We start from the raw sequence: 144,179 nt of genomic DNA, 5'->3' as shown, positions 1-144,179 counted from the left end.
TGTATAATGGTTTGACTTTCAAGCTACATTTGACAAACCATAAAAGTTAATAATAAAATGAACATTATGCCTTTCTCATTTGCTTAACCTTTCCTGTCCATGTCCCATTCTGTTCCTACTCCATTAAGTGTAGAAACATTTCAATACATTTTTTTTATTATTCTCAGCACCAGTTTTGCACCTGGTGGCCAAAATTGGAACCAATTTTTTTCCAGCATAAATTTTTTCCATATTAATGCATTAGCATATCTACCACGTTCCACTGCATATGATGATTATAGCCCACATTGGACCTCTGTGGATAGTTGCAATTTAATTAGAACCATCTGGTACATCCTGAAAAATGAGTACATGCGACAATCATGGATATAAGAGCTCATACAGAGGCTTATCAACAGTAACTCATTCCATACAACAGTCTTGAATGAAATAGGAGAAGGGGGAAATGAAAGTTATATCAGACCTGTTCTTGATCAGATGCCTTAGGTCAGGTGTAGATGTACGAGTCGTAGTATCAGAAAATTCTGTTAAATTTATTCTGATTTATGTGATAGTTCAGTGTACGATAGATACATATTATTTCATGACAGCCATTCCTAAGAAAATCGTACCTCATATGTTGTTGTTGTAGTTGTTGTGGTCCTTAGTCCAGAGATTGGTTTGAGGCAGCTCTCCATGCTACTCTATCCTGTACAAGCTTCTACATCTCCGAGTAACTATTGCAACCTACACCTTCTGGATCTGCTTAGTATATTCATCTCTTAGTCTACCTTTATGATTTTTGCCCTCCATGATTCCCTCGAATACTAAATTGGTGAGCCCTTAATGCCTCAGAACGTGTCCTACACACCGGTCCCTTCTTTTAGTCAGGTTGTGCCACAATTTTGTCTCCTCCCAATTCTATTCAGTACCTCCGCATTAGTTATGTGATCTACCCATCTAATCTTCAGCATTCTTCTGTAGCACCACATTTCAAAAGCTTCTATTCTTTTCTTGTCTAAACTATTTATCGTCCATGTTTCATTTATATACGAGGCTACACTCTACACAAATACTTCCAGAAAAGACTTCCCGACACTTAAATCTATATTCTGTGTTAACAAATTTATCTTCTTCAGAAATGCTTTCCTTGCCATATCCATTTTATGTTTTATATCGTCTCTACCTTGACCATCATCAGTTATTTTGCTCCCCAAATAGCAAAACTTACCTACTAATTTAAGTGTCTCACTTCCTAATCTAAGTTCCTCAGAATAACCTGATTTAATTTGACTACATTCCATTATTCTTGTTTTGCTTTTGTTGATGTCCATCTTATATCCTCCTTTCAAGATGCTGTCCATTCCGTTCAACTGCTCTTCCAGGTCCTTTGCTGTCTCTGACAGAATTAAAATGTCATTGGCAAACCTCATAGTTTTTATTCTTCTCCATTCCTACTCCAAAGTTTTGTTTTGTTTCCTTTACTGCTTGCTCAATATATAGATTGAATAACATTGGGGATAGGCTATAACCCTGTCTCACTCTCTTCTCAAACACTGCTTCCCTTTCATGCCCCTCTACTCTCATAACTGCCATCTGGTCTCTATGCAAATTGTAAATAGCCTTTTGCTCCCTGTATTTTATCCCTGCCACCTCCAGAATTTTAAAGAGAGTATTCCAGTCAATATTGTCAAAAGCTTTCTCCAAGTCTACAAATGCTAGGAATGTCGGTTTGCCTTTCCTTAATCTATCTTCTAAGGTAAGTCGTAGGGTCAATATTACCTCAAGTGTTCCAACATTTCTAAGGAATACAAACTGATCTTCCTTGAGGTCAGCTTCAACCAGTTTTTCAATTTGTCTGTAAAGAATTTGTGTTAGTATTTTGCAGCAATGACTTATTAAAGTCATTAAACTTTCTTTGGGATTGGAATTATTATATTCTTTTTGAAGTCTGAGGGTATTTCGCGTGTCTCATACATCTTGCTCACCAAATGAAGAGTTTTATCATGGCAAGTCTATCAGTAGCTCTGATGTAATGTTGTCTACTCCCAGGGCCTTTCTTTTACTTAGGTCTTTCAGTCCTCTGTCAAATTTTCACGCAATCATGTGTCTGTCATTTCATCTTCATCTACGTCCTCTTCCATTTCCATAATATTGCCCTCAAGAACATCACCCTTGTATACACCCTTTATGTACTCCTTCCTCTATATACTCCTTCAACCTTTGTGCTTCCCTGTCTTTGCTTATGACTGGTTTTCCATCTGAGCTACCTAACATACATTTGCCAGTTACTTTTAATCATTGTCACTAAAATAAATCAAGTGGTATACCACCAATTTCATAGAAGTTGTCCATTAATTCCTAGTATCTCATTAAGTAAGTAATGAATTTATAGTAAAAAGATACGATTAAATGTGTGCAAGATATTTTAAGCATGTATGTGTCTCCTGCAATTACTTATGTGTAAGGATTGTCTAATATACATTGTTAGTTGTTAAAATTACAGTGCCATGAAAAAGTCATGCAAAAAATATGAAATTGGAATGAAGTGTACTACATCCCAGGATATGCCAATGATAAACATTTTAGAGGATCCATATGAAGTAGGTAGAAGTAACACATCTACATTCTTTATACAGGGTGTTCGGAAATTCCTGTTACAATGTTCTAGAACTTGTAGACAGAAGTCAGTACATAATATTCTTGATAGGAATCCATGCCCCGAAGCACGCCGTTTCCGTTGTGTGATGGTTTCAATTCAGATGTTTAAGTCATTCACTCCTGCTTGAAAAACTGAATTAGGAATGACACAGTACAATTATTAGGTAACAGTTCTAAAGAAAACATAATGAAACATCCATTTCTCACTTAAGTACATTTGTTTGTATTAACACTTAAATTTTACGTGTTTACATTATTCCAGAACAAAAAGGAACCTAGCACAAGGTATGTACAGAACAGTACTGATGCATTACAACAGCGGCTCAATGCAGCAACCACCACTGGTGTTACAGACATTGTACCTATGAAGCATGTTCTGGTACACACTTTCCATCATATCTGGTGTTTGTTCAGTTTCTAGTGCAGCAGCCAGAATTCTTGCCAGCAGATCTTTCTCTGTCTCTACAGAAGTCTTGTAACTCAAACTTTGCATACGAGCCCACAAGTAGTAGTCCATAGGAGTTAAAACCAGCAATCACAGCAGCCATGCATCACAGCAGCCCTGCAGTTGGACTACCTCAGCGTATCCATCTTTCACCACATTGTCTGTTGAGATGTCTCCTAACCGCATGCAAGAAATGAAGGTAGTGCACCACCATGCTGAAACCACAACCACATTTCCTGATGGACATTCCGTGCCACAGCTTCCAAGAACAGGTCCAAAATATTCTGTCTGATGATCAAGAATGCAGGACCAGAGGACCAGTTAGCTTCCTCAAGGAGAAGGGGATAAGTTAAACATCTGAACTGAAACCACGACAATATTAATGAAAAGGAGATGCTGAGTCGCAGATAGGCACACCAAAAAGACTGTCAAACAAGTAAGCTTTTGGCCAAAAAGGGCTTCACTGTCCTTCTCAACAACACCAGCTTTTCTGAATTGCACAGATGGGAAGTCTGTCAGCAATATAAACCATGTTCCTGTAACCCTCCTGGTCTCAACTTTTTTTAGTCATTCTTCTTTACCTACATATCCCTTTCCCTGTTCCCATTCCAGCACGAAACTCTATTCCACTAACAAACCAACAGTCTTTTTACTTCCCTGCTTTTATGGCGCCCATCCTCTGTCTAACCTCTTGACTGCACCTAGTTATCCTACCCCCTCCCCATCTCGTGTATGTTAAATGCTATAAAACTATATTTAGGAAAGTTGTATTGACAGCAATAAAACTGGCAAAGAATACATTCATCCTCCATGTAGAAAAAAGACAAAATCAGTTTGGTCTGTTGTCCAGTAAGAATCAGGAATCAAAGTCAAAAGATTTTGAAACTTAGATTAGAAAATTATATTAACAGTATATCCTGTTCAGAAGTCAGTTTGTTTCAATGAATTCTTTCTAAATGTAATAATATTCAGATGCGGACATGGTAGCTTATCTGGACAAGGCAAATTACCTCAAAAGATGTGAAAAATGCAATATTGCCTTAAAAAAATTATCTAGGTTGTATGAAATACAGATGTATATAATCAACAAAAAGACTGCTAAACATGTGAGCTCTTGGCCAAAAGGCCTTCCTATAACTGGAAAACACACAGACATTCACGCAAGCACAACTCGCACTCTGGCCACTGGGGTTGGCCTCGGTGGCCCGAGACAGTAGACCTACATGTGTGAGTTGTGCTGTGTTGTGACTGTTTGGGTGTTTTCCATGTTAGAATTTCTGCGTTTTTCCAGAATTTTTCCACATTTCAATTATCAGGAGATCAGAATCAAACCAACTTGAGTTTTTAGGTCTAAGTTTTGAGTAGGATTTAAATTCAAAGGTACACAGGCTACTTAGTTAACAAATTGAATATTCATATTTACGATGTATATTTTGTTAGGTGCAACAAACATGTACTTCACAAAGAAAGAGCACTGATAAGCTCACTGTAGAGTGCCCATGAGCTACAGAAAGATAATCTATCATCGTTACACTGAGTCAGTTATTCATTGGGTTATTATCTTCTAGGAGTTTCCAACAACTATCACAAAGCTATTAGGATCACAAAACCGAATAATTAGGAACATCTGTACCACCAAACAAAGGGTACCTTGTCATCCACTGCTATAATGTTTGAAAGTACTATCCATTCCTTCCATTAGTGAAGTCTTCATTTTCTTATATAAGAATAATAAAAAAACACAACACACACTTGAAAATTTCTGATTCCATCAAAATTACAGCACTCACTGAACAGAGAACTTTTAACTTCTGAAAGACCATTTAAAACTCTATGCCGAGATATACAAGTATATAGCACTAAAATTTACAATAGCACTAAAATTTACAATACACTAAAACAGAATACACTCATCATACATCTTGCTTAACTGAAAAGATTGCTCTCCACTCTTCTAGTGGAAGTATATCAGCTGTCTGATGTTGTAGAGTGTCAGGCAACCACCTCCACCTACTTGGTTCTTACACACAATCTATGAGTGCATCCAAGTCACCAGCTCTCAAGACTCTGCTGATAACTTGATGAACTATGATCTACACAACCACAAAAAACATAAACATAGAAACAATGTAGCTCATGCCTCCTGGTATGAGGTGCATAATAAGGGTCAGTATTTTAGTGTATGGATCATCAACAAGCTCATATCAGAAACACAGAAATTAAATGGGAACCCCATAACTTCAGTGTGAAGCCACTTTTCTGTTTTACATGTTAGCATGACAACCATTAAGTAGTGAGTGATGATGAATGGACCCAGACAGAGGGTCTCTGCTAGTTACACCCAATTCTCTATTGCTTAATGAACTCTGAAATCTGATAACACTATCCAGAGAATGGTCACTACAGTAAAACTAAAATTAAATATAGATAGAGAAATTGGTACTTACCACACAGCAAAAATGACAGGCACAAGCAGACTGCTAATGCATCATTAGTTTCTGGATCCAGAGACATTTCTATACAGCAAAAGAAATCCAAATGATGGAGGAAACAGGAATGATTACAATTCAGTTGGGGGAGATATCCAGGACCTCCAGTATAGGAACCACAATGTGGCAAGATTTCTATTCCTAACAAGGGCAACTCCCCATCGGACCCCCTTCAGATTTAGTGGTAAGGAGGCCCAGTGGATAGCCTGTAAAAAACTGAACACAGATCAAGCATGAAAAGAGGAAGATGTACTGAACTATAAAAAAAGAAGCAAAATCAAAACAGTGAACAGTCCAAGCTCAAGATTTGCAATATCGAGCAAGCATGAAGAGCGATGGTGTCATGGTTATGTGGTAATGGCGTTGGACTGCGAAGGTGAAGATCCGTGTTCAGATCTCCCATGTGCTCCATTTTTTTCCCACAAAATTATGAACTGTCCATCAAGTCACTGACATGGCTGTTTGTTGTATTCAAATTTGTATCTGTGTCATGGTGTAACACCTGTTTGCAACAGTGAGGTGTAAGGAAGGGACCTCCAGAGATACATACCTCCTATTTGTTCCACACAAGTACCACATGTTATATTTCTGTGAGAAGTCTGTGTGTCATCACCCCTGCTCTCACTATCCATCACATTTACTAGTGACAGTAATGTATTCTTATCACATGACTACTATAGTAAATAAAATAGAAAGAAACATTCCACATGGGAAAAATATATTAAAAACAGAGATTCCATGACTTACCAAACGGGAAAGCGCTGGTAGTTAGGCACAATAAAAAACACACAAACACACACACAAAATTTCGAGCTTTCGCAACCCCCGGTTGCTTCGTCAGGAAAGAGGGAAGGAGAGGGAAAGATGAAAGGATGTGGGTTTTAAGGGAGAGGGTAAGGAGTCATTCCAATCCCGGGAGCGGAAAGACTTACCTTAGGGGGAAAAAAGGACAGGTATACACTCGCACACACACACATATCCATCCACACATATACAGACACAAGCAGACATATTTAAAGACAAAGAGTTTGGGCAGAGATGTCAGTCGAGGCGGAAGTGCAGAGGCAAAGATGTTGTTGAATGACAGGTGAGGTATGAGTGGCGGCAACCTGAAATTAGCGGAGATTGAGGCCTGGTGGATAACGGGAAGAGAGGATATATTGAAGGGCAAGTTCCCATCTCCAGAGTTCGGATAGGTTGGTGTTAGTGGGAAGTATCCAGATAACCCGGACGGTGTAACACTGTTTTTGATGGGCTAGCCACTGGGCCATTTTACCACTAAATCTGAGGAGAGTGTGATGGGGAGTTTCCCTTCTAAGTAGTCAGAAGTAGCACAGAGGGTAACTGAAAAGTTGGAGGTGATTTGTATAGAGACTGAGGACAGAGCCCTCTAAAAGGAAAAAAAGACAGCAATACAGAAAAAGGAAAGAAGAAGCTGATAGTGTATAAGATGGGGCCAAATAAATATAATATTAGATGCTGTAAAAATATAAATTGGTATTATAATAATCGCAGTTCCCAGGATGGAAACAATAAATGCCCTTTCAGTCTCTGACAGCCTTTTAGGAATTCCTCATCTCATAACCTGGCTTAATCTTCCTCCCCAAATCCTATTCCAGAACTCCAACATGACTTCCAGTAGCTCTTTGAAACATTAGCCCATTTCAGAAACTGCCATCTGAATCCATGTCTTGCATCACATCAACAATCTGTCACACACTCTCTCTTCTTACATGCTTCCACAAATTCAACCCCAGCAGTCTCCCTCATAGTTGACTCATCATGGCTGATTACACGATTACCACAGAAAGAGCTTCTGCTTTCTTTCACCAGCACCTCTAGCCAGTGGCCAACTGTATCTTTTTGCTACTATGCAACATAACCATCCTTAGCATCCTGCTCATATCAAACCCATTATCTTTTTCTTAATCCATTTGATCAATCACATTCTGACCTAAAGCAGTATCTCATTTGAAGCCAAGATCTACAAACATCTAGTATAAACCTCATACCATCATTCATAGAGAGTATCTTCATGATCTGGACACATAGCAGTATTTCTGCTCTTTCGTTCTGAAACTTAACACTTACTCCTAAATCCACTTGCATATTACTAACCTGTCTGCATTTCTGCAGTCCTTTGGTAACATGAAAATCCTGAGGTCTTGTTCTCTGGAACTGGTTGTATTTGTAACCTAACAATTCAGCGATTTTCACACCACCATTGATTTAAATTTGAGATTATCTCACATTTGTTAATGCCAAAATAAGTTATGATGATCAGATTTTTCTGTTGACTTTGGTTACAGTCTAAACAAACAACCAAGACTACTAACTGTACTTGACAGCCTTCAAACAGTGACACCATCCTTAATGCACACTTCAATAACAAATTTAGCACATGTGTCTGCAAACAATTGAGCTCCATAAATCACAATTTAAAAGAAGATTGTCAATTATTAATGTACCACAGAGTGAGTCACTGAAATTTTGCTAACATGTTTTTACATTGATATGTTACTATGTTGACGACTAAAGACATAATGCTCAAAAAAGTTCATAAAGACATTTACATTGAATGATTGTAACACTCATATCTTTAAATGTTAGTGAACTTTTACACTCAGCTGTTAACAGGGCAACAGCTACACTGAGACTCAAAGACCTATTGTCTGGTGGTTGTACTTCTAGACAAGTGTATCCATAATTAGTGAATTCTGTATATACATATTGCTTTACAATGAGATAAAGGTTCAAATTACTGGTGACAGACCTATAGTGAACTAAGTAACAATTTGGTTTAACTGTCTATTACATAACTGCAAAGTTAACAAAGTTAAATGGACTACTTTGTTAATAACATATGTATGTCAAAGGAAATTTACCAAGTTTTGTGTAAATTTCATAGGTTTTTAATTTTTCTAATTTACTTAATTACTCAATTAGTACATTGTTCTGATAAGCAAAGGTATTTTCTGGGTCAAATTATGGCAACAAAATTGTAACCTTAATTCATTAAATTAAGCTTGCTTAAAAGTCAAAATAACGGAAATATCTTCTGGATGGAGAAAACTTCAGTTATGAATAACTTTTCAGAAAAAGTAAGATGTTTAATGGAAGAAGGAAAATCAGGACTTTCCAATTAGTTATGTCCTTTTGGAAATAATCATTAGCTTGTAACATTTTTACACTCACATGACAACATTATGAAAAGGATAGACTGCTACTCACCATATGGCAGAGACGTTAAGTTGCAGATAGGCACAACAAAAAGTGTCAAACAAGTAAGCTTTAGGCCAAAGGCCTCCTTCCAGATTAGACAAAGCTTACTTGCTTGACAGTCTTTTGTTGTGACGAACTGTGACTTAACATCTCTGCCATATGGTGTGTAGCAAACTATCCTTTTCATAATATTTTCATTATTCCATGCTGGATTATCCATTGTTTGATTTTACGGTCACTATATTCAAACATAGTAAATTACATCTTTCTCTTAAAATAAAATGCTTTATGATGAACCAAACACAGCACTGGAATCAGCATAGCCCAGATAATCTGATGAATAATGAAACTTAAAAAATAATCACCTAGATAAGAATTTAGATATTTTAAGTAAAAGTAGTATAGTTATAACAATAATGGAAATTCCTAGATGGAACAATACATACTCACCTATAGCAGACTGGTGTACGGCACACAGACACACGTAGCAGAATATAGTATTAACTAACTTTCAAGCTCTGGCTCCTCTTCTAGCAGGGAGCATACACATTTTCATACACAACCAATCAAATGAACACTATTTTGGCCATAGAGGTGACACAACCAATCAAATGAACACTATTTTGGCCATAGAGGTGAAATGAGGGGGAGGGGGGGGGGCAGAGGGAGAAGGGGAATGGCAGAGGGGGAGAGAGGGGGGGAGGAGATGATCAGGACAGGGAAGGAGTGACATAGGCAGAAGAGAGAAGGAAAGAGGTAAGGTGAGGCAATGGGTAACAGGTCAGCAGAGGTTTAGAACAGGGGGAATGCGACAGGGCAGCATATGCTGGCACATCAATTCCATCAGTGTAGTTCAGAGAAACTAGTGCATGTAAATCGCACGTGTCGTGAAGCAGCTGTTGAATTCATCTGTTGTCCTGCGCAGCATGTTTGGTAACTGAGTTGTCAAGTTTGCAGTTTTCCATAGTCTTGCAGTGGCCATACCTGCAAGTAGACAGTTGGTTATCTGCCATGCCTACATAGAATGCTGCACAGTAGTTGCAGCATAGCTGATATACAACATAGTCACTCCCACACGTGGCCCTAAGTGGAAATTCCTGTGAATATACTGCAATATGACATATGGGACAAGTCTCACAATTGGGCCATCCACGAGGGAATGACCCATGGCGTGCAAGATTGGAACAGGGACAGATAAGGATGTTGTGTAAGTGACAGAACACTACTTTGGGTGAATAGAGATAGGATGACCCTCGTCTAAGGGCATGACAAGAGGTGGTCGAAGCCCTGGTGAAAGATGTGATTTAGTTTTCCAAGGGCAACATGACACTAGACTGCTGGTCAGCAGCTGGTTAACAGGTTTATAGCTGTCAGAGGAGGACATGGTATGGGAGAAGTGCTTATGGATGGGCTGGATAGGATATTGTCCATCAATAAAGGCTCTGGTGAGGTTATTGGTATATTTTGACACTCCTGCTTTCCACTGAAGATGCAGCTTCCACAGGTGGTGAGGCTGTAAGGAAGACTTTTAGGCATGGAACGGGTGACAGTAGTCAGACGGAAGTGCTGTTGATGGTTGGTGCACTTGATATGAACTGATTTATTTACAGAGCCATCTACGAACATGGATCGTTGAGTTGAGAAGGACCAGGCAACATGCATTTGGGAGTAGATGTCAATGCTATGGAGGAAAGAACGAAAATGGAAGAACTGAGTACAGATGAAGAAAATGTCATCAGTGAATCTTAACCAGACAATGGGTTTTAGGTATTAATTGGATAGAAAGGATTCCTTCTCATCAGTGAAACATAAAGAAGAAAACGATAGTTAACGAGTAGAATTATACGAGAGGGAGTTATTCCACTTAGCTGTATTTCATGCTTCATTTGACCCACCTCAATTCAGTGAGCTGCTTATTATAGGCTGCTCTCACACTCTCAGATAGCCCCATAAAAGCCTGTGTTTATATCAAATACAACTATCAACAGTACTACATTGTGACGGTCACCTATTTCACATTAAAATGTTGGTCCTCTTTATCCTTGGTATCTGCATCTGCAACGGAAAGCAGAAGTTACTTAACTATGATGATAACCTTGCCAGAGCCTTTAAAGACAGACGTATTCTGCCCGATTAGTACAGAATGAGATTCTTCATGCCAATTCTTGTGACATAACTAAATTGTTGCCATTATTAATCAATCACCAAGCAGTTCTCTTTTTACGAACCAATATCATGCCGGCCTCGAATACCTCAACCAAATCCATCATCAGAGCTTTGTCTGCGTCTTTCGTACTCTGAGGTCAGGAGATTTTTTCCCCATAATCCTCCCCTCATCATCCAAAGTAATATTTTGTTACCCTCCCAACCTATACTATGTGCTAGCCCAGCCAAATGTTAAACCAATGCCAAACCTACGCCATACAGGTCAGTCTCTCTGTGGAAACACGACATGTTATATTATTTCGCCAGTGTGCAATTACTATGCAACATTATATCCAATGATGCCAACTAACCAACTGTCTACCCACATTAAAGGCCATAGCCAAACGGTGGCTAGCTGTGAACTTGATTGTGTAGCTGCTGAATGTGGGACGCCACTGTACCAGTGACTTACATAGCTGCTTAAGTACCTATACCATTTGGAGACTCCTGCCAAGAACCTGAATTACACAGGTAGGAACTGGCCCTCTAGCACACTCTCAATTCTCACCATCCCCCTGGTTTAAACTTGTGATAGTCTCAATGCCACACCCTTGCCCTTGCCTTCATTTTCCCTCTCATGGGAGGTTGAGGAAAGGATGTAAACAACCAGAATGAGCTACATGGCTTGGTTTGCAGCAAACAATCCTTTTTTCCACAGTAAGCTCCTATTTGTCAATCTGTCAGACATTATGGGGAAGGCTATAAATGGCACACATTGTGGAGTAAGAATTATAGTAACTGTTTGTTCAGGGGCAAGTTCTCTCTGATTACTACACTCCTGGAAATGGAAAAAAGAACACATTGACACCGGTGTGTCAGACCCACCATACTTGCTCCGGACACTGCGAGAGGGCTGTACAAGCAATGATCACACGCACGGCACAGCGGACACACCAGGAACCGCGGTGTTGGCCGTCGAATGGCGCTAGCTGCGCAGCATTTGTGCACCGCCGCTGTCAGTGTCAGCCAGTTTGCCGTGGCATACGGAGCTCCATCGCAGTCTTTAACACTGGTAGCATGCCGCGACAGCGTGGACATGAACCGTATGTGCAGTTGACGGACTTTGAGCGAGGGCGTATAGTGGGCATGCCGGGGGCCGGGTGGACGTACTGCCGAATTGCTCAACACGTGGGGCGTGAGGTCTCCACAGTACATCGATGTTGTCGCCAGTGGTCGGCGGAAGGTGCACGTGCCCGTCGACCTGGGACCGGACCGCAGCGACGCACGGATGCACGCCAAGACCGTAGGATCCTACGCAGTGCCATAGGGGACCGCACCGCCACTTCCCAGCAAATTAGGGACACTGTTGCTCCTGGGGTATCGGCGAGGACCATTCGCAACCGTCTCCATGAAGCTGGGCTACGGTCCCGCACACCGTTAGGCCATCTTCCGCTCACGCCCCAACATCGTGCAGCCCGCCTCCAGTGGTGTCGCGACAGGCGTGAATGGAGGGACGAATGGAGACGTGTCGTCTTCAGCGATGAGAGTCGCTTCTGCCTTGGTGCCAATGATGGTCGTATGCGTGTTTGGCGCCGTGCAGGTGAGCGCCACAATCAGGACTGCATACGACCGAGGCACACAGGGCCAACACCCAGCATCATGGTGTGGGGAGCGATCTCCTACACTGGCCGTACACCACTGGTGATCGTCGAGGGGACACTGAATAGTGCACGGTACATCCAAACCGTCATCGAACCCATCGTTCTACCATTCCTAGACCGGCAAGGGAACTTGCTGTTCCAACAGGACAATGCACGTCCGCATGTATCCCGTGCCACCCAACGTGCTCTAGAAGGTGTAAGTCAACTACCCTGGCCAGCAAGATCTCCGGATCTGTCCCCCATTGAGCATGTTTGGGACTGGATGAAGCGTCGTCTCACGCGGTCTGCACGTCCAGCACGAACGCTGGTCCAACTGAGGCGCCAGGTGGAAATGGCATGGCAAGCCGTTCCACAGGACTACATCCAGCATCTCTACGATCGTCTCCATGGGAGAATAGCAGCCTGCATTGCTGCGAAAGGTGGATATACACTGTACTAGTGCCGACATTGTGCATGCTCTGTTGCCTGTGTCTATGTGCCTGTGGTTCTGTCAGTGTGATCATGTGATGTATCTGACCCCAGGAATGTGTCAATAAAGTTTCCCCTTCCTGGGACAATGAATTCACGGTGTTCTTATTTCAATTTCCAGGAGTGTATGTGGTTGCCATGTCAATATAAAATGCTGAGCAGTGATTCAAAGTCTGCTGCTATATGATGTGTGTTATCTCTCAAGCTGTTCTACCCTTGATCAAGTCTTACTAGCAACAGGATTGGAGATGTGGTAGAAGAATGCACAGAGCAAAACTGACAACAATCACTTACAGGGATATAAACTGTATGCCAAGGAAATGGATTGAGAGAGAGAGAGAGAGAGAGAGAGAGAGAGAGAGAGAGAGAGAGAGAGAGAGATGTTGGGTTCTGATCAGAATGGCAAGATGGCCAAAACCTATACTGTATTGTGTGGGGAGAATATCTGGTAGAATCAGTTTCCTTTCAGCCCATAATCATGACCTTGAAGAGCAAAGTTGCTTGATGCATTTCAGGTCAGGATAGTGGTGCATAACAAGAAGTATGCTCCTCAGATGGTCTGTTTAGTAAAAAGATATATTTTCTGGTGTGAATTTTCCATTTCCTTCCAATATTGCAAATCTGTTTGGGTGCTGTACACTGAACTACATGACAAAAGTGTGGTTCTATTCCTTTTACTGTCAGTATGCGAGAGAAATGTTACATTACTGAAGGACTTATGGGACTCTCACACTTCATTTAGGAGCTGATCTCTTATGTGTGTATTTTATAAAACTGTCCAGTCAATTATTAATTTAAACCAAAAGTCCCTGGAGCTACCAGAACAGTCATTTAACACAGAAGTCTATGGATTAATTAGTCTACTAAAATGTTAGCTCACACACTTTCTATAAAGCACTCTGACATGCAGTTGCTGAAAGGAATGGCTTTTATTCAACATATGATAGCAAAGTTTTTGCAAACCAACAAAACTGCGACACAATATTGTCAGAGTGAACAATGTCTTGATATGAGACAGTATATATATGGAGTATGTAATGCAAAAGAATTTCAATAAATTCATCTTTTTCCTCCCCTCACATACTTGGTACTACCATATCTGCATTTGTTTAGAATATTTGTTACCAGCTTCTCTTCCTCAATGCCAATGTACTCTTTTCCACCTTGTTTCCTGCTGTCCAATTTACTTTGCCTGTACTGATTACCCTTCTTAAATATTGACATGCACAGCTGGTTATGCTCTTAGGTGCTCCACATTCCAAGCAAATATGCATGGTTAAGAGGTATTCTTCTTATAACCAATCTTGCTTTTTCAGTGAACGCTGGTATGACTATGTTCCTGCCCGAAACAGTCAGTGCATCATAGACGTCAACATGATTCAGAAACAAGCAGTGAAAAATTAAAATCGAAGTTTCAGTAAGTGGGTGAAAATATAGATTACTTGTGTGGTTGAAGGCCAATACACCAAGTAATGCTTGCATGAATAAAACTGAGCTGAGGCTCACACTTCAAAAATGTTTGAGACACTGAAAAACTACCTCTACTCTAGTAGAAGTTGAAATTTGTGCTGCAGTGTAGTGTGTTTGCTTGCGTGATCGGTAAGTTGTGATCAGTGTTAAGATTAGCTCAAGCAAATGAGATGGTGCGAATGGAAGACACAGAATACATTTTCACAGTACTTAAGTGGAAATGTGCCCAGGTTATCATTGTTTTACATGTTTGTTTATGAAGAGTAAAATTCTAGTCAATAATATATAGACATACACTAGTAATTATGTTGAATGAATAATAAAATCAAAATATCGATAATTTTTTTTATATTAAGTACTTTTGTACAGATCAACTACAGGTTTTGCTATATTTTTTTGAAGTGTATTGAGACGAGATGGATAAATGATGGTACCTTAATAGCAGGACATTTGAATCCATACTATGTATTACACAGAATCCATACTATATATTACACAGAAATAAGTACAGGAGTTTCACACATTAAGTAACATTAAAAAAGCAACTTATGTTATGTAATTATATGATAGCTAAAAGACTGTCTATGTTAAATTGACTTGAGTTAAAAATGGGGAAGCTTATGCAAAAAAAAGCAATTCTGGGACAAGAAAAGCACACTGTATCAGAATCATTTGAGAAAGTAGGAATTTCTGTCACCAAGCCTAGTATCAATTGAGTAAAACTGCTGGCACAGAAGAGTTGTAATGGTTGTCTACTGTCGATATATTTACTTTCTCCTGTTTTTTTACCTAGTTCCAACCAAAATATATTAAAGAAGTTTAAGCCATCAGACAGTACAAATGGATTTTAGTTTAGGGGACAACCTTGCCTGTCATGAGCCTAGCTGTATTAAATTTTTGGGTGGATATTTAAATGATAAATTACTGTGGAAGATAAATGTAAAATATATTAGTATTACACCACTCAGTGTGATTTATTTTCTGAAGTATCTTATAAACTATGTACCTGAACTTAACTGATCTTACTTTATTAAATTATGCACCTGAACTTAACTGAATTTACTTTATTAAATTATGCACCTGAACTTAACTGATATTACTTTACACTTTTTAGAGCATTTTATTCTTGACCAGAAGAAGGGATCGGCTGGTAGGACATGTTCTGAGGCATCAAGGGATCACCAATTTAGTATTGGAGGGCAGCGTGGAGGGTAAAAATCGTAGGGGGAGACAAAGAGATGAATACACTAAGCAGATTCAGAAGGATGTAGGTTGCAGTAGGTACTGGGAGATGAAGAAGCTTGCACAGGATAGAGTAGCATGGAGAGCTGCATCAAACCAGTCTCAGGGCTGAAGACCACAACAACAACATTCTGTGGGGCAATGCCAATTGTGTTATGTCTTGTTATTTCAGAGAGATCCATTAGTGTAATTGCCAGGTCTCCATACAAAACACATTGTAAACATTTGTATTCTGAACAAAAAATTATTACTACAATACATTTTTACAGCTGGTCTGTTTTAATTTGTATGCAGTAGTTCTCAAAAATAAAAAGTTGAGAAAACATCCCGTGTTGCAATAGAAGTAGCAATAGGTACTTTTATACATAATGCTATACATTGTCAAAGTCAGTTAATAGCTACGAGCTAATAGGCCATAAGTTAGTTAATAACTTTCCACTGTTTGTACAAGCTCTTCCTGAACAAGAATTTAAACAAACATTATGTGACTGGCTAGGTGCTGTCCCATTTTATGACTTTGAAGAGTTTACTAATTGTTACATCCTTAACTGACCTACTGCACTTTCGTACTTAGTTATTACTGTAATTATAGTAGAATATGTTTGATATTCAGTATTGTTGTAAAGCCCTAATGATGACAAAGTTGTCATATCACAACAGATATTACAATTTATCATCTGTTAATAAATCATCTGCATCCAATAACAATAGAACTTAATTACCCAGTAGAAAATTTGGAAATCAAACACAGAAAAAACATTTGATGGTATTGCAATTCCAAAGTCACAATAATGATTGACTGGGGAGTGAGAACATGAATAGGTCTAATATTAACAGACTGTTGCAGCACTCCAGGCAAGGTAAATGGATCAGTACAATTCAGAAAGGTCATTATATCCTCAGTATATTAGAGCTTGACACTGAGGCAGAGCCAGAATGCATGCTTATCATATACTTGTTAAATAAGGACCAGATACGAGAAATAGCAAACAAATGTGCTCAACAAAGTTTGATAAATATAGCGGAAATTGGAGGGTACCTCATGAAAGAGATCAAAGATATCATCTCAAAAGCAGTGGGTACCTTGAGAGAATGTTTCAGTGTAATAAAACTGAATGTGAGCATGGAAAACACTAAAAATAAAGACTTAATGATCTCGAAAAATGAGGTTAGCGACTCCCAATCAGATGGAGAGGATTCCAGCACTGCAGGACAAGTGGTACCATATGTTAACTCAATACAAGAAACTGAGAGCTGCAACCATCACATACCAATACCTAGCAGGACAATCTATGACTATGAAAACCAGTGGCTTGACTACAACTCAATATTAGAGGCAAAAATTACAGGTCTCATGGTGGAGAATTTCACAAACAGAATAAATATTTTGATAAAGGAAGTAACTGAAAATACAAGACAAAAGGGGCCAAAACCACAGTAAAGACCCAACAACATGAATAGCGAAACAGAAAACGTGTTTCACTTGAAAGAAGACGAATTGCTTACAAGAGATATGACACAAGATCAAGAAATCGAAACAAATGTAAACAAAGAACAAGGGACTAAAGTTGTCTGTAGAAGAGAGAGGTGACCAGCTAAGTAACATGAAACATTGACTGGTGTTGGACCACGAGACGCAAATTGTGAGCTGCAGGTAAGGCTCTACATAAGACAGTTGAAACCTGAGACAACACCGAGATCGATAAAACAATTTCCCCATAAGAAGGGAATCAAAGAGGATGTGAAATGTGAAGAATTGGTAAAAAAACACTAATACAAAGTCCTTTTAAAGTAAGCATGCCCTTTCACAATTTAGATTCAGCAAATAAAGCTGAATTCTGGCCAGAAGGAATCACTGTCAGACACTTTTGCTTTCCCTGTCTTTCCAAGAAAATGGAGGGGTCTCTCTTCAATAAGACACAAGGAATTGATTGACTGATTAATTGAGAGGGAGTTATGGAACAAAACAGCGAGGTCATCAGTCCTGCAAGACACAAGGAATGTCACCCAAAAAATGCAAAGAAGTATGAGTAGTAGGAACCTTAAAGATCATCCCATGGAATACAGGTCTAAAAAGGGCAATGAACATGACTCAAAGAGACTTTCTACAGGGATATAACAAAGCAATCCTAACAAACATTTTTAACTAAAAACTGGCAACACCTGCAATTTTACTGCACTCATATACAAGCAAAACAAGGTGACAGAGGAAGACCCACAGGAGGCACTAACACTGATAACCACAACTATTAAACAGGAATATGCTCTCCTGGCAGAAACAAAACACATAACTATCAGCATACTTCCAGCCAAACAAAACAGCCATTGAAATAAAAAAGGTTAAATAGGACAGCTGATGACTCAGAGTAAACATGATAAGCCACTCATTATTGCCAGAGAAATAAAAAAAAACTACAAAGCAAAAATAATCATGGAAAAGTTGCAGGAAGACAACTTATCCTAGGAAACAGTCCCAACAGACCTAAACATAGGGCGACAATTACCTAACTATATGAAATAAAATTGTCATAACTTCTGAACAGTTTGCCTTAGGACATTCAAAGTGCATCGTAGGCCGCAGAGCACGATGGGAACTAGTATGTGCACGCACATGCACCTTGTCGTCGGCCACTTGCATGTGAAAATGTGATGGTACAGGACATTTGGGGGACTGAGAATCAGTATTTCAGGATTGAGAAGTCTCTTCACCCTCAGTGGGTGACTGCATGGTATGCAGTGTCCAGTTATGGAAAATCGGTGCGATATTCCTTGATGGCATGGTGACTACCGAATGGTACATGGAGGTTTTGGAAGATGATTTCATCCCTGTTATCCAAAGTGACACTGATTTCGACAAGATGTGCTTCAGGCAAGATGTAACTCAACCCCATTTAAGCAGGAGAGAGTTTTGAGTCCTGGAGCAGCACTCTGGGGACCACATTATGGCTCTAGGGTACTCAGAGTCCACAGGTGTAAGCCTCGGTTGGCCGCCATATTCTCCGGATCTGAACACATGTTGTGGGGCTATATTAAAGACAGGGTACACAGCATTAGCCCTAAAACCACTGCCATGCTGAAAAGACCCATTCAGGAGGTCATAGACAGCGTAGATGTTCAGAAACTTCAGCAGGTCATGCAGAATTTCACTATTCGTCTGCAGCACATCATCGCCTGGGATGGCAGGCTTATCGAACATGTTATATCCTAAATCCAAATATCTGTTGTGACGTTTACATGTTGAATAAAGTGTGTGCACACTGTAGTTTGTAACTAATTTAAGTTTTTATCATATAGTTCAATAATTGTCACCCTGTACCTTTCCCAATGGCGAAAGCGCAATAGACATCACATTCATTGGAGGACCAACCATGTGCAATATAACACCTCTATGTATTGCAAACCACACACCACTCTGAAAACATATTGCTATGGAAATACATATGCAAGGAGAGTGGCAAAAAGCAAAAGAAAAGGAGGAACAAGCACTTTTGAGAACAATAAGCATCAGGAACATGGAAGCAAAATCATATCATATAAAACAAATTGAAATGCTAAGAGACAAAGTGCAACTAGAGAAAGCGACAGAGGTGTTAGGGGAATTCCTAAGACAAGTCGCCAATCCCAGGAACAAAACGATTCGACACTGCGTGTTGCAGGCTAAGAAAAGATGTACTAGAAATCTTACACCAACAAAAACGGTGCACAGTGAACCCTACACTCCTCAGGACTTGATGCCGAAAAATGATATATCCATAAATAAACTCTAAAAGAAAAGAACATTCCGGGAATGAGAAGAAAAGAACTAGTGGAGGGGCCATAAGGGACCAATATATTGCATCACACCCTAGAAGATGAGAAAAAACACGTTACACCAGCATGAGAGAGAAGGCGATGCACTTCAAAAACACACTGAACAAGAAGGGCTAAAAGGCAGACATGAGGGCAAACAGGAGACATTGCCACAAACTATGGAATGCATTCCATTGGGCACAGAGGTCAAAGATGCCATTAACAGCACCAAGAACAAAAAAAGGTGCAGGCCCTGATAGATTGCATAATGAATGTTTAAAATACAACCCAAATACTAATGCCAATGAAGACAAAACTCTACAATAAGAAGCAGAGAAAAAACCTTCATTCCATAACAATGGAGACTCCAAGGATCTAGCAAATACGTAGACATAGCACTAGAAAACTTGTTTCTTAAAATATTCACAAAAAATAATAACAAAGAATCAACAAGTAACTTCCCGAAAGTCAAATGGGATTCAGGAAAGGAAGACCAACTCTGACCTTCCCTTCAAGAGAGAGAAAAGTTTTATGTAGTATTTATAGACTTAACAAAAGTGTTTGTCTTTATACACAGAAAGTTAGTGACAAAAAAACTAAAGGAAATCCTATGTAAAAACAATATATGGACACGAATTATAAGAGCAATACTGTGATGGTACAAAATAAGGATCTCAGATGACCTCTTCCTACCAGAGCCGATACTCCAAACAAACAGAGTATTTGAGGCGAACCCACTGAATTCTCTGTTACTTACATTTGCAGCTGAAGAAATTGTAAGAACACCCCAAACAGAGGGTGTAATCTCATATGCGCAAGCAGACTATATTGTAATAGGATCAGAGGACACCGCAAAGCTACAAAAACAATAAACAATATGGAGGACTGGTGCATGAAACAATGCTTTGAAATAAACGTGGTAAAACCAGAAATGATGGTGCTCAGAAGTGCGCTTGCATCGGCTGAGATCTTCATACGGGAGAGAAAACTGAAAATCGTACCAGACTTCAAGAACCAAGGGGTCACGATACAAACAAGTGAAAAATCTTTCACAAAACATGTAACAGAGAAAGCAATGCAGGCAATAATGGCTATCCATGAAACAGAACACTTTGGATCCCTCAGCCAGAGACTGCAGTGGCCCTATTCAGAGCCAATATCTCACCAATACTGATGTTCAGCATAGAAATCATTGGACCACATCTCACAGTAAAAAATTTGATGACACTAGGAAGAGTGCAGGTGACCTACATAAAGAACGTAATCAGAGTGTCCAAAACAACACATTTGAGTCTCGTATAACTGCTGCTAAGGGAATCCTCTTCCACTGAAGGCCTACGGACAAACTATGCTACCCAACACCAGCACTCCGGAACGTCTACTAAAAATATTGAAGGAAAACAGGGAACACATATCTCCAGAATTTTACAGCATAGGCGGCATGATTGAACATGGAAAAAGGAAAACTTTAAGATGAGGTACATGACCACGTGAATGGCAGTCCATGGTTTGTACCACCTTATTTGCAACAACACACGAACCAAATGCAATGTGCAAGTGTAAACTGTGTCATCAAATATGCTAACGTCACCATACAGAACTCTCTACCACGAACAACAAATGACTGTCCAAACCACAATATGTAAAACTTACAATTTCGTGTATTATTATACTTTAAATCTGAACCTGAGTGGTTATTTGGCTGTGATAAATGTAGTTTTTAAAATCAGGAACAGGTTGGCGAATCAAGACAGCCATCAAAGTGGCTGAACACGACAGAGGCAGACTAGTGGCACATCTGTTTAGTGCGGATATGTATTGCCTTGCAGCCTCATCAAGCACTAAACATGAATGTATGTGATGCCCACAGTAAACAACTGTGCCATCCAAACCTCCAGACCACTGTCAAAGATGACTGTATTCCCACTCACACATGATTACTCATTCTGGTCCCTCTTAAAATCAAATCCTCTTGAAAAGAAAAACCACTCAGTTTCTTTGCCGCCCTTATTCTACGAGATAAATGTGATGGTTCTGCAAAATTTGTATTTTGTCATATTTTTCATAGTATCACTAAAACTGGTGCCTATTAACATATCGTCAATGGGATATTTACTGCGTGCCCTTTCCTTCTTCTGGGTGGGTACTTCAGTTTGACTCATGTTCCTTCTGTCAAGTCACACTGATTTACTCAACTTCTACATTTTGCTTCTGTTAAAATTTTATTTAGCAGTGTCAGAGCTACCTCAATCATCAATGAATTTACTGAGTTAACAGCAAGCTGTCATGGCTGTCGACAAAGGTATATTCCACAGTCCGCAGTTTGTGCTGAGAGGTAACTGTGCATTACTTTATAGTGGGATGTGGCTGTACCTAGTCACATGACCACATTAGTTTCCATTAGTCTGGGTTGACAGTTCACTTAATTTATAGTCATAGCAAGTGTGGGTGCATTTTTCATCCTAATTTTATCCATCTAGAAGCTGCCTTTATGTTCCTCACATATCGTTTTCTTGAGAGAGATCTGTAAACCTGTGTTAGCCACTTGTCTTTGGAGCTGGTATGTGTGGCTGTATGTCTTCTAATGGCTCAGCATGAATGCCAGGCAGTCTTCTACTATTATCTGTAACATACATATAAAATGAACAACTGCACAACACCCTGCCCCTCGTGCAATTAACTCAAAGACAATCTACTAGTTGATGCCAGACTGCCTTCAAATACGTATTTCACGGCACTTCAAAATGTGCCCATTTTATTTTGGCTTTTCAAATTATCGAGAACGACTAACACCGCACTTTCTTTCCCAGACATCGTTAAACATTCTCGGGCCCATGACTTCCTCGTAGTTGCAATCAATATGCAAACCAAGTACTGAGTTTAGTTCAGCTCTCTTCCCCCTCTAAACAAATGATTCACTTCAAATGAAATGACTGAATTTTCTTAGTGTATTTAGTGTTGCCAGACTGCACATATATTATTTGCTGTAAGCAGAAAGCCACACAGTCTGACACCTTACTGGCCCATTTCACATGAGTGAACTTAACACCCACAGTAAGTAAATGCTACCCGTAATAAGTTTTCTGCTAGAGGTATTGCTCCAACGCCAAGGAATCACATCAGTAAATTGTTCACACTTTCAAATCTGATGCCTTCTTTGTGAGAAATGGTTTGAGTAGCACTTCAATGTCAAGTACTCTCATTTCCCATCGACAGTCTGCATCTATTTCGTTCTTACAGCCCAGTTGTATTCCACTCCTTTCATTTCTCATCACCATTACATGATAAAGGGAGGCATGATAAAGGGGGGAAGAGGTGATGAGGTAGCAGTAAAACTGGAACTGGAAAGAGGGGGACAGAAAAATGAAAACTACAAAGAAAAAAAATCATTTTATTCGTCAACATTGACAATATAATGAACACAATCTGACTAGAATAGGTAGCATTCATGATCTGGCATGAGTAAGAGACTTTAAGAACAACATACCACTTATTTGTCTGACAATGGAAATAATGGCTCAGTTAGAAGCAGATACTTAACAATATGTAAATAGTAGAGAGCAAGAAACTATGAAAGTTAAGTATGCACTTCAACATAATTATACATCATGTCATAAATAATCATTATATACAATACAAATTATATCTAATACACAAAAATGTATCAAAATGGTTGTTAAGTTACAAACAACAAGTCACTTAAAAAAATTAAAAAACTTTTCAATACAGTAACCAATAAACTTTTTTATACACACCATAGAAAATATTTTAATGTAATCGGTGGGGACATATTTATAATACTACTACTTTTACATCCTATATTATAACTGCAAATGGTGTATATATGTCTTATTCTATGTAGGCATACGACTTCAAAGAACTTCAGTCAGTGCCTGTGTGCACTATCACAGAACCTTGAACTGAACTGCCATTCATATACACTCTTATCAATAATTGTACAAGAAAATTACATTTTCTGCTTTGGCTATATTATGCTCAGTCTTTCACTTCACAAAAACAGCTGATTTTGGCAATGTGTCATTTCCAAGTGCTTACTCCTAACAGGTACATCTGTCATTTAAACATATAATCACTGCCATAGTAGACTGACAAACTATGTTCCATACTGGCCAACAGTTTAAAGGATATTGCTTTCATGGTGGCATACATAAAAAAAACTCTTATTTTTTGCACAGAACATGTTCTAGGCGATATACAATTACTATGAGTTTTTATTTTTGCCTAAATTCCACAGTGGTAAAAAATACACAAAAATATGGAAAGGAAGTGCTGAGTAGTAGAGAGGCACAAGGGAAAAGAACACTACAAATAGAAAGCCAAAGGAAATCCAAGATGGAATTTCTGGTTCTCTGAGGAAAGTAAAATAGAAATGTAGAAGTTTGTGATTTTAAAATAAGATGTGCAACAGGCAGCATGAAGATAATTAAGCATTGGTATTGTCGAGTTGCCTCATAATTTCAGCACAGTAAGGCATTAAACAAAAATAGAATGATGTTTGATGACTACCATGACAAGATTATTAGTGACGGAGCACAAACTGAACCTACAAGTTGGGTACAAAAGTCAACTGTGGTCATTACAAAGGACGGATCCCGGCATTCACCTGAAGTGATTTAAGAAAAACAACAAAAACCTGTGACTAATCAAACAGGAATTTGACACCTGTTCTTTCTGAGTTAAGAGTCTAGAGCCTTATCCATGCCAAAACTTTGTTTGGTGTGGTATGAAAGAAAATGAGACAATTTTAAATATAGCAGGGTTTGAAGAGAGATATTTCATTAAATCTGAACATAAATGTGGTGGAAGTGCAGATATAAAAATTATGAGTTACACTGATAATTTCAGCCTCTTTATTTCTCTTATCAGTAACACTGCTCTCCATAGGTATTTAAAATTAACTTTAACCCATGCATAATTTTCTTGTAATTACACAGGCATGTCAAGCTCCAAATAGGACATTATTTAAGTACTATAAGTTTTCTGGTCCAAGTTGCCTCTCCCCTTCGCTCAAAAAAACCAGCAATGCTCTGTAGAGAAGATAAACACCTAATTTTCGTCGCTGCTTTGAATTCCAAGTTGCAGCAGTTCCATAATACTCACTGTGCCGAACATTTTTCAATGCCTTCAAACCCATAGCTTCTATCATAGCTGCCTCACGAGTGTGGGCCTCAACAGGTATAAGATTTTGGAACACATGAAGACATACAACTCCAAACCCTTCACTCCAGATATCTAAAATGTATTGTACCTTCTTGTCTGAAGACTTAGATTTTGTTTTCCATAAAGAAGCTGCCTGATACAGATGAGAATATGGCCTATTTCGCACACCTTTGCCAATATAAAAGACAGATGACAGAAACGTTTGCCAGATCTGGAGAGGTTGCAATGTTTGTGTCCTACATGGAAGATTTTTGGTTACTCTTGGATCAAGTAAGAGATAACAGAATGCTGATTTCGTTATACCACCTCGCCATCTTCTTTCACAACTAGGATTTGAAAATTGAGTAGCTACTTCTTGTTCCAACTTGATATAGGCAGCAAGACCATTCACCCACTCCATTGTCTTCAAGGTGCACTCAAGCTCTGGACTGTATTCTGCATAGGAAATATTAATTAAACTCTTGCAACATTGCTATCAAACAAATTTTAGTTATATTTTTTAAACTACACTCATTTACAAAGGGATTATTTAAACTGACAGTTCTTTTATGTAATTAATGTATCTGAGAATTAACCAAATTTTGATCCTGCCTGAAATTTTCTCCCCTTATGTTCTATTTCTCATTATTATAATGGAAATAAAAATCCCCATGTAAAAAATAAAACCAGGGATTTACTTGACAATCAGGTACTTGTGACAGCATTGAAATCATATATTGTTGAAGTGTTCTCTCTTACACAATTACACACAATAGTCAGTGAAGTGTCAGTTGCATTTTACTGATTTCCTCAAACTAGATTAATGGCATTTGTTAAAAATATCCAGAATCAGTAACAGGTGTTATCAAGGGATTACACTAAGTACATAGTATGTATTTTTGCAGCACTTTTTGACTTCACTATAAGATCTTTGTAATGGTTGTGTAAGTTGTTCCTTTTGTGAAAGTTCACATTACCAAGTCAGTGAGCAGTCCAGCTACCGAAAATCATATTCTTCGCTACTGGGCATTTGGGAAGTGTTATCAATACAATAATTAAATAAATTAACACCAGCTGTAAGGCTAAAAACACACATGCTGAAGAACTGAACATGTGGAAGAATTAAGTCAATTTTCTTTGAACATGGGAGTTAAGTGATACATTAACATAATGCATAGCAATTTCTATGAAGACTACACTTCTTATTAAGCAACACTTGCTTCTTCCATTGGACTCAAATGGCCTCTTAAGTCATCTCTGGATATTTGTCTGCAATATTTCTTAATGTGTGACAAAAAATTGATAAATGAATCATTGCTTTAGTTGAAAATTGCAGCAGAATTATCTAAATTACTGTGGCAAACTGCGAAGTGATCATTTTCCCTGGAAAATTTAACTCAATAACATGTCTGAAATCATTAGTATAGTTGTACCTATAGTGGTAGAAGCTCTACATTTTTTGCTGGATTAGATCATGATAAACTGACAATTATCACCGACGACAAAGCAGACAAATAAAAGAGAAATATAATTTTACATTGCTTGTGGTTACTACATTGTACTGGACCAATATTCCAGCCTACTAAATCTGTACCTGAGCACAGGGCCACAATACAAGTCCCATGGGTTGGCAAATTCACATAGGCTTCAAGTTGGAGGCGACATGATTCTGGAGTATTAATACTCAAGATTTGTTTTAAGAGGAAATGAAAAAGTGAGCAATAATAAGAAATCTAAACTTAGTGGTCTATAGCACCATGGAATTCGAACGAACTGCAGTACTTACATTATGCAACATGCATCCTCCCCCTTCAGGTAAGGCACAGGAGGCAGAGAGATAAAACAGCATTATGTTATGTAAATATGAACCCTTCTTAAAACAACAACATATTTTAATTGTTTTGACAGAGAAAACATGATCCAAGTAGGCTGTAGGAAATGGAGGTTGCAATACAGAAATAACAATGTACATATTTCTCCATTACTGTTAATTCAGTCACTGCAAAGCTTCACTCACCAAATTTTATTTTAGCAGTAATCTTATACAAAAGTTTATGAAGCATATGATCATAATTTGTTAAGTTCTTAGTGTATATTATATACATTAACGAGAGCGGATGCACGCACACACGCACACTACTATCTACCTCCTTTAATGTTTCTCATGGACATGGCATTGAGATATTACTTCTCCAACATAAATCCATTTCTAAAGTAAGTTTTCCCTTCTGGCCCGTAAGTGTTAATACATACCGATGTAGACTGGTATGCAGTGTATAGAGAGAAGACACTAAATTTGGATCAACCATCAAAGCCCAAGAGTCAGAAGAATCAAATTTGTAGCTAATAATTAGCTCATAAAATCATAAGGGAAACAAAACAAATCTAGGGCATCACACCATGACGACAAGTGCAGTGGCCGTGTGGATAAATACTCGGTGACATGTACAATTCTGCGTGTTGTATTATTCTTTGACTTTCAACTAGTTTAGTATTCCATGTTTCATGTACTAGGGAATCTGATGTACCTATACATGTGAGTATTAATTTAACGTAATAGTGGAAATAAATCATTAACTCTGTAAAGTAAATCATCTACTTTGGTGATGCCAACGTGATATTATGTCACTACAATCCTGCTGACACCATCACGCCAAATCACATCGCAACACACAGGCTCATTTCTTCTGCGCCAGCTGAGTTGCATTTATTTTCATGCTTGAAATGAAAGACTGAACGATAAATGTACAGCCAGCTGCCGCAGCAAGATCAGCAGAATCACCATCAAACCCACACATTTCTGGCAGCATAACCTTGTATCAAGGTTCACCCAACTGGAAAGCCAGTCCATGTTATCACAGATGAAACCAAATACAGCTATGTTGTGCAGCACTAAATGAAGATTCAGCTGCCGAGGTGCAAGACATCCTAGCTGCTCTCTAACACCGAACGATATGAGTCTACCAAAAACACTTTTGTGACATGCCTATCCCACTCGAGGCAAAGTGATTGCAAAAACTACGAGTGGAGGAACTAGGCGATTGCAACCCCACACAGCTTTTACAATGTCTAAGGATGTTGCTAAGTAATACAGTCAGTGACGATGTCCTACGAAACGTCTGGTTGTCACATCTACCTTCCGAGACACAGAAAATTTTAACAGTTTGCACTGGTGATTTGAAAGCACTAACAGAGATAGCAGACAGATTAGTGGAAATGTATCCATCTGCGAGTGTGTCAACGCTAGTTCCACAAGAAGATGTATGCCACATATGCTGTGGTTAGGATGTACAAGCACTCGTTAGGAGGCTGACACTTTACAATATACAGGGACCATTAACAACTGACATGTGCTTTCAATATGAAACCAAAGAAAGTATCACCTAGAAAACTTCGACATTTTGAATATATTAGCCAGTTTATGACTCTCACACTCTATGTGCAAGGAAAGTCAAATATGCCAGCAGGCACACTCACATGTTTAAGCTATAACCAGTGCAATTGATTATGAGGTCCTACCTCAATCCCAACAGCACAATGATGACATACGCACATTATTGGATAACCCAGCAGGATTGAAGTTATAACGCATTATTGTACCAAAAACAAATGTTGAATTGTACTGTGATGTGTCTGGCACAAAAGTACAACCATTCATACCTCACCAGTTTCGATCACATGCAATTGCATCGGTGTACAACCTGCATCATCCCGGGGTCCGGGACACAGCGAAATTAGTCAAACAGAGATTTGTCTGGCCAGGAATGGATGTAGACTGTAAGGCATTTGTCAGAAACTGAATGAAGTGCCGGAAAAATAAGACCACTTGGCACGTCAAAGCATCATTAGGCACATTTCTGCACCAAGTCAACACTTTGAACATGTTCATACAGCCACTGTGGGACCCCTCCCAATATCAGAAGGCTGCAGCGACCACCTCATGGCCATGGATTGATTTTCAAGATAGCCTGAAGCTTTGCCTATGAAAGACATTACAGCCGAGAAGGTAGCACAAACATTTTTCTGTGGGTGAACTGCTCGCTTTGGTGTACTGGTACGGATGCAACAGATCAAGGACGCCAATCTGAGGCTTACCTATTCAAGGCATTGGCCAATTTGCTGGGCACTAAGTGTATTCGTACCACTGCTTATCATCTGGTGGCAAATGGAACAGCAGAAAGTCGGCATTGGCAACTGAAAAGAGCCTTTCAGTGTCAGCTACACAAAATTGGGTGGAGATATTACCCACTGTGCACCTTTGTTTCCATACGTCAGTTAAGAGCAACCTGAAGGCTACAGCAGCTGAATAAGTGTATGGACAAACACTGAACCTACCAGGAGAATTCATGCATAATGTGACAGATGATGCGGTTGATGTGTCAGAATTGGTCCTCAAACTATAATCGCACATCTGCTAATCTGGTGACAATTAGAGAGCATAGCTGACAAACACCTGTTCATATTTAAAGTCCTGTCCAGCTGCAACCATGTATTCGTACAAAATGACACAGTACGCAAGCCACTGCAACCACCAAACAAAAGGCCATCTGAAGTGCTTGGTAGAAGCAGCAACACTTAAGATAGATACCAGAGGTGTGCCTACAACCCACTGAAAGATTCAAAACTGCCTTCTATGATAGACAAGACGCCATGAAGACAGCCAGCCCCATGACCACCAAAGATAAAGATGCAGTACCTGAAAATACACAGGTCCAACAGGATGCCAACAAGATATGACAACCAACAGGCAAACAGGCATGGTAACGCCAAGTGAGGTGTCCCCACGAAAAGCTAATACCACCAAATTCAATAATAAAATATCTGGTCTCCAGAAAACAGTGAGAGCGCAAGCAGGACGTCACATCAGATTCCACCTCAGATATTGTTTAAACTGGGAGGGAGGGGGGAGTGGTGGGGTGGCGAGTCATGTAGAGCACCCCACCATGATGTTAAGTACAGTTGCAGTGTACATAAATACTCCATGACATACACAGTTCTGAGTGTTTTGTTACTCTCTGATTTTCAACTAGTTTAGTAATCCATGCTTCTTGTGCTACGGAATCTTACGTACCTATACGTGCAAGTATTAATGCGATGTAATGTAATATACGTAGTAATGTAATATACGTAGAAATAAATCATTAACTCTCTAAAGTTAGCAACACAAACACTTCAAAATAATATTAGAGGAGATAGAAGGAAATACTAAGAAAAACAAACACGAGATTACTACAAAACTTTTGGCAGATATTTAAAAAGAAATTTGATAGTTTAACAGGAATATGGTACAAGGAAGTTTCCATCTTTTAATGTTAGCATAAAATGGTGATTATTTTTTCTAAGATATATGACTGAACTCTTCACATGCAACCGTCTGCTATACGCCCAATTATATTTTTGTACTTACACACTAAAACTCTGAATTTAATTATGGTAAACAAATGCATTTCTTTCCACTCTACCCACTTGGTCAGGCTCCAACACATTTATGTCTCCAATATAAACCTCAGAAAATGTCATTACCCATGAATACAACACTTAACACATCCACACTCTTCAATGATGAAGTCTGCAAACCTACTACCTGCGCACAACTTAAATGCTGTGACAACGCATCTATATTGCCACAAGCCAGACAAATGTCTGCACTGGTTTGGAGGTTGATAAGAACTAGTGATGTGGAAGAATAAGTAAACAAAATATACACTGTCTGACAAAAAAGTGAATCACCCCTAAGGGAAGGAGGAAAGGGAACTTCACAGGCTAAGAGGTAAGCAATTTTATTTCAGTGATTACAGAATTGAATCAAATTAAAAAAGAACCTGGCAGTATAAGCCCACTTATCAGTATGAACTTTTACCTCCCACCCCCTCCCCCTCTGTACTGGATGGACACACTAATTCAGCTGGGAAAGTGTCAAAACACCTATATCCTCTCCTGAGGCAAGCTGGACCAAAACTGTTTTAATTAGTCCTTGATACTGTGGATAGCGACAATGGAATGGAGCTTTAGTCCACGTCGGTCTCTCACATTATGTCAGCGACAGACCTGGTGATCTTGCTGGCCACGAGAGTATCTCAACAGCATAGAAACAGTTCACAAAGAGATGTGCTGTGTGCGAACAAACCTTTTCCTGTTGAAAATTGCTACCACAGCACTGCTCCATGAGAAGTGACGCATGAGGCTGCAGCATGTCTGCGACATACCACTGTGCTGTCAGAGTTCCCTCTATGACCACAAGCATAACCTGAAGTCATACCCCATGGGCACCGACACCTTGATTCCAGGGGTAATACCATTGTGCCTCTTGAAACCACTGGAAGAATGGGACTGCTTTCGAGATAGTCACTATACTCACCGACATTCATCTGACGTAGTGCAAAACTGCAATTCATCACCGATCACAATGTGACGCCATTTATTAGCAGTCCGCATTTCCCAGTTAAAGCACCTCTTCAAATGGCTCTGAGCACTATGGGATTTAACTGCTGTGGTCATCAGTCCCCTAGAACTAAGAACTATTTAAACCTAACTAACCTAAGGACATCACACACATCCACGCCCGAGGCAGGATTCGAACCTGCGGTCGCACGGTTCCAGACTGTAGCGCCTAGAACCGCTCAGCCACTCCGGCCGGCTAAAGCACCTCTTCAAATGCAGTCACTTTTAGTGTTGTGTTAGCAGCAACAACATTGTAGGGAGTCCACTACTTGCTCTCAGATGGCAAGCAGAGATGTTAAGGGGTTATAATGTGCTTGGTGTACAGTATAGTGATCCTACATTGTGATGGTCAGACATGCTCAACCCGATCTTTGACGAGGAGCACACCTCATGCTACCATGCAGTCCAACAGTAGGCCACTATCACATCTCAATAACCCACTAATCCGGACACGGCAAGATTCGACCTGCCTACCAAATGGAGACCTATGATGAGGCCTCTTTCAAACTCTCTCATTTGTTGATATCATCTCACATATGTGGCATTTCCATGGCCTTAATAGTAATTACTCAACATCGGACACTCTTCACCCCCCTTATATACCCTACCGGGCCTAACAACACTAAAAACAAACAATACTAATGCACTCTAGTGGTTGTTCTATCAGTCTCAGATAATTGTAACCCTAATCACTCACCTACTGATGGTGTGCAAGTGCATGAAGTTACATTGATATCCAACCTGAGGGGCCGCCCTAAGAATGGTTGGGCAATTTTTCTCTGCTGTTTCGGCAGATATTTGCAAATTCATTTTTGCAATGTGTAGCTGGAGACATTCCAAACAAACACCACTCATGACATTCTCCATGTAATGTCCAGTGTTGACAGAAAGCATCAGTTTGTTTTTGTTATAAACAAAATAATGTTTAAGGAGGAATTTTGTGTGTTATTCGATATGGCAGCTCCAAATTAGTCTAGTGCAATATTAGTTTCATTGATATGTATTAACAGAGACAGTAAAATATTAAGAATAACCAGTGCACCAGCAGTGACTGAGCAGTGCTGCTGCATGGTTGTAGCAGTCAGTGCGCGCCAGGGTGATGCTGTCACTGTTAAGATACTGGTTATTCTTGTTTTACTGTTGTCTTTAATACATATCAATACAATAAATATCACACCAGATTAATTTGCAACCACTTTATCAAATAGGAACGTAAAATTCCACTTTAAAAATACCCGTTTGTAATGGGAAAACCCCCTGCTTTTTGTCGACACTGGACATCACGTCAAAGAAAGGCTGAACAGTATTTGTTTAGCCTGACTCTACCTAGACACCAAAAAAACCAGATTGCAAATATCTGTGAAAGAGCAGAGAAAATACATCTGACAACTCTTAGGACAAATACACTGCATGCGTGTGTGCACGCGATATAATACGGATAAATAGAACCAATAAAATGAAAAGAAGGCATACTTTTAACCTCATCAGTGTCCAGATATTCTTGTTAATAAAATTAAAAACAAGAATACTGATGTGTTCCTCAAAACTGAAAGAAAATTAATCAAACTTGCCTAAATAAAAAAAAGTGACACAAAGGGGTTTGGAGAATTCTCCCCAATGAAACTGTACAGTCTTCTGAGAGGTTGTACCAGTTGCCAGTAGAATGAAGAAAATCATCTCATTTCCTTCATATCTTGCAGCTGCCATAAAACAGGACTTCTTGACAACTAGTCATGAGAAATCTAAGAGGACTATGAGACAATGGATCCAGAACAACCAACAAAATCCATTAGTGTTTGAACTCAAGATAGGTGCAGATAATTAATAGCTACAGAGAAAAAAGAAAGTTAACAAGCTTGCTAAAAACACAAATTTTCCACATAAATGAATCACAGAAGGCTCTGGTGGTTTCAGACAAATTAAAGAAATTGCTATTGGACCAAACAGAAGGATACTGAGAAGATGTTATCAGAAACATACGGTTATGTTACAGTAAACAAAATACAGTGGTAACCAAGGAAAACTTCATCACACTGACATGCTTTCAGGTTAGTTGCGCATACACCATCAACACCGATTAGGTGCTTTCTCACAATAAGCTGACTGAAGTGCACTAACTCCCAGGAGCAAAGTACATGGTCGACTAATAGCAAGTTTATTAGTCTTAATGTTGGTCTGCCTTGGCAAATTAATATTTCTACTTATACATCCAAGCATATTGTAACGTCCTATTCCTAATACTTCTCCAGGATTTAGGAACAATTTCACTGACAACCCTGTCTGATGCTATGCTAACCTAGTCATTGCTAAATGACAGTGCATTTAAAACTACATTTTTGCTACACTTTCAGTGCAAATTCCCAGCACTTCATCTACATACATTTTGAACAGGGTGGAATCCAAACTGACTTGCCTCAATTCTTCTGTTACCAGAAATTAAAAAGATAGCATTTTATTTATTTTTACAGCACTATTGCAGCACAAGTTAAAAATTCTAAATCTTCTGCAAACCTTGAACATACTCCTCCTCATACATTTTCACAGAATACCTTGTGGAACCATGTCACACTTTCAGCACATCAACTAAAATCGAACTGTGCAATCATGTCTCTGATAACTTTTTCCTACAAGGTTGTGTGTTCTAACTACTATCAATACAGCACCATCTAGCTCCCATACCATAGTGAACAGACAAGGAAGTGTGCCAACTCGCTGCACCTTAGCATTAGGTAGTATAGGGAAGGCAGCATGCCCCACACTACAAGCAGCACTAACGCTTGAGACTCAACTTGGTGCATTTCAGAATAGGAATGTGTATTTTGTGTGGGTTTGCTTACCGTGTTGTGTGAGGGACTTTGAATAGTTGCAGTCTGCTGTTATAAAATGGTGGTAGGATTTCTGTTTACTCATATTTAAACAAGAAAAGGGAAGAAATAGCCCACCTGTTAGTTCCAGTGTATTGATCCAGTTATAGGGAAAGTAAAGGCAAATACATTTCAGAAATCCAAAAAAGGGAGTAGAATTTTTAAAATCACTGAACAGTTCCTCCAAACTACAGAGATATGACCCAAAACTGATTACTGTATGGATCATGTTTCATAGAGGAACTTACTACAAAAAAGGATATTTTAGCATCAGCATTAAACAAGCAGAAATTCCAAGACAAAAAGATTGTCTCTAAAAGCCCGAGTTGTACCCTGATTATTTCGCTGTTTACTGTAACATCTGTTTAAAACATAACAAAAAAGAAAATTCCCAGAGAAACACTCGCAGAAGAGAAGTTGCAGTCCAGAATATTGTAAACCAGAAAAAGTTGTGATGTATGCCATTGTTTCTTCAGTCGAGGAAAATATACAGAATGAATAAATGCCAGATGCAACAGTAGTTTCAGTAAAAAGAACACTGAAATGTAAGAAACAAACTTGTGTAATTACATAATAAACTGAGGTCAGTGAATGACAAAAATAAATCCACTGCAAAAGCAACTTCTAGATTAAAAGTGCAAGATTACTCAAATGAGACCCTCTACTACCTATATAATTCTAAACTCGGTAATCAGCATAGCTGACACCACAAGAAAGAAATGGTAACCGATAAATAACAAAGAATTCAATATGATCACGTGTTTCTTTTTGACATTCTACTTTTAGAAAATAAGTCACCCAAATAATAAAGACATTGTTTGCTGCATTGATTGTCCACACTTGTTAGGAAACAACTCCTAAATTTACTAGATAGTCTCAAATAGACATATGGAATTAAGAATTAATACACATACTGTGGAAGCAATTAGGAATTATTACAAGAGGAAAATAAATGCATAGTTATGCTGATTTTTCAAGAAAATAAGTTCCAGCAAGACCTGCAGTTCAGTTATGCTCGGCTGAAATTCTGATTCCATTAATGCAGAGAAATACACTTCAGACAATTGTAAGAGTAAACCTTCAAATCATGCTCTTCCACTCTGTAATTTGATTCAACTTTCACAGTATATGTAAGTTGCAACACAGCTCCTGGTGACGATGTGTCACAGACACCAATTCAAGTGATTATCCAGCTTGAGCTATCCAGAACAAGAATTATTTCATTCACTTCTGATGACAGTCAACTGAATAAATAGGTCTAGTGATGTCTACAAAATGGTAGCATAAAAAACAGAAAGAAACATTAGCTCTGCATTGTTCAGTAACTCAGTGGCCAATGCAATGCAATGGCACAATCTTCTTGAGGGGAAAATATGCTACAAGATTAGATGGTAGCAAGTCAATGAAATCTGAACTGATTATTCATCACACAAAGTCCTCAAGATATGTCAAAGTATGGCTGGAACTAACCTAAACCAGTCGGCAATTTACATTCTCTGACGTATGGTAACTAAATCCACATTTTTTCATTTTGTTATGAAATGATTCTGTTCATGTATCATGTTCACCTGTTGCGACTCCAGCAATAAGCATGCCTTTTATGTGGTGCTCCCAAAACCGGATTTTGTAAAGCAATTTCACAATACCGCCTCTGGGTGGTCATGAAAACACCTCAAATCTGATTCTGGAAATCCGCTTCTAGTTGCTGGTTTTCCAATTCTGCAATCGAATCTCTCTCACATGTAAATGCAACTGGATTTGAAACATGCTTCAGTTGTCAAGTTATGTCTGTTTTCAGAATATTTGGTTAATATGGATTTATTGTGCAGTGAGGGAGAAGCAGAAATATTATCGAGCATGAAACTGCCTACCTGTAAACATTTAATTTAAGAGAAATAACAATTGTGTCGACTGGATCAGAAGCTGGATCAGCTGTTTACCATACGCCATATTTAACTGGGCTACAAATCGGCTTCTGACCTTAACATGTAAACAAGACAGTGAAAAACTGTTTCCAAAATTCAGTTTTCACCTTTTGGAAGATGTGTCGCATGTAAACGCAGTGAAGGTGCACTTCCTTGGGTCACAAGCAGAGCAACTAACATCGCACGGTGGAACCGATTAACTGGGGGAATCGGCACACTTTCTTCTCTACTCGCTACGGCCTTATGTTTAACATTTATCCCTTGACAATTCTTAGTCAGAATAGCATCCCATTTTATTAATCATATGATATCTGTTTTCTTTCCCCCAATATTCTATTACCTTATCTCCGACCCCCCCTCCCCCTTCCTTAAGCAATTTACAAATATTTTGGGTAGGATCTCAAATAATTTACATGATGCAGCTTTTATTAGTTCAATGTTAAAGATGCCAGGTTCAGAGGATTTCCCACTTTCTCTCAGTCTGTAATGCCACTAACTGGCTAAGAGTTTATCGTTTCATATTTCTCCACAATATGGGTTTCTGGACCAACTGTTTCCATAAGTTTGATTGTATAAAGTAAGGCATTTCTAGTAGTATGTTTTCCACTAATCAATATCTATTAAAATAATTCCAACTTTATCTTTAGTCTCAGTCAAGCATTTTAGAACATCTGAAGGTTCATTTAGTCTTATGTCCCAAACATGGGTATATTTCTTCACAAGTATTTTGGTGAGTTGTTACCTATACTCCTTAGATTAACAATTCAGATATACCAAAAAGATCAGAAATTAGTCCTAACTTCTGCAAGTAATGACAATGTGAGCATTTCCTAAATCTGTATATTATAGCTAAAGATAAAATTAACTTACCAATATTTCTTTGCCCAGGGTTACAAAATTCACCAGTTTTCTTCAGTTTAACAAGTTTCTTTAAATACAATCTCTTTGTTGTTTTGGTAATTGGCCCTGGAATACAGTTTCTCTCTTTCAGTTCTGCCCGCAGAGATTCTGTATCATAATCCAGGTTCAGTTTGAGTGAAGACAATGTTGATGACGACGACAGTGAATCTACAGTAAAAAACAGAAAAACAAAATGGTCATCACATTAATTTATTTGAAACAGGGAAAAATAAAGTAACAGAAGCCTATACACCTGGGAAATTAAAAATGAACATCATCTACAGCTTTGCTCTAGGAATCAAATTTTCATTGACGTGGGGTAGTAAAGGCAATGATCTGAAGCAGTTACGTGAAGACGAAATAAGAACCATATATTTAGCACGAACATGCAAACCCATACAACCATACTTTACATTCTGAAAAATCATCTGCTGTTTTGAGGATCATATTCTCTTAGTTACATTGTAAACATGCCAGAACTGGATTGACAACCTCAACTTGTACAATAAACTGAACTTCTGAAGGGACAGATTAAGGGTTTGTGGGAGACTATGGAGCCTTCCTTAGAATTACCCAACATGTTATATGTTGAGTGTCATGCTGCACATCAATACTGTTTCTGTAAAGTCAAGGAACCTGCACTTGCTGCACCTCTGTTCCAGATGGAAGCATCATAAATATTCATATCTGAACAGCCACATCAGATGATCAGCCAACGCTGGCTGCAAGGTGCACACAATGCCGTATGCATTGCATGCACCTGGACCATCAAAAACCATTTGCTGAATGGCAAGCTATGAACATTGGTCTCACTCACCATCCTGCCTCTTACACATCACCCTACTATACTCCTCTGATTTAGCAAATGATACAGCTGGGGTATGACCATCATAAAGCAGGAACAGATTCCACCTTGTTGGATGTGGTGGTTGCTTCTTAGTACGATGTTGACCAGAATGTAGGAAACATCATAGTGACTTAGACAATGATTTATGTTTGCACCATGATTAGTGGAGCCAGAACATAAAATGAGTGTACACTTCTGGTATTCAATCAAATACAAATGGTCATCCAGCACATTTCAATCAGAGCTTCCATTGTGTCTTTTTACACATTTCCACATTATGCAACAAGCTCGCCAAGATTTTCATTTCCCTGACCAGATCTATCCACAGACCCCCAAAAATCAGCCTGCATTACTAGCAGCATTCTTTTAACAGTTGCAGCATCAGGCAAGTAACACATAATAGCATCTCTCCAAGTTAATATTATGCATATCAATGACCATCTCTGCATGCGAATTCATGTATGTATAGTACTGAGAGGAGGCTATACAAGATACTGAAATCAGTGTCCAAGAGACTACCACTCTAGTGGTCAAAGTTTAAGCAGGTACTGCTGCATTCTACCACATTAAGTGGACTTTCTATTCTACCATCAATGGACACCTCAAAGCATCCAATATTAAAACTGCTGTAAACCAAACTAAGCCAGTAAGCCTCTTAGTAATAACATTGTTCTTTTTCAACCAGTTATTGTATCTCAAGCTGAAGTTGTAGACCTAAAAAGCTTGCAGTTTGTTATAAAAGCAATCAGTTTTGAAAGCAGTTAGAAATGCAGGTGCATTATTCAACATCTTCACAGGCTTGTCTTGATGGAGGCAGAGTTTTAATCATTTGTTCACAACATTCTTGCTAAGTTTTCAACAACTACTAAGAATTTGATATCCCCCCCCCCCAAACACTTCATAATGTGGTATAAACATTTTCACCCATGAGAGGAGAGACTTCAGAACCATCACTGCATTAAACACATCAAAACTCCATTGAATCACGTTTATGAAATTATTAAATTTTCACTACATGATTGCCTGAGGTACGATAATTGATTCCACCAGCATTTTTGGTATGCAAATACTATCAAGTTGTTTTGAAGCACCCTATTGCATGTGTTAGGCTAAAATGGAACAGCCAATGTGCCAAATATCTTATATCACCTAAGCACTTGAAAATCACTTTAAAATGGCTGTGTACCTCATACCTAGCGAAAATGTCATCTCAAAAATACAATTGACAACAGTGTCAACCAGCCAGCCACTGTGAAAGTAGTCCTATCACCTTCAGTGGCTTGAATCAAACTGACCAAAAGTCTGAAAACTGCATGTATACCTTCTGGAGAATTACAAATAGCACAGATGTAAAAGCTTTGTCAATGCATACATTATGTCTAAATCAGCAGTTAAATAGTTTAGGATGGATTAGCTATCACAGCCAGTGGCAGACTGATAACATCATTCCATCGGTCATTTTGATAATTAAACACTTAGCTGTGAGTGCATAAATGAAGATTGGTCTGAGAAAACATCTGCAATTATTATAGCTAGTGACCCAACCATGAACCACAGATCTTGCTGAGGTATGGTGGCTTGCATGCCTCAACAACTAAGATAATAATCATACTGAACTCACAAAGAAGGGGTAGCTGGGGATAGGACAGATTGACCAGTGGTTCCTGAAGGCAGTCAAGCAGTCCTTTTGTTTTCAGCCCTTTCAGTAATTGCAATGGCAACAGTCTGGATGACTGACTAATCTGACCTTTTGCTATTTACCAACATGACCTTGCTATGCTCGTACTGTGAATGGCTGAAAGTACGGGAAGCTACAGCCATATTGTGTTTTGTTCCCTGGGAGCCAGCACCTCTAGTGTGTGGCTTAATGATGATAGTATCCTCTTGGGAAAAATATTCTGGATATAAAACAGTTCCCCATTCAGATCTCTGGGTGGGAACTACTCAGGGGAGACATCATCAGGAAAAGCAAGACTGGCATACTTCAGGTTGAAGCGTAAAATGTTAGGTCCCTTAATCAGGTAGGTAGATTATGGAATTAAAAAAAAGAAATAAAGAGGCTGAAATGAGATAAAATGGGACTTAGTGGAATGTTGTTGTAAGAAGAACAGGACTCCTGGCCAAGTTTTTGCAACACAAATTCAGAAAAAAATTGTAGAAGTGGGTCTAATACATAATAAAATAGTAATGCAGGCAAGCTACTTTGAACAGGAATGCACCATGGAGGAGTGAGATGTTCGGATACAGTATTACTAGTGTCCTGCTTGACGCAGTCAAGTCGATTAAACATCTGTGCGTAATGTTACAAAGTGATACAAGGTGGAACAAGCATGTGAGAACTGTGGTAGGGAAGCCAAATGGCTGACTTTGATTTATTGGGATAATTTTAGGAAAGAGTGGTTCAGCTGTAAAGGAGATTGCATATGGGACACTGGTGCGACATATTCTTGAGTACTGCTCAAGTGTCTGGGATCCATACCAGGTCGGGCTGAAGGAAAACATCGAAGCAATTCAGAGGCGGGCTGCTAGATTTGGCACCAGTAGGTTCGAACAACAATTAACTGTTACGGAGATGCTTCGGGAGCTCAAATGGGAATCGCTGGAGGGAAGGCGACGTTCTTTTTGAAAAACACTATTGAGAAAATTCAGAGAACCGGCATTTGAAGCCAATTTCCCGATTCTACTGCTGCCAACATATATTGCACGTAAGAACCACAAATATAAGATACAAGAGATTAGGGCTCATATGGAGGCATATAGGTAGTTATTTTTCCCGAACTATTTGCAAGTGGAACAGGAAAGGAAATGACAAATAGTGCTACAGCGTACCCTCTGCCATGCACTGTATGATGGCTTGTGGAATCCATTTAGATGTAGAACAGCAAATCTAATGTGCAAGGTCTGTTCAAAAAATTCTGGAACATTTGTAATTTTGCACCTGTGATTAATGTGAAAGTTTTATTGTTTTATGTCTTTTAGTTACTGTTCAGTGCTGTATTGAGTATAATGTTGTGTGTCACAGTTTGCAAATTTCGAGATGGCAGAGTTCGAGGAGCAGCGCGTCTACATTAAATTTTGTGATAAACTCAAGAAAACCTTTACACACTAAATGATGCAGGAAGCCTACAGTGATGAGTGCTTAAGCAGTATTTAGTGTTACGACTGGTTCACACAGTTTAAAAATGGCTGGACAGAAGTTAAAGTTGACCCTCATTCAGGATGCCCTCTGACATACACCAACAATGCTCATGTCAGGAACGCCAATGAAACTGTGCATCCCAATTGCACAAATAAGAATGAGATGTTCCTTATGAGAATCATAACTGGTGACATTTATGATGTTGAGACCAATGTTCAATCTTCACAATGGATTATCCAAGGCCGAAAAAAGCTCATCAGGTCAGGTCAAGTGTCAAAGCAATGACAAACAAACTTGGGGACAACAATACAGAAAGAGAAGTGGGTGAAGATGAGACAAGAGATACAATACTGTGAGGAGGATTTTAAAGAGCACCCAAAACACCTGGTGTAGATGACATTAAAACTTTTCTATCGAGATATGAGACAAGTGAACACACTCAGACTTCAGAAAGAATGTAGTACTTCCAGTTCCAAAGATTGCAGGTGCTGACAGGTGTCAATACAACTGAACTATCGGCTAAAGTCACGGTTGCAAAATATTGACTTGAATTATTTACAGAAGAATGGAGAAATTGGTAGAGGCCAGTCGTCATCAACATCAGTTTGGGTTCTACAGAAATGTAGTAACATGTACAGCAATACAGACCCTATGACTTATTTTGGAAGATAGGCAAACCTACATTTGTATATTTGTAGAGAAAGCTTTTGACAATGTCCACTGGACTACACTCTTTGAAATTTTGAAGTCAGGAAGGATAAAGTACAGAAACTGAAAGGTTATACATATATTGTACAGAAACGAGGTGGCCACTGTAAAGTGTCTTAGGACATGAAAGTGATGCAGTAGCTGGGAAGGGAGTGAAGACAGGGTTGTAGCCTATCCCTGACATTATTCAGTCCTTACACTGAGTGAGTTTTGAAATGGAATTAAAGTTCAGGGAAAAGAAACAAAAATTTTGCTGCAGTTTGGAAGTGACATGTTAATTCCATCAGAGATGGCTAAGGACTTCTAAGAGCAGTTGAATGCAATGGGCAGTGTCTTGAAAAAGACAATAGTCAAAGCAAATTGATTTATGCTGAGGGAATAATATTAGGAAATGAGACACTAAAAGTAGTAGAAAATTTGTCAGTTTCATGTTCCATGGATTATTAGTATGATTAATCATAACAACGTGGAATGAATCATTTTAAATATACATTTGTAAATACGGTCACACACTGGCCATTTACAAGGGTGGCTTTTAAATACAGATGTGACCTACTACTACTCACTGACAACCTTTTACAGATAAAAACAGAAATAATTCTAGGGAATAGACTTTATTCGGAAGATACATTTTTAGTTTGTTTTCAACTTTAATCTTGCTAATACATATGTTTGCATAGTCATCTTCCACAGCAGCTTTTAATGAACAGGAAAACACTGTGGCAGTGCAGAATGAAACAAAGTTAAGAAAGTCAGTTGTAAATCGTACAGCGCAGGAAATACTGAAGACTGCCAAAAACTGCCAAGTGCAGATGTAAAATGAAGTCTGTCGACACCAACCACTGCTAGCAGGAAGGGAAGGAGCAGATTATGTGAAGGAACACCATTGCAGTCAGCTCAAGAAGGATAATCTATAGTAACAGATTTAACTTTGCTGTCTATCAAACCTTTTACATCACTAGGTATGTGATAAAAAATGCACCCTTTTTTGTGGTAAAGACAATCTTAATTTGGAGCAATGAATGGCAACAGGTAGAATTCACATTTCTAGATCTCCAGAAAGCATTTGATACCATGCCCCACTACAGACTCAATGGAGGTACTTGCATATGAAATAGGTTCCCAGGTATGTGAGTGACTAAGACTTTAAAAATAATAGGATCAAGTATATTGTCCTTGATGCCAAGTGCGCATCAGAGACAAGGGTATCGCCAGAAGTGCCCAAAGAAGTGTGATAGGATTGCTTTCATCCTCGGTATATAAATGAACTGGCGAACAGGGTAGGCAGCAATCTGCGGTTGTTTGCTGCTGATGCTGTGGTGTACAGAAAGGTGTCTAAGTTGAGTAACTATAGGAGGATGCAAAATGACTTGGACAAAATTTCTCATTGGTGTAATGAATGGCAGCTAGTTTTAAAAAGTAGAAAAATGTAAGTTAACGCAGATGAGTAAGGAAAACAAACCCATAATGTTCGGATACAGTATTAGTAGTGACACAGTCACATTGTTTAAATATCTGGGCATAAAGTTGCAAAGCGATATGAAATGGTACAAGCATGTGAGGAGTGTGGTAGGGATGGCAATAGTTGACTTTGATTTACTGGGAGAATAATTTGAAAGTGTGGTTCACTGTAAAGAAGAGCAATTATAGGATGCTAGTGTGACATAGTCTTGAGTGCTGCTAGAGTTTTTGAGATCCATACCAGATTGGAATAAAACGAGACATAAAAGCAATTCAGAGGCGTGCTGCTAGATTCACTACCAACAGGTTCAAACAACACACAAGTGTTATGGAGATGTTCGGGAACTCAAAAGGGAATCTTTGGAGGGAAGGCAACACTCTCTTCAAGGAACACTATTGAGAAAATTTAGAAAACCAGCATATGAAGCTCACTGCAGAATGTCTACTGCTGCCAACATACATTTTGCACAACCATCATGAAGATAATCTACAAATAACTAGGGTTCATATGGTGGCTTGTAGACAGGCTTTTTCCCCTCCCTCTATTTGCTAGTGGAAAGGGGAAAGGAAGTGACTAGTGTACCCTCCGCCATGCACCACATGGTAGCTTGAGTATGTATGTGGATGCACATTTTTTCTTCTGGAATTTCAATTACGTACATCCTTGTTCCTTTTGAACTGCAAAGCATTATCTACAACAAATTTCATTAGGGAATAAATATACTATGCAGCATCAGTCAAAATACCCAATTCCTTAAACAGATGTCTTCAAGATGATCGTGGGTGAGCACCATGAATAACTCTTACAGCAAGGTTTTGAGCAATGAATACTCTCTTAAAGATGAGTTAGCCTACAACATGATTCCATATGACATTGTTGAATGAAAGTGAACTGTGTGTGTGTGTGTGTGTGTGTGTGTGTGTGTGTGTGTGTGTGTGTGTCCCATTCCCCATGTAACCATGGACCTTGCTGTTGGTGGGGAGGCTTGCACGCCTCAGCGATACAGTTAGCCATGCCATAGGTGCGACCACAATGAAGGGGTATCTGTTGAGAGGCCAGATGAACATGTGGTTCCAGAAGAGGGGCTGCAACCTTTTCAGTAGTTTTAGGAGCAGCAGTCTGGATGACTGACTGGTCTGGCCCTTTAACATCAGCCAAAACAGCCTTGCTGTACTGGTACTGCAAATGGCTGAAAGCAAGGGGAAACCTACAGCCATAATTTTTCCTGAGGGCATGCAGGTTAAATGGTTAAATAGTGATGGCACCCTCTTGGGTAAAATATTCCAGAGGAAAATAGTCCCCCATTCAGATCTCCAGACGGCGACTACTCAGGATGTCGTTATCAGGAGAAATGAAACTGGTGTTCTACAGATGGGAGTGGGGAATATCAAATCCCTTAATCGGGCAGGCAGGTTAGAAAATTTAAAAATAGAAATGGAAAGGTTAAAGCCAGATATAGTGGGAATTAGTAAAGATTGGTGGCTGGAGAAACAGGGCTTCTGGTCAGGTAAATACAGGGTTATAAATACAAAATGAAATAGGGGCAACGCATGTGCAGGTTTAATAATGAATAACAAAATAGGAACACAGGTAAGCTGTAGTGAACACATTATTGTAGCCCAGTTAGACAAGAAACTCACGCCCAACACAGTGGAACAAGTTTATATGACAACTATATCTGTGGATGAGGAGAAGACAGAGGAAATGTATGATGAGGTAAAAGATTATCCAGGCAGTAAAGGGAGACAAAAACTTAATAGTCAGAGAGGAGTGGAATTCGACAGAAGGAAAAGGAAGAGACAGAATAGAAGTAGGTGAATGCAGACTGAGGGAAAGGAACAAAAGACGAAGCCGTCTGGTAGAATTTCGCACAGAGCATTACTTAATAACAGCTAACAGGTGGTTTAAGAATCATGAAAGAAAGTTGTATAGGTGGAAGAGACCTGGAGACACTGGAAGGTTTCAGACTGATAATATAATGGTAAGATTTTGGAACCAGATTTTAAATTGCAAGACATTTCCTACGGCAGATGTGCACTCTGACCACAATTTATTATTATAAACTGCAGGTTAAAACTGAAGAAACTGTAAAAAGGTGGGAATTTAAGGAGATGGGACCTGGAAAAATTGAGAGAACTGGAGGTTGCAGATAGTTCCAAAGGAAGCATTAGGGAACAACTGACAAGAACAGGGGAAAGGCATACAGTACAAGAAGAATGGGTAGCTTTGAGAGATGAAACAGTGAAGGCAGGAGAGGATCAAGTAGGTAAAAAAGACAAGGGCTAGTAGAAATCCTTGGCTAACTCAAGAGAATTTGAATTTAATTGATGAAAGGAGAAAATATATAAACGCAATAAATGAGGTAGGTGAAAGGGAATAAAAACATCTAAAAAATGATATCAACAGTAAGTGCAAAAAGGCTAAGCAGGAATGGCTGAAAGACAAATTTAAGGAAGTGGAATCATATATTGCTACGGGTAAGATAGGTGCCTCCTATAGGAAAATTAAAGAGACCTTTGGAGAAAAAGAGAACCTCCTGTATGAATATCAAGAGCTCAAATGGAAAACCAGTCTTAAGCAAAGAAGGGGAAACAAAGGTGGAAGGGGTATATACAGGGTCTATACAAGGGAGATGCACTTCAGGGCAGCATTATGGGAATGGAAGATGACATAGATGAAGAAGACAAGGGTGATATGATACTGTGAGAAGAATTTGACTGTGCACTGAAAGACCTAAGACAAAACAAGGCTCCAGGAGTACAGAATATTCCTCTAGAGCTACTGATAGCCTTGGGAGAACCAGCCATGACAAAAGCCTTCCATCTGATGAGCAAGATGTACGAGATAGGGGACATACCTTCAGACTTTAAGAAGAATATAGTAATTCCAATTCCAAAGAAAGCAGGTGTCGACAGGTGTGAAAATTCCCAAATCATCAGTTTAATACGTCAAAGTTGCAAAATACTACCACAAATCCTTTAAAAAAGAATGCAAAAGCTGATAGAAGCCGATGTTTGGGAAGATCAGTCTGGATTCTGGAGAACACGTGAAGCAATATTGACCCTATGACTTCTCATAGAAGATAGGTTAAGGAAAGATAAACCTATATTTATAGCATATGTAGACTTGGAGAAAGCTTTTGACACTGTTGACTGGAATACTCTCTTTCAAATTCTAAAGGTGGTAGGCGTAAAATACAAGGAGCAAAAGGCTATTTACAATTTGTATAGGAACCACATGGCAGTTATAAGAGTCAAGGGGCATGAAAGGAAAGTAGTGGGTGAGAAGGGAGTGAGACAGGGTTGTAGCCTAGACCAGGTGTTATTCAATCTGTATATTGAGCAAACAGTAAAGGAAACCATTGAAAAATTTGGAATACGGATTAAAGTCCAGGGAGAAGAAATAAAAACTTTAAGGTTTGCCAATGACATTGTAGTTCTGTCACAGACAGCAAAGGACTTTGAAGAGCAGTTGAATGGAATGGACAGCTTCTTGAAAGAAGTATATAAGATGAATATCAACAAAAGCAACAGGAAGATAATGGAATGTAGTCAAATTAAATCCAGTGATGAGGGAATTAGATTAGGAAATAAGACAGTTAAAGTAGATGAGTTTTGCTATTTGGGCAACAAAATACCTCATGATGGGTGAGGTAGGGAGGATATAAAATGTAGACTGGCAATGGCAAGAAAAGTGTTTCTGAAGAGAAACTGTTTAACATCAAGTATACATTTAAGTGCCAGGAAGTTCTATCTGAAAGTATCTGAATGGCATGTAGCCATGTATGGGAAGTGAAACATGGGTGATAAACAATTTAGACAAAAAGAGAGTAGAAGGTTTTGAGATGGGGTGCTACAGGAGAATGCTGAAGATTAGATGGGTAGAACATGTAACTAATTAGGAGGTACTGAATAGAATTGGAAGAAGTGAAATTTGTGGTACAACCTGACTAAAAGAAGGGATCAGTTGGTAGGACACATTCTGAGGTATTAAGAGATCACCAATTTAGTACTGGAGGGAAGTGTGGGGGGTAAAAATCACATAGGGAGATGAATAAAGTATGCAGATTCAGAAGGATGTAGGTTGCAGTAGTTACTCAGAAATAAAGAGGCTTGCACAGGATAGTGCAATATGGAGAGCTGCATCAAACCAGTCTTTGGACTGAAGACAACAACAACAACAACAACAACAAGTCTTATCTCTCCTCAATAATTGCAATGATCCAATGGGCAAATGTGGCTGAACTAAGTTGTTTCAGGGGGTCAAAAATGTGTTTCTCTAGTTTCAGTTCTCATTAATACAGACACCAAAAATTTTTGAATTTTCCACTCTCATTATTTCCCCACTATGTCCTACACTAATCATTGGTATAGTTTCTCTTGCTGTGCAGCACTCAATATGTTGTTTCTTTTTAAAAACAAGATTGAGACCATTTACAAAGAATTAGTCAATGTACTTTTAGAAATTTTATTTACCATTCGTTCTGTTGCTGTATATCTGTTACAATACTAGTATCATCCACAAAAAGAACTAATTTTGCTTCTTGTGTATTAGACAGAAGATCATTTACATATGAGGAACAGCAGCAGACATAAGAGTGAGCCTTGAGTAACCCCATATATGATTTCTCCCCAGTCAGATTACTTACATTAACTGACTTATTAAACACAATTTTCTGCAGTCTTTTATAATGAGGTGACAAAAGTCATGGGATACATCACAATATCATGCCAGACTTTTTGTTCAGCGTAGCACAGCAACTCTATGGGTATGATCAAGTCGTTTGAAGTCTCCTGCAGAAATACTGAGCCATACTATAGCCGTCTAGTGTGAAAATGTTGCCAGTGTAGGATTTTGTGCATCAACTCACTTCCCAATTATGTCCCATAAATGTTTGTTGGAATTCATGTCTGGCAATCTGGTTGGCCAAATCATTGCTCTGATTGTCCAGAATGTTCTTCAACCAATCGTGAACTATTGTGGCCTGATGATATCGTGCATTGTCATCCATAAAAATTCCATCGTTACTTGGGAACAAGAAGCCCGTGAATAGCTGCAAATGGTCTCCAAGTAGCCAAACATAACCATTTCCACCAGCTAAACACAGCCCACACCATTATGGAGCCATCACCTACTTGCACAGTGTCTTGCTGACAACAAGTCCATCGCTTCATGAGGTTTGTGCCACACTCAAACCCTATAATCAGCTCCTATGAACTGAAATCTGGACTCATCTGACATGCCATGGTTTTCCAGTCAGTCCAGCCAATAAGATCACAAGCCCAGGAGCGGGGCTCAAGGTGACGTGCTGTTAACAAAGGCACTTTCATCCATTGTCTGCTGACATCGTACATTAACGCCAAATTTTTGCCACACTGTCCTAAAGAAACTGTTCACTGTAGGTCTGACGCTGATTTCTGCACTTTCTCCACGGAGTGATGCATATCTGTTAGCAGACAACTTTGAACAACCACTGCTGCTCTCTGTCATTAAGTGAAGGGCATCAGCCACTGTGTTAGTTGTGAGAGGTAATGCCTGAAATTTGGTAACTGCAGCACCCACTTGATACAGAGAATCTCTGAATATTGAATTCTGTTGCTTCCCATTGTGCAGCCATAATCAGTCAAACTTTTCCTCACAAATCACCTGAGTACGTATGACAGCTCTGCCAATGCACTGACCTTTTATATCTTGTGTAAGTGATACTACCACCAACTGTGTATGTACATATCAGTATCACATGACTTTCATCGCCTCAGTGTAGAAAGGGGTAGCATCCACTGATTGGCTAGAGTATTAGTTCCATAAAACCTCAGTTTATCTGAGATAATATTGCAATTCAAACAGTCAAATGCCTTAGAAACGTCACTTTAAGTACAAACAAGTGCCATTTTCTTCTTTAGTGCTCGTAAAGTTTGGTGAGTGAGTGTGTAAATGGTATTCTCAACTGAGCAACTCTTCTGGAATCCGAAGTGCAACTTACTGAGGATATTACTGTTGCTCCAGTGGGATACTATTCTATGTATAGAATACATCACCTCAAAATTTTGGAAAATGATTTTAGTAGTGAAACAAGTCAGTAGTTGCCCTTCTTACAGAGGGTGATAACAATGGCGTATTTCAATCCCTTTGCAAAAATGCTATGAGTTAGTGATCAACTACATATTTCAGGAAAGACAGCAGTTATTATAAGGGAACAAGTCTTTAGTACTCTGTTGGAAACACCACTCAATCAAGATGAGCTTTTATTTTTGTGAGAAAATACAATTTTCTGAACTTCAGAAGGAGAAGTTGGCAAGACATTCATATGACTGACCTCTATGCTTTTTCAAAATATGCTTTGATCTTTTCCTTTAACTGTTTGTCTTTTTTCTAACTGTGTCTTTTTTCTACTACATTTAATAATGATTAAACACATTTGCTATTTGTGACTGATCATTCGTAGCCTTTCCATTTAAATCAATAGTGTCATTTCCTGTTCTACGGCCTGTTCTCACACCTCTTTTTACTAGATTCCATATAGATCTAAGTTTGCTGTCAAAGTCTATGACTTCTGATGATATATGGATGTTCCCCAACCTTTTAGTAACTTTCCTTACTAATTTGAGCAATTTTTGTAGTGCGCAACTACTGTAAGTCCTTTACTTGTTCTACTAACAGATACATTACCCTTTTTCTTTCACAAGATACTTAAATACCTCTAGCGATCCATGGTTTTTTTTACATGGCTGCTTAATCCCATCTCTGATTAACTTATGTGGAAAGTGTGGTGTCACCGCCAGACACCGCACTTGCTAGCTGGTAGCCTTTAAATCGGCCGCGGTCCGTTAGTATGTGTCGGACCCGCGTGTCGCCACTATCAGTGATTGCAGACTGAGCGCCGCCACATGGCAGGTCTAATCTAGAGAGACTCCCTAGCATTCGCCCCAGTTGTACAGCCGACTTTGCTAGCGATGGTTCACTGTCTACATATGCTCTCATTTGCCGAGACGACAGTTTAGCATAGCCTTCAGCTACGTCACTTGCTACGACCTAGCAAGGCGCCATATTCAGTTACTATTCTGAACAGATAATATTGTGAATCATGTACCGTCACGAGCGACGTTCATCATTAATGGATTAAAGTTAAGTATGAAACTAATTACGTCCACATTCTGTATTCTCATTCTTTGTCATGTTCCAGACCTCACATCAATATAGTTCTTCCCTCCTCACGCCAGCTGTGTGAGCTAAAACACAGGAATTTCAGCCTCCTCTAGTAACACGGTGTTGGCTCTTCAGCCAACACAACAGAAAGTATTTTAAAATAATGATAAATTCATATCTTGGAAAAGATTAAATTTTCTGTCAGCATTTGGTTCCTTACAAAGTTCATCTCATGCCATCTCTTTTAAATTATTCCTAAATATCTTTGCCCTGTAGTCACTAATTATTCTGATTTCCACTGAATAGTATCTACAGCACGTGGTGTTTTCTTATTTTCTTGCTTTGAGCTTCGTAAGAGAAAATATCATCAATTAGGTTCCTACTGTCTTTATCCACCTACATTCGAAAATTAATTACCGATATCAAATTGTGCAATCCAAATAAGGTTTCCAGATCAGTTTTTCTATGACATTTCTTTAGAAAATCACACAGAAATCACCACAGACTTAACTGCTCACTGATGTCTGACAGATAACATAGTAAGGGATCTAGGTGCCTCTATTACAATTAAACGTAAACTATTTTTCAATTTTAATTCACATGCACACCACTTCTAAGTGCTGATCACAACAAAATACTTGTGTCAATGTTTTTTGAGCTTGTATTCTGTCTTAAGAACTCCTTTTTCTAAATTAGTTCCACACAAGTAAGATGTCAGAGTGTAATCTTTCAACTTCCCTAACCTTGTGGTTACATGGTGCTCAGGTAGGCATAGGACGTCTATCTCCATGGTTCTCTCAATTTTCCAGAAACACAAGAACCTCTCCTATCTTATTACTCCTCCTATATTCTGATGAAATAAGCTAAGCTTACTTTTCATGCATTCCTCAGTTATTTTAATATATTTCACAATAAGACACCTTAAAGAAGGTACACCTCTGACACCAGTAACCGAAGAGATCTTACTTTGTGTGATAGTGCTAACCCTATACATTTTCTGCAAGATGCTGAGCCACCTTACTTTTCCATCTCTTATTTCCACCTCTCAACTGTATCAATAGGCACTGTACACTTATGAGATTTCATTCCACTTAGCGGCAACCTGCTCAACTCCTTGTTCACATGACCCACAGTGGGATTAATCCAGGCCTGGTCATTGCAGTGTAGAATCTCCAGAAGACTCTTGCTTATGCACATAGTTGCTGCTCCTATTTCTTCCAGTCATCCATAATCCTGTAATTTCTGTCTTCAACCAAGCTGTTCCCTGCTCCACCTACTATGATCGCTTGATTTTCTTGACAAAAATCTTTCCAGAAATTTTCCATGTCCTGTCAACCTGGCTAAATTTGCTTCACAATGGTTGTGACCTGGTACCCAGTTCCTTATTTGTCCTGTATCATCCAGCCTACACCCCTGCCATGGCTACTACCTCGTAGCAAGACTCTTCTTCCCAATCTCTTTTGGTACCTACATACACTTAGTTTGCTGCACCCTGCTATGACCTTCGCTGGATAACACTATTCCCCTCTTACTTCAGGTAAGAAGTTAGACTTATTAGATATTGCAAGCTCAAATGTGTAAGTCTAAGAGCTGTTCTCCTTTCACCCACTGTTTGTCACCTTTACTCAGTTCCCACAGTCCTTTTCCCCCTTCAGCCTTTCTAGGTCAAATTTTGCATCATCTAATTCAGCCTGGAGGGCACAAATCTTTGCTTCCTCTTCAGCAATTCTCCTGACATTTTTGCACAGCCTGCAGTTCCTTGGGAGAACCTGTAAGGATTCCTCAGTCATTTCCCACTATGATCACCTCAATGGGACTCCAACCCTTAATCTAAACATACAATTCCCTGTCTGATTAACCGAAGGCAACATCCACACTTATCACACACTGCAATACAGATTAAATACTTAGAAATAGACTCAAATAACTTTACACACTTTCCGCTAAATGTATACTTGTTATTTATGATCCATAAAAGTTACGCCTATAGATTAGTGTTTCAGGTGCTCTTTCAACTGCAGTATCTTAAGTTATTCACAATAAAATATAACTTTCAATCCCTACGTGCTGTGAGTATTACTTGAAGTTAGACAATGTTTACTATTGGCAAAAATAAGGTGTATTACGAGTTCTTTGGGCAGCAAATTAACTAGTGATGGTCACAGAAGGGAAGATACAAAATGCAGATTGGGAACAGCAAGAAAAGCATTTCTGAAAAAAGCTATTCATTAACTTTCAATCAAAAACTTTTCAGAAGTTATGTGTCTTGAATATAGCACTGTAGGGATGTGAAACATGGATGACACGCAATTCAAAGAAGACAAACTTTTGAGATGTTGTGCTACTGAAGAATGCTCAAGATTAGAAAGTAGATCAAATAACAAATGAGGAGGTATTGAATCGAACTGGGAGCAAATTGAAATTTATGGTGCAACTTCACTACAAGAAGGGACAGGTTGATGGGACCAAGAAATTGGCAAACTTCTTGGCAGGTTAAAACTGTGTGCTGGACCAAGGCTCGAACTCGGGACCTTTGCCTTTTGCAGGCAAGTGCTCTACCATCTGAGCTACCCAAGAACGACTCACGCCCTGTCCTCACAGCTTTACTTCCGCCAGTAACTCATCTCCTACCTTCCAAACTTCACAGAAGCTTTTCTGCAAATCTTGCAGAACTAGCACTCCTGGAACAAAGGATATTGCGGAGACATGGCTTACCCACAGCCTGGGGGATGTTTCCAGAATGAGATTTTCACTCTGCAACGGAGTGTGCACTGATATGAAACTTCCTGGCAGGTTAAAACTGTTACTGGCAGAAGTAAAGCTGTGAGGACAGGGTGAGAGTCGTGCTTTGGTAGCTCAGATAGTAGAGCACTTGCCCACGAAAGGCAAAGGTCCTGAGTTCGAGTCTCGGTCCGGCACACAGTTTTAACCTGCCAGGAAGTTTCATATCAGCGCACTCTCCGCTGCAGAGTGAAAATCTCATTCTGAAGAAATTGTCAATCTGATACTGGAAGGATAAAAATTGTAGTGGGCAGCCAGTAAACAGGTTGAAACAGATGTAAAGTGTGGTAGTAGCACAGATGTGAAGAGGCTTGGACAGGATAGGCTAACATGGAGAGCTGCATCAAACTAGTCTTTGGACTGAAGACCACAACACAACAGCACTCACACAGTGGACCTAATATGACTGTGTTCCAAAACTATTGAGCTTTTCTTATAATAGCTCTGATCATTATCAACATTCTGTTACACACACTAATTTGTCAATGCACGATGAGGGTACCCAGAACTCTCTCCCTGGGTGAGCAGACACACCACATTCAGGTGTGAACTAGAAACTTTCATGCCTGGAGCAAAATATCAATTTCTTAAGCTCTAATGTGAAGTGTGATGAACTGCGGGTTTCTAAGTCTGGTGCTACAGCAGCAGTTAACTATGCAGAAACAGCAATGTGCAACAAGATCTCTGCACTATATCCATGAATCATCATCATCATCATCATCATCATCATCATCATCATCATCATCATCATCATCATCATCATCATCATCATCTGGTAGTTAGGTGTAGTTTTTCTCCACTAAGGGTAACAAATGACTACAAACATTAATGCTTGAAAGACAAATTATCGTCAAACAGCACTTTGTCCTTTGTAATGTTAATGCACATCGATTGTAATTTGCTCGCCAATTTTATGAGTTCCCTTTGTCATTCAACAGTCATGTCATGTCATTTTATTGTCCAGTCGACATGCCAGCAAACTGAATACAGTAGCTTTCCAGATAATTCTGTCTAGCCCACATTTCCTCATTTTGGACCTTTAAGTGATTCATATATTAGTTTTGTGGCTCTGCACATTTCTGTAGCAAGACTTCAGCTCATAGTATCTAATATGATTTGGCAGATAGGTATCTGCCATATGAACAATACATACAATCTGCCATAACTAATGCTTGGTGGTTATGCTGCTGCAAGTGTGTGGGAACTGGTGTGCATCCCATTTATACATACACTCCAAGAGCACAGCTTTTACAATACATCTCTACACACCTCAACAAGCTCTTTGTACCTAAACCACCCCTCAAATCCATCAAAAGCACTGGTATTATTATGGCAAACAACACATACTTTCATTTATTTCTCAAAGTAAATTCTTCATCAAGGCAAAGCAACAGCTTAACACTTTCACTCAACTGAAATCCTCCTAATCCTCTTTCAAATCTTACTCCACTTTTCTGGATTTTGACCTCCCAGTCAACACCTCTCAACCCCCCCCCCCCCTTCCAAGACAATCAGCGGCAGCCCACTCATTACACAGTACCATCCAGGCCATCAAAGCTTCAATAGATTAGCCCTCAAGAGCTAAGATGTTCACCTGAAAACTCTGTCATGACATCACCTCTTCCTGATACACCTACATCTATATTCCTACTAAAAAGCCACTGTATGGTGTACTGCAGTACCAATACAGTTCATTTTCTTTTCCCTTCTACTCATAAATGAAGAGAGAGAAAAATGATTCTCTAAGCCTCCACAAGAGCCCTAGTTTCTTTTACCTTGTCTTTGCAGTGCTTATACGAAATGTACATTGATGGCAGCTTAATTTTGCTGCAGTTAGTGGCAAATAGCAGTTCTCTTACATTTTCTCCATAGTGTCTTGTGCAAACAAAGTCATCGTCCCTCCATGGATTTCCCATTTGAGTGCATAAAACATCTCCATAATATTTGTATGTTGATAAGAATCTATTGGTAATAAATCTAGAATCACATATCTGAATTGCCACAATGTCTTCCTTTAATCAGACCTGGTAGGCATTCCATACACTATTCAAGAATGGGCTGTATCAGTGTTCTGTAAGTGGTCTCCTCCTCAGATGAGCTACACTTTCATAAAATTCACCTGATAAACCAAGGTCTACAATTTGCCTTTTTTCCTGCATTAGTTTACATTTTTCTGTATCTAGATCATGCTGCCCATTCGTAACACCAATAGAAATTCCATCTCAGTCATTCTGTATCATCCTTGTCACTCAGTGACAATATTTTTACCATATACTACATTGCAATACTTTCCCGTATAATACATTATCATTAGTAAACATTTGCAGACTGCTGCTCACCCTACCCATCAATTCGTATGGAGCATTCCTGACGATACCCTTGTCTCTGATGAACATTTGCCGCTGAGTATGACACATGGGTGTTCTATTACTTACAAAGTCTTTGGGCCACTGACATGTGTGGGAACCTATTCTGTATGCTTGGACCTTTATTAAAAGTGAGCAGTGGGACATTGTGTCAAGCACTTCCTGGATATCTAGGAATATGGAATCTGCTAGTTGCCCTTCATCCATGGCTCACAGGATATCATGGGAGAGAAGGACAAGCTGAGTTTCTCGCAAGTGATGCTTTGTAGATCTGTGCTGATTTGGGGACAGAAGCTTTTCTGTCTTAAGGGAACTTACTATATCTGAATTTAGAAAATGTCAAGCATTCTGCAGCAAACCAATATTAAGAATATTTGTCTGTAATTTTGCAAGTGTTCTTTTATCCTTTTACATACAGAAGTCACGTGCACTTTTTTTTCCAGCCACCTGGGATTGCACTGGGTGAAAGATTCACAATAAATGTAAGCTAAGAAGGAGCCAATGGTGTGGAATACTCTGACAACCGAATATGGGTTCCATCTAGATCTGGCAACTTGTTTGTTTTTAACTATTTCAGTTGCTTCGCAATGTCCGGGATGCCTATTGCTCTGTCCTCCATAAGGGAGCCTGTTCAACACTCAAATGGTGGTATGTCTGTACAACTGTACTGCATGAATGATTCCTTGAAAGTTAAATTTAAAACTTTGGATTTCCTTTTGCTGTTTTCTATTGCCACACCAGTCATAGCTTTGTCACCAATAATAAAGCTGCTGGATACAAATATTCATAAACCCCTGTTTTGAATCATTTTTGTTTCCACTTACCAGGCAATGAGAGGTTTACACAGCATTCTGCAGGAATCTTCACACTGTCAAAAACATCATCAGGAATGCTAAGGAAGGAAACAAAAAGCATGAATCAGTACACACACACACACACTCTTTATAGGAGAGCAATAGTTTACTTTAAGAAACTTAAAAATATTACAGCCAGAGTGGGTTGAGGAATGTAGGAGAGTATTGTGAAGATAGAAGGAAAGAATGAAGAGGTGGTGGAAAGAAAGGGGGAGGGCTACAATGAGAAATAAAATGATCATCTAAGTCAGAGATCCGATAGGCTAGTGTGTGTGTGTGTGTGTGTGTGTGTGTGTGTGTGTGTGTGTATACAAATGGCCTGATGAGACTGTTCAGACTAAGAAGAAGGTTATACCACCTGACCTTGCAATCCCTGTAGTGTTCCAACCAGCCTCTGTGTCTAGCATTTTAACTTTTTATGAATAAATAGTTAATCTTAGTAGCACTCTACCAAACCCCAGTATCTTCCTCTTACGAAAAGTCATTTCACACAAGTGTATTGTGATACCAACAAGCAGAAGAATATATAAAAACAATCCATATTTCATACAAAAAGATTACTACAGCTGATTTAATAACGATACTGGAAAATTTCTGTTATGGAGCTCCAGGAAGAATCCCAAAGCTGATAAAATACAATTTGTTTCTCTGTCACTTTACATTGGTTGGTTGTGGGTTAAGGGACTGAAAGACAAGGTCATCTGACCCTCAGTCATGGGACAGTTCATCTGGAGTTAATGATATCAGCCAGATATCAGATTGAATTGGTATTGTAAGGTAAGTAGGTGTGGTAAAATCGAAGCAATGTTGCGCCAGGGAAGAAAAATAACTGCACTAGAGATGAAAGTACAGTGTCAAGCCAACTTGCAGGGCAGAGAGCAGATGAGCTTCATCCCACATTTAATCCCCAGAGACTCTACACAGGGGTATGATGCTAATTCCTTCTAGCTGAAGGTGAGAAGATCAATAATACTAAAAGTGAAAAGGATAAAAGCCTTATGGTCACCAGTAATCAGTCAACAGTAAAAGAAGGTGCCACAAATAATCAGATCAGCACGTGGGTCGACATAGTTGAGAGTCCTCGAGGGCTCGTGTAGCGGAGGCAATCCTCCCACAACTGTCCCACCCCCCCTCCCACCCCTACCCCCCAATCTGCTACAGAGAATACTTTAAGATTGAAACAAAACCATCTCTCTCAGAGGAAGCATAAAAGCAGTTTCTGTCATCAGTATCTTAAAACAAGAAACTTAAGGTCTGGTCTTCACCAGTGTGTTAATGAAGAGGCACTGCCTACAAAAATAAAACAGGTTGCAGCAGGAAAAGGACTAACTGCATCTACAGGTAATTAAAAACAGAGTAAAGGAGAGATGACCAAGACGGCTAGCAGAGGTATGGTCTTGGGACCACCAGGCCCCACAACGCAGCAGAAGGCAACCCAACACAACCTGCCCGACCCTACCCCTAAGGTAGTTTAAAACATTAAAACTGAGAATGAAAACCAGACTCTTTAAGGAATCAAAGAACCAATTTGACTGTATGTACATCATCTGCCATCATCAGAGACAACAGAATACTTGGATCATCATGCTTGGTGTGGAGAGCCAGAAAGAGGGGACATTCTACCAGGATATGATCTACTGCCTACGACGCTCTACAAAAATGATATGGGGAAGGCTCATTTTATAATATAAACTATGGCTTAATCTGGTATGATTGATTCGGAGACAATATGGGATGGTGGAGTCCTTCCCAGAGGAACTGAATGAGGAGTACCAGCAGTTGCTGTCTCCTCAATACAGTTTATTAGAGAGGGCATTAGCCCACCAGACGTTCAGAGTGAGTAGAAGCCTCATCTGCACCCACAAACATGCACCCGGGATCATCAAAGCAATTTCTGGGCAAATAGTATATTCTCCAGTCAAACAGTCAGCCTGTCTGTTCCTTGGGTTACCCACATGACTTAGGAGTCAGAGAAATACAACTGCACACACAGGTAACACAACTAAGGTCAGGTCAGAAGATCATGAATATGAGATATTAGAAAATGACAAGAGTATTATTGATCAGTGGCTTGGACACTGCTCATTGAGCCACTATTAATTAAAATGCAATCTAGGGTGGTATATTTAATAAAAAATATGACTTAATGGCTATCGGTTTCTCTATAAAGATACTACCTATTACAAGCAACAAATGATGTTACGAGCCAAGACATATAAGTACATCCCAGCCCATCTACAACTTAAAGTAATCATTGTAAATGATGGCAGCAACCTAACACTCCTGAAGAACAGGCACACAAAGGTCATGGGGCGATGAACTGTAGATTGTTCAAATAAATCTGTCATAATTCGTGGTCTGGGTACAAACAGACAAGGAATGCATGGGAATATACAGTGGACACACTTTAAAAGAGAGGCAGGGGGAGGGGGGAGGGCGAGGTTCAGGCATAGGGGCTTGAGACAGTTTCCAACCGTGAAAGCTCACCACAAGGCAACCGTCAGGTGTTTGACTCTCCACCTCCCCCTCTCCCCCAAAAAATGGTAAGTCTGATGATTAGGAAATTGTCTTCTACATCACACTCTTCAAGCCACTTTATGGTGTGTGGTGGAGGGTACTTTTTTACCGCTAAATGAGCCCTCCAACCATGCTCCACTCACGAAAAGCGCATGGGAAGAATGACTGTCGGCAAGCCTCTGCATTGGCTAAGTGAAATGCCCTCCCCAACATAAATTTCAATTCATATACCTAGCTTATTTCCCCCCTACATGACATTTAAATGTCTCGGGGAAAATTTAATTGTAAGATCTGTAACATCACTTACGGTACAAGACTTCTCCTTTATGTCCAGCGATTTCTGCATAGTAAGCAAGACGACACAGGTTTGAGTCCTGGTCATGGCACAAATTTTAATTCATTTTTCCAGCTTCCATGATTATCATAGATAAAGATGAGACTTAAATGTCTCAGGGAAAATTTAATTGCAAGATCTATAAGACCACCTTAAGACCTTACTCGGAACATATTTGTATAGGGAATATTGCACGATTCTTTGAATTTTTTCGATTTGTTTTCCACGTCTTCGTCCTTGTCACCGAATATTTGATGCTGACTGCTCAGATACTCTGAAATTTGTATCCTGTTACTCCTGCTAAGCAAATATATCTTCCTGCCTTTCTTAATGTTCTTTGTCAGGTCCATTGTGATAGATGCTATCACAGCCTTATGATCACTGATACCTTCCATTACGTTAACTGATTCGATAAGCTCAGGTCTGTTTGTTGCCGGGAGGTTTATGATCGTTAGCCTTATGAGTTGGTTCTCTAACTATCTGCTCAAAGTAATTTTCAGACAAGACATCCAGAACAATGTCACATGAATCCTTGTCTCTGGCACCAGCACTGATAGCATGAAACTCCCAATCTATACCTGGAAAGCTAAACTCATCCTCTATTACAATAGAAAATCGGGAAAATTACTAATGACATTCTGCAAGTTCTGTCTGAAGCACTAGAGCTCCTAACCCAGGCAGTCTACAAAGGCATCCGATTACCATTTTTGACTGATATTTGATGCTTAACTTCAGCCAGATTAATTCAGAATCTGAATCTGTGAATAACCTCAGGAGATTTTATCGAATTATTTACTGCAAGAAACACGCCACCACCATTGGTGATTAATCTATCCTTACGATAAATATTACAATCTGAAGTTAGGATTTCATCGTCATTAATGTCTGGTTTCAATTAAATTTCTGTTCCTAATACTATCTGTGCTTTATAACCTTCAACAAGAGATACTAATTCTAGGACCTTTCTTTGGATGCTCCAGCAGTTTACTAATATCATATTAACCTTTTCTATCTCAGTTTTGAGGACATTGTGGCTAATTTATCAGGCAAATCGTCTCTGATCCCAAGGGAGGGTTTCTCTAAGCTATAAAAGCCCTCCATATACACCACACGGACGCTGCTAACCTAGTAGCCACTTCCTGCATGTAGTGGACACCTGACCTATCAAGGGGAGCCCTGCATTTCTGTACCAGACAGTGGTGGTTGAGAAATTCGCACCTCTGGTTTAGACCTTCCAATCCGCTCCAAACCAGAGGACCGCGATCAACCCTGGGAACAATGCTACAAATAGACAGCTTAGCCTGCACCACGCATGCAATGCTAGTTGCCTTCATCAAATCAGCCATTCACTGAAAGGAGCCAAGGATGCCCTCAGAAACCAAGCGGAAGGCATCATTTGTGCCGACATCTGCCAATATATGCATCCAGTTGCAGCCACTGCGCTCAATAACTGCTGGCAGGGCCTCTTCCACATCACAGACGAGACAATCATCACTGCTATAAACACAAATACAAGAATCAGACATAGAAACAGTGCATTGATCATATTGCATGTCACAGTTGTACACAATTACAGTTCCACCATCACATACTGTTACAAGTAATCACGTAGACTGAACATAATTACGATGAAACACATTCCGATCCAATTCAGGCACATACAAACATTAGTCTAACCAAGCCCACTGTTTACAAATCCACAGCAAACCTCAGTTCATATCATACTGGATAGCCAATGCCCTTTGTTTATTGGCCATATGTGAAAGAATGAATGAAGCTAAAAAATTTATAAATAAAAATACAGAAAATTCAAATAGTAAATACAATAAAACACAATTTGCCTGAAGGCATGCAATTCAAAAATCATTATGACAAGTGTTACATTATGTCATACTTTACAGCCAATGCCCTCTATTTTTACTGCCCACATGTAAAAGAATGTAACGTAATGTAACATTTGTCTTAATGATTTTTTGAATTGTGTGCCTCCAGACGAAATTTTATTTTATTACAGTTACTTTTTGGATTCCCTGTATTTTTACACATAATTTTTTTTTATGTTTAACACACTCTTTTACCTATGGTCAATAAACAGAGGGCTTTGGTTATCCAGTATGACGTAAACTGGGGTTAGCTGTATGAATCTATCAACAGTGGCCTCAGTTGGACTAATGCTTCTACATGCCGAAGTTAGACTGGAATATGTATCATTATACTCTCTTTGTCAGAAAGTAGGAACAAATGCTGTTTTTCTGTTACCTGGTACTTGTTCATCCTTGAAATGACCTTTGCCACGTTTCTGTGCACACGCATTAGTGGCAGGGCTGTGCTTAGCAACACACTGTTTGGGTTCTTGGTGCATTAGTTACAGTGACACAATGAATGAGGTCTGTGAGCAAGGAGTGAACATTAAGTTCTGCATCAACCTCAGCAAAACTCTTAGTGAAACATGGACAATGATTAAGCTAGTATATGCAGGCAAGGCACTTTCAAGAAGTCAGGTTTTCGAGTGCCACAACAGGTTTCCTGACTGGAGAGATTCAGTGCAAGACAACCCAGAGTTGATTGTCAGTCTACAGCACATACCGATGCAAACAGGCAGTGTGTAACACATTGATGCAAGAAGACCATCATATCACTGTGCATGCAATATCAGAAGAACTTAATTTGAATCGTCATGTGTGTCATAAGATTTTATGCAAAGATTTAGAGAAATGGAATCTTATTGCAAAACTCATCCCTTGCACCCTAACAGATGAACAGAAAGAGGAAAGATGAAGAATTTCTGCTGAACTACTGGACAGAGCCAGACGTAATCCCAGATTTCTGTAAAAGATTATTGCTGGGGATGAAAGTTGGTGCTACCAGTGTGAACCTCACACGAATTGTCAATGTGCTGAGCGGTGGAGCCATGGATCACCAGCCTCGAAAAGAGTCAAACAACAACCTTCAAGAACAAAGACAACAATCACATTCTTTGATAGTAAAGGATTAATTCATCATCAGTATGTTCCTCCAGGTCATATAGTGAACCAAACTCTTTACACTGAAAGTCTTGAAATGTTTGCAACAAGCAAATTGATGTCACCGTCCTGATGTGTGACATTCTTAGGACTGGTTCTAATTGCATGAACAATGTGAGACCCCATACTGCTTTACCTGTTACCAAGACGTTCTGTTTCTGCCATCCCACATCCACCATGTTCACCTGACTTCTCATCTAGCAATTTTTTCTTTTTCCAAGAGTGAAAAAGTGACTGTAAGGAAAGCCTCATCAAGATATCACAGACAGCCAAGAGGTTGTGACAAATGAGGTTAACAAGCAATTCAGTAGAAAATTTTTCTGCTTGCTTTCAATACCTCCAGAAACATTGGCAACTGTGTATTGATAGCCAAATACTTTGACAAGAACCAGGATCACTACTTAGTAGATGATTATTTTGTAGACGCAATTTTGTATTTTTTAAAAAAAACCTGTCTGGTAACCTTTCCGACAACGAGAGTAATTATGCTTAGTCTACATGACTATTTATAAAGGCACATGACTGTGGAATTTTGATTGTGTACAACAACTGTGACATGGCATTTGATCAATGGGCTGTTTCTATGCCTGATTCTCGTATTTGTATTTATAGCACTGATGATAGCTGCAGTGTCAGCTGAAATCGCTCTGCAATGCAATAAAAAAAAGACATACGACATTACGACCAATGCTGACCTACTGTCTGTTCTCAAGTAGTAACAGTTTTTATGATTTAACATTTGAGCTACTCTTACCACCACAGCAGACGACTCTCCAGAGTAATCGATCCTCAAAGAGGGAAAAATTTGTATGTTTGCAGTTTTTTGAACACGGATGATTAAAATTACACAAGGGTCCAATATTGTGCCTGCGTTGTTTGCTAGCAATTTGTTTTTCCCTCCTGGAGTAATTTAAACTACATTGAAACTGTACAAATTCCACTGGCTTGTAATTTCGGCACTGATACCATTTAGTAACACACATTTAAATTAAATGTATTTGCAATTGTGAATAATGACAACCATCAGCTGTAGGGTGGAATGACGACAATGAAAATTTATGCTGGATGAGACTCAAACCCAGATTTACTGCTTGTCATGAGCGATTGCCTTACCATGATGCTACCCGTGCACAATTCATGGTCAAACCCAAACTTTCATATGTCGTGAACCCTGAACTCCATTAAGTATATTCTCGTACAGGTCAGACGCTGAACTTTCAAGTTGTCATTCCATGCTACAGCTGATGGTTGTCATTATTCGCAATTGCGAATAAATTTAATGTATTTTAGAACAGCTGTAGTCCCTGCAGTGCCTATTCCTTTGGACACGCATGCATGTCCAAAGGAACTTTGCATTGTAATCAAAATAACACAGGCACTGCAATATCATAAGACACATTTACTTGAGAAAGAGATAGATATCAATGCCAATACAGTTTCAAAAACTCTTGTATTTTTGGCTATATTTTAGCTGCAGTAGTGCATGGTCTTAAGTGTGGCAATCAGCAATCTGCATGCTCTCACATTCTCAATATAAGATTTGTAAATCAAATGCACGTTTGACAAACAGCACCAGTTCACAAGAACTGTTAAGAATTATGAAAAAATAAATGCTTTATTAAGAAGCTAAGACTTTACATTACCAGACGTGAAAAAAAAAAAAGAAACAATTTGTTAACCATGCTGTTTTTTTCAAAAATCTTAGTGGAACTAAAAACGAACACAAAATGAAAATTGGCAGTTCTCTTTTTTCACAAGGAAAGTAAAATTTCTGATGAAGAAATAGCTAGCATAGTCTTACATACCTTCAAGCATTTTTACAGTGTGAACTTAGAGAAGTGTATTTTCCTTCTTTCCCAAAGCATTCTAGCATGGAATGCTTGAATGAGTGTGAGAGATGTCAAATGCAGTTGCTCCTTGTGTGCAAAGCAACTACACTGACATTTGTTGGATTTCCAAGGCATTACAAGCACTGAACAATTCGAGCAAGCACGAACACCAATGCAGACATCTGGTACAGATGTCTGCATTGGTGCCATACAAGCTTTTTAATCCAAGCATTTCAGTCTTTGACTTTCATACTTATTGTTTTCTCTTGATTCTTGTACATACTGTACATTACCCATCTTTCCCTGTGGTTTACTCCTATTTTTCTTTGTAATTTCTAACACCTTGCTCCATTTTAAATCCTCGAGTGCTTTTTCTAGGTCGACAGATCCCATGAATACATCCTAATTTTTCCTAAGACTTTCTTCCATTATCAATTGCAATGTCAGAACTGTCTTCCTGGTGTCTATCTTTTTGAAAAGTAAATTGATCAACACCTAACAAATTCTCAGTTTTCTTTTTCATTCTTCTGTATATTATTCTTCTTAGCAATGTGGATGCATGAGCTACTAAGCCAACTGTGTGATGGTTCTCACACTGATCCATTCTTGCTATCTTCAGGACTGTGTAGCTGCTATTTTTCTGGAAGGCTCCTGATACTTCTAGACTCATATTCTGCAAACCAACTAGAACAGTCATTTGGCTGCCACTTCTCCAATTTTTTTCTAGAAATTCTGAAGGAATGTTATCTCTATTTTCTGTCTTACTTGACTGCAAGTGTTTCAAAGTTCTGTTTAACTCTTATTCTAATACTGGACCCCTATATCTTCCATATTGACTTCTGTTTATACTACTTCATAAGGCAGTTCCTCACCTTCAAAGCAGCCTTCAATGTGCTGTTTCTACCTGTCCATTATTCTTCTGTGCTGCACCAAAGGTTATGTTCACTTTTCTATATCATGGGTCAGTCCTCCCGATCATTTCTGTTTCAGTTTCTTGAGATTTTTCCTGCAGCCATTTTTCCTTGGCTTCCCTGCGCATTCTGTTATATGATTTCTAAGTGACATATTGCTGTATCCGTGTCTTTCCCTGAACATGGTGCATTTACTTCAATTGATTGATGAAAGAAGGATTTCTTCAGTTATCCAAGATCACTTCAAAGTTGCCTTCCTTATCTTTATATTTGTCCATTCATTTTCTGTGTGTGCCTTTATGAGATATCCATTCCTTTTTCAAATGAACTGCCTACTGTGGCATTCATAATAACAGCATATAAAGCCTTAGAGAACTTCAGATATGTCATCAATCCTCATTTCTTCAGTATGCCACTTTTTTCCACATTGATTCTTCTGGACAATATTGAAACTCCAGTCTAACTCTTCATAATTAAATTGTGATCCAAGTCTGTATCTGCTTCTGGTACATCTCACAGTCCAATATCTGACTGCAGAATCGATGTCTAGCCATGACATAATCCAACTGGAACCTTCCTGTCTCTCCAGTCCTTTTCCAAGTATACCTCTTCAACTGGGGATTTTTGAACAGTATATTCACTATTATTAGCGGAAAGCCCTTATTCTCTCACAACTGTTTCTTCTGTTCCTTCCCCTACTAGTATGTCTTAATTCTCAATAATTGTTAGATCATCATCTCCATTTACACAATGGGAACTACACTAAATGCAGAAGTTGTTGACACACAGTGAGGGTTAGTCACCTGTCCAACAGAGGTCACTTGTGCACCACACCAATGGCAGTAAGGAACAGTGCAACACTCAGCATGGAACCCTGTAGGATGGCATTCTCTTGGACCCAAATTGATAGGAGGTATAGAAACTAATGAATAAAAAGTGGTAAGACACCTTGAATTCCTGTCATGGAATGCAAGTGCAATATGATGGCACCAAAAGGTGCCACATGCTTTACATAGGTCAAAAACAACAGCACTCAGAAGTTGGTATTTAGAAAAATCCTGCGGATTGCTGTTTCCGATGTAAGCAGTTGGTAAGTTGTGGATCATCCCTTTCAAAAAACACACTTGCAAAAGACAAAAGGCCCGGTGATTTGAGAACCCAGCTCAATTGTCATGCTATCATCCTTTCAAGCAGTCTGCAGAGCACACTGTTGAGGTTGATCAATCTGTGGCTGTCTATGGACATTGGATTTTTGACTGAGGTGATGACATTACCTCTCTACTGCAAAGGGAAAACACCTTCCAGCCAAATACAGTTGAAGAATCTTATTAAGAATTGAACCCAAGTCTGGAGCCTGATCACAAAATGAGTCACGAGCTTAAAGTGATTCCCAGTCAGTGAAAGGTTCATTGTAGAATCCAGAATTACAGAGATTAATGAATAAAGGATATCTTCAACTTGTCCTTTATGCATTCGGAAAGTAGCTGGATAACAAGAGGATGCTGACACTGTCACAAACTGTGATTGAGACGTTTTCAGCAAGAACCTAATCACTGGTAGAAATACCACCATGAAGAAGACCCAGAACAGTTGTTAATGTTTGTTAGCCCACTGGACAAGGGAGCTCAGCTCACACTTCAGGTGAAGATTCATGCTCTCCCAAGGCAGAGATGATGCACTCCTGGCATCCATTCTTATTTCGTTTAACTAAGTTCCAAGCCTTTGCACAGAACCACTTAAAAGTAATGAGGGTAGTCTGCTACGCACTTTGCTTCAGATGTTTAAAGACCCTTTGATGATAGTGAGTAGCTGTTGCACTGTGTCTGCTTCACTAGGATACCAGCTGCCAGTGGAGAAGGACTGTTGAAAGGGAACTGCAGTTACAGTAGCACAGGTGTTAATGTAAGAGAACCTCATCTACACAGCCTGACAGAGGGGACGAAGGTGACAGTAGAGCTAAGCTACTGGCAATTGGTTCTTCAGAGACCACAAAACAGCAACTTTATTACATAGTGAGAAAAAGTGAAAGGCTCACCACAAAGTGATATGTATCACAAAGACTGTTTAATAGCAACTATTGTAGAAGATCGAAGGAAGAGACTGTAAGGATAATAGCCACGGACAGTACTACAGTGCGTAGGGGTACTGTCTTTGAGAAGACAGATCAAGATCAGAAAGTAGACAGTCAATCAGAAGTCCATACCAAATGAAATGTTATTCCTTCACAAAGGGCATTGTGGTTTGAAATTCGTAAGTAGTGGAACGGGGGAGGTAGTAGTAAGGAGTGGAATGGAGCTCTCTGATTAATATGCCCATCTCAAGGTATGTGAGTGTCCTGCCTAGAGATGAACAAACTTTGCAAATGGTAAGTGCTGGCATTATTTTCAGTCACACTGCTATCAACCCCAATGTGGTATGGAGAGGAACCTATTCACTGACATCTGTTCAAACCAAAACACTTACCACATGGTCTTTGGGGGCCTGTATGATTTTGACCAAATGCACAGTAACCTCAAAGATTTGGATCATGACTATCATTGAAATCTGTTTTTTGGATGGCACATAGATGGGGACAGGTTGATATTAATTGATGTTCTGGCATGTGACATTAATATCCATTACAATTCCACCGTATTATCACATAAGCAAGCCCTGGTTAGCTTGAAGGGGCAAAGGTGACTGGGTGATGCCCAAGTGTGTATCATCAATGAAGATACATTCCAAATCTGAGGGCAAGGGGGTTGTCTGGCACCTCTGGTTTCATCAGAGTTGTCTCCTCATGAGATTTCTTCCTGTTCTCCTTTATTACTATAGTTAGTCAGCACTCGTGCAACAGCTTATCTGTTGGTGAAGGTAAGAACTGAAGAGGGACAGGAAACCTTGTGACCCGCTGTTTGTGGGCCTTTCAGCCACTGGATCGAACCCTATTGCTGATGTGCAAATTTCCACGGAAAGTGTTCCCTAAAGGGAGCCCTGTAATCTGTAGGATTATGGAGAAAAACACAGATTCTCCAGTAGGGTGCAGGGAGTATAGGTCCTGAAAATGGTGCTGCAGGACCACAAGATAAGGGAAGGAGGGGCAGCACTTGTCTCTAACCCCCCCCAAATGTCGCAGATATTCCATGGATAATTGGCATAAGGTGATAGAAAAGGGAAGAATCTCACCACGGTTGCTGTTAACTCAAAGACCGCTGAAGGCCGGAGGCTGACAGTGTGGAACAACATTCAGCTAAAGGCACAAGATCCTGATCCTTAGGTTGTTCTGGGGCAGCTCCTGCCACCAGCGATCGGCCAGTTGATTGGCGGCAGCGGTGCACCTTGGTGACATGGAAGACAGCCGAGAAAGGTTACCGCAGGTGGCGCTGTAGATGAAATTTGCTGTGGCGGAGTAGGAGAGGAACTTCGTTTCTTATAAGCCTTCTTGGAAGCGGGACATTGAGATGAGGGAGGAATCGATGGTTGTTAAGTCCGGTACATAAAAAATCGTTGCAAGTAGGCTCTACATCCAATTTTGGGGCTCGTGATTTAGCAGGAGCCGATGAAGTGTGAGTCGTAGAATGAGCAGGTGATAGTGGGGAGGTTGAACGGGTGATCTTTGCACTGGCCAATCTGATGACCGTGGCACTAAAGGTGAGATTGCAGGTCTGCGTGGCTACCTTCTTGGTAGGCCAAGGAGATGCAAGGACAGTGCTATATTTACCTGCTGGGGGCACAGTGGGCTTTCAACTGGCAAATAACTTACGAGCAGCAAATGTAGACACCTTTTCCTTCACTCGGGTTTCCTGAATAATTCACTAATCTTTGAAAATAGGGCAATCTCTAGAGAAAGCAGCATGATCGCCATACAGTTGATGCAACGAGAGGATGGAGGTGGACAATCACCCTCATGGGCATCCCTGCCACATGTAATGCATTTGGCCGGATTGGAACACGACTGGCTGGTATGATTAAACTGCTGACACCGATAGCAACATGTAGGGTTGGAGATGTACGGGTGAACTGAAATTATCTAATATCCTGCTTTAATGTTCAATGGAAGTTGAACTCTGTCAAACATCAAGAAGAGAGTACGGGCTGGTTCCAAGTCCTTGTCAACCCTTTCCGTGACTATGTACAGCCGTTACGCCCTGGTCAGACAGGTAGTTTTGACTGTCCTCATCGGACAATCCATCGACTGAGCGTATATAAATCACCCTGCGTGATTAATTTAAAATGTGGTGCGCTTCCACCCGGACAGGAAAAGTGTGTAGCAGTGTAGTTCACAGCAATTTTTATGCCTGGAGGGCACTGACTAACAACAAGGTGCCATTTCATAATCAGGAACAAGACTTTACAAGACCTGCAATTGCATCGACACCTTTCTGAATAATGAAAGGGTTGACTGTGGAGAAGTCTTGACCTTCGTCAGACTAACAACTAGGAACTGTGGCACTGATGGAAGAATTGTCCGTGGCCGAAACTCCTCTAACTTTTGTTTGTGAGCAGAAGTTGTAACAGTAGAGGAAACCATTGTGAAAGTATCCCCCATGATTACTGGCGTCTCCGATGGTGTGCTACCTCGTGGGTAGCACCCCCCCCCCCCCCCCCCCCCCCCCCCCTCCTCAGAGCACTCCCGGCTTAGGTGATTGTTTACACCTCAAGTCACACCTCCTGAGAAAGAGACGGTGGGATCAATCGGCACATTCGGAAGGTACCATTTCAAGTAATCACCCCTCCCTGGGCCTGGCCTTTACCAGGGGGTAAGTATGTGTCCTACCTGTCAGCCCGAGGCAGGGAATTAAGTGTTACCCCGACACTGGCTGTGTGTGGGTCGGCCTTCAGATGTTCACAGGTAGGAAAGAAAGTCTGTCAGCACACTTGATGATAGTAACATGGTTTTTGCCAAAACATTGTGCCCATTGGGCACTGATATCTGGCAGTTCACCCGTGGACTATTTGGTGATGCAGTACTCTGGGAGAAGATGAAGAATCACAGGACTATTTTTGTTTACAATCTATAAAAATGATCTAGTACAATGCATCTGAAGCTCTTTAAGGCTATTTGTTGATGATGCAGTTGTCTATTGGAAGAAAGCAATGCCAGATGACAATAACTATTTGGAGAAGAATCTACAAAGAATTGTCAAATGGAGCAGGGACTGGCGCCTGATTCTGAATGTAAAAAAAAAAGTAACATGTTGCGCATACATAGGAAAAAGTCCACTACTAAGCAACTACACTACTGATAACAAATTGCTGGTAACAAGTAACAACTATAAAATATCTAGGAATTTCTATCCGGAGCAACTGTATGTGGAATGACCACATAAAACAAGTAGTAGGAAAAGCACATGCCAGACAGATTAATAGGAAGAAATCTAAAATTTAAAAAATGGGTTGCAAGGCATTTGTTCAACTAATTCTCAAATACTTTTCATCAATCTGGGACCCTTACCTGGCAGGACTGATAGATGAGAGAGAGAGAAGATCCAGTGATGAGTGGCACATTTGGTTATGGGATCATTTAGTCAGTGCAAGAGCATTGCAGACGTGCTCAAAACTCACTAGTGGGAGACACTGCCACAGGTGACATGCCGTATGGATAGGTTCGTTTTTGAAATTTCAAGCGTACTTTCCAGGAAGTCGGACAATATATTAATTACTCCCACGGAAGTCACACAAAATAACCACAGCAAGAAAATTCAAGAAATGATAGCTCTAACATAGGCTCATTTACAATCATTCTTCTTTTGTGAATGAAAAAGGGAAGGGGGACAAATTAGTGGTACCACAAGTACCCTCCGCCACACACTGTCAGTGGCTTGCAGAGTATTTATGTAAATGTAGAAAAAGTGAGAAAAGCCTCACTATGTCGTAAGAATAAACAAGTGTGCCAATAATGAATCTGTCCTACAAACCAAGTCTGAGTGAACATGTAAAAGTAACAGTGCAGGGGAGGGAGGGGGGGGGGGGGGGAGAGGCTCTGGACTCTGCTCATCACACCCATGCCCACAAAAGAGGTGTGAGACCCCTGGCGAGGCTTCACTTAACCCAACAGCATCATCAAATGAGGAACTGTTCTCGCAAGACGTAGCTAGGGCATTTAAATCTTAGAACAATGCTCAGCTTGTAAATGCCTCTTCACTCTAGGAATGCATAGAGTTCAGTTTCTAGCTAATAGTTTGCTCATAAATGTATGCCAAAACAAAACACAAGTACTGTGTGTCACATGGTCACTGATCTCCATAAGCAAACATGCGGAAATGAATAGTTCGTGGTGATGAGGTTTCATAGCAACTGATAGAGCTTTCACAGCTACTCGAGTAATCAGTTCACAGGCAACCTTCAGTGGAGTACCACCACCATGAAACTTCATTCAAAACCACGGGCTGATTTCCTAATGGACATACCCCCAACAGAGAACACAAACCATGTCGCAAAAATGTGTGTTATGTACCACTCAAGAGGAAAAAGAAGTGAATGAGAATGCCAAGGAGTTAAAAGTTAGGTGCTGCTCTACATTTAGATGGTTCAAATGGCTCTAAGCACTATGGGACTTTACATCTGATGTCATCAGTTCCCTATACTTAGAACTACTTAAACCTAACTAACCTAACAATATCACACACATCCATGCCCAAGGCAGGATTTGAACCTGCGATCGTAGCAGCAGCACGGTTCCAGACTGAAGCGCCTAGAACCGCTCCGCCACAGCAGCGGCTACATTTAAATGACTTTTGAGGTCTGCCATACCCAAAAATCATACTGGCTTATACACAAAATGATCATACTAGCAGATATCTATTAAATCTGATGTCACAGCAACCAGTAGTGTATTTAAATATGACTTCATTGAGTTAAAAAGAGAGAACAGGTGATGATATGGAAAGAATATTTTTGAAAAACATAAAGAGATAGTTAATTGCAAGTACCGTATTCCACACTATGTTTTTCTAGACATAATGTCATTTTAACTGTAAAATTTCTCTGTTCCACTTACCTGCACTTTTCAGTTAAGATTCTACGTTCTTTAAGGACTATTCCATTTTCTTCATCTGTATATTTATATTCTTCAGTTATACTGAAATATGATCCACTGCTGGATGATGAGTCTGAACTGCACGTACGGAAGTTAACATAATCAGAGGTCTTCGTTGATCGACCAGAATCACTTGTTCCTTCTAGGCCGATATGCAAATCTGATTTTGGAGAAGTATCTTCACTTATAATCTTTTGTAAGGATTGAACACTTTTCTCCAATACCACTCCTGCTATCAAGTCACTACTTGCATTGGTAGTTGCAGCCAATTCTGGTTTCTGATTTTTATTTACTTTTAGCTGTCCCTCATAAGATGCATCCCTTTCATAAGATAGGTGTTTTTTCTTTGGAGTACTTTGAAACATCCAGCAGACAATACTGCCTTCATCATACTTTCCAGGTGTACAATTCATACCGTTGTGAGTATCTTTATCCAAGAAACCATTGTTAAGTACTGAATGAGAAACCTCTGAATGTGAACACGTCCTTAAACTAAGGTTTCTCCTGGATAAAGAATGTGATGAACCTAAAGTCTCAATGCCATCACAGCTGCTATCCACTGATAACTTTTCCAATGAGCATGTTACAGAGTGCAGCATATTTTCAGTGGTGTGCTCCACAGCTTCATTTGTACTATTTTCTTGCTGATCAACAGTCATACAAGAACTGTTGAAGTCACAGTGTATACTATTACTGCCCAAGTTCCTACCAAAACGTGGCAAAAGTTTTCTTCTCGATTTTGTTGAATTGTCCCGTGTAAATGATTTTGTTGAAAATACTGATGAAGACTGCCTGTATTCAAATGATACACATTTTTCAGTAACAGATTTTTGGATGCCCGCCTCGGAGCATATTGAAGACATATCAGAATTTTGATCTGATGATATAACTTTACATTCACTTGAATAGTTGTTATCTGAAGTTTCACTACTACTTAATGTTATACATTCTATGACTCTGCTTGCATCTTTAGTAGAAATACTGGAATCTGAGAAGAACAAATTGCTGCACCCTGAGGAATGAACACCACTCTTTGGCATTTGTAAATTCCTTTTACTTTTTTCATTGGAAGACTGCTTCAAATTGTCAACTAGGTTATTACCCACATATAGATCTGAATAGCGACCAGAAAAAAGTGAAACAGAATCCTTTAACGTCGACCGACTTTCAGGAACAGTGGAGCTAACGCCGCATTCCAAAAGGATATCACCATTGGAGAGGATAACTTTTTCTGAAAAAGACAAGAAAACATCATATCATAAAAGACAGCAGGTGTATACACAAAGTGTATGAAATAACATTACTTGTTGCTGTATCTTCCCCACTCAATAACGCGCGCACACACACAGTGCAGTATTAACTCTTAATAACTTCATTCTATGAGCATATGAAACTCCAAATTTTTCTTAATCAGCATACTTATGAAACTAAAGCACATTAGTATCACTCTTTATGCACTTAAATAAAAGTGCAGAAAAGTAACCATTCATAAAACTGATGTGTGGCTTACCAAATAACAGGACAGACACATCACCAAGGTTCACGATGTTTCATTCTAGCTCACTCAATTGAACATACATTGACTGCAAGTAGAGGCATTTGAGGTCAGTGTGACTGTGTGAATGAGAATACAATAGATCACAGGAACTGAAAAGCTAATGACATCTCTGCACTGACAGTCTCTTATGGAACTCAAATAAGTCATGTACAGGTGAGTGGTAAGTCCTACTTAACCATTTATCATCATCGTCTCATCATCAAATGATATCACCAAGATAGCAGTACAAGATTATAATCCAAACATTCACATGATACAAAAATCTACTCACCAAGCGGCGGCAGAAAACGCGCGCGCACACACACACACACACACACACACACACACACACAAAATATTATGATTAGGCAAGGTTTCAGAGCCAGTGGGTCCTCCTGCAGGCACAAGAAGGGTTGAAGGGGAAGGAAGAGGGGTGAAGGAAAAGGACTGGAGAGGTCTAAGGAAAGGGGTAAATTTCAGGAAAGTCACACAGAACCACGGGTCAGGGGAGACTTACCTGAAGGGATGAGAAGGAAACACTGATTGTTGGGGATTGCACCAAACTAGATTTGAAAACCTGAGATTTAAAGATGGAAGACAGGGTAATACGCAAGAGATTACTACTAAAACATCATGCACGAGTTAATAAAAGAGAAAAGCTAAGTGCATTGTATGTAACAGAGGAAGGAGAGGGACGATGAAAAATAGACAGGTAAAAAATGAAATATGTAGAAAACTAAAATAGAGTGAAGAAAGGAGTAGTTACTGTGAAGAAATTAACATAAATAAGGTAGGTGGGTGGCGAGAAACAAGGAATTATTGTAATGCTAGTTCCCACGTGTGGATTTCTGAGAAAAATGGTGTCTGGAGGAAGAATCCACATGGCATGTGTGGTGATGGTTGGTTGGTTTAAAAGAGGGAGGAGGGGGGGGGGATTGAAGGGACCAAACTGCAAGGTCATCAGTCCCTTGTTCCCAGTAAAATAATTAGACAAGGGAAAGAAGAAAAGAAGAAAAGAATGGAGACGTCAGCAGAATAACAGGAGACAGGAAGAAGCAGAAGAACGACAGAAGGACAACCAACACTACTACAGACAAAACAGGAAAAGAAAGCCACAGAGAGAAGCAAGAAACAGGTCGAAGGGGTAAAAACAAGAGAGCAGATGACCGTGGCTGGTCAACCACGAAAATAAAAAGGAAAAGCTAGCTACTCTGACACATTAAAACATCCACCCTAAAAGCATTAGAGTGGAGAACACAAAGGTACAAAGGACATGCGCTAAAATTTAAGTAGAATGATAAAACCCACCATCATCTATAAAACTTAGAACTAAATTAGCTGATGAGGTGTTGTCAGCTAAAATTAATGGCAACGAGTCCAGTAACTGAAGAGTCTGTCGCAGGGCAGCCAAAGGACAGCTCGCCAAGATATGGGCCTCTGTCAGCCGGGCACTGCATCGACACTGAGGTGGGTCATCATGGCGCAGGAGGTAGCCGAGGGTCACCCAAGTGTGGCCAATGCGGAGCTAGCAGAGAACCATAGAGTTCCTGTGAGAGGCCCGCGTGGAGGACTGCCTCACATTCTTAGTCTCCTTAATGTCACGCAGTTTGTTGTGCATGCTGAGGTTACGCCATTTTGTCTCCAAAAGTGACAAACCTTGCGGGCGTAGTACTGAACGCAGGTCAGTTGCAGAGAAGCCAATCTCCATACGCGGTTTCCACGTAGCCTGGTTTGCCAGCCTGTCGGCAAGTTCGTTGCGTCGTATTCAGGAGTGACTTGGGGTCTAAACAAACACCACTGAACGACTGGACCGTTTGAGGGCATAGATGGTCTCCTTGATGGTCGGTACCAAAGGACGGCGAGGGTAGCATTGGTCGATAGCTTGTAGGTTGCTCAAGGAGTCAGTACACAGAATAAACAACTACCCGTGGCATGAAGGGATGTGCTCAAGAGCACGAGATATAGCCACCAGCTCAGCAGTGAAAACACAGTAGGCATCGGGCAAGAAATGCTGTTCAAAATGTCCTCCATGGACATACGCGAAGCCAACGTAGGCACCAACCATCGAGCCGTTGGTGTAAACCACTTCGTTGCCTTGGTACATGTCAAGAATCAAGAGAAAGTGGCAGCAGAGAGCCGCAGGGTTAACTGAGTCCTTAGGGCCATGTGAAAGATCCAGGCAAAGACGCAGCCTAGATGTACACCATGGAGATGTACGTGAATGGACCTCACGTATAGATGGTAAGGGCGAGGACTCCAGTTTCGAAAGAAGGGATTGGACACAAACTGCAATTGGAAGCACTGACTTAGGCCGTCAATGCAGGAGATGAACCACTGTGGGTAGGAAAAGGAGATGGTGATTCAAATGTACAGGAGAACTACGAACTTGTGAAACTTAACTGGCCAGCAGTTATGCATGCCTGACCTGCAATGGACGGACTCCGGCCTCCATAAAGACGCTGGTCACTGGACCGTCCTAAAACTCACTGTCGCTAGGCAAATATCACAGTGATGCACTGGGTCAAGTAAACGGAACACTGAGTGCGCCAACGAGCCATAAACCAGACTCCCATAGCCAAGGCTGATAGCTATCCCGATCAACAAGGTTTTTAGCAGGTTTGAGCATCGGAATGATGGTTCTTTCCCACCACTGCAATGGAAAGACGCCATCACAACACCAGATCCTGTTGAATATCACTAGGAGATGTCACTTTTAGTCTGATGAGACATGTTTAATCATCTGACTGTGAATCCAATCTGCCCCAGAAGCTGTGTCAGGGTAATGTGCAAGGGCACTGAGGAACTCCCACTCTGTGAATGGGGGGTTATAGGAATCACTGTGGCGTGTAGTGAGCGAGAGGACTTTCCCTTCCAGCCGCCACTTGAGAGTGCGAAAGAATGGGGGGGGGGGGGGGGGGGGGGGTTAATTCTCTGACGCAAAGGCTCAAGCATAGCGCTCAGCAAAGTGCTCGGCAATCGCGTTTGCATCATTAGATAACACGCCATTTATGTTAACACCAGGAACACCTACTGGGGTCTGGTACACAAAAACTCATTTGATCTTTTCCCAGACTTGGGACAGTGACGTGTGGTGCCCAATGGTCGACACCTACCTCTCCCAACACTCCTGTTTCCGCCTCTTGATAAAATGCGAACGCGGGCATGGAGCCATTTAAAGGCTATGAGGTGCTCCAGGTAAGGGTGCCACTTATGCCACTGTACAGCTTGCCAACACTTCTTAATTTCCCCAGCGACTTCCGGCATCCACCAAGGGACTGTCTTTCGCTGGGGCCACCCTAAAGAACGAGGGATCGCATTTTCCACCGCAGAAACAATCGTTGTAGTTACCTGCTCAACCACCACATTGATGTTACCATGTGGGGGAGTTTCAACGGTGATAGCAGAGGTGAAAGTTTCCCAGTCCGCCTTGTTTAAAGCCCATCTGGGCAGGTGTCCGTGGGCCTGATGCCAGGGCAGTGACAGAAAGATGGGAAAGTGGTCAGTACCACACAGGTCGTCGTGTGCTCTCCAGCGGATGGATGGGAGAAGGCCAGGACTGCAAACCGAAAGATCAATGTACAAAGATGTGCCACACTGAAATTTGTGGTGGCCCCAGTATTTAAGAGGCAGACGTCATGTTGTGACAGTAAATTTTCAACATCTCCGCCACGGCCAGTAAGAACTGTGGCACTCTACAAGGTGTTATGAGTGTTAAAATCTCCCAAAAGTAGGATAGGTGTAGGGAGTTGATCAATCAGTGCAGCTAATACATTCAGGGGTACTGCACCATCAGGAGAAAGATATACAATGCATACAGTTATTTCCTGTGTTGTCCTTATTCTGACAGCAACAGCTTCAAGAGAGGTTTGAAGGGGCACAGTTTCACTACAGATCGAGTTTAGGACATAAAAGTGAACTCTACCTGACACTTGATTATAGTATCTACGGTTCCTGTAGCTGCGGAGGGGAGGTGTCCGCATTGCTGGGAGCTAGGTTTCCTGGAGGGCAATGCAGAGAGCAGGTGTAAAGCTTAACAGTTGCCGTAGCTCAGCCAGGTAGTGGAAAAAAAAATCGCCACAATTCCACTGGAGGATGACGTCATCATGAGACTGGGAAGGCATGGAACATTCAATGAGGCAGTTTACACCTCAGTGTCACCTGCTGCCACCAACTTTTTGTCTGAGCGGTCTATATCCATTGTGTCTGAGAGTCTGGCAAGATATAGGTCCTCAGCAAACACCAGAATCTCCACCTCATCTGCAGATGCAGAGCTTATAGGTAGCGGTGTTGTGGGTGCCACTGCAATTCCCTTGGTCTTGGTGACCTTCTTTTTGGATTTCTTTCACTGTTCCTTGGGTTTCCCTGGCTGGGAGGACTGATTCAGTCTCCGGGACTGAGAATGAGTGTGAAACCCAGCTGCTTTTGGGCTATTCAGCCACTGGTGGGTGTCATCTTTCCTATGGGGGATGTTGCTCCCGAAGTAGGTGGTGTGGGAGCAACAGGGAGGGAAGTGCCTCTTACGACAGGCAGGAATACCTCAGGCCTATTCTAATCCCCAGACATACAGGAAGGGGGGGGGGGGGGCGGTTGTGTGGTGAAGCAGGCGTGTAGGTCACGACTGTCATGTTGTAGAACATGCTCATGCTCTGCTACCGGACATTGGGTGTTGCCAGTATACACCCTCTGCCTATTCCCATTCATTGTAACTGATAATTTGGTGGTTGCCATGGCGATTTAAAAGGTCGAACAGTATTTACGTAACACTCGTTATATGATGTGTGTTGTTTCACAGGTGGCTCTCCCTTTGATAGTGTATATTTTGTTAGTTACAGGACTAGTACAGGTGGTGGTATGGTAGGAGGCTGCATAGGGCAAGTCTTGCAGTGGGAACAGTCACAGGGATAGGAGCCATAGGTTAGGGAGATGGGTGCAGAAGGAGCATAGGGTCTGACAAGAATGTTGTGGAGATTGGGAAGGCAACAAAAAGCTATTCTAGATGTGGTGGGCAAAATCTCTGATAGAAGGCATCTAAAATAGCTTTTTGTTGCCCTTCCAATCTCCGCAATATTCTTGTCAGCCCCTATGCTCCTTCTGCACCCATCTACCTACACTATGGTTCCTACCCCTGTGACTGTCCCACTACCAGACTTGTCCTATGCACCCTGATACCACCACCTACATCAGTCCTACAACTGGCAAAACACACTATCAAAAGGGAGAGGCACCTGTGAAACGACACGTCATATACTATTATCTAAACACTGTTCGGCCTTCTAAATTGGAATGACAACCACCAAATTATCAGTTAAGATGAATGGGCATAGGTAGAGGGTGTATATTGGCAACAAGCAATATCATGTTGCAGAGCATGTTCTACAACATGACAATTGTGACCTTGGTGCCAATTCCATCTGGATTCTTCCTCCAGACACCATTTTTCACAGTACTCCACATGTGGGGACTAGTGTTACAACATGTCCTCAGTTCTCACCACCCACCTGGCCTTAATTATGTTAATTTCTTCCGCATTCTTTAGTTTTCTACACATTTCATTTTCTTACCTGTCCATTTTTTTTGCCGCCGCCTTCCTCCTCTGTTATGCATAATAGACTTATCTTTTCACTCTTATTAATTCGTGCACAATGTTTAAGCAGTAAATTTGTCTTGCATGTTACCCTGTCTTCCACCTTTAAGCTCTCAGGTTTTCAAATCTTGTCCAGTGCAGTCCCCAACAATCAGTCTTTCCTTCTCATCCCGTCTGGTTAGTCTCTCCTGACCCGTGATTCTGGGTGACTTTCCCAAAATCTACCCCTTTTCTTAGACCTCTTCACTCCTCCTCCTTCACCCTTCTTCCTCCCCCTTCAACGCTTCCACCTGAAGGAGGATCCACTGGCTCTGAAAGTTTTCCCTAATTGTAATCTTTTATGTGTGTGTTCTGCCACTGTTTGGTGAGTACTTTCACATGAGAAACAAAAATTTACACACAAACTATGATTCTCACCAAATCCTGAAAAAATAAATAAAATGAATAATTATGAAGAGTTGGCCCATCTGCATCAAGAAGATAAATGTTGAAGACGAGTGATATACAGAACACATTCTGTATGTCACTGACAATGATCATCACATTGCACTACACTACCCATCACTGAAGACTGACTCTCCTATTCACAAGCTCTCCAAAGATTTAACACTTAGTTCTTTGGGTCTTAAATAAATGAGTATCTCAACCCTGGAATGGCCGCAGAGAAACAGTTAGCTCAGAAATGAATGGTTCTAGTAGATGATATGCAATAGCGCACTGCATTTAACATGTTTTCCTTCAGTAATGCACTCTATTTCTAGTTTTGTTTACCTCATGACGTCAGTTATCTCCCCTCAGCACTGGGATGTCTAACAGAAGTAGTTCTTTTCCTAAAATCAAACAGTTCAGCTGTGCCAATTACAGCTTGCAACTCAATACAGAAACTCATACTCTCTTTACTGTTTTCGGTAAGCTCTGCCTTATTATGAATGATATTCTGCCGCCCACCAGACCTATGCGATATCCTTGTCCATCCCTACTCCACACCTGTTCCCAACCCCTTGCCTCATGGGTCATGTCCCTGCAAACTCTTAGATGCAAGACCTATCCCACACATCATCCCACCACAACCTAATCCAATCTGGACAGAGGCATTCCCTATCCCATCAGAGGCGGGGCTACTTGCAAAGGAGTCATGTTATCTGCAAAATAAGCTGTAACCAATGTTCTGCTTTTTACATGGGGATGACAACCGACAAGGTGTCTGTCTACAGGACAAAGTGTGTCTCTCAATGTCATGCCTCCTACCCTACCCTACCCTACCCTACCCTACCCTACCCTTTCCTTTCCCTCTCTATGATTGTGTGGCAGCAGGCCCTTAATGTGGGCAGAGGAAGATCCTTGGTAACCAGGACAACAGTGATGAGCTTAAGCATCACTGTGGAGGGATGGATAGTGTTCTGTAGTCAAGGTGAAGGCAAGCTATCTAAGGGTAAGGTGCTGATATAAATCTTTGGCAGGCATGCAGGCCATGAGGTGGCAGCCCCACGAGGACACTCAAGGCACTGTGGACTGACAACATGCATTAAAAAGAGAAACTGCCAGATAGATCTTAAGGATATGACCTTTGGCCTGAAAAGGAAAACCCATATTGGATTCTGGAATGTAAGAACATTGAGGGGGGTTGGAAGGCTAAGACAGTTCAAAAAGGAGATGAACTACAGATTGAATATATTGGGACTAAGTGAAGTAAGGTGGCCAGACTCTAGGGAAGTTCAAACAAAAAATGGTTGAGTGCTGCTGCATGTAGGCAAGACAGGTGAAGATGCAGTGCACTGCAAAAGGAGGTTCCTGTAGTGGAAATCAGTGTCAGAAAGGATAATAACTGTGTGCTTTAGAACAAATATGTGAAATATCACTATAATTCAATGTTTTGCACCTACTGAAGTAGGTGAAGGAGAATTAAAAGTTGCATTTTATACAGAGCTAAATTGAGTGCTTTGACAAACTTATAGTAGAGACATAAAAAAATGTGATGGAATACATCATTGGTGTACCACAACATTGAGAACAGAATGCAAATGGTTAACTGCCTACAGATAAGTGCACTGAGCATGACCTGGTCATTGGAGGCACATTGTTTCCACATTGCAACTGCCATAAGATGATGACTGCCTAGTTTTGGTAGAGTTCAGATTGAAGACAGTGGCAAATAGAATCAAACTCCATACAGGGGCAAACTCAATACAAAGGGGAAAAAATTGCTCTTTAACTACAAAACAGATTCCAGATCCTCTGACAAAAACTTTTTGCTGGAAGGATTGAAACATGGTGGCAAAAACTTAAGACAGCTATCTAGATGTTGGAGAGAACATATTAGTATTTAAGACAAATCAAAGGAACAAAAAGGATCTCTGATGACTCATGGAAGGAAGTTAGCTGCAGGAAGGAACTACAACAAAAGTTAAATCTTTGTGAGACAAGAGCACAGAAGATGTAAGTGCATAAAGAACACACAGAGGCAAACAAAAAGTGAGAATGTTGATAAGGAGAGAAAAATGGATAAATGAGCAGGCCCAGTGAGCAGAAGAAGCAGCAAGACAAGGAAATATAAAGGAGCTGTACAATATCGCCAAAGGGCTTGTAATGCCGCTTCCTACGATGAGAAATAAAAATCAAAAATTAGCTCCCAATACCCCCCAAGTCCCAAGTTCCCAGAAAAGTGAATAAGCGAACGAAGTTCCATTTATCACTATTATTAGGACAATAACAAGTAATTAAATCAGGAATCTAAGACTTGTCAATTTAGCAATCTACGAAAGAAAGATTAAATTTCTGTAAAATTAAAATCAAAATCATAATAAATTGCAAAATTAGCATAAATTAACATTCGCAAAGAAGAACCAACAATACCTTAAGAATACTCCGTGTGAGTGCTCTTTCGGAATCGTGAGTAATGACTAAGTATAATTCAATGCATTGTCACTACGTTACGAGAGTTAGCCGAAGCAGGTCATATATTTGAACACTCGTCCATGTAGGCGCGCTTAGATTGTTTTTGAGATTGAATAATTGCGATCTATTACGACACAGTAATATGATCTTCTGACTTCAAATATCACAGGATTAGAATTCGAATGGAGGATTTTTACCTACTAGAATAAAGTGAACTTTTAACTAGATAATTGAAGTAAGCATTACTTAGACAGTGATTTAGGCAACGAACACTGATAGACAATTTTCATTCATAATAGCCAGTGGTTTATGGAACCTCAGTGATAGGTCCGAAGCACATAATTTAAATACCCCCAACACCTGGGAAAGTTTTCTTCTCAAGGCTCGGTTAGGAAGTGACTGATATTGTGCAATAAAACAATCTAGTGCCCCAAGTCGTGCATTTGCGATTTAAAATTCTATCAAATTATTGACATGAAACTCCCGAGTAATAATTACGCGCAGCAATAATATTTGACTGTAGCGCTTGTGTAGAATCTTTGACTCAAATAACAAGCCTACTGTTACGATTTCTTAGATACTTTACGACCAGCTTGTAGGGAATTTGTTGTGCATGTGACTATCGGTTTTATCATTAATATTTCATCATCAATCAGTTGAACATCGATTATGAACGATTAATTACAATTCTTGGTGAAGTAAATATCTCACACACGTCGACATTTCGGTTCAGCACTGTTATTTTGTGTAACGTCATCTTTGTAACTTGGTAACGATCTCTACACTCTACCGACTGTCACAGAGTTTTAGCCGAGGCCAAGTACAAATCAAACCAAATCATCAAGAAGAGGCTTTACAGACTCTCAATGAAGAACTTTGGATGTGAAGAACCAGTTAACAGAAAGGATAGTGTGATGGTTACAAACCAACATGCATGGCTACAGAGATGGGAGGAGCACTTCAAGAAGTAGTTAAATTGTAAAGACAAATACGAGGAACAGGTGAAGGAAGAGGTCAAAGCAGGTCAGTTACTCTAAATTGGATTAAAGATTCAATTGATAATTGACTGTGTAACACATTTGTGTTGATCTTATTAATACTCTTAGGATCGCATTACAGCAAATTGCAGGCAACCATGTATCTGGTATTCATTGATTTTGAAAAGGCTTTTTATTCTGTGAAACATCAAGTGCTGTGGCAGGTGTTAGGGAAGTATGGTATACCACAGAAGATTCTCATCATCAAAGAGTTTTATGATGGCTGCAAATGTGTGCTCCCCAAGGGAAATCAAGAGATCCAATAGAGATAATAGCCAGTCAGACAGGGTTGCATTTTGTAAACAATGCTCTTCCTGTGGTATCGATAGCAACGATGCTACGGCGTATAAGAGTTCTTAGGTTGGCACTACCACGAGACACCAACAACAGCGCCCTCTAGCCGGTGCTGTGGAGCTCTACGAGCTCCACTGCAGATTCTCCCCTTTTGATCAAGAGCAGTTGGCCGGGACACTTCGCTTCAGCTTCGCACCTCAGGGCTAAGTTACGTATTGTGCTAAAGTAAAGTTGATTTTAATTCACATTGCAGTACCAAGAGATTTTCACCTTTTCCTGCTCCTACCCACACGCAGCCTTCCAGGCGGGATACAAAAGCTGGCGACGAGGTTTCCGCTATCATTTCCTTTTTTGCTCGGTACTGCTTTCTTTTCGTGCTAGCCTCAGCATACAACTTTCATTTGTGTAAACCATGGCTTCGCCACAGGAACAGGCTTCACTGTCCTATCTTGTACGTTTTCAGGCTCAGCAAATGATGCAGCTGCTTGCTGCCATAAATGGACTGGTCACTCTACAAACTGCAGCTACTTCGGCACCTCTGACGCCATCACCTGTACCAACACCATCGCCGATGGTGCTGCCATTTCGTGTCTTCAATCCTGAAGTTGAACGCTGGCCAGAATACATCGCCCAGCCCGAGGCACACTTCGCAGCTTACAACATACCAGGTACAGAGCGGCTTGCTCTTTTCCATTGCCAACGTGGGTGTTGTGTTGTACCGTGTGCTCGTGAAATTGTTTCCCACCACCCGCCCACAAACTACAACGGACGATGAGATGGTGGTGGTGGTGGTGGTGGTGGTGGTGGTTAGTGTTTAACGTCCCGTCGACAATGAGGTCATTAGAGACGGAGTGCAAGCTCGGGTTAGGGAAGGATTGGGTAGGAAATCGGCCGTGCCCGTTCAAAGGAACCATCCCGGCATTTGCCTGAAACGATTTAGGGAAATCACGGAAAACCTAAATCAGGACGGCCGGAGACGGAATTGAACCATCGTCCTCCCGAATGCGAGTCCAGTGTGCTAACCACTGCGCCACCTCGCTCGGTGGACGATGAGGTGATTGATGCTTTGAACTCCCATTTCCATGACAGTGTAAATGTGGTATCTGACACTACAAATTCTTTCACCTTCGGCGTGGCTCTTCTCAGTCCAATAAATCTTTGTTAGCAGACCTTCAGGGACTAACTTCTGATTGTGACTTTAAATGCTTGTGTGGATGCTCATATGCGGACATAATGATTAGAGACGCTATTGCGCAGAATGTGGCGGATCACCGTATCTGCGAACAAATCCTCAAGATTTAAAAACCTGTCTCTGCAGGAAGTAGTGGACTTGCTGGACAGACAAGATTCATTAGACATGGCTACTTCCGTGTTCGACATGACCCCGGGTGTGTGTACTGTTAGCACGGCACAACACGTGCCCTCCCGCCTGCCATCACAGCCAGCCACACCACGCCCCTCGCGCACAAGTAAACACGTTTCACACCAGGCACCCACTAAGAAACTGAAATCATGTCTGAACTACTTCCGTGCCCACCCACAGGACAGTTGCCCATCCCGTCAAGCACTGTGTTATTTTTGTAATAAGAAGGGACATGTAAAAGCCATGTGCAGTAAGGAAAATTCTAAGTCACAACCTGTCTCCCATTCGCGTGACTTGCCTAGGCATCACTGCAACGGCAACCGCCATGATCATGATTCACATCAGCCTATGGATGTTAGGACCATTCATTCAAAGCCTTCTGCTTCACATGCTTCTACAGCTCGTCGTGTGAATAAAGTTTTGTCAGACACTTCCCCTCGCATTCAGCACGCTGCGAGGAAACTTTTTGTAACTTTGAACATTTGGGGACATTCTGTTCGCATGCAGCTGGACACTGGTGCGTCAGTTTCTTTACTGAACAGATCAACGTATGACTTGCTTGGCTCGGCCCCGCTTCGTTGTTCACATTCCACACTGACTGCTTTTACTGGACAGGAAATCTCAGTGCTCAGCGTGTGTAGTTTGCAAGCCACGTATGGTGCAACGACCCGTACAGTGTCTTTTCATGTGCTCCGCTCTAGTGATGTTACGAACATTTTTGGCATGGACGCATTTGAACGTTTTGGCCTCGCAATTCAGGACAATGTACTTTGCATCAACACTAGTGGCCATGCAGACAGTGTTGCCGCACTATGCGATGATTTTACTGAACTCTTTTCTGATGCCCTTGGTTGTGCCAAAGACTTTGCAGCGTATGTTGTAGTTAAAGACAATGCCACGCCTATTTGCCGGCGTGCACGTCCGGTACAGCACGCACTGTGCGACACTGTAGCTGCTGAACTTATGCATTTGCAAGACAGTGGTGTCATTGAACCTGTTTCTGCTTCGACATGGGCTTTGTCTATAGTGTGTGTGAAGAAACCAAATGGTCGTCTCTGTATTTGTGCTGACTAAGTCTACAGTAAATCCCCAGACATGGTAGCTACATTTCCCTTACCACGTCCTGAAGACATTTTTGATAAGCTTGGTGTGGAAAAATTCTATTCCACGATTGACTTGTGGGACGCATACTTTCAGATTCCGCTCGACGAACAGTCACAGTGCTATTTTAAGATCAACATCCACCTTGGATTTTTCAAGTTTCGCCGCCTTCTGTTTGGTTGTGCTTCGGCTCCTGCTATTTTTTAGTCTTACTTGCAGCAGTTGTGTGTCACTGTCCCTGGTTGCTCAAATTATCTGGACGATATAGTTTTATCAGGTCGCACCCCCATGCAAACATTTGCAGAATTTGCGTGCCTTATTTACTGTACTTTTGCAGGCACGACTAAAGTGTAACAGAGATAAGTGCAAATTTTTTCAAACTGGGATTCAGTATTTAGGACATATGATTAACGGACAAGGTATCCACCCCTCGCCGTCACATCTCAGTGCGATTAGAGACTTGCCAGCGCCCAGGAACTTTAAAGAACTTCCGTCTGTGTTGGGCAAAATCATATTATATTCAGTTTATACCAAATGCAGCACAGATTGCAGTGCCTTTACATCACCTTCAGCGTAAGAATGTTCCTTTTGTTTGGTCTTCGGAACGTGACGCTGCTTTCCACAAGCTCAAATCTTGCTTTGTTGAGTGATCGCTGTTTGATTCCTGTCGGTCCCCCCAAACCAGTTGTTTTGGCTGTTGATGCATCTTCTCACAGCATTGAAGCGGTTCTCCCGTGCCGCATTTTGCGTCTATGTTGCTCAATTCTGCCCAGCAAAACTGTTCTCAAATCAAGAAAGAAGCTTTAGCTATTGTCTATGGAGTGTCAAAGTTTCATGATTTTTTTGTACGGTCGCAAGTTCTATTTGGTCACCGACCATAAGCCTTTGATGTCGTCGTCTCACCCGTCAAAGCCAGTACTGGCCCGTACTGCACAAAAGTTGCAACATTGGTCTTTGTTTTTGTCTAACTACAATTACAAAATCTTGTTAAGGCCTATGGCCCAGCATGGCAATGCTGATGCCTTTGTCCTGTCTCCCTATCAGTCCTGATGAAGTGTTTGATTCTTCCGAATTGTCATGCATGTTTATTGATTTGCAAGGTAAGGAATTAGCTGATGGTTCTCCAGTGGATTTTCATCGCATTGCTTCCGTGACAGCCACTGACGCTTCTTTGCAGATTCTTTTGCAGTATATTCGTACTCATTGGCCTCCATCTGCTACGCAGATTCGAGATACACTTGTTCGACGTTACTTTGCACAACGTCAAAACTTGTCTGTACACCACGGCGTTATCTTGTTATGAACTGACAATGATCAGTCTCGTGTGGTTGTACCAGTCGGAAATTCTCTGTTTACTGCACGCTGGTCATTGGGGTATAGTGCGGATGAAGCAATTAACGCATCATCACTGCACTTGAGTCGGCATTGATAAATTGAGAATTTGCTTGCTAACTGTCACTCTTGCACGGAGCATCAATCTGCTCCCTGCCAGTGCTTCTTTGCATGGCCGACTCCTACTGCACCTTGGCAGCACATTGATATTGATTTTGTAGGTCCTTTCCGAGACACCCGCTGGTTGATAGTTATTGACGCGTATAGCAACTTCCCCTTTGTTGTACCTATGTCTTCTACTACATCTGCAAGTACTGTTCGGGCTTTGACATCTATTTTTTGCATTGAGGGCCTTCCTGAAGTTATTGTCTCTGACAATGGCCCCCAATTCGTGTCCTCAGAGTTGTGAGCGTTCCGTGCTGCTAATGGCATTCGCCATCTGACCTCAGCCCCTTTCCACCCCCAGTCAAACGGCAAGGCTGAACGCTTTGTGCGTACCTTTAAGGCGTAGATGAGTAAGTTGCACGCCACGCACTCTCGCGAGTGCACGCTCTGGACTTTCCTTGCTTCATATCGCTCTCAGCTGTACGGTACCCGTTCCCCAGTGGAATTGCTACATGGCCATGCCCATCGGTCGCTGCTGCAGCTTTTGCACCCGCCGCCACGCGCTCCCGCATGCTTCACCTCGTTCTGGCTTCGCACCGTGTGATTTGGTGTTCTATCGCATTTTCTCTCGCAGGCAGCACCGAGAGCAGGGACACATTCTTCGCTGGCTTGGCCGTGCCTTATTTCTCATTTCTGGTTGCTCCAGCACTGTCAAGCGACACCGGAACCAGATTCGTTTGTGCCATCCTCAGTTTTCTGTTGCTGGTTGTTTTCCGGCAGAATTGGAGGCTTCGCTGCTTCCGCCGCCTCAGCCCATGACTCCGCCGACAGCGGCGCCACCGCCACCATGCACCGCTGCTGGGTATGTTCGGATGCGGATGCGGAGCAACGACCTCCAAGGGCGACGGCAGCGGCGGCGTGACGGCACCCTCAGCGTCCATTGGTTCTGCGAGAATCTTTTTGTTGTGCCTGTCTGCAACTCAGCATCTCTGGTATATGGTGAGTAGCAACTTTCCTTCTCTAATATTGTTATATTCCATCCTGGATTTTCCATTGTTTAATATTAAAAATGTTTTAGTCTGAGAGCAAAAACATTTTGTGCACATTCTTACGTTATAAGAATAAGCAAAAGTGCACAGTTTCATGAAAATCTAAGGTGATGGGTGACATGACATGCATGATTTGATGTGGAATGACCCTTCCTTCATACTATTGTTTCCAATATAGAGAAACAGAAACATCACACAAGAAACTTAAATTCATATTTTTAAATCAAATGTGAAGGCTGTCCTCCAGTATACCAGTGAAAGGTGAAAAGTAAATAAGAAGGTAACATCTTCAACATTCATTTTATATATTTTTTTCGAGGATTTGGTGAGAATCATAGATGCGTGTAAATTTCTGTTTCTCATGTGAAAGTTTAGGACAACAAAAACAATCAATTTTTGAAAAAATAAGATGATTGGATGGATAAAAAAAAGTACTCACCAAGCAGTGGCAGAACACACACAAAAGATTATAACTAGGCAAACTTTCGGAGCCAGTGGATCCTCCTCCAGGTGAAAGGGTTGAAGGGGAAGGAAGAAGGGTGGAGGAGAAGGACTGGAGAGGTCTAGGAAAAGAGGTAGATTTTGGGAAAGTCACCCAGAATCGCAGGTCACAAGAGACTTACCAGACGGGATGAGAAGGAAAGACTGATTGTTGGGGAGCTGCACTGGACAAGATTTGAAAACCTGAGAGCTTAAAGATGGAAGACAGCATAACATGCAAGACAGATTCGAACTGTGTTCGACTGTCTTGCGAACTGCGTAAGCTAACCACATTACCACACCAACTTCTTAGAATCGGCACCTTCGCACACATACATCAGGTACATAAGAGACACATAAAACTTCTCTTGCGATTTTCTCAGAACTGCTGTGGTAGTGCATCTTGCTACTTGCACTTTATGTTGTTTTAATGACTTACTAAAGGTGTACAAAGTTTGTAATAAATAAGTGATACCAACAGCGGGGCCTCCCCTTGTAAGTATATCAAAAAATATACAGTCTATATAAAGAAGAATGTATGGACTCCAAACCAGCCAGCAAAACAGCTTTTAGAAGATCATTTGATCAGAACTACAGACTTGCCTTATGCAAACTTAAAAACGATTAACGTCAAAAATGTGAGAGTCATGAGAAAGCAAATAATTATGAAGAAAAGAAAGCAATGGAAACCGAGTACAATGAGCATAGTGCAAGGAAAAATGAGTGCAATCAAGAAATAGCTGCTGATTATGGAAGATGTAAAGCAGGCAAGAGCTCTGTATCCTTGACTCTTTTATTTACAGTCTGTCTTGCAAGTACTGCCAAGTGAAGTCAGTTAAATGTCCCATAGTCTGAAAATATGAGCATACAATTTGACTATCTATGAACTTTCTTACATAAATGATGCATTCTGCTATGCTCGGATTGAACTGAAAGTGAGGTGGCTCAGAAATTTGTACCTGTATCATGAGAGGGATTAAACAGATTCAACCAAATATACAACATATTTCATTATCCTCTGACAGCTGCAAAGATCAGAACACAAATCAAAACAATTGCATTGTTCCTGTACTTGGTTCAGACAACAAATTCAGACATTATTGAACCCGAGATTCTTTTATCTGGTGAAACATTCATGGAAGTACACAACTTTTGTTTCATTATAGTTGTTAAAGTTGGCCAAGTGCTTCAAAGTTTTGTGAATTTGCAACTTCCTGCATGGCACTATGACGGAGTGCCAAGATGGGGGAGCTACGGATGCTACAGCCAATAGCAGACCTATTACAAGGCTGTAATAGTGACATTGCATAATTTGGATGGGAACTGATGTTGAATGGTGAGAAAGGGCTATAAGGAGTCAAAGCGTTTCGTATAGCATATGCCACGTCCTGGACTGGATGACTTCTGTCAGGCTCTAGAGAATCTTTATCTCAGGTTTACGGACAGATGAAGGAGCTATGTATCCTTCACACTAATAGAGTCAGTGATTGATTTTGGGTGGCAACTGGCTGCACTGTAATAGTTTGTAGCTTTGATTAGTCTAAGTGCACAATGTACTTCAGAAGATTTCGCCTTTTGTAATGCTATGCAATTATCATTGAGCAGTTTCATTGCAGACTGCAATTTTTCCACTAATGACATATGCGAGCAGTGAAGTTTTATTGGGAAGTGTGTTCACACACATGAACAATTCAAACAGTTTCTTGTAAATTGTGAGCAAGTCCTTGAGTTTACTTTGCAAACTGACTGATGTTCCAATTACAGTATCAGTGCCAGTAACGAAGCAATACAGTACATAAAAAAGAGCAATTTTAACTGTATTCATTGTGTTGACTAGCTTATTTGTTACAAAGACACCAGCTACATAATTTTAATTAAAAGATGGCTAACTAATCTGCAAGAAAATTATAAACTTGTGATGACGTAAGAAGAGAAACGCATTGCAGTGATATCCAATTTGTCACCGGACAAAATGTGATGATCCAAAATTCAGATAAAATACAATCGTACATTTCTGTTCCCCTGCCAAAAAAGAGTTGTAATGCACAACGAGGAGTCACAGGTTGCAAATATAGTTTAATAATATTAAGAAATACACACAAAACCTAACCAATATTAAATACATAATGACTGTTTCATTTGTTGGTGATGAATCAATAACTGTTGACTTAATGAATACTTACATATGCTATCTCACTAATTCCACTTAATAACAATTAAAGCAACAGCATTTAAGAGACAGGAACTACTAGATGTAAAATAGTAACTGAAAATAAACAAATGGCACAATGTAAATGAATACAACAACAAATTATTAAGAATAGACCTGATTTAATTTTACACAGCTGGAGCTATTTCAAATTTGCATTGGGAAAGAATGAAGAATAAGGGAGGAAGTAAGCAGTGGGAGGAGGACAAGAGGGACGACGAAAGAGTAGAAGATTAGACCTTGAAGTCCCCTCAACAATTTAGTCGTTACAGGCTGAGCACAAGCTCTCTGTGAACAAGGAAAGGAATGGAAATTCAGCCACAACCCTTTGAAAGGAAACAAGAGCGCCCTTTTTTTTCCCCTACCTCCTATTGCTTAGTATAGATGCTACGCGAGCAGCAGAAAGTGGACATGCGCTGTAGGCTACTGCGCAACCCCCCCTAGCAGTACACACTCCGCCATTGCCGACCTCAAGGCATCAGCCTACGTTGCACTACAGCCATGTAAACATGGCTGCCGTCATTGTTGCTCCCACCAAGTGTGAATTACAAAGTGTAATTTGGTTTCTGCAAGCTGAAAGGAATAATGTAGGAGAAATTCATCGGAGAATGAGCCAACTGTACAGTAATAACTTCATGACAGATGGTGTTGTAAGTGAATGATGCCGAAAGTTTAAAGATGGCTGAAATGACGTGCATGATGAAGGGGGGGCCAAGGATGCAAGTATGTCGTTACAGCCAACCTTGTTGAACGAGTTGACAGAATGTTTAGAGAAAAATCGTATATTCATCATAACTTCTTGGTTTATGGAAATTCCAGAAGTTTCAAGATCTGTCATACACTATCATTACTGAACATTTAGGCTACGAAAAACTTTTTAGTTCTTTGGGTTCCAAAAATGTTGACAGACGCCCACAAGTCACCAAATAGCGTCAGCTTTAAATTACCTTGTCCGTAATCACAATGGAGTAGAGAACATTTCGAAATCAACTGTTACTGGAGACGAAACTTGGATTGAATACGACACACCGGAAACAAAACAACAATCACAACAATGGATGCATCCAAATTCACCAAATATATCAAAAAAATTCAAACAAACATTCAACAACAGAAAGGTTATGGATAGCATGTTTTGGGACCATGAAGGTGTGTTGCTCGTACAGTTTATGCAGCCCAGAACCACTATCAATGCAGCTGCTTATTGTGAAACTTTACGAGGTTTGCGGAGAACCATTCAAAGCAAATTAAGAGGAATGCTGACCAGGAATTGTGTTGATCCATGATAACACTCATCCACACACTGCTGGCACAACCCAACGGCTCCTTGAACAATTTCAATGGGACATTTTCGATCATCAGCCGTACAGTCCTGACCTGGCACCCAGCAACTTTCACCTTATCCCTGAACTGAAGACTTGGCTAGGAGGGCAGCACTTTCAAACCAATTATGATCATCAAAACAACATCAATGCTCATTTGCAATCATTGGCAGCAACATTTTTTGAAGAGGGTATTGCAAAGCTTGTTCACAGGTACGATAAATGTCTCAATCCTTTCGGTGATTATGTTGAAAAGTAACAATAAGTGTACAAAACTTTTGGTAATAAAATAATTGTTATATATGATCTTTTCTTTTATTTATAGCCTATCGGAGGTTGCCCTCGTATTTTAGCATCTGCTTAATGTGTGCTGGGAAAACATAGGAACTTTTAATGTGGACTGCGTGGGTTCAATCATCTTATCTCCCAACAGACAGTCCACAGGCCTATTCAATGTTAGAACTTTGTTCCGTAAGGAGGAAAAAGAGATGGGTGAAGGCGGGGGATGGGGGTGGGGATGGGGATGGGGGGCATGGGCAGGGGCAGGGGCAGGGGCAGTGGCAGTGGCAGTAGAAGGGACAATAGGCAGGGGCGGTGGGAATGGGAGGGCAAAGAAAGGGGGGGGGGGGGGGGAGCAGGATGAGGTGGTGGTTGTGGTGAAAGCACATACTTACTTCACATTATGGAGTTGCTCAGCACCAATCATTCAGGCTGAATTTCCAATCTTTTTTGTCTTATTTCATTCTACATGATGTTGTTGTGGTCTTCAGTCCTGAGACTGGTTTGATGCAGCTCTACATGCTACTCTATCCTGTGCAAGCTTCTTCATCTCCCAGTAACTACTGCAACCTAAATCCTTCTGAATCTGCTTAGTGTATTCATCTCTTGGTCTCCCTCTACGATTTTTGCCCTCCACGCTGCCCTCCAATACTAAATTGGTGATCCCTTGATGCCTCAAAACATGTCCTACCAACCGATCCCTTCTTCTAGTCTCATTAGTTATGTGATCTACCCATCTAATCTTCAGCATTCTTCTGTAGCACCATATTTGAAAAAACTTCTATTCTCTTCTTGTCCAAGCTATTTATCGTCCATGTTTCACTTCCATACATGGCTACACTCCATACAAATACTTTCAGAAACAACTTCCTGACACTTAAACCTATACTCTATGTTAACAAATTTCTCTTCTTCAGAAACGCATTCCTTGCCATTGCCAGTCTACATTTTATATCCTCTCTACTTCGACCGTCATCAGTTATTTTGCTCCCCAAATAGCAAAACTCCTTTACTACTTTAAGTGTCTCATTTCCTAATCTAATTCCCTCAGCATCACCCGACTTAATTCGAATACATTCCATTATCCTCGTTTTGCTTTTGTTGATTTTCATCTCATATACTCCTTTTAGGACACTATCCATTCCGTTCAACTGCTCTTCCAAGTCCTTTGCTGTCTCCGACAGAATTACAATGTCATCGGCAAACCTCAAAGTTTTTGTTCAAACAAGTTTTTATTTCTTCTCCGTGGATTTTAATACCTACTCTGAATTTTTCTTTTGTTTCCTTCACTGCTTGCTCAATATACAGATTGAATAACGTCGGGGAGAGGCTACAACCCTGTCTCACTCCCTTCCCAATCACTGCTTCCCTTTCATGCCCCTCGACTCTTATAACTGCCATCTGGTTTCTGTACAAATTGTAAATAGCCATTTGCTCCCTGTATTTTACCCCTGCCACCTTCGGAATTTGAAAGAGTATTCCAGTCAACATTGTCAAAAGCTTTCTCTAAGTCTACAAATGCTAGAAATGTAGGTTTGCCTTTCCTTAATCTAGCTTCTAAGATAAGTCGTAGGGTCAGTATTGCCTCACATGTTCCAATATTCCTACGGAATCCAAACTGTTCTCCCCCCGAGGTCGGCTTCTACTAGTTTTTCCATTCGTCTGTAAAGAATTCGTGTTAGTATTTTGCACCCGTGACTGATTAAATTGATAGTTGGGTAATTCTCACATCTGTCAACACCTGCTTTCTTTGGGATTGGAATTATTATATTCTTCTTGAAGTCTGAGGGTATTTCGCCTGTCTCATGTATCTTGCTGACCAGACGGTAGAGTTTTGTCAGGACTGGCTCTCCCAAGGCTGTCAGTAGTTCTAATGGAATGTTGTCTACTCCCGGGGCCTTGTTTCGACTTTGGTCTTTCAGTGCTCTGTCAAACTCTTCACGCAGTATCATATCTCCCATTTCATCTTCATCTACATCCTCTTCCATTTCCATAATATTGTCTTCAAGTACATCGCCCTTGTATAGACCCTCTATATACTCTTTCACCTTCCTGCTTTCCCTTCTTTGCTTAGAACTGGGTTTCCATCTGAGCTCTTTATATTCATACAAGTGGTTCTCTTTTCTCCAAAGGTCTCTTTAATTTTCCTGTAGGCAGTATCTATCTTACCCCTAGTGAGATAAGCCTCTACATCCTTACATTTGTCCTCTAGCCATCCCTGCTTAGCCATTCTGCACTTCCTGTCGATTTCATTTTTGAGACGTTTGTATTCCTTTTTACCTGCTTCATTTACTGCATTTTTATATTTTCTCCTTTCATCAATTAAATTCAATATTTCTTCTGTTACCCAAGGATTTCTAAGAGCCCTGGTCTTTTCACCTACTTGATCCTCTGCTGCCTTCACTACTTCATCCCTCAAAGCTACCCATTCTTCTTCTACTGTATTTCTTTCCCCCATTCCTGTCAATTGTTCCCTTATGCTCTCCCTAAAACTCTGTACAACTTCTGGTTCTTTCAGTTTATCCAGGTCCCATCTCCTTAAATTCCCACCTTTTTGCAGTTTCTTCAGTTTTAATCTACAGGTCATAACCAATAGATTGTGGTCAGAGTCCACATCTGCCCCTGGAAATGTCTTACAATTTAAAAGCTGGTTCCTAAATCTCTGTCTTACCATTATATATCTGAAACCTGTCAGTATCTCCAAGCTTCTTCCATGTATTCATTCTACACAAAACCTAAAAATTTCAACAATAACTTATTCAAAAAAATTTTTATATACAGGCTGTAGTGTAGCTGCTGTCTGTAAGTGATATATCGTACCTTTCTCTGGAATCTGCAAGAACTCTTTTGTGGAAGAACTCCAGTATCACCTCAAAACTAATAACAAGTTGTGTCAAGCAATCTGATTATTCCAAACAAATATTACCAAACTTACCAAGATTTACCTCATACTTTGGTTTCTCTATGGAGCTGTTATTGGCTTGCTGCAGAGAAATATCTTTCAAATGAAACTGATGAAGCACGTCAGCCACATTCCAATGAGCCTCCTGGACAGCATAATGAAATGCAGTACAGCTTTCATTATCCTGAAGCCATGGATCCCCACCATTCAGAAGCAAAAGCCTCAGCAGATCTGCATGGCCCCAAGCAGCAGCAACATGTACTGGTGTCAACCCATCCGAATTCCTGTACATTAAGAAATGATAATGTTGCCTGTCCTTTCCATAGATAGATTTGTTACAATAATAACTCACAACATCACAAATAACACTTTTTAGTGTATTTAATAATATATTTGCTTGTACTGCAATGAATTCAAAACCTAGTTCTAAAAAGAAATAATCAGAATGTTCCACATAAATTAATTTTTCCCTCAATTTGCGATAGAATACAAACTAAAACAAAAAATCTTCCATTCTGGGACCAACAAGAACGTTAAGATGGAAATGTCAAGATAAATCTTAATAGTCAAGGTTAAGAAGGGCCAAGGGCAATAAACATTGGAACTGCTTTCAAAAGTTCACTTGTTCAAGCTGACAAATTTTACTAAAGAGTTGGTGCCACAAGCCAAAGCACAGAAAGTTAAACTATCTGAAATTTGTAGATTCAATTTGAAATCACAGCATCAGCCATAATTAGAACAGGTGAATGTCAGAAGCATATAAGGAATGACAATGTAATAAAAAATTTGATTTTCAGTACTACATGTCACACGCAATCATGAAACAAAATATATTATGTTAAATATAGTCACAAAAAGTGGAATCATTGAGGTGGTAAGTCTCATACTACAAGAACATGCTGAAATGTAATGTCTATGAATTTATGTGAAATCTCAAAGCTTTTTAAATAAAATAAACATTCCAGTTTGTTGAGACAGTCACTGTAGAATGTTTGACTTTGTTGATAGGGCCACAAGTTCACCTCTGATTGCCCCATTTTGTCACTATCGAAGTGAAGTCCTTGAAGCTCTTGAAGTTTTGAAAGCAGATAAAATCTGATGGGGGCAAAGCAGGGACTCTATGGATGATCAATGACAGTGAACCCATGACATTTGATTGTTGCAGATGTCTGATCTCACTTGTGTGGTCTGGAATTGTCATTCTGAAGAAAAGGGTGCTTGATGTGTGGACGAACTCTTTGCATCAGAAGCTCAATTACAGCATACTGTTTCTCATGCGCTGAAATAGTTACATTATATCATGCTAGATGCTATAATTCATAGCCCTCTAGCAGTAGAGGGCTGCAAATGTGTAGACAATAAGAAGGGAGATGTAGAATGAAAATGAACTTTGTTTTATTTTTAAAAATTCATGAGTTTTCACATAAATAATTCAGAGGCATTTTTCATCATGCCCTTTTATAATGGTGTGCACTTAAAAAGGCAGGTGTGCGACAGTGTCAGATAGACAGCATACTTTTAACACTGTTCTCTAAAACATACAGGGTGTTACAAAAAACGTACGGCCAAACTTTCAGGAAACATTCCTCACACACAAAGAAAAGGTGTTATGTGGACATGTGTCCGGAAACGCTTAATTTCCATGTTAGAGCTCATTTTAGTTTCATCAGCACGTACTGTACTTCCTCGATCCACCGCCAGTTGGCCCAATTGAAGGAAGGTAATGTTGACTTCGGTGCTTGTGTTGACATGCAACTCATTGCTCTACAGTACTTGCATCAAGCACATCAGTACATAGCATCAACAGGTTAGTGTTCATCACGAACGCGGTTTTGCAGTCAGTGCAATGTTTACAAATGTGGAGTTCGCAGATGCCCATTTGATGTATGGATTAGCACGGGGCAATAGCCATGGCGTGGTACGTTTGTATCGAGACAGATTTCCAGAACGAAGGTGTCCCGACAGGAAGGCGTTCGAAGCAATTGATCGGTGTCTTAAGGAGCACGGAACATTCCAGCCTATGACTCGCGACTGGGAAAGACCTAGAACGACGAGGACACCTGCAATGGACGAGGCAATTCTTTATGCAGTTGATGATAACCCTAATGTCAGCGTCAGAGAAGTTGCTGCTGTACAAGGGGTAACGTTGACCACGTCACTGTATCGAGAGTGCTACGGGAGAACCAGTTGTTTCCGTACCATGTACAGCGTGTGCAGGCACTATCAGCAGCTGATTGGCCTCTACGGGTACACTTCTGCGAATGGTTCATCCAACAATGTGTCAATCCTCATTTCATTGCAAACGTTCTCTTTACAGATGAGGCTTCATTCCAATGTGATCAAATTGTAAATTTTCACAATCAACATGTGTGGGCTGACGAGAATCCGCACGCAATTGTGTAATCACGTCATCAACACAGATTTTCTGTGAACGTTTGGGCAGGCATTGTTGGTGATGTCTTGATTGGGCCCCATGTTCTTCCACCTACGCTCAATGGAGCACAATATCATGATTTCATACGGGATACTCTACCTGTGCTACTAGAACATCTGTCTTTACAAGTACAACACATGTGGTTCATGCACAATGGAGCTCCTGCACATTTCAGTCGAAGTGTTTGAATACTTCTCAACAACAGATTCGGTGACCGATGGATTGGCAGAGGCGGGCCAATTCCATGGCCTCTATGCTCTCCTGACCTCAACCCTCTTGACTTTCATTAATGGGGGCATTTGAAAGCTCTTCTCTACGCAACCCCGGTACCAAATTTAGAGACTCTTCATGCTCGTATTGTGGATGGCTGTGATACAATACGCCATTCTCCAGGGCTGCATCAGCGCATCAGGGATTCCATGCGACGGAGGGTGGATGCATGTATCCTCGCTAACTGAGGACATTTTGAACATTTCCTGTAACAAAGTGTTTGAAGTCACGTTGGTACGTTCTGTTGCTGCGTGTTTCCATTCCATGATTAATGTGATTTGAAGGGAAGTAATAAAATGAGCGCTAACATGGAAAGTAAGTGTTTCCGGACACATGTCCACATAAGATATTTTCTTTCTTTGTGTGTGAGGAATGTTTCCTGAAAATTTGGCCATACATTTTTGTAACCCTGTATACATGGAAGGATATCATTCTTGGTTGTTTACTCAATATTTTTGTATCCTCCAGATGTCACCCATTATGAACACTACGGTGGCAGAATAAATGTCAGCACACTGAAACAGAAAAAATAAACACTAAAAATTCAATGTGCAACCCAAGATGCATAATATAAGCATGCTGATGCACCATGCCAGACAATAGCTCTTGGTAGATCATTCCACAAGCCACTTTACTTTGTCTATATCCAATAGGAAAAAAGGCAACTGGAGATCAGTATGGAACAAACATGGTGTTTTCAACTGGAAAAAATACTATCTAAGGATGAAATAACTTAAGGTTTACCCCTCCTCATACAAAGTTATGTTGCTGATAGTTAAGACTGCATCAGTTGTATTTATAGTTATATCAAGACAGCAGTTATCAACACACAGTCATTGCACCTGTGTATAAGTGGGTAGATCACTACTCACCAAACAGACGAAACACACAAAACACTTAACAGAAGACAGTGACAGAAAGAGATTAAGCAAAGTATGTTGTTGTTGTTGTGGTCTTCAGTCCTGAGACTGGTTTGATGCAGCTCTCCATGCTACTCGATCCTGTGCAAGCTGCTTCATCTCCCAGTACCTACTGCAACCTACATCCTTCTGAATCTGCTTAGTGTATTCATCTCGTGGTCTCCCCCTACGATTTTTACCCTCCACGCTGCCCTCCAATATTAAATTGGTGATCCCTTGATGCCTCAAAACATGTCCTACCAACCGATCCCTTCTTCTGGTCAAGTTGTGCCACAAACTTCTCTTCTCCCCAATCCTATTCAATACTTCCTCATTAGTTATGTGATCTACCCATCTAATCTTCAGCATTCTTCTGTAGCACCACATTTCGAAAGCTTCTATTCTCTTCTTGTCCAAACTATTTACCGTCCATGTCTCACTTCCATACATGGCTACACTCCATACAAATACTTTCAGAAATGACTTCCTGACACTTAAACCTATACTCTATGTTAACAAATTTCTCTTCTTCAGAAACGATTTCCTTGCCATTGCCAGTATACATTTTATATCCTCTCTACTTCGACCATCATCAGTTATTTTGCTCTCCAAATAGCAAAACTCCTTTACTACTTTAAGTGTCTCATTTCCTAATCTAATTCCCTCAGCATCACCCGACTTAATTCGACTACATTCCATTATCCTCGTTTTGCTTTTGTTGATGTTCATCTTATATCCTCCTTTCAAGACACTGTCCATTCCGTTCAACTGCTCTTCCAGGTCCTTTGCTGTCTCTGACAGAATTACAATGTCATCGGCAAACCTCAAGGTTTTTATTTCTTCTCCATGGATTTTAATACCTACTCCGAATTTTTCTTTTGTTTCCTTTACTGCTTGCTCAATATACAGATTGAATAACATCGGGGAGAGGCTACAACCCTGTCTCACTCTCTTCCCAACCACTGCCAACCTTTCATGTCCCTCGACTCTTATAACTGCCATCTGGTTTCTGAACAAATTGTAAATAGCCTTTCGCTCCCTGTATTTTACCCCTGGCACCTTTAGAATTTGAAAGAGAGTATTCCAGTCAACATTGTCAAAAGCTTTCTCTAAGTCTACAAATGCTAGAAACGTAGGTTTGCCTTTCCTTAATCTTTCTTCTAAGATAAGTCGTAAGGTCAGTATTGCCTCACGTGTTCCAGTATTTCTACGGAATCCAAACTGATCTTCCCCGAGGTCGGCTTCTACTAGTTTTTCCATTCGTCTGTAAAGAATTCGTGTCAGTATTTTGCAGCTGTGGCTTATTAAACTGATTGTTCGGTAATTTTCACATCTGTCAACACCGGCTTTCTTTGGGATTGGAATTATTATATTCTTCTTGAAGTCTGAGGGTATTTCGCCTGTTTCATACATCTTGCTCACCAGATGGTAGAGTTTTGTCAGGACTGGCTCTCCCAAGGCCGTCAGTAGTTCCAATGGAATGTTGTCTACTCCGGGGGCCTTGTTTCGACTCAGGTCGTCCAGTGCTCTGTCAAACTCTTCACGCAGTATAGTATCTCCCACTTCATCTTCATCTGCATCCTCTTCCATTTCCATAATATTTTCCTCAAGTACATCGCCCTTGTATAGACCCTCTATATACTCCTTCCACCTTTCTGCTTTCCCTTCTTTGCTTAGAACTGGGTTTCAATCTGAACTCTTGATGTTCATACAAATGGTTCTCTTATCTCCAAAGGTCTCTTTAATTTTCCTGTAGGCAGTATCTATCTTACCCCTAGTGAGATAAGCCTCTACATCCTTACATTTGTCCTCTAGCCGTCACTGCTTAGCCATTTTGCACTTCCTGTCGATTTCATTTTTGAGACGTTTGTATTCCTTTTTGCCTGCTTCATTAACTGCATTTTTATATTTTCTCCTTTCATCAATTAAATTCAATATTTCTTCTGTTACCCAAGGATTTCTAAGAGCCCTGGTCTTTTTACCTACTTGATCCTCTGCTGCCTTCACTACTTCATCCCTCAAAGCTACCCATTCTTCTACTGTATTTCTTTCCCCCATTCCTGTCAATTGTTCCCTTATGCTCTCCCTAAAACTCTGTACAACTTCTGGTTCTTTCAGTTTATCCAGGTCCCATCTCCTTAAATTCCCACCTTTTTGCAGTTTCTTCAGTTTTAATCTACAGGTCATAACCAATAGATTGTGGTCAGAGTCCACATCTGCCCCTGGAAATGTCTTACAATTTAAAACCTGGTTCCTAAATCTCTGTCTTACCATTATATATTCTATCTGATACCTTTTAGTATCTCCAGGGTTCTTCCATGTATACAACCTTCTATCATGATTCTTAAACCAAGTGTTAGCTATAATTAAGTTGTGCTCTGTGCAAAATTCTACCAGGCGGCTTCCTCTTTCATTTCTTAGCCCCAATCCATATTCACCTAATACGTTTCCTTCTCTCCCTTTTCCTACACTCGAATTCCAGTCACCCATGACTATTAAATTTTCGTCTCCCTTCACTATCTGAATAATTTCTTTTATATTATCATACATTTCTTCAATTTCTTTGTCATCTGCAGAGCTAGTTGGCATATAAACTTGTACTACTGTAGTAGGCGTGGGCTTCGTGCCTATCTTGGCCACAATAATGCGTTCACTATGCTGTTTGTAGTAGCTTACCAGCATTCCTATTTTCCTATTCATTATTAAACCTACTCCTGAATTACCCCTATTTGACTTTGTGTTTATAACCCTGTAGTCACCTGACCAGAAGTCTTGTTCCTCCTGCCACCGAACTTCACTAATTCCCACTATATCTAACTTTAACCTATCCATTTCCCTTTTTAAATTTTCTAACCTACCTGCCCGATTAAGGGATCTGACATTCCATGCTCCGATCCGTAGGACGCCAGTTTTCTTTCTTCTGATAACGACATCCTCTTGAGTAGTCCCCGCCCGGAGATCCGAATGGGGGACTATTTTACCTCCGGAATATTTTACCCAAAGAGGACGCCATCATCATTTAATCATACAGTAAAGCTGCATGCCCTCGGGAAAAATTACGGCCGTAGTTTCCCCTTGCTTTCAGCCGTTCGCAGTACCAGCACAGCAAGGCCGTTTTGGTTATTGTTACAAGGCCAGATCAGTCAATCATCCAGACTGTTGCCCTTGCAACTACTGAAAAGGCTCCTGCCTCTCAACAGATACCCCTCCGTTGTGGTTGTACCTACGGTACGGCCATCTGTATCGCTGAGGCACGCAAGCCTCCCCACCAACGGCAAGGTCCTTGGTTCATGGGGGGGAAGTAAAGTATATTAAGTGCAAATATCAATGTAAATTACTGTATAGGCAACAATAATAACAACAGGTACAGAAACACCACAGTTATCTGACTGGCAAGCAGTTAGCATGCTTTACAGATCTATATACATGGAGCTACATGTTGCTATTAGTTTGTTTTAGGTAGAAGATACAAACAATGGGTTTTAGACAGAATCCTTGTTAAATAATGAGTTTCACTGCAATTTTCCAGCCAAAATCTGTCAACACAGCACTCAGAAACTCAAACCACGTGAAAGTTGGCTAATATTTCCATGAGAGAAACACTTAATCACTACAATTAAATGGAGCTCTAGGTCCCAGTACATTCCTGTCACAAACTATACAGAATTTTCAGCAGAGCTGGCTCCATTTTCAACCACAGTATACTGTAGATCCCTCGAACAAAAAAACTACGCTTAATGATGGGGAAAAATGCACAGGTCACAACCCTATATAAGGAAGGTAACAGAAGTTATCCACAAAACTATTGACCAATATCCTTGACATCCACTTGTTGTCGACTCTTAGAACATATTCTGAGATCAATCAAACTGAGTTATCTTAAACAGAATGATCTCCTCCAGGAGAGTCAGCACATATTCTGAAAACGCCGATCATGTGAAACTCAACTTTCACTTACCTCACATAACATCCTGTAAGTCATGAATCACAGAAATCACGATGGAAGCAATACCACAACAAAAGTGTTTTTACATGGAGTATGAAACAAAATTGGTGACCTGATTGAGGATTCCATGGTAGGGAAGATGCAGCATGTTGTCTTGAATGGAGAGTAAACAGAATTAGAAATAGCTTCAGAGGTGACACAGAAGTGTGCTGCAGGTCTTTTTTTTTCATGTTGTATATTAAAAACCAAGCACACAATAGCAACCCAAAACTTAACAGACAGCCAATGGAGTTACCAGGATCGATAAAGGCTAACACTCTGTGTTTAACAATTTGTATGAATATCACATAGGCTCAGTCACAGATGAGACAGCTGGCAGTTTTCATTTGCAGGATACTGGAAAAATACTGTCAGTCTACAAAGGAGACAGTTTACACAGAGTTTGTGCTTCTCATCTTAGAACATGCTGAAATGTTTGGAACCCATACAAAACTGGACTAACAGAAGAAACTGAATGTATATGAAGAAGAGCGACACAAATAGTCACAGGTCTCTCTGATTCATGGTAATGTTAAAGACCTTTATTGGTAGGCTAAGATGAATGCAAATTATCCCATAACAGGGTGTATACGTGGACAACGAAAAAAAATTCCCAGATAAAAATGCACTTTCTCCCGGCTGAAAACACACTTTTTCCGTGTTATTAAGTGACAGTATATTTTCCCTTGGAACTGTAAAACTTATCAGTCCTTTGAATGGTAATGTTTTTATACATGGGTGTAGAATTTCCTGGCACATTAGAAAACGAAACTCAGGGAAGAAACTCTGGAAATATTTTTGATGTGCAGCAACATGTACGCTGCATATTTTCGTATTACGAAAATATAAATTCGTATTCCACCAAACATCACATGTTACTTTCCGAACCATTGTAATAAAGATTGCGATGCGCTTTTGTAAGCCAGTCATAGCTCATGTAATGTGATCCCGCCAGCCGATGGCAGTGGTTAATCAGACCACAGGACACGTGATGTAGTCAGCTAATAGCAACATCACAGTTAAGTAGCGCGGATACACCAACACGAAAAGTTAATGCTTTAAATTAATATACATAGTGTTGCTACAAGGAAAGCAAAGCTTTCACATATAATGTTGATATTTTTTGCACATTACACTTTAAAATACACTCCTGGAAATTGAAATAAGAACACCGTGAATTCATTGTCCCAGGAAGGGGAAACTTTATTGACACATTCCTGGGGTCAGATACATCACATGATCACACTGACAGAACCACAGGCACATAGACACAGGCAACAGAGCATGCACAATGTCGGCACTAGTACAGTGTATATCCACCTTTCGCAGCAATGCAGGCTGCTATTCTCCCATGGAGACGATCGTAGAGATGCTGGATGTAGTCCTGTGGAACGGCTTGCCATGCCATTTCCACCTGGCGCCTCAGTTGGACCAGCGTTCGTGCTGGATGTGCAGACCGCGTGAGACGATGCTTCATCCAGTCCCAAACATGCTCAATGGGGGACAGATCCGGAGATCTTGCTGGCCAGGGTAGTTGACTTACACCTTCTAGAGCACGTTGGGTGGCACGGGATACATGCGGACGTACATTGTCCTGTTGGAACAGCAAGTTCCCTTGCCGGTCTAGGAATGGTAGAACGATGGGTTCGATGACGGTTTGGATGTACCGTGCACTATTCAGTGTCCCCTCGACGATCACCAGTGGTGTACGGCCAGTGTAGGAGATCGCTCCCCACACCATGATGCCGGGTGTTGGCCCTGTGTGCCTCGGTCGTATGCAGTCCTGATTGTGGCGCTCACCTGCACGGCGCCAAACACGCATACGACCATCATTGGCACCAAGGCAGAAGCGACTCTCATCGCTGAAGACGACACGTCTCCATTCGTCCCTCCATTCACGCCTGTCGCGACACCACTGGAGGCGGGCTGCACGATGTTGGGGCGTGAGCGGAAGACGGCCTAACGGTGTGCGGGACCGTAGCCCAGCTTCATGGAGACGGTTGCGAATGGTCCTCGCCGATACCCCAGGAGCAACAGTGTCCCTAATTTGCTGGGAAGTGGCGGTGCGGTCCCCTACGGCACTGCGTAGGATCCTACGGTCTTGGCGTGCATCCGTGCGTCGCTGCGGTCCGGTCCCAGGTCGACGGGCACGTGCACCTTCCGCCGACCACTGGCGACAACATCGATGTACTGTGGAGACCTCACGCCCCACGTGTTGAGCAATTCGGCGGTACGTCCACCCGGCCTCCCGCATGCCCACTATACGCCCTCGCTCAAAGTCCGTCAACTGCACATACGGTTCACGTCCACGCTGTCGCGGCATGCTACCAGTGTTAAAGACTGCGATGGAGCTCCGTATGCCACGGCAAACTGGCTGACACTGACGGCGGCGGTGCACAAATGCTGCGCAGCTAGCGCCATTCGACGGCCAACACCGCGGTTCCTGGTGTGTCCGCTGTGCCGTGCGTGTGATCATTGCTTGTACAGCCCTCTCGCAGTGTCCGGAGCAAGTATGGTGGGTCTGACACACCAGTGTCAATGTGTTCTTTTTTCCATTTCCAGGAGTGTATATCACACAAACGTGCCAGTAAGTTTTTTAACCGAGTCTAGTGACCTGTCCTCAAAGTTTTCCACAAATAAATTAGCTGCCGCAGAGGAGAGAGAGCTTCCTGTAGCAATACATCAATTTGCTCATAATAACGACAGGTATGTCTAATCTTCTGGCCTCAAAATTCTTCTAAATGGCTTGTCATCAAAAGCTCTTTGATTTAAGAAATTCATCGTACACTCTCACACCTAGTTCAACTTGCGTAAAAGGAAATTTACTTTTAAAATAACGCTTTTCTACCAACCATTCGCAACATTTTCCCGTGACCTGTTACAAATAGTAGTCGTCAGAGAGCGCCAGATAACAGGCACCACCGCACTTTGGCAACTGCCATGACGCATGAAGCCCGTATGTTCGTACATGTAAAACATTAAAAGATCTTACAGTATGTCATAAAAATAAAAAATAAAATCAGAGGATACTCCAAGAGCATCGGAATTTCGTGAACCATACTAAAATGGCACATTTAAAGTGCATACTTAAAGAGCACATTCGTATGTCCAGATTCCCAATGAAGTAGGCCTCGACCTGATATTAAGCTTTTCATTGTTGGTTTCGGAACGTAAATTTTCTTGGAGTACCAGTACTGTATTAACTCATTTTTGATTCTTTATTATGGCATAATGCCACGTGCTAGAAGATGAAAAAATGCACTTTAAATGCAGCGAGCAGTTGAAATTAGCCAATAGTGTGGAACTTAACACTGTTTCAAACACATTGACTGCTTCAGCGTAAAAGATTAATAAAAACCAAATTTCTTTAGCAAATCGACAAAAATAACTTCATTGTTCTACAAGGCGATTCATGCATGGCTGTCAGGAAAGTGGAAATAAAATCTGAAACTAATAACGTATATTAGCCTTCCGTAATTAAGTGAATGTATTTTAATGCACTTGATAGCTCCCGCCCACAGAAATCCATTTTATTTTCATTTGACATGAGAGCAGTAAACGAAGAGTAAATAGCAAAATCACTAAATGTAAACACAGGTCACGTGGAGACTAAACACTTCCCCACTATAACTCGCACTGCTCTGCGCATCAGTCCCGGATCTACGATATTTCCAAACCGGGGCAATACTAAGATAGTGGCATCCCTCGCCCCTCCCCTCCCAGCCCCCCACCCCCGGCCCCCCTCCCTCAAGCATTTGAGGTAAGACCTCAAAAATTTAAAAAATCGAATTTTCAAAAATTTGTTCATTTTGTAGCGCCCATCTTTCTGAAGAGTGTCATATGTTGGAGGAAATGTAAAACATGTTACTTGGTCTTACGTGTGCCAGAGTGCAGTGCCACCCCTCTTCATACAGCATTCTTCTATCGCACGTCACTGTATTTCACACTGTGGAACTGAAATTTGTATATTTTGTACTGGACGCCATCAAACTACATTCAGGACAATGGAAATTAAAATGTCTGTGGTGCCTCTCCTGCTCCCAGTAGCCCAGTTTGACATCCTGCCCCTCTTTAAAAAAATAAGTAAATAAAAATCACACAATTAATACTGGATGGGATTACACTCCTGGAAATGGAAAAAAGAACACATTGACACCGGTGTGTCAGACCCACCATACTTGCTCCGGACACTGCGAGAGGGCTGTACAAGCAATGATCACACGCACGGCACAGCGGACACACCAGGAACCGCGGTGTTGGCCGTTGAATGGCGCTAGCTGCGCAGCATTTGTGCACCGCCGCTGTCAGTGTCAGCCAGTTTGCCGTGGCATACGGAGCTCCATCGCAGTCTTTAACACTGGTAGCATGCCGCGACAGCGTGGACGTGAACCGTATGTGCAGTTGACGGACTTTGAGCGAGGGCGTATAGTGGGCATGCGGGAGGCCGGGTGGACGTACCGCCGAATTGCTCAACACGTGGGGCGTGAGGTCTCCACAGTACATCGATGTTGTCACCAGTGGTCGGCGGAAGGTGCACGTGCCCGTCGACCTGGGACCGGACCGCAGCGACGCACGGATGCACGCCAAGACCGTAGGATCCTACGCAGTGCCGTAGGGGACCGCACCGCCACTTCCCAGCAAATTAGGGACACTGTTGCTCCTGGGGTATCGGCGAGGACCATTCGCAACCGTCTCCATGAAGCTGGGCTACGGTCCCGCACACCGTTAGGCCGTCTTCCGCTCACGCCCCAACATCGTGCAGCCCGCCTCCAGTGGTGTCGCGACAGGCGTGAATGGAGGGACGAATGGAGACGTGTCGTCTTCAGCGATGAGAGTCGCTTCTGCCTTGGTGCCAATGATGGTCGTATGCGTGTTTGGCGCCGTGCAGGTGAGCGCCACAATCAGGACTGCATACGACCGAGGCACACAGGGCCAACACCCGGCATCATGGTGTGGGGAGCGATCTCCTACACTGGCCGTACACCACTGGTGATCGTCGAGGGGACACTGAATAGTGCACGGTACATCCAAACCGTCATCGAACCCATCGTTCTACCATTCCTAGACCGGCAAGGGAACTTGCTGTTCCAACAGGACAATGCACGTCCGCATGTATCCCGTGCCACCCAACGTGCTCTAGAAGGTGTAAGTCAACTACCCTGGCCAGCAAGATCTCCGGATCTGTCCCCCATTGAGCATGTTTGGGACTGGATGAAGCGTCGTCTCACGCGGTCTGCACGTCCAGCACGAACGCTGGTCCAACTGAGGCGCCAGGTGGAAATGGCATGGCAAGCCGTTCCACAGGACTACATCCAGCATCTCTACGATCGTCTCCATGGGAGAATAGCAGCCTGCATTGCTGCGAAAGGTGGATATACACTGTACTAGTGCCGACATTGTGCATGCTCTGTTGCCTGTGTCTATGTGCCTGTGGTTCTGTCAGTGTGATCATGTGATGTATCTGACCCCAGGAATGTGTCAATAAAGTTTCCCCTTCCTGGGACAATGAATTCACGGTGTTCTTATTTCAATTTCCAGGAGCGTATTTGTAATCGGGAGAACAAGAACTCTGCAGAAAATTTGCACTCTTTATTGCCTGTTAGCTAATAACTTGCTGTTTTGTTTGGCATAAAATTAAATTAAGGATAGATAAAACAAGTAAAGACCTTAAGTCCTAGCTTTTTTTTTTCTCTCTAATCTTGCTACAGCTTTACATGGCGTGCTTTTCTTTCTGGGAAAGAATCTATTACCTCAAAGTTCGTCAAACATTTTGCTATATGGAAAATCAAAATGTCGTTGTCGAATTGTGAAAAAGCTGTTAATACAAATAGTACCCAAGAATGGTGTGTTTTGTCACTGTCTGCTACATAAAACGAAATAAGCCTGCCTAATATTGCAGCAATTTTAACACACACCAAATAATCTAGACTGTTTTGGCAACAATTGTCATATTTATAACACCATATAATTCAAGGAGTACCAGTATCAAATGCCTATTAGGTCTACTACAAGCAAAAAGCTTTCTTAGAAAATAGTTTTACATTTCATTCATAGGCTCCAGTTTCTCGAGCACGAGATCGAAAAGTTTTAGCACGAGATTTTTATGTAAATTTGGAAATGTGTCATTCTTCCCTAATTTGTGTGATGATGTTCTTCCTCGTTCTAACAAACAATCTTGTGATGACTAATTCTGGAACTATTCCTGCCGTTGTCAGAGCTTATTCACCGGTTAAACTCACTAACCCTGCCAGAATCTCCAGTTTAGTTATCCCTGATAATTCTCTGGTTAGGTGTTGTTATGTTCGTACAAACCATTTTCCGCGCTACTTCCAGAATAGAACTTAAGGGACTGCTAGATGGGAACTGTACAACTGGCCCTTACTTGTGTAGCTATCTGGCCAAACATTTTCTGACAAAATTTCATTTTCCTAGATACACCATGAATATAATATGTAATCTTTCTTAACTGTTACTCCTGCTAGTTGTTTATGTCCACTCTGGTAGTCTGAATTTACTGATTTCCCTAGTAATTATAACAACGCTGATCATTCGCAAACCCAATCAACAACATAACCAGACAGCGACTGGCGTTCTCGTTCGGCTTTACTCAGCTCGTATAGCCCGGTCCCCTTTTGCCTGCAGGAAAGTTTATTACTAGATGTGACGAGGATTTCCATGACAGAGACATCACGTACACTATGCACACATTCAAAAGTCAAATTATGTTTTTTTTTATATGGGACCAAACTGCACGTCATAAGTCCCTAGGGTTACACCTAACTAATCTAACTTACATTAAGGACAACACACACACCCATGTCTGAGGGATGATTTAAACCTTCGACGGGGGGAGCCGCTCGAACCGTGACAAGTCACCCGAGACCGCGCGAACTGTGACAAGTCACCCTAGACCGCACGACTACCCCGTGCAGCTTATGATTCATTCAGAAATCAACTTACAGAGTGTGTTCAAAAACCAACAGGAATGCGCACCAAAATCATATGAGTAATCAATAGACCAACGTGCGCTGGGTGCTAGGCGCTTTGTGAAACAAGGTTTTTTTTCTCCTCAAGAATATGAATTTGCCCCCCCCCCCCCTCATAGATCTGGGACCACTACACACGCGTGAATCTGAGAGCTTGGGCGCGGCAGTAAAATTTTTCCTGGTTGCATCTAGCTGCTTGCTGCAACTGCTTACACAGCCAACAGCCACATTTCTGTAGCCAGAAACGGGAGACGGTACTACTCATACGCCACTGAACTGCGCATACGAATGAGCTCGCTCGTAACTGCTAAAATTAATCTAATGTCAACAGTTGTGACGTCACACTCATCGGAGGCAATTTGTTGTTATGAAGCATTGCATAGTCTTCCTAAAGCTTATGACATATTTTGCTGTTGGTGAACGCTTGTATGAGCACTGTGTTTTGTTGTTGTATATGGCACATTTCCTTTGCAATTTATGTTTTCTTTTTTTTTCTCCCTCTCTCTCTCGTTCACGTTTTATTGTTGCAGTATCATTCTGCAGTAGCGGGATACAGTAACATCATCATTTGTTAGAGTATCTATTTAACTGAAAATAAAACAACGAAAAATTCCCGGAATTCTAAAAAATTCCTGGGTTTTTCCCGGTTTTCTCCCGGATGAAAAAATTCCCGGGTTTTTCCCAGATCTCCCGGGTCGTATACACCCTGCATAAAACCCTGCTTACAAAATTCCAGGAATCAGAGTACAGAAAAGAATATTTAATCTCAGCCCCTACATATAAAACTTGCAGGGATCATGAAGAGAAGCTTACACTAATTATAGCACACACAAAACAATTTAAAACACTCATTTCTGCACACTATACACACGCGGAACAGGAAGAAACCTTAACATGTGACACCATATTAGGTCCCCACTGCCATGCACTTCACAGTGGTGTGTGTGTGTGTGTGTGTGTGTTTAAATGTAAACCACTATTGGGCGGAAGGGGGGGGGGGGGGGGGGGGGAGTCATTCTGGTGGTCAGAATTGGATGGCTGCTTCTTACCCAAAAGTCTCGAGTTCAAACAGTTACACTCCACATGACACATAGGGAGGCTACAGCAGCTTTGCAGGGACACCAGCAATAGTATCAAACTGTATTCACCAAATATGGTGGCATTGAAATAGGCTCTTACATCCTGCAGGTGCCGTGTAATGTCAAACTCCAGACCACACAGAGTTTGCGTTAGCTACAGGAAGTAGAGTCACTTAACTGTGGCTGCAACAATGCCAATTCATTGACCTGGATAGCCGATACTCAATGGCTTGCTGTAATGCTGCCTTCAAACTGGTAGTGGCCAGTACGTCTGCCCCAGTGTCACCAGGTGTATAACTTCAACAACAGACACAGAAAACATTTCATTCTTTTACATCACAACAGCCTCTTGAATTTGAGTTGATCTAATAGGCATGTTCATGCTGTCCAATTAACAGCACACTACTCGAAAAGCTTTGAATCTGTAAACGTTCTGGTTTGACAGTTTTCACCTGTCACAAACTTTCAGTCCCTCTTTCTGCTACTAATATACTGAAAGCTAATTAGCATTCCCAAAACAGTCACTTGAAAGTTTTAGTAAATAGATTTACATCTACATACATACGTACTCTGTACCACTCTTAGTCATTTTCACACAGAGCAAGGGAAAAATAATTGTCTACAAGCATCGGAACAAATCCCAATCTCTTGTATCTACTTTTGTGGTGGTTGTTGTTGTTGTTGTTGTTGTTGTTGTGGTCTTCAGTCCTGAGACTGGTTTGATGCAGCTCTACATGCTACTCTATCCTGTGCAAGCTTCATCTTCCAGTACTTACTGCAACCTACATCCTTCTCAACCTGCTTCGTGTATTCATCTCTTTGTCTCCCTCTATGATTTTTACCCTCCATGCTGCCCTCCAATGCTAAATTTGTGATCCCTTGATGCCTCAGAACATGTCCTACCAACTGGTCCCTTCTTCTAGTCAAGTTGTGCCACAAACTCTTCTTCTCCCCAATTCTATTCAGTACCTTCTCATTAGTTATGTGATCTACCTATCTAATCTTCAGCATTCTTCTGTAGAACCACATTTCGAAAGCTTCTATTCTCTTCTTGTCCAAACTATTTATCGTCCATGTTTCACTTCCATACATGGCTACACTTCAAACAAATACTTTCAGAAACAACTTCCTGACTCATCTATACTAGATGTTAACAAATTTCTCTTCTTCAGAAATACTTTCCTTGCCATTGCCAGTCTACATTTTATATCCTCTCCACTTTGACCATCATCAGTTATTTTGCTCCCCAAATAGCAAAACTCCTTTACTACTTTAAGTGTCTCAGTTCCTAATCTAATACCCTGAACATCACCTGACTTAATTCGACTACATTCCATTATCCTCGTTTTGCTTTTGTTGATTTTCATCTCATATACTCCTTTTAGGACACTACCCATTCCGTTCAACTGCTCTTCCAAGTCCTTTGCTGTCTCCGACAGAATTACAATGTCATCGGCAAACCTCAAAGTTTTCATTTCTTCTCCATGGATTTTAATACCTACTCCGAATTTTTCTTTTGTTTCCTTTACTGCTTGCTCAAAATACAGATTGAATAACATCGGGGAGAGGCTACAACCCTGTCTCACTCCCTTCCCAACCACTGCTTCCCTTTCATGTCCCTCGACTCTTATAACTGCCATCTGGTTTCTGTACAAATTGTAAATAGCCATTCGTTCCCTGTATTTTACCCCTACCACCTTTAGAATTTGAAAGAGAGTATTCCAGTCAACATTGTCAAACGCTTTCTGTAAGTCAACAAATGCTAGAAACATAGGTTTGCCTTTCCTTAATCTATTTTCTAAGATAAGTCGTAGGGTCAGTATTGCCTCACGTGTTCCAACATTTCTACGGAATCCAAACTGATCTTCCCTGAGGTTGGCTTCTACCAATTTTTCCATTTGTCTGTAAAGAATTCGCATTAGTATTTTGCAGCTGTGACTTATTAAACTTGTAGTTCAGTAATTTCACGTCCGTCAACACCTGCTTTCTTTGGGATTGGAATTATTATATTCTTCTTGAAGTCTGGGGGTATTTCGCCTGTCTTATACATCTTGCTCACCAGATGGTAGAGTTTTGTCAGGACTGGCTCTCCCAAGGCCGTCAGTAGTTCCAATGGAATGTTGTCTACTCCCGGGGCTTTGTTTCAACTCAGGTCTTTCAGTGCTACTTTTGTGGTACTTACGCAAAATTTACATTGGTGGCAGTAGAATAGTTATGCAGTCAACCTCAGATGCCCATTCTGTAATTTGTTTTCTCAATAGTGCTCATGAAAAAGAACATCGCTTTTCCTCCAGTGATTCCCATTTGAGTTCCCAAAGCACCTCCGCAATACTTGTATGTTGGTTGAACCTACTGGCAACAAATCTAAGAGCCTATCCCTTAACTGCTTTGATGTCTTCCTTTACCCCATCAAGGTGCAGATCCCAAACACTCCAGCAATACTGAAGAATGGGTTGCATTAGTGCCCTATATAATGTCTCCTTTACAGATGAACCACACTTTCCTAAAATTTCCCACAAACCAAAGTCTACCATTTGCATTCCCTACTAAAATCCTAAAATGCTCTTTCGATTTCATATCGTTTGCAACATTATGCCTAGATATTTAATTTACATAACTGTGTTGAGCAGCACACTATTAATACTGTACTCGAACATTATGCATTGGTTTTTCCTCCTCGTATGCATCAACTTTGATTTTTCTGCATTTGGAGCTAAAACAATAGTGATCTACTGATCAGTTAACAAAGAAAAGGAAACAATGAATACTAAAAATGAAGACAGCAATTTCTAGTTTTCAAATACTAATAATGTATTCAGAGATCATCTTACAAGTAACTAATGGAAATAGAAAACAGAATAAGTAATATATGAAATACAAGTTGACAATTTTAACTATGACTACCAGATAGAGAAAATAAAGTCTACTATTTACAATGGACTCTTATCCTCATTTTACAATAAAAAACAAAAAGACTTCAAAAACTGTCCTATTATACACATTCTTACCTGATATTTGGATCACCTCCATGCTGTAGAAATAGTTTTGTTACTTCCTCAGCAAACAACAGTGAATCACACCCAACAACATAATGAATAGGAGTGAAGTCCTTTTCTGGAAGCAGTGTGTTTGGATTAGCCTTCTCGTTTTCCAAAAGTTGTCTAATGTGACTGGAACAGTAAAGTTAAAAGTTAGAAAAAATGTATGATGGACAGAAGGGATATGTTTGAATGGGCACATGACAGCAAGGTCTTTAGCGCCCAAGTGAAAACAAATTGAGGAGTGTCCGTAAAATACACAAAACAGGAAGATAAAACAGAATGTAAAACATATGTAACAAAAGTTGGAAAACTATGTGCGTACCCACACAGAACTACGGAATGAAGTATTGCATCAGTAGTACAACATTAATGACACAGGAAGAAAGTGTAATACAGAGCTAAAACAATATAACAGATGGACATGGCTGGCTGACCAAAAAAAGGAGAAGCCAGCCACTCTGCAACACACTAAAAGCTCCAGCCTAAAAGTTTAGGCCAGATTCCATATACATCACAAAACTTTAAAATCTTAGTCACACTCGTCTCAGCTAAAATAGAGGGCAGATCCCCACCAATAATTGCTTCTGGTCTTGCATCACGATATAAAATGCACTCCGTTAAAATATGGTGGATAGAGATGTCCACGCCACAAGTATCACAAAATGGGGGATGATCTCACTGTAGTAAAAAGCTATGCATCAGAGGGCAGTGGCCAATTCTAAGATGCGTGAGGGCTACTTCATCCCACCTGAGCAACTGGCAGGAGGAATGCCACAGTCAGGTTGTTGACTTCACCATCTGCAGCTTATTGGCCTTCACCGCCAGTCATTCCTCATCCCACAACTACATGTACTTCCTGAGCAGTGCAGAAACAACAGCCCGCGAGGGAATAGGACACTGTGCCACATCCTGTCCTCTACAGGCCTCCTTGGCAGCCTGTTCATTTCCCCATATCCCTACATGACCTGGTACCCAGCAGAATGACACCTGTTTACCCTGCCATTGGAGCGAGTACAGTTGATCATGCATCAGGCAGATCAACTCCTCATATGGGTACAGGCTCTGTAACAATTGTAAGGCACTAACGTAATTTGAGGAAATGAGAAACCATTTGCCCCGAACAGGACGCTTGCGCTCCAGTGCCTCCAGGATCATGTGGAGCTGTGCTGAGAAAATGGTATACTTGTCTGGAAGACGAATCCTGGTGAATTGGTGGGGGAACACAACAGAGCAGCCAAGGGAATTTCCTTGCTTGGAGGCATCAGTGTACACTATGGTGAAACCATAAGCATATATAAAATGTTAAAAAACAGTGACTGATATGTAAAATCTGACGTGTGATCTTTCTTAAAATTCATCAAGTCGAAAATAGGTCTGGGCCTCTGGAGAAGCCAAGGTGGAAATCTGTTCCCACTACAATGTAAAACACGAAGACCAGCCACACCCCATCTCTAAAAGACAATCCTGTGCATGAATCTCATAGGGCCTCATTGCCTATTGGCGAGTACAAATAAGTCTTTCCAGTAGAGGCTGAGCAACATTATGGTAGATGGGTGTGTATGGCTTCTACAGTGTTTTATATGCCTGGTGCACCGTAAGCAGCTGTCGCCTGACGTGAAGAGGCAGTTCACCAGCCTCTGCACAGAGGCTTGGTATGGTGCTTGTTCTAAAAGCCCCAGTAGCCAACCAAATTCCTTTATGGTGCACCACATCCAACATCTTTAAATAAGAGGGTCTCGCAGGCCCATACACCCATAATCGAGCCGAGATCAGACAAAAGCCCTGTAAAACCAGAGCAGACAAGTCCTGTCTGCTCTCCATGTACCGTAGCTAAGACATTTTAAAAAACTTAAAGCCTACAGTGACTGTTTTTTCAGGTCCTTAAGATGTGGTAATGATGATAGTTTAGAGTCAAATATGAGACCAAGAAACCTCATTATCTTTAAAAGCAAGGACAGTGTCCCTCATCCCCAACTCAGGAAAGTTTAAAACAGAATGAGAACAGTTACAATGAATACAGACTTCTTGGTGGAAAACTTAACACCACTCTTCTGTGCCCATTCATCCAAACTTCGCAGAGTTACTTGCAACTGACGTGTTGTCGTTGGGAGGCTTGAAGAAGAGCAAAACAGACAGAAGTCATCCACAAACAAAGAACACACTGGACATGACTTTTCACTCTGAATGTAATGCTATTAATAGCTATGGCAAAGACAGTCACACTCAAAATGCTACCTTGAGGGATATTGTTCTCTTGCTCAAAGTGATCAGACAGGACGTTTCCAATTCGGGATCTAAAATATCATGGTGAGAGGAAGGACTGAATAAAAATGAGAAGACAACCACGAAAACCCCATTTGTGATGCTGCTCCAGGATAAGATGCCTCCAAGTAGTATTGTAGGCCTTGTCAATGTCAAAAAATATTCCTAGAAGGTGGTGATGGTGTAGGAAAGCCTGTTGTATAGCCACCTCCAGAAGCACAAGGTTATCAAAGGTGGAGCGATACCTCCTGAACCCACACTGGAAGCGACAAAGGAGTTGCCTGGATTTTAAGGTCCACACAAGGTGGTGGCTGACTAACCGCTCCAAGGTCATCCCCACGCAGCTAGACAGAGCAACACCAAGGTACCTACTTGGGTATGTACAGCCTTTCCCAGGTTTTAAAAGAGGAATTAAAATTGTCACAGGCCACAAGTCGGGAAAGTGACCTGATGCCCAAGAGGCATTAAAAATTGGGAGGATGATATTTTTGTTTCGTGTTACGAGGTCTGCAGCATGGTGTAATGGATCCTGTCATGACCAGAGGATGTACCACAAGCCACAGACAATGCAGAATCCAGCTCCCACATGGAAAATGGGCAGTTTTAATCTGCATCATGGGTGAACCGGAGGTCTGAACTACACCTCTCAGCAACCGCTCTATGGCACTGGAAACCTGGATCCTGACTGGCTGTTGCAGTACCTGTGGCAAAATACGCCGCCATAGCCTGGGCAATGTCTCACAGATTGGTTTGGAGTGTGCCGTTCCCCATTATAGCAGCCATGGAGCACCTCCCTCCTCTCCCAGAAATTCTTGTGATGGTCTCCCACACAACAGAACTTCTTGTGTAACATTTAATGCCATTCAGGAACTGTTGCCCCGAACTCTTCTTGCTCTCTCCAATAATTCGGTGACACTTTACCCTCACCACCTGAAAGGCTGCAAAATTCTCTGCACTTGGCAGACACTTTAACCTGCACAGAGTGGCAAGCCTGGTTCTAACTGCAGAGCGGCATTTGGCACTCCACCAAGGGACAAGTTGCCTCTTCTGCTGTCCCGCGGAGTGTGGAATGGATGCTGCAGAGGCGTTGTGGATCATTTTGGTAATATGATCCACCGATGCTTCGACATTCGCACAATGTTCGAACTGGGCCAACTGTCTACAAAGTGACCAGTCAGCTCTACCAAGCACCAATCGCGGTGGTTTCACTTCAGGTTCCACCCAATCTGGCAGGTGATTCCAGATTGGGAAGTGATCACTTCCACGCAAGCCACTCACCACTTCCCATTGAGCAGTGCGAGCAAGAGCTGGAGAGCAAAGTGGGAGATTAATGGCAGAGAACAACTCAGTTGCTGCACAGAAGCGAGTGCTCTACCTGCTCATTTAGCAAGCATGTGCATGACGACACGAGAAGCCTCTCAAATTGCTCTACCCCTGGGGCAGGTAGTTGCAAAGCCCCAAAAGCACAGTGCGTGCATTAAAATCACCACAGAGGATGAAGGGGCAGTGGGGCTGTGTAATAAGGATGGTTAGGGCCTCTTCATCAAGTGCATCATGTGGGGGCAAGTAAAGGGAACATATTGTCAACAGATGATGCATGTGCAGTGAAACAGCAACTGCTTGTAAAGTCTTTGTAAGTGAGAGAGGCAAGGAGTAGTAGTCGGTACTGACGAAAATAGATACACCTCCTCTAGCTGTCTCTCCTCTCAGGTCGTCTTTTCGTGAAGTACATAGCCTCGTAGCTCAAGGGTGTACGATTGATGGAAAAAGTCTCCGTGAAACACTTTTAGAGCGAGGGGGAGTGGAGGGGCTGACTGGAACCAAGGCATCTAACTCCATGATGTCCTCCTTATCAGTCAGACGTGGAAGAATGATGTCTGATGGCACTCGGGACAGCTTTTGACCCAAACATCATGAATCTTTCACTGCACCAGGTCCCCTTGAGGTTGAGGGGGAAAGAGGGCACTGAGAGGCATTATGCTTGTTGTGTGCCTCCTTGACATTCACTACAGAACTGTTGCTGGTCTTTTATGTGGCAGCTGCTTGGATTGCTTTATCCTTACTTGTTTTGCCTTGGCACATACACATGCAAGTACAGGTGTTAGTGGTGGATGGTTGTACAATGGACGACTTCTGCGTTGAGGCGTCAACTTAGGAACAGGTTTCTGCACCATGGAAGCATAAAAAGTGGTAAAGATGGGAGGTTTACTCACTTTATAGTCCTTTTTGGCTTCAGCACAGGGGATCTGCTCGGTGGCTTATTTCCTGAATTTTTCGTTCCTCTGCAAAAAAGGGCAGTCTCAGCACCAGACTGGGTGGCTCCCAGAGCAGTTAACACAGACTGCTGGAGATGAACAGCCAATCCCAGCTTCGTGGGCTGCCTTTCCACATTTCCCACATGTCACTTCACTCCCACAACTCAAGAGTTACGTGACCAAAACACTGACATTTGTAGTAATGCATAGGGTTAGGCACATAAGGCCTAACCCTGAGTCAGAGGAAACCTGGCATGATGTAGTCAGGCGAAGGAAAATTAAAAACCACAATGAAAGTGGCAGTCTTCTCAATTTCTCCATTATTTCTACGCATCCTTTGCTCTACGTCCATTACCCCTTGTAATGCCCATTCCTGTTTAAGCTCGGCTTTGTCGATATCCATGTCATGACATGTGACCACACCCTTACTCAAGTTAAGGGAGTTATGCAGTTCAAGAGTTACATCATATTAATCCAATTTTTTGGTCTTCGTAAGTAGTTCCACCTGCTTTGCCTTCTTAGTCTCAACCAGGAGGGAACTATTCCGCACCCGCTTAATAGACTTTAGGCTTACAGCAAGACCTTCCAAGCCTTTATGGATATAGAAGAGGGACACTTTTTCAGCTGCCTCTCCTTCCTCTTAATGACCAAAAACACATTTTGATTTATGACTCCTTGAGTCCTGCTATCATAATTCAGCTGATGCAGGATACCAGGAGGACTGGGTGTGAATACTTCCAGGTGGTACACCCTTCTCACTGGGAGGAGGAGAAGATGATTTCGAGGGTTTCATCCTGGTCCCACGAGAAGCTAGGGAAACAAGGGTCCACTCAGACAGAGTCCAATGTGCCTGAGTAAGCCTTATACAGCTAAGGTTCGACAGATTCCCCAGAGGTTGCCTGCTAACGACTGTTCCACCTCAACAGCAGTGCATCTCATCAGCGCGCAGCACACCTCGCAATCTGGGTGGTCATGCCAAGATCCCCATTCCCTGCGACACACGATGTTCCACTGCCGCACCATACACTGGTCACTGAAGCATGCCCAGAGCTTATAGTAATAGGAGATTGGCGGCACTTACCAAGGCCCAGCTACAGAACCCTGGGGTCGCAAAGCATGTACTCAGCAAACCAATGCCCCTGAGGGCAAAAATTTATGAAACCAGCTGGTGCTTCTAAACATATTTTCATCTTTTGTCATATGTACGTGGAATTAGCATGGGACATTTTGTACAACATTCAGTTTCAACGATAAATCATGATCCAAAATCCAATTTTAAATAGTTGGTCAATAGACTGGCCTCAAGAGAGGAAGGTTCAATGTTTACTTCAACAATGTTTATTGACGTGGCAGTCACTGCTGCAAACACTGATTATCTTTTACATTCCAGTCATCTTCAACAATACTGTTGAACCTAATATGTGCCATTAACTTGAGGACAGTGTATTGAACAGGTACAAATTTAAAATTCAGATATTTTGTTGATTATGCAAAAGAAAGAATAATATTTCTCATGATATTGATGGTACAAAACACCACACAAGGAGTCTTTATTTGGGCTAACTTTGCCTACTCCTCCACAAACTCCTACTATTCTTCTTCTTCTTCTTCTTCTTCTTCTTCTTCTTCTTCTTCTTCTTCTTCTTCTTCTTCAGAACACTGAGTGACAATTCACAGTCAGATGTTTCTCCTAGCAAATAAAATGTTTGACAATATATGGGAATGAAGCTGGGTGACATCTCTGACAAATGCCAATATTTCTACAGGTGCACACCATGACATTTTCAAGGAACAAACGCAATGAGAGCGCAGTACAAGGAAATGCAAAAACAGTCTGTGACTTAGGAAAAGGTAAAAAACGAAAATGGAAACCAGCAGCAATGGAAACGAAACTCAAAAAATTGGAGCAACTAAAAGCAGAAGGAAAGCTTAAAAAACCACTACAGAAAGGGGTTGGTTGTCCCCAAAAAGAGCTTCAAATGACTGACGTCATCTCACTGGCACTAATAAACTCGAGAACGCGATCGGCTGAGCACGTATCATCTGCTAAAATGGACGATATTTCAGGCGACAGCTGTAGACGGGCGCGTAACTGAGTAAAATAGGAGCAATCAAGTAAAAGGTGTCTTACCGTCCACAGCTGAGAGCAGTGGGGACAGAGTGGGGGAGGATCGCAGCTTAAAAGATGTTGACAGCTAAAAAGACAGTGCCCTATCCGGAGTCTAGTTAAAATTACCTCCTCCCGACGACGTGTTCGGGAGGAAGAGGTCCAAGCACAGGGAAGAGCTTTCACATCCCGCAATTTATTACGGGGAAGTGTCGACCAATGTGCATGCCATAAAAGAACAATACAACGACATAAAACACTCCGTAGATCGGCGAAGGGAATCGTGCGAATAGCTGGCCCAAGAAGAGACACTGCAGCCTTGGCCGCTATATCGGCCGCCTTATTTCCACAGATACCAACGTGTCCTGGGATCCAGAGGAACGCCACCGAGACGCCCCCCAAGTGGAGCAAGCGTAGGCAGTCCTGAATCCGGTGGACCAGAGGGTGGACAGAGTAGAGAGCTTGGAGACTGAGGAGAGAGCTGAGAGACTCTGAACAGATAACATACTGTATCCGCTGATGGCGACGGATGTACTGGACAGCCTGGAGAACAGCGTAAAGCTCCGCAGTATAAACAGAACACTGGTCGGGAAGCCGAAATCGATTTGGGGTGTCGCCAACAATATAGGCACTCCCTACACCAAACGATGTTTTTGAGCCATCAGTGTAAATAAATGTGGCTTCCTTCATTTGTGCACATAGAGCAGAAAATGCCCGACGATAAACAAGTGAAGGGTGACCATCCTTGGGAAACTGACAAAGGTCACGGAGCAGGCAGGTCAGGGGACGCAGCCAAGGCGGTGCTGTACCCCAAGTTGTCAAGAAAGTTTCAGGAAAGCGGAAGGAAAGAGAATGGAGCAGTTGACGGAAGCGGACTCCCGGTGGTAGTAGGGAGGAGGGGCGGCCTGCATACCCTAGATCAAAGGAGGCGTCGAAAAAAATGTCATGAGCTGGATTAGCAGGCATGGAAGACAGATGGCTAGTATAACGACTCAGAAGGACTGCTCGCCGATTGGACAGCGGAGGTTCAGCAGTCTCAGCATAAAAGCTTTCCACAGGGCTGGTGTAAAAAGCTCCAGACACTAAACGTAATACACGGTGGTGGATAGAGTCGAGACGCTGAAGAATAGACGGGCGAGCAGAGGAGTAGACTATGCTTCCATAGTCCAATTTCGAGCGCACTAAGGCGCGATAGAGGCGGAGAAGGACCACTCGGTCCGCTCCCCAGGAGGTACCATTCAGGACACGGAGGGTGTTGAGGGATCGCAGACAGCGAGCCGAAAGATAGGAAACGTGGGAGGACCAGCACAGTTTTCTGTCAAACATAAGACCCAAGAATTTAGCGACGTCCGAAAACGGAAGGTTGACAGGTCCTAGATGTAAGGAGGGTGGAAGAAACTCCTTACGTTGCCAAAAATTAACACAAACGGTCTTACTGGGAGAAAAACGGAAGCTGGTTTCGATGCTCTAAGATGATGATGATGATGATGATGATGATGTTTGGATTGTGGGGCGCTCAACTGCGTGGTTATCAGCGCCCGTACAATTTCCCAACCTGTGCTCAGTCCAATTTCGCCACTTTCCTGGATGATGATGAAAAAGACAACACAAACACCCAGTCATCTCGAGGCAGGTGAAAATCCCTGACCCCGCCGGGAATCGAACCCGGGACCCCGTGCTCGGGAAGCGAGAATGCTACCGCGAGACCACCAGCGGCGGACTCGATGCTCTAAGAGTGGAGGCGATCGAGACATCCTTGAAGACGTCGTTCAAGAAGGCTGGTCCATTGAGAGCTGTAGTAGATCGCAAAATTGTCCACAAAGAGGGAGCCCGAGACATCAGGAAGGAGACAATCCATAATTGGATTTATGGCAATGGCAAACAGTACAACACTCAGCACGGAGCCCTGGGGTACCCCGTTTTCTTGGGAGAAAGTACGGGAGAGCATAGTGTTCACCCGCACTCTAAATGTGCGCTCTGCCATAAATTCGCGAAGAAAAAGGGGCAGCCGACCTCGAAAGCCCCAAGAGAACAGTGTGCGGAGGATGCCTGTCCTCCAACAGGTATCGTATGCTCTCTCCAGATCAAAAAATATTGCTACTGTTTGGTGTTTCCGGAGAAAATTGTTCATGATATAAGTGGAGACAGCAACAAGATGGTCAACTGCAGAACGATGCTTTCAGAAACCACATTGGGCAGGTGTTAAAAGACTGCAGGACTCCAGCCACCAAGCTAACCGGCAATTCACACCATACGTTCCAAAACCTCACATACACTACTCGTGAGAGAAATGGGGCGATAGCTAGAGGGGAGATGTTTGTCCTTTCCAGGTTTCAGAACAGGAACGACGATAGCTTCCCGCCAACGTCTGGGAAAAGTACTATCGGTCCAAATTCGATTATAAAGGCGAAGGAGGTAACGCAGACTATGGTATGATAAATGCAGCAACATTTCGATGTGGATACCATCCAGTCCTGGGGCGGAGGAGCGAGAAGGAGAGAGTGCATGTTGGAGCTCCCACATGGAGAAAACAGTATTGTAGCTTTCGCGATTTTGAGGAGAAAGCAAGAGGTCGCACTTCCGCTGCACGTTTCTTGGGGAGAAACGCTGGCGGGTAATTTGAAGAGCTCGAAATCTCAGCAAAGTGTTGATCCAATGAGTTAGAAATTGCGACGGGGTCCACTAATGTATCATGCGCGACAGTGAGCCCAGAGACCGGGGAGAAACTAGGCGCACCTGATAACCGTCGAATCCGACTCCAAACTTCCGAGGAGGGAGTGAAGGTGTTAAATGAGCTAGTAACGAAGTCCCAGCTTGCCTTCTTGCTATCGCGGATGACGCGACGGCATCGTGCACGGAACTGCTTATAGCGGATATAGTTGGCCAAAGTAGGATGGTGTCTGAAAACGTGAACAGCACGTCACCGCTCACGTATTGCATCACGGCATGCCTCGTTCCACCAAGGAACTGGGGGGCGCTGGGAAAATTCGGAGGTGCGAGGTATTCAACATTCTGCAGCTGTAAGAATAACGTCTGTAATGAGTGACCTCATCGTCGATGCTAGGAAAGTGATGGTCATCGAATGTCACTAGAGACGAAAAAAGTGTCCAATCGGCTTGGGCAAACTTCCAGTGTCTCGGGCGCATATATGGCAGTTGTGGCTGCAATCGAAGGACACATGGAAAGTTGTCACTCGAGTGTGTATCAGCAAGGGCGAACCATTCGAAGCGCCGAGCTAGCGGAACAGTACCGACCGAAAGGTCCAAATGAGAGAAATTTCTCGTGGAGGCAGACAAAAATGTAGGGCCCCAGTGTTGAGGCAAACAAGATCCACTTGGTGGAAGACGTCTAGCAATACTGAGCCACGCGGACAAGGATGTGGAATCCCCAAAGCGGGTGGTGGGCATTGAAGTCCCCAACCAGCAAATGGGTGGGGGGAGGGGTGGGGGGTGGGGGGGGGGGAAGCTGACCAAGAAGATGAAGGAGATCAGCTCGTGCCATTGGTGTGGACGATGGAATGTATACAGTACAAAGAGAGAAGGTGTATCCAGAAAGGGAAAGACGGACAGCGACAGCGATAATGGAGAGTGTCATGTAGAAAGATCATGAGTCCTCCATGTGCTGGAGTGCCTTCAACAGAGGGGAGATCAAATCAGACTGACTGAAAATGGGGGAGAACAAAGCGGTCATGGGGACGCAGCTTTGTTTCCTGAAGACAGAAGATGACCGGCGAGAAGAATCCTAAGAGGATCGTCAATTCATCCCGATTGGCTCAAATGCCGCGGATATTCCAATAGATAATGGACATAGGGTGGATAGAAAATGGAAGAATGTGACCAATGTTGCCATCAACTCAACGACTGCTCAGAGCTTGTGACTGACAGTGTGGAACGGCACTCAGCCGAAGATCCTGATCCATAGGTTGTTCAGGAGCAGCTCCTGCCACCAGCGATCGGCCGGTTGATCGGCTGCCAGCAGTGCACCTCGGCGACACAGAAGACGGCCGAGGGCGGCTACCGCCAGGTGGTGCTGTAGATGAGACACACCGTGGTGGAGAAGGAGAGGAACTGGGTTTCTTATTAGCCTTCTTGGAAACATGATGTTTAGATGAAGGAGGAACCGATGGTCGTGAAGTTGGGGTACATAAAAAATCTTCACGAGTATGCTCTTTTTTGGAAGTCCGGGTGTCTGACTTCTGGGATCAAGATTTAGCAGAACCCGATGAAGGGTGAGCCATAGAGTGGGCAGGCAAAAGTGGGGAGGTTGAACGGGCGATCTTTGCGCTGGCCGATATCACGATCGTGTCACTAAAGTTGTGATCACAAGTCTGCGTGGCCGCCTCCTTTGTTGGCCGAGGAGAAGCAAGGACAGTGCTGTATTTTCCTGTCTGAGGCACGGTGGGCTGTCGACTGGCGAATAATTTTTGAGCAGCAAAGGTCGACACCTTTTCCTTCACTCTGATTTCCTGGACGAGCTTTTCATCCTTAAAAACGGGGCAATCGCGAGAGGAAGCAGTGTGGTCACCCATACAGTCGATGCAACGAGGGGATGGAGGTGGACAAGCACCCTCATGGGCATCCTTGCCACACGTAACACATTTGGCCAGATTGGAACAGGACTGGCTGGTGTGATTGAACCGCTGACACCGATAGCAACGCGTAAGGTTTGGGATGTAAGGGCGAACGGAAATTATCTCATAGCCTGCTTTGATTTTCGATGGGAGTTGAACGTTGTCAAATGTCAAGAAGACAGTACGGGTTGGAACGATGTTCGTGTCAACCCTTTTCATGACTCTACGAACAGTCGTTACGCCCTGGTCAGACAAGTAGTGTTGAATTTCCTCATCGGACAATCTGTCGAGGGAGTGTGTATAAACGACTCCACGTGAGGAATTTAAAGTACAGTGTGCTTCCACCCGGACAGGGAAGGTGTGGAGCAGTGAAGTACGCAGCAATTTTTGTGCCTGGAGGGCACTGACTGTTTCTAACAACAAGGTGCCATTCTGTAATCTGGAACAAGACTTTACAGGACCCGCAATTGCATCGACACCTTTCTGAATAATGAAAGGGTTGACCGTTGAGAAGTTGTGACCTTCGTCAGACCAAGAAACAACAAGGAACTGTGGCAACGATGGAAAAACTGTCTGTGGGTGAGACTCTGAACTTACGCTTGTGAGCAGACATAGTGGAAGATGAGGAAACCATTGCAGAAGAATCCCCCATGATTACCGGTGTCTCCGATGGCGTGCTCCTCCCTTGTGGGGGCCCTCTCTGATGGCACTCCCGCCTTAGGTGATTGTTCACACCTCAGGTCACACCTCCCGAGAAACAGACGGAGGGACCAATCGGCACTTTCGGAAGGTATCAGCTCGGGTAATCACCCCTCCCTGGGCCTGGCCGTTACCAGGGGGTACGTACGTGACGTACCTGTCTACCCGGGGCAGGGGATTATGCGTTACCCCGTCACCGGCTACACATGAAAATGCGTGGGTCGGCCGTCAGACATGCACAGGGAGGAAAAAAGAGAAAGGGAAAAACAAAGAAAGGGAAAGGAAAGAAGAGAGGTCTCAAACGCCGCAGCGGAGAAAAGGGTAAGGAGAAGAGGTAAGGAAAAGAGAAGGACAAAGGAGGATGAAGACGTGCAAGCAGAGAAAGCAAAGAATGTGTTACATTTTCGAGCGTCCGTCTCCGGACGTGGGCACAAAACGTACTCCCAGAGGGGGAGAAAGGGAAGGAAAGAGCCGGAGGTGAGGGGAGGGGTGGGGGGGGGGCAAAGATGGGGGATAGGGAAGGATGCGGAAAAGGAAGGAGGGCCACATTAGCTCGGGGTCGGGAGAGAGAGAGAGAGAGAGAGAGAGAGAGACCCCCCCCCCCAAGAAGAGACTTGACATCAGAAGCTACCAATAGTGAACAGAGAGTGAATTTCACCAATGAGTGAAATAGCATTAACTCTGTCCACATGCTTGACCCGGAAGAGGGGGATTTCAAGCAGAATATAAGCAAACATTTTCTTCCCTGCCACACTCTGGTTTTTTGAGTCTTAAAAATGACACGGAGTGCACCTTTTGAAATAGGAGTCTAAGACATCACATCAGCATTCATGTACGACATGACTTTGATACTGCTGTAAGTGTAAAAGAACCACGAGCCGAACTGAAGAAAGATGTCAAATGTATTCAGAAGAATTACAATACTGTTAGAACTGAAATTTTTTTGATAAAATGACTGTCTTATTGTTGAAATATTATCAAGAAAAGCAAGGGAATTTAGGTTTTCAGACCTCTATAAAATGTTATCTTTCATGTAAAGACCACACAGAGGACACTGGAGATGTCCCGTAATGTGATGCCCCTGATTAACAACTTACTTTTTTCAACACAATGTTGCTCTTGATCATCTGATCACTGATTTGTAGAAATGTATCCAGCACTCAGAGATCACTATTTGCACCATTCTAACTTAAGACTGGTGAATACAGAGATTGGGGCATCCTTTGCACAAATGTGTGGAAGGAAAGTAATTCTTGACTGTGTGAACTTGCAATTACCAGTAACAATGGCTTACTTAATCTTCTGCACTCTCATTTGCTAACCGAGTTCTGCAATCACGTTTTGGAGAAACTTTACCTACAGGAGTAGCATTCTCTGAATACAGAAGTTAGTTCCATGCATTACATCTGACATCAGTTCTAACATCTTGGAGTGACCTCTTAAAAACCTTGACATATTGAAAAGTACTTCGCAATAGATAGATTTATCAATGACCTTTGAAAAACAACAGTATTCCTCGGACACAAAAAAACTAGTGCGAAGTATGGTTTTAGCAGTAGGACCAGAACAACCTCAACAGAGACAAAACATTTAACTCTAGGACAGAAAGAATACTCAGCAACCTTCTTGGTGATATTAAATATCCTGTGGATAATGTAGAGGATTAAAGAAGTTTGTTGGCAAATGTCACCTACTCCACTGAATGACAACTTCACAGGTTCTCTTAAAATTAATTTATTATGTTATGTAATTAATATTATCACTGTAATAATTAAATGCTTCATAAAGTTTAGACTTGTGGATCGACTCAACGAAATCACTGACGGGTCGACAAAAACATGGTTGTCTTGCTACCATCCTTTCAAGCAGTTTGCAGAGCACAATGGTAAGGAAATCAGTTGGAGCTGTCCATGGACATTGGGTTTTTGCATGATTTAAGGATTGAGAAGATGACAATATCTCTGCACTGTGAAGGAGAAAAATCATTGCAGCAGAATATTGTTTAAGACCAAGTAGCTGGAGCCTGAGTCACTTTCCGATGTTGGATCATTGATTATGAATCAAACCAGGGCTTGGGACCATATCATGAGAGGACTCAAGAGCCTGAAGCAGTTCCTAGTCAGTAAAAGGTTCATTATACAATTCAGAATTACAGAGATTAAAGGACAGAGGGATATCTTCAGCTTCCCCTTCATGCATTTGGAAGATGCTCTGGGCAACAGGTGGTCGCCAAGACTGTCATAGTGAGAGTCATGAGGTATTCAGCAAGAACTGACACACAGAATTAACACCAGGATGAAGGAGAGCTGTTGCTCGTCGGCAGCCCAGTATGCTATAGAATTTGATCCACAGTCCATGAAGAGGTATTATGTTCCCAATAATGAAATTTAGTGATTCCAACATTCCTACTTACTGTGTTCAATTATGAAGCAAGCATTTGAATGTAGCCACTTAAAAATGATGAGGGCAGTTTGCTTCATATTGCTTGCTACATTGCAAGGCCCTTTGACAGTCCTTAATAGCCATTATGATGTCTTTGCTCTACAGGAGCATCAGCCACTAGTGTAGGGGTACCATAGAATGGCAGATAGCAGACCCAATTTGTGGGTTTGTTAGTTTGTTTTCCTTTAGGGCACAAAAAATAACTGGGGTCATACACGCCCAAGTCAAAACTATAGAATACAAACGCAGAGAGGATTTAAACGACTAAACATTCGAGACAGCTAAAAACAGGCATGTGGAAAAAATGCTAAAACCATACAGAAATGGACGTCCAAAACTAAAATTAAATGGCTTTCGCCATATTGCTTTGGCGGATAAAAAGTAAAACATGGTCAACAGCCCATGTGTCATTTGCTCTAACGGATGATAAATCAGATGGAAAACCACAGCTGGAATGTAAATGGTTAAAAGAAAAAGGGCATTCCAGCAGGAAGTGTGTTTCCGATGGAGGAAGGCAGGACTGTCAGGCCGGAAATTGGGGAACGGATCTTGGCTCCAGAGAGCCATCAGAGGTTGGCCGGTTGGCCCACACAACAGAGGATGGTGTGGAATTGTTAAATGAATTAGTAAATGAAATCCAGCTACCTCTTGTTATCCCAAAGACTTTGCACACATCTGTTTATAATGAATGCAGTTTGCCAGCGTAGGGTGGCAGTTAAAAATGCGGAGAGCACGTCTACATGCATGAACTGCATTGTGGCATGCCTCAGTCCACCAAAGGACTGGGACACAACATGGTAGAGAGGTAGCGTGGAGGATGGAACGTTCTGCAGCAGTAAGGATAATGTTTGAGATATTTCACCTGGTCATCACAACTGGGGAAATCCTGTTCTTCGAAGGTCGCCAGGGAGGAGTAAAGCTGCCATTTAGGCATGCGAGCTGATCGGGTACGAGTCAGCAAATGGATAGCATATGGGAAATGGTCATTCGATTAGGTGTCACAAAGAACGGACCACTCAAGTTGATGGGTAAGCTGGGCACTGCAGAAGGATAGGTCCAAATGGGAATAGGTGTGCGAGGAGTTGGAAAGGTTGGTTGGTTTAAAAGAAGGAGGGAAGGAACCAAACTGCTAGGTCATCGGTCCCTTGTTCTGAATAAAACAAGGCCACAAGAGTGAGAATAAAAAGCAAAACTGACAACACAAAACAGAGAGAAAGGAAAAATCACAAGAACGACAGAAGGGTAACAAACACTTAAATGGAAAAAGGGGAGAAGAAAACCACAGAAACACAAAAAACAGGAAGAAGAGATTAGAACGACAAAAGAGATTACCATGGCTGGCTGACCATGAGAACAAACAGGAGAAGCCAGTCACTCTGCAACACATTAAAACCTCCATCCTAAGAGGACTAGGGCGGAGGACACAGAGGGACAAAGAACATGCGCTAAAACTTAGATCAAATGATAAAACACACCCTCACGAATAAAACATGAAACTAAATCAGCCAATGAGGCATTGTCAGATAAAATTAGTGGCAACAAGTCCAGTAACTGAAGATTTTGTCGCAGGGTAGTCAAAGTGGGACAGTGCACCAGAATATGGGCCACTGTCAACTGGGTGCCGCATCACCACTGAGGCGGGTCTTCACGGTGCAGGAGGTAGCCGTGGGTCACCCAAGCGTGGCCAATGCGGAGCCGGCAGAGATCCACAGACTCCCTACGAGAAGCCCACATGGAGGACGGCCACACATTCATAGTCTCCCTAATGCCACGCAGTTTGTTGCGCGTGCTGAGGTTACGCCATTTTGTCTCCCAAAGTTGAAAAACTTGGTGACGTAAACACACACACACACACACACACACACACACACACACACACACACAGGCCAGTCATTGGAATGCCAATCTCCATAAACGGTTTCCATGTAGCCTGCTTGGACAGCCTGTCAGCAAGTACATTGTCTGGGATTCACACAAACACCACCGAACGACTGAACCATTCCAGGGCACCAATGGACTCCTGGATGGTCACTACCAAAGGATGATGAGGGTAGCACTGGTGGATATCTTGTAGGCTACTCAAGGAGTCAGTACACAGAAGAAACTACTTCCCAGGGCATTAACGGATGTGCTCTTGAGCACAAGATACAGCCACCAGCTCTGTAGTGAAAACACCGCAGCCATCGGACAAGGAATGCTGTTAAATATGTCCTCCATGACCATCAGCCATCGAGCCGTCTGTGTAAATCACTTCATGTCAATAATAGAGATGAAGTGATAGCGGAGAGCCGCAGCATTAACCGAGTCCTTTGGGTCATGTGAAATGTCCAGGCGAAGCCACAGCCTAGGTGTACACCATGGAGGTGTAAGCGATTGTACCTCAAGTATAGGTGATAAAGGCAAGGACTCCAGTTCAGATAGAAGGGATCAGATGCGAACTGCAATTGTAAGCCATGATCTGGGCCGCCAGTGCGGGAGATGAACCGCCATGGGTGGGAAAAGGAGACGGTAATTTGGTTGTGCAGGAGAACCACGAACGTGTGCAATGTAACTGGCCAGCAGTTCTGTTGTGCACGACTGATCTGCAATGGAGGAACCTAGTCTAACGCCACAGTGGTGCACTGGGTTTAGCAAATGCAACACTGAGGGCGCCGCCAAACCATAAACCACACTCCCATAGTCAAGGAGGGATTAACAAGGGCTCTGTATTGCTGCAACAGCATAGAGCGATCTGCACCCCACTTGGTGTTGCTCAGGCAGCGAAGGGCATTGAGGTGCTGCCAGCACTTCTGCTTAAGCTGACAAAGGTGAGGAAGCCACATCAATCTAACATCGGAAACCAGTCCTAAAAATCGGTATGTCTCCACTACAGTGAGGGGATTGTCAATAAGGAAAAGTTCTGGTTCTGGATGAACAGTACAATGCCGACAGAAGTGCACTTCGTGGCTGAAAACTGGAAGCCGTGTTCTAGAGTCCATGACTGCGCCTTGTGGATGGCTCCCTGTAGGCGCCCCTCAGCAACACGAGTACTGGTGGAGCAGTACGAAATGCAGAAGTCATCTGCATACAGAGAGGGTGAGACGGACGGCCCTAGAGCTCCTGCTAGACCGTTAATGGCCACTAAAAATAGAGATACACTCAATACAGAGACCTGTGGGACCCTCTTCTCCTGGATATGGGAGGAATTATGGCAGGAACCAACTTTGACACGGAAAGTACAAAGCGACAGGAAATTCTGGATAAATATCGGGAGCAGGCCTCGCATACCCCATTCATATAAAGCACTAACTTTATGTTGTTGCCAGGTAGTGTCACACGCTTTTCATGAATAAAAAATGACGGCAACAAGGTGTTGGCGTCTGGAAAAGGCTGTTCGGATGGCAGACTCGAGGGACAAGACTATCAGCGGTAGAGCGACCCAGGCAGAAGCTGCTGTGGCATGGAGCCAGAAGGCCACGTGACTCCAGGACAGGACCCAACCCAACTGCCGACACCATACATTCCAGCAGCTTACAAAGAACATTGGTGAGGCTGATGCGCCGATAGCTATCCACATCAAGCAAGTTTTTGCCGGGTGGAGCACTGGTATGATGGTACTTTCTTGTCACTGCAACGGAAAGATGTCATCGCACCAGATCCAGTTGAAGATCACGAGGTGGTGTTGCTTGTAGTCAGACGAGAGATGTTTAATAATCTGACTGTGGATCTGATCTGGCCCAGGAGCTGGGTTGGGGCAATGTGCAAGGGCACTGAGGAATTCCCACTGTGGATGGGGCGTTATAGGATTCACTGTGGTGTGTAGTGAACGAGAGGACCCCCTTCCACCCGCCGTTTGAGAGTGCGAAAGGCTGGGGGTGGGGTGGGGGGGGGGGGGGTGGGGGGGGGTGGGATTCTCCGACGCAAAGGCTCAAGCATAGTGCTCGGCAATCACATTTGCATCAGTAGATAACACGCCATTTATGTTAACACCAAGAACACCTGTTGAGGTCTGGTACCCAAAAACTCGTGTGATCTATGCCCAGACTTGGGAAGGTGATGTATGGCACCCAATGGTCGACACCTACCTCTCCCAACACTCCTGTTTCCGGCTTTTGATAAGCTGCGAACACGGACATGGAGCCGTTTAAAGGCGATGAGGTGCTCCAGGTAAGGGTCCGCTTATGCCACTGTAGACCTTGTCGACACTCCTTAATTGCCTCAGTGACTACCGGCAACCACCACGGGACTGTCTTTCGCTGGAGGCACCCCGAAGAACGAGGGATCGCGTTTTCCACTGCAGAAACAATTGTTGTGGTTACCTGCTCAACCACCACATTGATGTTACCATGTGGGGGAGATTCAACAGTGACAGCAGAGGTGAAAGTTTCCCAGTCCACCCTGTTTAAAGCCCATCTGGGCAGTCGTCCCTGGGTCTGATGCCAGGGCAGTGACAGGAAGATGGGAAAGTGGTCACTACCACTCAGGTCATCGTGTGCTCTCCAGTGGATAGACGGGAGAAAGCCAGGTCTGCAAACCCAGAGATCAATGGCCAAATATGTGCCATGTGCCACACTGAAATGTGTGGTGGCCCCAGTATTTAAGAGGCAGAGGTTAAGTTGTGACAGTAAATTTTTGACATCTCTGCCACGACCAGTAAGAACTGTGCCACCCCAAAAGAGGTTACGAGTGTTAAAACCTCCCAAAAGTAGGATAGTGCAGCTAATACATTCAGGGGTACTGCACCATCTAGATGAAGATAAACGTTGCAGGCAATTATTTCCTGCATCATCATTATCCTGACAGCCACAGTTTCAAGAGGGGTTTGATGGGGCACAGTTTCACTACAGATTGAGTTTAGGACAGACGCAAACTCCACCAGACAGTCTATTATAGTTGATACAGTTTCCGTAATATCCCTTATAGCCACAGAGGGCAGGGGTCCGCATTGCCGGGAACCAGGTTTCCTGGAGGGCAATGCAGAAAGCAGGTGTAAAGCTTAACAGTTGCCATAGCTCAGCCAGATAGTGGAAAAAACTGCCACAATTCCACTGAAGGATGACACTATCGTGAGGCTGGGAAGGCAGGAAACGCACAAGGAGGCAGGTTATGCCTCAGGATTACCTGCTATCTCCAACTGAGTACTTGTAGCCATTTCTATGGTGGATGAGGATCCAGGTCCATAGGGGATGCAAAGATTTCCACTGCATCCTCCGATGCAGAATTGATAGGGAGTGGTGGTGTTGGGGCCACCAGAGAGTCCTGTTTCTTAGCAGAGTACTACTTAGTTTGCTCGCTCTCTTGCTTCTCTTTAGGGGCTTGAAGGGAAGCAGCTTCAGGCACAAAGGAAGACTGCGAAGCTCTTCATCCAGCAGCTTTTGGCTCCTTGAGCCACTGGCGAGTGCCTGCCGTGGCATTAGTGGAGACCTTGGAAGAGAGCGCCCTGAACGACCCCTTCCACATGAGAGGAGCCAGAGGAGGCTGTTGCTTCTCTGGCAGGGAGGAGGTGACTGATGTCCCCTGCATTGAGGGGGGGGGGGGGGGGCCTTGCTCCAGAAGTAGGTGCTTTGGGAGCAATGGAGGAAGATTTCCCCCCTACCACCAAGGGGGCGGATGTAGTCTGGTGGCCCGGAGGGCCCACTGTTCGTGGCACAGAGTGAGGAGCCACTGGCACTTGGGATGGCGATGGTGACGTAGCTGCAGCGTATGTCAGCGTCAACTGAATGGGGTGTAATCTTTCGAATTTACGTTTAGCCTATGTGTAATTCAACTGGTCCAGGGTCTTTTAATCAGTAACTTTCTGCTTGTTTTGGAGTACTGGGCAATCAGCGAGCAGGGGAAGTGGTGCTCTCCATAGTTGATGCAAGTGGGAGGTGGCACACGTGGAGTATCTGGGTGCAGGACATCTGCAGTCTCGACATGTGGTGCTGGAAGTGCAGCAGGAAGACATGCGCCCGAACTTACAGCACTCAAAGCAACACATAGGGGGAGGGACGTATGATTTAATGTCACAGTGGTAAACCATCACCTTGACTTGTTCAGGCAGTGAATCACCCTCAAAGGCCAAGATGAAGGCACTGGTAGCAACCCTGTTGTCTTTGGGTCCCCTGTAAAGGTGCCTGATGAAATGAACACCCCACCATTCAAAATTGGCACGGAGCTCGTCATCAGATTGCAAGGGGAGGTCACGATGGAAAATAATCCCCTGGACCATGTTGAGGCTTTTATGGGGAGTAGTGGAAACAAGAATATCACCCAGCTTGTCACGGGCTAGTAACGCTCGGGATTGGGCTGGGGATGCTGTCTGGATTAAGACTGCGCCGTTTCGCATCTTTGACAGCACTGTCACTTCTCCAAACTTACCCTCAAGATGTTCAACAAAAAACTGGTTCTGCTACAGACTAAAAACCGAGGCGAACATGGCCCTCTCTGTTCTGTAGCTCTATGTTCCTCCCTGGTGTAGCGAGGGAGGGAAATGATTTAGGGTCATACCTGTCGGCATTATATTCTCTCTTGCCCTTCTTTGAGACTGCTGGTGCCATGTGGTCACCAGCAGGAGATGACTTAGTCCGCTTCATTGCGGAGTAGTTGGTTATACAATGCCACCCACCTGCTTCTGACCTGTGACATAGTTGTGCTGTGCTGCGATACGTTGAGTGACATCATCGAGCCACGGTGTGTGTTTTAGAGTTGAAGTGAAATGTTGTAGAGGGCTTGATGTATGAAGAGGTGGTATGCTCCAGCAGTTTAATTGTGTGGTGATGGTGCGTTTGTGTGGTATGTTACTGAGTCATTCAGTGTGCTACAGTTGTCACGGTGTGAAGTATACGAAATTACACAATGGCACAATGGAATATATTGTGCAGAATATTATCATATAAATGAATAAGTCGCAAAATTGAAACTTTACTCTTATGTGCCTGTGCAACAACTGAGTAAATCTGCCAGGATTTAATTAAAAAAACATTGATCCACTTATAATATTTATCAATAACAATTTTCTCATGGGTTTTGCCAACCTGTCCTACGTGCCTCCTCATCTGTCATGTTCACTTCGCAACGGCAATATGCAACAGAAAAGCTGCTGACACCTTAAGTGCATGTTTACTCTAGGTTTAAGCTATAAAGGTGAACTGGAGATCAGGATGTCTGTTTTTGTAGTTATGCAGGTGTTTATTGGTATCCTGGTCTAGGGTTGCGCTATACAGGTGAACTGGACATTGGGATGTTATGGTGTGTCTTGAGCGATTTTTTGAAATTTTATTTTTTGGCAATTTCAAGTTGTTTGTTTTTGTAGTGTGTTGCTTGTGAGTCTTCGGCATAGTGATGATGTCATTGGTCAAAACCAGTGGTATCCCAGTCTCCAGTAATCCTATCTGTCACCCTAACTAAGATTGCAGGGGGATGGGTGTCCAAACACGCAACTTTAGCTGAGAAAGTAAATGAAACACTCAAGGATGTCTACAAGTGAGCTGTATGTAATTAATTAACACTGAACACAAAGGAAACAAACAGCGTGCATTTCAGCACAAAGAGGAAAAATATCTATTGTATTGAGGACAGATGATTAACCTACAGATTGTTTAACAAACACATAGCTTATAGGGATGAATATTGTCAGTCAACATGGAATGAACACACAAAGAGAGGCTGGCAAAAAGAATGTCAGCAGTAAGTTACTCTCTTAGGGTCCTATCAATGTGTAACGAGCAATGTCTTGCAGTGACATACTACTAATACTAATACAAACACTTAGAGTTTACATATAGAATGCTTTTCTAAGAATCAAAGGCACAAAACATGAACAGTTTTCGAACTGTAGGAAATAGCTATAAGAATAATAATGACACATAGTAAACAACCCCATTATAAGTAATTATTCAGAAATTTAGTATCCTTACTGGACCTACCAAATACAGCTATCAATCTGTTGTACCCATCAGGTAAAACATTAGTAATTATTTAACTATTATTTCAATCGCATAATCCCAGAACAAGGGCTAGTTGGACTCCACATTTACCAAGGAAAACAAACTCAAAACAGCATTTTCCATTAGGGAATAAAATTGCATAATGCCTTCCCCAAATACATAAAAAAGACCACAAAATTATATCAGTTCAGAAATGCAGCCAGAACACACTTCATATGTAATGATATTTCCTACAGAATTAAAAATTAGCTTACTCAGAGAGCTCAGTGTAGGGGTTAATAATGAAAGACAGCAACTACAATAGCCTGCCACAATTTAATGTGCTTTACAAGAAAATCACGTGTGCAAGACCTATAGCACACAATATAATTTATTCTCCTCTGCTCCACATCTTACTCATCATGGGTTGATACTGGCTCATTTCCCCAGACGCACTGAACGGAGTACAGGGAGATGAGTGTGGGGCATAGCAACACACTGATGGTTCCGCAGTCAGGTTTCAGGACAGACTGAAGGGGCTGCCACAGGCTTAGCAGCATGTTTACAGTCCTAGACTCACCAGCAGTTGTCCACAGAGTGAATAGTTGTGGTATAGACTTACGGAGATGTAAATAAACATGCAACATTTTTCTTTATAATTACTGCCTTGCAAAATCTAACAACATTGATATTTCCATAAATGCTCACAAAACCTACAGAACAATACTTCCCTTAATAAGTGACAACATATTACTAAAGAAAAAAAATCTGATTTCCATTCATGTGGTGAGAAATACAGACTGGCTGAGAAGACCACCACAGACAGAACTGTGAACAAAGGTCGTATATTCATGTGTACAAGTGGTAAAAGGCCCACTTAAGAGTCGATGGGGGAGGGAGGGGTGGGGGCCACAGTATTATAACACATGCATAAACTTCATAAGGATTATATAGTGCAAAAAGAATTTGCGAGTGCAGGAAAGTATCTCGGTAAATAATGAATTTTTTATTACTTGTATATTTGTACTGTAGTCATCTGTGCGAAGCTTAAGAATATATATATATATATATATATATATATTTTACGATCCAAACAAAAGTACACAGAAATAGATATTATTGTATGTATCATTTCTGTAAGTCTACTCTGTAAAACCAAAACACAAATCACGGGGCAAATATACACAATGTTACTTACCAATTTGTTTAAACTGTAATAATTTATACAAGCTAAATATTTTTAGACACTGCTTAAGTTGCCTTATACTATATTGCAAAAAAACCTTGTACACACTGCAGACACTGGAACCAAATAGAAATTCATACGTATACCACTGCCTTCACCCGACTGCCACAGCTCGCGCAAATGTTACTTCATGTTGGTCCTGTTACATTGGGGCATTTTAGGAGTATTTTACTAAAAACAAAAATCTAACAATACGGAACAGCATAAGCTTTATTCTAATGCAAAATGCGCTACAGCTTGTCAGTTATTCGGTGACATGTGAAGCAGGCCTATCTCCCACAAATATATCTCGCATTATCGCTAAGGCATCTTAAATGGCAGTGATAAGACAATTTAACATGTTATAGTTGTGAAACTGACTACAATTCGGCGCCAAATAAGAAATAAAGAACCATGTACCAATCCAATGCGAACACTCAGACTTGGATAACAGAGGGGCAAACAATAATTCTTCTACGTTCTGTCACTAACAAACATAAACAAACTTTAAACGCACTATAGCCTACATCAAGAAGTGTTGCCTGTCAAGTACTTCACAGCTACGTGTGTAGATAAACTTTTTAAAAGTCTAGCTGTAGCTGAAGCAAGAAGGTACAGTATAACTGGGCTTACTACATGCTACATTCATCGTGCAGTACTAACCTCACACTCTTGTCTTCAATACTATCGTATAAAGCATATGCCAAATAAATATTCCTGGTATCTTCCATTTCACGGTGCAGCCACTGAGAATTATAACATATTTTGATCGCATTTCTGTCTCCATGTTTCCCACGCGAAATTTGAATAGCAATGCTGCCAACTGAGGAAACTACCTGCTGTTGTTGACAAGCCCGAGACGCAACACTCATACCTGTCTCACCTGAAGATCGATTAACACTGGACGCCAGGGAGTGGACCGAAAAGACGACTGGATAAATTAGTGGTCAAAATATCGAGCGCAAAATGGGATCGTTAATTCGGAGGCAAATCAGATACCGCATCAATAGGTTTCCCATTAAAAGTCGATTCACACTAGACGTTAGAGGAACGCCACCGTCAGACGGTGGAGTCATTGCCATCTGGCATGCTCACAAAACAGGATTTCGTGAACACCTCCACCCGTTACTGGTGGGGAGGGCGGGGGGTTGTTTGAAGAAGGAGACCAGACAGCGAGGTCATCAGTCCCATCGGATTAGGGAAGGATGGGGAAGAAAGTAGGCAGTGCCCTTTCAGAGGAACCATCCCGGCATTTGCCTGGAGTGATTTAGGGAAATCACGGAAAACCTAAATCAGGATGGCCGGACGTGGGATTGAACCGTCGTCCTCCTGAATGCGAGTCCAGTGTCTAACCACTTCGCCACCTCGCTCGGTTTTCGAGAACAGTTAGCCCTATACCGCTTTTGGGTGGTCATGTATACACTTCAAAATCGATTCTGGAAATCCGCTTCTGGTTGCCGGTCTCCTAATTCCGCAATTGATTTCGCTCCCATATAAACGCAACCGGTTTTGGATCGTGCTCTGGCTGTCAGATTTCGTCCTGTTTCTAAAAATTTTCGGCTAATATGGATGAAGTGGCTTCTTTTACAGTGAAGGATATGTAGAAATACTAGACTGAAGCTGTTTACACCTCGTCTAACAAAAGAGATATAGCACTTGTACTGAATAATTCATAAACTGTATCAGCAATTTTCCAGGTTCCATATTCAGCTGAGCTAGCAAATCCGCTTCAGAGCTTAGCAGGTAAACCCGACAGCGAAAAACGGCTCCCAGAATTCGGTTTTCGTCTTTTGGAAGACGTGACGCATTTAAACATAGTTTACGGCGGAGTGTTCACACTAGACGGAATGTCAACACGACGTCAATTCGTTTGTCCCAGTACCGAGCGGTGAAGCTCAGGGTTATGACATATCATCCGCTGTACAAAAAGTCGGAATATAGCATCGGAATTACGGAACTAGCATTGCCAAAGCAAACATCCTTAATGATGCTCTAGTCAGTTTTGTAAGGCAAGCAGTGAAGAAATGAAAAAAAAACTATCAAAACATCGACATTTATTTGCAAACGGAAATACACACACAGCGTGTTTTTCTCATCCATTAGTTTTGCTAACACACATAGGAAAGTTATAAGTTTCACAATAACTGAAAAGATGGCCACACTGAATATAAATAGGAACGTGAATTGATTACGTAATTTACATTAAATAACCTTTTTTTACGTGAAAAACGCAACTGAATTGCAGAGAAAAATACAATTGTTTCTGACGTTGTTTCCTGTGACAGAAAATCCTACGACGGATAAGGTAAAACAGGCTCTATGTATTTCCCTACAAATACAGTTTTTATTATATGATTTTGTTTGTATGATATTCCTTCTTTTCTTTCGTTTTCTTTTTTACCTTATGTCCGACATACAAACATTTCACAATACTTCTTTAATTTTTTTGTCTCTCTCACATTATGTACTTGTGTACCATATCATCTGTTATTAGTAACGTTGAAGATCATAACAATAAGGTATTTCTTTGATTCTTTGTGACCATAGTTCCTTTGTAATAATAGCACACAGAAGTTAGTGTTTTTATTTTCCTTGGTTAATAACATTATTCCGAGTAAATAAAAATGGCACTGAGTGTAAATTGCGAGTACGTTAATTCCCAGAATAAGTGCAACAGGAATAAAAAAAAGAGTGCTAACGTGTAACAATTTGATCTGTATCGTGTTCATGTGTATACTGTGTGTGTTTTATTATCAAAAAAGTTTCAGAGAGAAGAAGTCCGTAAACTGTAAAAATGTTGAGATTAGATTAGAGTAGTACTTGTTCCATAGATCATGAATGCGACACTTCGTAATGATGTGGAACGTGTCCTCGTTTTACACGTGTAAATGTAAATCCAAAACGAAAGTAATGGTGCTGCAAAAGGTGTAACGATTTCAAGCGTTGTATCGACTGTCGCGGAGCAATATATCGATTTTGTTTACAGCGATGGGAACTACTACTACTACAAAAAACGAACGATGTGGATTTCGATTAGCATTGTCAAGACAAAAGTAATACATGAAAATTATCCAATGACGACATTAAATCTAATTTCACTTACTTTACACGTCATCGATATCTTCGTCCAGGACAATTCCGCATGATGTGTATGCTGCGAGTAGAATTCCTTTTTTTCTATAGCCAAGACGCACTCTTGCTACACCGCTTAAGAAAACTGACGAAGTCTCACAGGGAAGTTTTATGCCACGTAAGCTCAAACCGTGGAAACAGATGTATTGAAAAATACACAGTTCATCTGAGTCTCCCGTTCGTCCTTCTTTTATGATGGATGATTTCACAGATTTCCATAATCGCTCGATATTCTGTGTGCACACAGACGGATCGTGAGAAGACACGAATTCGAGAGAATGGTTTACAGACTCGTGGTGAAATCCCTCTTCGTCCAAGGTTTTGTACGACTTAATGCGTCTGTAATGACTTTGGTGCTGGGCAAGATACAGTTCTTAACAAGAGGTACTAACGTTTATTTAGTCCTGCAATAGATCTTCGCTATGAAACATTTTCTTGAGTGTCTTTCCATGCCTCCGAATACCCTGATCAGTTCAGTTTCGTTCTTGAGAAGTCGTCCTTTCCCGTATTTTCGAGTCGTTGTATGTAATTCTTCTATTTCCACAGTCTTGTTAACTCCTCCTACTGGACCACTGTCACTAGTCACAATTAGGTAACACACTTCTCTACAGAAACCACAACAGTCACAAACAGTATTAATCGACAGTCCTGTTTCCGACGCTGTGTTTTCCAGTACGTAATCCCTAATCTAGGAGGAAACCAAGATGATGCTCTGCTGTATTATCAGTTTAGAGTTATCAAACCATATGTTTTTCCTTGTACTTATTCTTTTCTGACATTTGCTACAATACAACTGTAATGGGCACTCTCAATCGCTACCTAGTTTGATGCAGTTCTCTCCATAACAATTCACACAATCTAGTATCGTAATTTGACAGCAGATGGTACTTCCAACAGAAGTCTAAACAATCTGCAACTGTACTCAACCTGGACATCAAATCACGCCACGTAAGACTAACATTACTGGAAACTGTAGCTGTTTCTGTCATCCCTACGAGACTACTGAAAATAAATGTTCTTTAGAACTTATTGTGTGTAAATTTTGTCGCTCGAAGCGAAATTTTTTGCCACAGATTATCTGTCATCGCTGTAAACAAAATCGATATATTGTGACAATGGTTATTTTGTAGGTCACACTGAACATATCCAAATACCAAGTGTTCCAGTAACATCTCTGGGGAACAATGCTGTTTCTACATATCGACATGAAGATACAGAAATTCCGCATGTTGATGTTCCTCTCCGTGGGAACAGTGCCAACGTGAGTCAGATTGTAAGTGCCTCAGAAAGCTAGTGATTCTTGCTGGTAGTCACAGGTGAGACATAGCTTCTTGGGTAAATGAAGCGGCAGAAACTATGAAGACAACAGGATTTTTCAAAACCTGGGGTGCCCCCGTCTCAACGAACAAAGTATGTTCATTCGGGGGAAATCGGTAAGTTATTATCAAAGGATTTTGTTGTACTATTTGGTGGCTCAAACGACACGTACTGGAATGAAACTATAGTGCCCTGCCAAGAACTAAAGGAGTGATTGAGTTATCTGGTACATACAAATGTTATATATTAAACATTCCACAATGGTATGATTTACTACCCTGATCCCGTGAGAACAAGGATATCAGCACTGTAAATGAACAGCTCTCGAACTTATACAGTCACTTACAAATATTATCTGGATATCAACACTATTCGCTGAAGCTTCCATACCACACATGGTCTTCGCTAGAGTAGCCTTGGGAAAAAGTTTATAACTTAAAAAACTAGCCAAAACAGTTACATGTAATTTTCTCATGTCAGATACAAGAGAAGTTACAAAAAAATGTATCTTCCACAACAAAAAAGAGAAGCAGTGATGGTTTGCCACTTCAGCATATTCCCGTCGCAGTTAACACTAAAAAAAAGCCTTTTTCAGACTAGAGGATAGGGAAAGTTACAGAGTAGATGTTGAACTCTTTAATAATAATTTAGCTCATATCAAGTCTAACACCAAGAAACCTGCCAGCAGTACAGCAGATTACCAGAATAGCTTAAAAATAGTTCACCAAAATATAAGAAGCCTTTTAAAAAAAGGAGAGGAACTACTGCTTTCTCTTCAACAAATAGCTTATAATGTTGAAACTGTTGCTGATATGCTCTGCCTAACTGAACATCATCTGGAAGCTACAGAAATCAATCCAATACATTTCCAATTATTGGCTCATTTCTTTGCTGCCAGTGTTATCAAAGGTGTTTGAGAGATAAGTATATGACAGGATTATGGCCAGATGACACAAAATGGCTTACTGACAGCTACACAGTTTGGCTAGCCTAACAGATGGAACTCTAGGTGAATTAAATCTTAGAAAGTATACAACAGAATCGTTTGTGACCTTCCTAAAGCTTTTGACCATGTAGCTCATAATACATTGGTAATAAGTTTCCACACTATGGCATCAAAAGCAAACCTTTGATGTGGCTATCATCTTATCTACACACCAGGAAGTAAAGAGTTCTTTTAGTGGTGTAACAATAAACTCACACTGGGGAAACGTAAAATACACAGTCCCCAGCGCTCGATCCTTGGGTCACTGATTTTTCCTGATCTAAATTAATGATCTACCAGTTACAAATAATGACAGAGCAAAAATAGTCATATTTGCAGATTATACAAGTATTCTGATCATGGGTCCCAACTCTGCAATGCAGAGAACAGCCCTGACAGTCACTAATCAAGTACATAAATAGTTCACAGCAAATAGCCTAAACCAAAATTTTTCAAAAATTAATATAATTCAGTTTCAGACAAAAAATCAAAGAACTCCAAGTTCCTCAAACGGAGAGCAAAAACCAAACAATTTATGAAAGCATACATACAAATTCCTAGGCATCTAGACAGACAAACAGCTAAGAATGATAGAGCAAATTGATCGACATATCAAGAAACTTAGGATAGTGTATTTTGTTTGCCCTCAGAGCTCTTTCTCGCCTTGTTGACAGAGAAATATTTATTTCGTCATATTTTGCGTATTTCCATTCTGTACTCTCTACAGGACTATCTTCTGGGGAAATGGTACAGGAGTGAAAAAAAACTTGAAACTACAAAAACGAGCAGTAAGGTTAATATGTGGGTTCTCTAACATATCATCCTGTCCTCTTTAAGATTCTCAGAATATTTAATGTTACAAATCAATATATATACTCACTGATGATGTTTATAGCCAGCAGCAAGGAATTATTCCAGAAAAACTGTGACATTCACAAGTATAACACAAGACACGGGAAAAATTTACATCAAGGCTCTGTAACTCTTCATAAGGGAATAATTGAGTCAGAAATAAAAATATGCAACAAGCTCCTCATCATTAGAAAAAAGGAAAACAGAAAAAAAATTCAGAGGAATGGAAAGTTGCCTTGATAGATCCACTCCACAAAAAAGGTAATAACAAGATGGAAATAACTACAGAGGAATCTTTTTACTGCCAGTAGCATACAAAGTATTCTCCAAGATTTTATTAAGCAGGGTAGAACCAACACTAGACAGTAATTTAGGTGAATATCGATGTGATTCTAGGAGGGGAAGGACATGCTCAGAACAAATTCTTAATCTCAAGTCAGCAAGTCGCCACAAATTACTTAATTCAAA

At 41.6% G+C, this 144,179-nt stretch overlaps 1 protein-coding gene across 1 annotated transcript; it reads right to left on the bottom strand.

The window, feature by feature from the left end:
* Positions 1-22,975: 22,975 nt before the first annotated feature.
* Positions 22,976-138,205, bottom strand: LOC126190990 (ankyrin repeat domain-containing protein 12-like). The gene is made up of 7 exons (XM_049931666.1): positions 138,089-138,205; positions 113,947-114,108; positions 95,319-95,569; positions 71,758-73,027; positions 56,135-56,202; positions 36,832-37,029; positions 22,976-25,187 (listed from the first exon to the last, which is right to left on the bottom strand). Exons 1-7 carry the CDS (start codon positions 138,154-138,156, stop codon positions 24,562-24,564), a joined length of 2,643 nt encoding a protein of 880 aa, XP_049787623.1. The 5' UTR covers positions 138,157-138,205; the 3' UTR covers positions 22,976-24,561.
* Positions 138,206-144,179: the final 5,974 nt, after the last annotated feature.

This window comes from Schistocerca cancellata, chromosome 6 (assembly GCF_023864275.1).
Source record: "Schistocerca cancellata isolate TAMUIC-IGC-003103 chromosome 6, iqSchCanc2.1, whole genome shotgun sequence".
Classification (NCBI taxonomy): Eukaryota; Metazoa; Arthropoda; class Insecta; order Orthoptera; family Acrididae; genus Schistocerca; species Schistocerca cancellata.
This window is presented reverse-complemented; position numbering and strand designations above follow the sequence as displayed.

What these genes read in the sequence shown, in the direction of transcription:
- LOC126190990 (XM_049931666.1), bottom strand. Translation starts at nt 138,156, where the DNA reads ATGGAAGATACCAGGAATATTTATTTGGCATATGCTTTATACGATAGT. An exon ending in ATTGAAGACAAGAGTGTGAG is followed by an intron (nt 114,109 to 138,088) that starts GTTAGTACTGCA and finishes TTACTGTTCCAG; the next exon opens with TCACATTAGACAACTTTTGG. An exon ending in ATCTTAACTGAAAAGTGCAG is followed by an intron (nt 56,203 to 71,757) that starts GTAAGTGGAACA and finishes TTCCTTCCTTAG; the next exon opens with CATTCCTGATGATGTTTTTG.